Source organism: Coregonus clupeaformis, chromosome 29 (genome assembly GCF_020615455.1).
Source record: "Coregonus clupeaformis isolate EN_2021a chromosome 29, ASM2061545v1, whole genome shotgun sequence".
NCBI lineage: Eukaryota > Metazoa > Chordata > Actinopteri > Salmoniformes > Salmonidae > Coregonus > Coregonus clupeaformis.
The window spans coordinates 27,779,836-27,924,014 of record NC_059220.1 but is presented as its reverse complement, the minus strand read 5'-3'; the positions used below and the strand labels follow the sequence as shown (position 1 = coordinate 27,924,014).

General features: G+C 42.6%; 6 protein-coding genes across 10 annotated transcripts; 2 read left to right on the top strand and 4 right to left on the bottom strand.

Annotated features, from left to right (window-relative positions):
• Positions 1 to 3,826: 3,826 nt before the first annotated feature.
• On the top strand, positions 3,827 to 36,210 carry LOC121544985 (sodium-dependent lysophosphatidylcholine symporter 1-B). The gene is made up of 14 exons (XM_041855283.2): positions 3,827 to 4,062; positions 23,320 to 23,448; positions 24,282 to 24,406; positions 29,135 to 29,258; positions 31,264 to 31,342; positions 31,448 to 31,617; positions 31,722 to 31,812; positions 32,131 to 32,249; positions 32,573 to 32,656; positions 33,529 to 33,612; positions 33,715 to 33,827; positions 33,979 to 34,122; positions 34,599 to 34,775; positions 35,102 to 36,210. The coding sequence occupies exons 1-14, from the start codon at positions 3,973 to 3,975 to the stop codon at positions 35,154 to 35,156; spliced, it is 1,584 nt and encodes a 527-aa protein (XP_041711217.2). The 5' UTR covers positions 3,827 to 3,972; the 3' UTR covers positions 35,157 to 36,210.
• Positions 36,211 to 43,831: 7,621 nt separating this feature from the next.
• On the bottom strand, positions 43,832 to 53,865 carry LOC123482183 (ICOS ligand-like; the record flags this gene model as incomplete). The annotated part of the gene is given in 4 exon segments (XM_045208966.1): positions 43,832 to 43,842; positions 53,229 to 53,280; positions 53,282 to 53,418; positions 53,577 to 53,865. Coding segments are annotated over 4 exon segments (489 nt in total), but the record flags the coding sequence as incomplete, so codon positions are not given.
• A 16,623-nt stretch (positions 53,866 to 70,488) lies between these two features.
• On the bottom strand, positions 70,489 to 72,106 carry LOC121544384 (CD276 antigen-like). The gene is made up of 4 exons (XM_041854324.2): positions 71,894 to 72,106; positions 71,396 to 71,743; positions 70,936 to 71,220; positions 70,489 to 70,777 (listed from the first exon to the last, which is right to left on the bottom strand). The coding sequence occupies exons 1-4, from the start codon at positions 72,000 to 72,002 to the stop codon at positions 70,572 to 70,574; spliced, it is 948 nt and encodes a 315-aa protein (XP_041710258.2). The 5' UTR covers positions 72,003 to 72,106; the 3' UTR covers positions 70,489 to 70,571.
• Positions 72,107 to 78,050: 5,944 nt separating this feature from the next.
• LOC121544983 (uncharacterized protein KIAA1522 homolog) lies at positions 78,051 to 122,428 on the bottom strand. Of its 3 annotated transcripts, XM_041855281.2 has the most exons (9): positions 122,191 to 122,428; positions 105,418 to 105,474; positions 100,358 to 100,616; positions 83,942 to 84,082; positions 83,769 to 83,812; positions 83,474 to 83,630; positions 83,194 to 83,295; positions 79,384 to 83,028; positions 78,051 to 79,273 (listed from the first exon to the last, which is right to left on the bottom strand). In XM_041855281.2, exons 3-8 carry the CDS (start codon positions 100,590 to 100,592, stop codon positions 79,403 to 79,405), a joined length of 4,305 nt encoding a protein of 1,434 aa, XP_041711215.2. In that variant the 5' UTR covers positions 100,593 to 100,616; positions 105,418 to 105,474; positions 122,191 to 122,428; the 3' UTR covers positions 78,051 to 79,273; positions 79,384 to 79,402. The 3 variants fall into 3 exon arrangements, with proteins under 3 accessions (XP_041711215.2, XP_041711213.2, XP_041711216.2); XM_041855279.2 differs by lacking the exon at positions 105,418 to 105,474; XM_041855282.2 differs by lacking the exon at positions 105,418 to 105,474 and having other exon boundaries at positions 83,942 to 84,079.
• A 6,177-nt stretch (positions 122,429 to 128,605) lies between these two features.
• On the bottom strand, positions 128,606 to 132,600 carry LOC121544981 (histone-binding protein RBBP4). Its single transcript, XM_041855275.2, has 10 exons — positions 132,491 to 132,600; positions 131,898 to 132,045; positions 131,192 to 131,337; positions 130,875 to 131,048; positions 130,661 to 130,776; positions 130,400 to 130,560; positions 130,137 to 130,263; positions 129,958 to 130,035; positions 129,581 to 129,826; positions 128,606 to 129,366 (listed from the first exon to the last, which is right to left on the bottom strand). Exons 1-10 carry the CDS (start codon positions 132,504 to 132,506, stop codon positions 129,304 to 129,306), a joined length of 1,275 nt encoding a protein of 424 aa, XP_041711209.1. The 5' UTR covers positions 132,507 to 132,600; the 3' UTR covers positions 128,606 to 129,303.
• A 103-nt stretch (positions 132,601 to 132,703) lies between these two features.
• Positions 132,704 to 135,950, top strand: LOC121544982 (protein archease). 3 transcript variants are annotated; one of them, XM_041855277.2, is made up of 7 exons: positions 132,704 to 133,253; positions 133,576 to 133,600; positions 133,889 to 134,010; positions 134,295 to 134,341; positions 134,755 to 134,807; positions 135,091 to 135,127; positions 135,439 to 135,950. In XM_041855277.2, the coding sequence occupies exons 1-7, from the start codon at positions 133,172 to 133,174 to the stop codon at positions 135,523 to 135,525; spliced, it is 453 nt and encodes a 150-aa protein (XP_041711211.2). In that variant the 5' UTR covers positions 132,704 to 133,171; the 3' UTR covers positions 135,526 to 135,950. The 3 variants fall into 3 exon arrangements, with proteins under 3 accessions (XP_041711211.2, XP_041711210.2, XP_041711212.1); XM_041855276.2 differs by having other exon boundaries at positions 134,259 to 134,341; XM_041855278.2 differs by lacking the exon at positions 134,755 to 134,807 and having other exon boundaries at positions 134,259 to 134,341.
• The last annotated feature ends 8,229 nt before the right edge of the window (positions 135,951 to 144,179 follow it).

Below are 144,179 nucleotides of genomic sequence, written 5' to 3'. Positions count from 1 at the left end.
AACACTGGAATGCTAGATGTGCAAGAGATTATGTGCAAATAGAGATACTGGGGTGCAAAAGAGCAAAATAAATAACAATATAGGGATGAGGTAGTTGGGTGGGCTAATTTCAGAAGGTGGTGGGGGCTCCTGTCTGATGGGTGAAATAGAGGGAGCAATGGAGTAGGAAGCAACGGCATTTGGATGGAGTCCCGTCATACTTGTCCGGGAGGGACAGTCGGGCATCGCCTCCCTGGGCGGACTGCTGGGTAGGCTGGGGGGCTGACTCGCTGGGACAACTCGTGGTAGGAAGCCCTCCGTTAGTTGGAGGTGAATCCTCTCTGGTGGTGACAAGGCGGTGTAGGACGCGGAGGACCTTATCCATCGCCGTACCCAGTTGCGCCAGCTGATCGTGGTGTTGGCGGAGTAGATGTCCCTGTTCACCAATTGTCTGGAAGATGTCCTTTTCTTCTGCTGCTTCCATAATTATTGAGGCAGTATTCTATAACATAATCGCTGGGAGTCAGGAAGCAAGTGCAGAAGGTGAGTTTAATAATAATAATAATAATAATAATAGGTAGATAAACAAAACAGGAGAATCGTACTGAACGAGACAAAACCAATACTGCCTGATGACTGAGGCTACTGAGGGCTAAATAAAGGGAGAGTAATCAAGGTGATAATGAGGTCAAGATGTGCGTAATGATGGGGAGCAGGTGTGTGTAATGATGTTGCCAGGACCGGTGGTTAGTAGACCAGCGACGTCGAGCGCTGGAGAGGGGGAGCGGGAAGGAGTCACAATGTCCTTTTATCTCAGCATGTCTACAGATTCTCCCTTCTCCCTGTTTATGTTTGCTTGGAAATGTTGATACTGGAGACTGTTATCTGAAGAAACTGTGTAACCAAGCATTTATAGCGGCTAAGAAATGCATTGCCATTAATTGGAAGGTTGGTTATCCTCCCACAATGTCAAGTTATGTATCACTAGATTTGATTTATTACAAGATTAAGGGTATACTGGGCAACTTTCATAAGGCCTGGATGCCTTATATGGAATACAGTACGACTAAAGGAGTCTGTATTGAAAACATGCCCACGTCAGGGGAGATACAGTGCAATCGGAAAGTATTCCCACCCCTTGATTTCCACAGTTTGTTACGTTACAGCCTTATACTAAAATTGATTTAATTACTTTTATCCCTCATCAATCTACACACAATACCCCATAATGACAAAGCAAAAACAGGTTTTTAGACCATTTTTGCAAATATATTAAAAATAAAACATAAGTATTCAGACCCTTTGCTATGAGACTTGAAATTGAACTCAGGTGCATCCTGTTTCCATTGATCATCCTTGAGATGTTTCTACAACTTGATTGGAGTCCACCTGTGGTAAGTTCAATTGATTGGACATGATTTGAAAAGGCACACACCTGTTTATATAAGGTCCCACAGTTGGCAATGCATATCAGAGAAAAAACCAAGCCATGAGTTCAAAGGAACCAAAACAATTCTACAGCATTGAAGGTCCCCAAGAACACAGTGGCCTCCAACATTCTTAAATGGAAGAAGTTTGGAACCACCAAGACTCTTCCTAGAGCTGGCCGCCCGGCCAAACTGAGAAATTGGTGGAGAAGGGCCTTAGTCAGGGAGGTGATCAAGAACCGATGGTCACTCTGACAGAGCTCCAGAGCTCCTCTATGGAGATGGGAGAACCTTCCAGAAGGACAACCATCTCTGCAGCACTCCACCAATCAGGCCTTTATGGTAGAGTGGCCAGACGGAAGCCACTCCACAGTAAAAGGCACATGACAGCCCACTTGGAGTTTGCCAAAAGGCACCTAAAGGATTCTCAGACCATGAGAAACAAGATTCTCTGGTCTGATGAAACCAAGATTGAACTCTTTGGCCTGAATGCCAAGCATCAAGTCTGGAGGAAACCAGGCACCATCCCTACAGTGAAGCATGGTGGTGGCAGCATCATGCTGTGGGGATGTTTTTCAGCGGCAGGGACTGGGAGACTAGTCAGGATCGAGGGAAAGATGAATAGAACAAAGTACAGAGAGATCCTTGATGAAAACCTGCTCCAGAGTGCTCAGGATCTCAGACTGGGGCGAAGGTTCACCTTCTAACAGGATAACGACCCTAAGCACACAGCCAAGACAACACAGGAGTGGCTTTGGGACAAGTCTCTGAATGTCCTTGAGTGGCCCAGCCAGTGCCCGGACTTGAACTTTATCGAACATCTCTGGAGAGACCTGAAAATAGCTGTGCAGCGACGCTCCCCATCCAACCTGACAGAGCTTGAGAGGATCTTTAGACAAGAATGGGAGAAACTCCCCAAATACAGGTGTGCCAAGCTTGTAGTGTCATACCCAAGAAGACTCGAGGCTGTAATCACTGCCAAAGGTGCTTCAACAAAGTACTGAGTAAAGGGTCTGAATACTTATGTAAATGTGATATTTAAAAAAAAATAAGTATACATTTGCAAAAATGTCTAAAAACCTGTTTTTGCTACTCATTATGGGGTGTTGTGTGTAGACTGATGAGGGGGGGAAACAATTTAATCAATTTTAGAATAAGGCTGTAACTTAACAAAATGTGGGAAAAGTCAAAGGTCTGAATACTTTCTGAATGCTAGGCAATCCCTAGCTGCTTGGCTGCTCAGTCTTGGCCCTGGGGGTCTGCTATCCTGTGGGTTGTCACTCTGGCCTTGGCCTAACACACCTAAAACCAATAAGGAATGTTTCACTAAGATCCTAAAGCTGAGTGGGGTGTGTTGGGTTGGGGCCCTTCAGAGTGGTGGACCACTAGGGACAGGACTGGACAACCCAGCTATATTGTGTGCATGTAAAAAGAGCTCTACAGTACTATTAGTCCTATGATATTAAATATATGGAGGATTTGCTGTTTCTGTGTGTTAATGTATATTTGAGGTGTATGTGGTTTTTTGTTGTTGTAGTTTTTTAGTTTCCAAACCTTTCCCTTGGGAATAAAAAAAAAAATGTAAGGTGTGAACTGGGAAGGGAATTGTGTTGGGAAAGAGTTGAGTTATTGACTAGACTGGTGGGGGTCAGGCGTGCAGGCGGCTCGGTCTGGCTGGTCGGTCTGGCTGAAAGTTGATTTAGAAGATGTCTTAATGTCAATCAAAAGTATTTGTATTTTTTCAAGGGTTGTTCATATGTTAAGCTATTGGTTAAAGGTGCAACACAATATTTATTATTGAATTACCTTTGATCTAGTTAAGTCGTATTAATCACTTAAACATATTTAGTAATGATCTCTTACCTAGCTTGATGACAGTGGGCATTTTTGCTGATTTTTTGTTGTAAATAGAGACAGCATGTAAAAATGCAGAAAATGAGCTTTAGATGCCCCCAAAAATTTGGTTGAATCATAACATCAGTGATCTTCAGGTCGGAAAGTCAGAACTCTAGAAAGAGGCCTGAGTTCCAGACTTGGAATTCGGAGTTGGATGACTGTTCAAAACAAATGTTCCCAGTCAGAGCTCGTTTTTTTTTACCTAGCTTGATGACTGTGGGCATTTTTGTTGTCTTTTAGTTGTAAATAGAGACGGCATATTTGATTGTGTAAAAATGTAGGAAACCAAAGTGGCGCCCATGCACTATGTCATAATATAAAATTGATGCAGGCAAATAATTCTGCCAATATTGTTGGTATGCTATGTTTCCTTTAATGTAGGCTACCTTGCATTGAATTCCATTAGTCGCGTCAGCATATTAGTCAATTAAAGGGTTAACATGACGTCGGAGGCGTAGTATTGGAAAGCGTGGATGAATGAGCGGGGGAGGGCAAAGACACGTTCTATCCATCCATATCTATTACATGTTAAACCAAGGAGACCAGCCTCCCAAATTGAGTTTGGAACATACAGAGCTCTGAAACAGTGGCTTAATCGCGCGGTTCCAATATTGAGTGAGGAGAATAACAAATTAAAGGCTTTTGAAATAAATTATCGATTTAAAACGATATGGCAAAAGGAGAGGGCGCGGAGCAATATTCTGCGGCAACTGTATTAACAACAAAACCAAGAAGTCAAGATGGACTCAAAATTGCCAAGGTAAGTGCGAGGAATTCTATTCATTTGTAGCCTAATAAATTATATTCATAATACTATTATGTAGGCTATATGGATATCTGCACAGTATTAGTTTACCACCATATCCACATAATGCATAATAGGCATTATTATAATGAGTTTTGAAACGCACACAAATTCACTTAAATATTTTGACCGTGATATCAAGATAAAATTGAGGCGGGTTTGATTGATAGGCTATTAAGAAAGCCGCGTAATTAACACGCTGTAATTGGCAGTGAAGGCATGTTATGCCATTATAAACTATTGTAATTAGGCTAATTACTTATTGCAGTCACGATTCAAGCGTCAAATAGTCTTCAAATGACAGGCATTCACAATGAGTGGCTTATAGGCTACTGGTGTAATTGTGACTAAACCATAGATGACATCAATGGACATCACACAATTTTCCGACTGGGAAAATTAGTTTTCAACTGTCATCCAACTCTGAATTCCAAGTCGGGAACTCGGGCCTCTTCTAGAACTCCGACTTTCTGACCTGAAGACCACTGATGTCATGATTCGACCTCGTTTTCCCAATTGTCTTGAAAGAACCGTAATGCTGCGTTCACGTGCTAGTAGGAACTAGGAAAGTCAAACATTTCCAACTTGCTACTTACAGGTGCTGCGTTCAACCAGTTATCAAGTTGGACATTTCTGAGTTTCCTAGTTCCGAATATGCATTTGAACATGGCATTTGTGATGTGCTGTCACACTCTGGATTTCCTTGTAACAGGTTGATATCCAGTGTGATTGCCAGTGTGTAATGTTTCGTTTTGGCTGGAGTGCAGGACTTGCTCCATCAAGTTTAGCCTCTCATCTCAGGTCCCATGCCAGTCTCAGCTGCTTGATGAGCTCAAAGGATATTTACCTTTCATTCTGACTGGCAGGGAGGTGCAATGTCACATCAACACCATTTTAGAGGTGTCACTGATATATATATTCTCGCTCTCTCAGAGAAAAATTATAAACGCAACAATTTCTAAGATTTTACTGAGTTACAGTTCATATAAGGAAATCATTCAATTGAAATAATTAGGCCCTAGTCTATGGATTTCACATGACTGGGAATACAGATATGCATCTGTTGGGCACAGACACCTTAAACAAAAAAGTAGGGGCGTGGATCAGAAACCAGTCAGTATCTGGTGTGACCACCATTTGCCTCATGTAGCGCGACACCTCTCCTTCGCATAGAGTTGATCAGGCTGTTGATTGTGGCCTGTGGAATGTCCCACTCCTCTCCAATGGCTGTGCGAAGTTGCTGGATATTGGCAGGAACTGGAACACACTGTCGTACACGTTGATCCAGAGCATCCCAAACATGCTCAATGGATGACATGTCTGGTGAACGTGCAGGCCATGGAAGAACTGGGACATTTTCAGCTACCAGGAATTGTATACAGATCTTTGTGACATGGGGGCATTCGTTGAATGGCACGACAATGGGCCTCAGGATCTCGTCACGGTATCTCTGTGCATTGAAATTGCCATAGATAAAATGCAATTGTGTCCGTTGTAGCTTATGCCTGCCCATACCATAACCCCACCGCCACCATGGGTCACTCTGTTCACAACGTTGACATCAGCAAACCGCTCGCCCACACGACGCCATACACGCTGTCTGCCATCTGCCAGGTAAAGTTGAAATTGGGATTCATCCGTGAAGAGCACATTTCTCCAGCGTGCCAGTGGCCATCGAAGGTGAGCATTTGCCCACTGAAGTTGGTTACGACACCGAACTGCAGTCAGGTCGACCCTGGTGAGGACGACGAGCATGCAGATGAGCTTCCTTGAGACGGTGTCTGACACTTTGTGCAGAAATTATTTGGTCGTGCAAACCCACAGTTTCATCAGCTGTCCCGGTGTCTGGTCTCAGACAAACCCGCAGGTGAAGAAGCCTGATCTAGACGTCCTGGGCTGGCAAGGTTACACGTGGTGTGTGGTTGTGAGGCCGGTTGGACGTACTGCAAAATTCTCTAAAACGACATTGGTAGAGTAATGAACATTCAATTCTCTGGCAACAGCTCTGGTGGACATTCCTGCAGTCAGCATGCCAATTGCACAATCCCTTAAAATGTGAAACCTCTGTGGCATTGTGTTGTGACAAAACTGCACATTTTAAAGTGGTCTTTTAGTGTCCCCAGCACAAGGTGCACCTATGTAATGGTCATGCTGTTGTTAATCAGCTTCTTGATATGCCACACCTGTCAGGTGGATGGATTTCAAGTATATTGGCAAATGAGAAATGCTTACTAACAGGGATGTAAACAAATTTGTGCACATTTGAGAGAAATGTGCTTTTTGTGCATATGGACATTTTCTGGGATCTTTTATTTATTTCATGGGACCAACACTGCATGTTGCGTTTTATATTTTTCTTTTCTCTCTCTCTCTGTGTCTGTGTGTGTGTGTGTGTGTGTGTGTGTGTGTGTAGATATACAGTGGGGGAAAAAAGTATTTAGTCAGCCACCAATTGTGCAAGTTCTCCCACTTAAAAAGATGAGAGGCCTGTAATTGTCATCATAGGTACACGTCAACTATGACAGACAAAATGAGAAAAAAAAATCCAGAATATCACATTGTAGGATTTTTTATGAATTTATTTGCAAATTATGGTGGAAAATAAGTATTTGGTCAATAACAAAAGTTTCTCAATACTTTGTTATATACCCTTTGTTAGCAATGACACAGGTCAAACGTTTTATGTAAGTCTTCACAAGGTTTTCACACACTGTTGCTGTTATTTTGGCCCATTCCTCCATGCAGATCTCCTCTAGAGCAGTGATGTTTTGGGGCTGTCGCTGGGCAACAGACTTTCAACTCTCTCCAAAGATTTTCTATGGGGTTGAGATCTGGAGACTGGCTAGGCCACTCCAGGACCATGAAATGCTTCTTACGAAGCCACTCCTTCGTTGCCCGGGCGGTGTGTTTGGGATCATTGTCATGCTGAAAGACCCAGCCACGTTTCATCTTCAATGCCTTTGCTGATGGAAGGAGGTTTTCACTCAAAATCTCACGATACATGGCCCCATTCATTCTTTCCTGTACACGGATCAGTCGTCCTGGTCCCTTTGCAGAAAAACAGCCCCAAAGCATGATGTTTCCATCCCCATGCTTCACAGTAGGTATGGTGTTCTTTGGATGCAACTCAACATTCTTTGTCCTCCAAACACGACGAGTTTAGTTTTTACCAAAAAGTTATATTTTGGTTTCATCTGACCATATGACATTCTCCCAATCCTCTTCTGGATCATCCAAATGCACTCTAGCAAACTTCAGACGGGCCTGGACATGTACTGGCTTAAGCAGGGGGGACACGTCTGGCACTGCAGGATTTGAGTCCCTGGCGGCGTAGTGTGTTACTGATGGTAGGCTTTGTTACTTTGGTCCCAGCTCTCTGCAGGTCATTCACTAGGTCCCCCCGTGTGGTTCTGGGATTTTTGCTCACAGTTCTTGTGATCATTTTGACCCCACAGGGTGAAATCTTGCGTGGAGCCCCAGATCGAGGGAGATTATCAGTGGTCTTGTATGTCTTCCATTTCCTAATAATTGCTCCCACAGTTGATTTCTTCAAACCAAGCTGCTTCCCTATTGCAGATTCAGTCTTCCCAGCCTGGTGCAGGTCTACAATTTTGTTTCTGGTGTCCTTTGACAGCTCTTTGGTCTTGGCCATAGTGGAGTTTGGAGTGTGACTGTTTGAGGTTGTGGACAGGTGTCTTTTATACTGATAACAAGTTCAAACAGGTGCCATTAATACAGGTAACGAGTGGAGGACAGAGGAGCCTCTTAAAGAAGTTGTTACAGGTCTGTGAGAGCCAGAAATCTTGCTTGTTTGTAGGTGACCAAATACTTATTTTCCACCATAATTTGCAAATAAATTCATTAAAAATCCTACAATGTGATTTTCTGGAAAAAAAATTCTCAATTTGTCTGTCATAGTTGACGTGTACCTATGATGAAAATTACAGGCCTCTCATCTTTTTAAGTGGGAGAACTTGCACAATTGGTGGCTGACTAAATACTTTTTTCCCCCACTGTACAGTCAAGGTTGGACACACCTACTCATTCAAGGGTTTTTCTTAATTTTTACTGTGTTCTACATTGTAGAATAATAGTGAAGACATCAAAACTATGAGAACACACATGGAATCATGAAAATGTTAAACAAATAAAAATATATTTTTTATTTGAGTTTCTTCAAAGTAGCCACCCTTTGCCTTGATGACAGCTCTTGGCATTCTCTCAACCAGCTTCATGAGGAATGCTTTTCCAACAGTCTTGAAGGAGTTCCCACATATGCTGAGCACTTGTTGGCTGCTTTTCCTTCACTCTGCGGTCCAACTCATCCCCAAACCATCTCAATTGGGTTGAGGTCGGGTGATTGTGGAGGGCAGGTCATCTGATGCAGCGCTCCATCACTCTCCTTGGTCAAATAGCCCTTACACAGCCTGGAGGTGTGTTTTGGGTCATTGTCCTGTTGAATAACAAATGATAGTCCCACTGACGCAAACCAGATGGGATGGCGTATCATGCTGTGGTAGCCATGCTGGTTAAGTGTGCCTTGAATTCTAAATAAATCACAGACAGTGTCACCAGCAAAGCACCCCCACACCATCACACTTCCTCCTCCATGCTTCATGGTGGGAACCACACATGCGGAGATCATCCGTTCACCTACTCTGCGTCTCACAAAGACACAGTGGTTGGAACCATCAGACCAAAGGACAGATTTCCACTGGTCTAATGTCCATTGCTCGTGTTTCTTGGCCCAAGCAAGTCTCTTCTTATTGGTGTCGTTTTCTTTTTGTTTTTTGTATTTAACCTTTATTTAACCAGGTAAGCCAGTTGAGAACAAGTTCTCATTTACAACTGCGACCTGGCCAAGATAAAGCAAAGCAGTGCGATTTAAAAACAACAACACAGAGTTACATATAGAATAAACAAAAACGTACAGTCAATAACACAATAGAAAATAAAAAAATCTATATACAGTGTGTGCAAATGTAGTAAGTTATGGAGGTAAGGCAATAAATAGGCCATAGTGCAAAATAATTACAATTTAGTATTAACACTGGAGTGATAGATGTGCAGAAGATGATGAGCAAATAGAGATACTGAGGTGCAAATTAGCAAAATAAATAACAATTTGGGGATGAGGTAGTTGGGTGGGTTAATTACAGATGGGCTGTGTACAGGTACAGTGATCGGTAAGCTGCTCTGACAACTGATGCTTAAAGTTAGTGAGGGAGATAAGTGTCTCCAGCTTCAGAGATTTTTGTAGTTCGTTCCAGTCATTTGCAGCAGAGAACTGGAAGGAATGGCGGCCAAAGGAGGTGTTGGCTTTGGGGATGACCAGTGAGATATACCTGCTGGAGCACATACTACCGGTGGGTGTTGCTATGGTGACCAATGAGCTAAGGCGGGGATTTGCCTAGAAGTGCTTTATAGATTACCTGGAGCCAGTGGGTTTGGCGACGAATATGTAGTGAGGGCCAGCCAACGAGAGCGTACAGGTCACAATGGTGGGTAGTATATGGGGCTTTGGTGACAAAACGGATGGCACTGTGATAGACTACATCCAATTTGCTGAGTAGAGTGTTGGAAGTTATTTTGTAAATTACATTGCCGAAGTCAAGGATCGGTAGGATAGTCAGTTTTACGAGGGCATGTTTAGCAGCATGAGTGAAGGAGGCTTTGTTAAGAAACAGGAAGCCGATTCTAGATTTAACTTTGGATTGGAGATGCTTAATGTGAGTCTGGAAGGAGAGTTTATGTCTAACCAGACACCTAGGTATTTCTAGTTGTCCACATATTCTAAGTCAGACCCGCCGAGAGTAGTGATTCTAGTCGGGCGGGCGGGTGCAAGCAGTGTTCGATTGAAGAGCATGCATTTAGTTTTACTAGCGTTTAAGAGCAGTTGGAGGCGACAGAAGAAGTGTTGTATGGCATTGAAGCTCGTTTGGAGGTTTGTTAACAGTGTCCAATGAAGTGTCCAAAATGGTGTCGTCTGCATAGAGGTGGATCTGAGAGTCACCAGCAGCAAGAGCAACATCATTGATATACACAGAGAATAGAGTCGGCCCGAGAATTGAACCCTGTGGCACCCCCATAGAGACTTCCAGAGGTCCAGACAACAGGCCCTCCGATTTGACACATTGAACTCTATCTGAAAAGTAGTTGGTGAACCAGGCGAGGCAGTCAGTTGAGAAACCAAGGCTATTTAGTCTGCCAATAAGAATGCGGTGATTGACAGAGTCAAAAGCCTTGGCCAGGTCAATAAAGACGGCTGCACAGTACTGTCTTTTATCAATCACGGTTATTATATCGTTTAGGACCTTGAGCGTGGCTGAGGTGCACCCATGACCAGCTCGGAAACCAGATTGCATAACGGAGAAGGTACGGTGGGATTCGAAGTGATCTGTTTGTTAACTTGGCCTTCAAATACTTTCGAAAGGCAGGGTAGGATGGATATAGGTCTGTAACAGTTTGGATCTAGAGTGTCACCCCCTTTGAAGAGGGGGATGACCGCGGCAGCTTTCCAATCTCTGGGGATCTCAGACGATACGAAAGAGAGGTTGAACAGGCTAGTAATAGGGGTTGCGACAATTTCGGCTGCTAATTTTAGAAAGAAAGGGTCCAGATTGTCTAGCCCAGCTGATTTGTAGGGGTCCAGATTTTGCAGCTCTTTCAGGACATCAGCTATCTGAATTTGGGTGAAGGAGAAGCGGGGGGGCATGGGCAAGTTGCAGCGGAGCTGGTGGCCGGGGTAGGGGTAGCCAGGTGGAAAGCATGGCCAGCCATAGCAAAATGCTTATTGAAATTCTCGATTATCGTAGATTTATCGGTGGTGACAGTGTTTCCTAGCCTCAGTGCAGTGGGTAGCTGGGAGGAGGTGCTTTTATTCTCCATGGACTTTAGTGTCCCAACTCTTTTTGGAGTTAGTGCTACAGGATGCACATTTCTGTTTGAAAAAGCTAGCCTTTGCTTTCCTAACTGATTGTTTGTAGTGGTTTCTTTGCAGCAATTAGACCATGAAGGCCTGATTTCACACAGTCTCCTCTGAACAGTTGATGTTGAGATGTGTCTGTTACTTGACCTCTGTGAAGCATTTATTTGGGGTGCAGTTAACTACACTGTTCAAAAAAATTAAGGGAACACTTAAACAACACAATGTAACTCCAAGTCAATCACACTTCTGTGAAATCAAACTGTCCACTTAGGAAGCAACACTGATTGACAATAAATTGCACATGCTGTTGTGCAAATGGGATAGACAACAGGTGGAAATTAAAGGCAATTAGCAAGACCCCCCAGGCGTCGTAGGGAGGTCATACAGGCACGTGGAGGCCACACACACTACTGAGCCTCATTTTGACTTGTTTTAAGGACATTACATCAAAGTTGGATCAGCCTGTAGTGTGGTTTTCCACTTTAATTTTGAGTGTGACTCCAAATCCAGACCTCCATGGGTTGATACATTTGATTTCCATTGATAATTGTTGTGTGATTTTGTTGTCAGCACATTCAACTATGTAAAGAAAAAAAGTATTTAATAAGATTATTTCATTCATTCAGATCTAGGATGTGTTATTTTAGTGTTCCCTTTATTTTTTTGAGCAGTGTATAATGAACTTATCCTCTGCAGCAGAGGTAACTCTGGGTCTTCCTTTCCTGTGGCGGTCCTCATGAGAGCCAGTTTCATCATAGCGCTTGATGATTTTTGCTACTGCACTTGAAACTTTCAAAGTTCTTGAAATTTTCCGAATTGACTGACCTTCATGTCTTAAAGTAATGATGGACTGTCATTTCTCTTTGCTTATTTGAGCTGTTCTTGCCATAATATGGACTTGGTCTTTTACCAAATAGGGATATCTTCTGTATACCACTCCTACCTTGTCAGAACACAAAATATTTGCTCAAACGCATTAAGAAGGCACATCTGTTAATTGAAATGCATTCCAGATGACTACCTCATGAAGCTGGTTGAGAGAATGCCAAGAGTGTGCAAAGCTGTCATCAAGGCAAAGGGTGGCTACTTTGAAGAATCTCAAAATATATTTTGATTTGTTTAACACTTTTGGTTAGTACATGATTCCATATGTGTTATTTCATAGTTTTGATGTCTTCACTATTATTCTACAATGTAGAAAATAGTACAAAAATAAAGAAAAACCCTTGAATGAGTAGGTGTGCAAACTTTTGACTGGTACTCTATCTCATGACCAAAAGTATGTGGACACCTGGTCGTCGAACATCTCATTCCAAAATCATGGGCATTAATATGTAGTTGGTCCCCCCCCTTTGCTGTTATAAGTCTCCACTCTTCTGGGAAGGCTTTCCACTAGATGTTGGAACATTGCTGCAGGGACTTGCTTCCATTCAGCCTTGAGCATTAGTGAGGTCGGGCACTGATGTTGGGCGATTAGGCCTGGCTCGCAGTCGGCGGTCCAATTCATTCCAAAGCTGTTCGATGGGGTTGAGGTCAGGGCTCTGTGTAGGCCAGTCAAGTTCTTCCACACCGATCTCGACAAACCGTTTCTGTATGGATCTCGCTTTGTGCACGGGGGCATTGTCATGCTGAAACAGGAATGGGCCTTCCCCAAACTGTTGCCACAAAGTTGGAAGCACATAATTGTCTAGAATGTCATTGTATGCTGTAGTGTTAAGATTTCCCTTCACTGGAACTGAGGGGCCTAGCACGGACCATGAAAAACACCCCAGACCATTATACCTCCTCCACCAAACTTTACAGTTGGCACTATGCATTGGGGCAGGTAGCGTTCTCCTGGCATCCGCCAAACCCAGATTCATCCGTCGGACTGCCAGATGGTGAAGGGTGATTCATCACTCTAGAGAATGTGTTTCCACTGCTCCAGAGTCCAATGGCGGCGAGCTTTACACCACTCCAGTCGACGTTTGGCATTGCGCATCGTGATCTTAGGCTTGTGTGCGGTTGCTCGGCCAAGGAAACCCATTTCATGAATCTCCCAACGATCAGTTCATGTGCTGATGTTCCTTCCAGAGGCAGTTTGGAGTGAGTGTTGCAACCGAGGACAGACGATTTTTACCTGTTACGCGCTTCTGTGAGCTTGTGTGGCCTACCACTTCGCAGCTGAGCCGTTGTGCTCCTAGACATTTCCGCTTCACAATAACAGCACTTACAGTTGACTGGGGCAGAAATGTGATAAACTGACTTGTTGGAAAGGTGGCATCCTATGACGGTGCCACGTTGAATGTCACAGAGCTCTTCAGTAAGGCCATTCTACTGCCAATGTTTGTTTATGGAGATTGCATGGCTGTGTGCTCGTTATTATACACCTGTCAGCAAGGCATGTGGCTGAAATAGCCAAATCCACTAATTTGAAGGGGTGTCCACATACCTTTTGTGTATATATTCCGTACAAGTTGTCCTACACAGGATGTCTTTAGGCTGCATTCCTGAAGGCAATATGGGACATAATTCCCATTCTATGCGGGCATATTTCACCAGAGAAAGTACTATGAATAGGTCAGAGGAGCTTATAACAACACTGTGACAGATGGGATGGTGTCAGAATAGATACTCTTTACATTGATTGGCTATTGGACTGGGTTTATTTACTCATTGACCAGCAGGATGTTTTTGTGATTGGAAGGAGGGGGGGGGTGTGCACTCCTGACTGTCCGCAGACTGCTGGGCCACTCAGGCCACTGATGGAATGTCAGAATGCCTAATCACATAGCCAGATCCAATCGCTGCCTCCGGCACGGCGGAGTTGTACAGTGGCTGAACTACAGTGACCTCCCAGTCTCACACCACCTTTTTAAACTAGTTGTGGCCCAGACAGCATAGTCAGAGGGATTTAGTGCTAATCTGACATTAAGAAGTGTGGTGAGGAGGGTTGGCCAATCTTGGCCTCACAATGAGTCATGTTGTTTTACATTTTAGGCGTTTAGCAGACGCTCTTATCCAGAGCGACTTACAGTTAGTGAGTGCATACATTCTTCATACTGGTCGAACCCACAACCCTGGCATTGCAAACGCCATGCTCTACCAACTGAGCTACACAGGGCCTTTTCATCTAAAAGGACCCATGAGGACCAACATGTGAAGCTCATAGGAGCATGTTAAATGAAAGCGTAGAGTCTTTATTTTTGAGAAATTAAGGCATACACATTTTTCAACCATTTTCCACCCAAATAATTTGGACTAAGCAAAGGCTTTGATTTCTGGTCAAACAGATGGAAACGGGGTCTTAGACAACATCTACCAGAAAGTCTTAAGGTATTAGAAATACATCAAAACACTAATGTTGATGTAAAGACCCCTGCTAACTAATATCAACACTTGTACCTAGTTTTGGATCAATTATTTGCCTTGTGCTGTTTCCAAAAAGCCACATCCTTAAGATATTTTCTAATTTCTCTCCCTCATGAGGGAGGATAATGAAAGTTCACAGAAGTAAAAAGTAAAGGTAGACCTACCAGTTAGTTTTTACTGATCAAGTTTGTTCATGAATTAAGTGATCAAATCTCGTAATTCTGTAACCAAATCGGTAACGGAATTACAGAAAAAATCTGTAACTGAATTACTGCAATTGAATTGGCTACAATGGGAAATCATAGTAGTACAAACCACAGTTGGGTCACCTGCTGCTGTCCCCCCTTCCACTGGCATACTGTTATGTTCAGCTCGTAACTGTTTTATTTCTGTCATCTGGTGGTCAAAGCAAGACTGTGAAAAAAATTCTGGACAATCTCTCTGTGTGTGTCTGTTTTTTCATGTCACCTTTCCCGGGTCTTACTGACACCTACCCTCTTTCCATTTACTGCAACAAGCATCCTCACCCACTGAGCACCGGATGTCCATGGACGTTGAAATTTGGTCCGTCCTGGCCAGACCAAATCTGAACCAATCATAGACGTCTGTTTCACAAGTTTGGACTGTACAGTACAGAAACGTAGAGCACACTAGAGTAGAGTACAGTATAATGTACTGAACATATCGACTTTACTGTAATATACTCTACTGTGCTCGACTGTCCTGTACTGTGATGTCCAAACTTGTGAAACCGACGTGATTGGTCTGGTCCGGATTTGGTCTGGTCTGGACCAACCAAATTTTTTGTTTTGGGGCGGAGCTCATTAGAATAATTGCCGACGTGTAGAATAATATCCAAATATAAGAAGGATATTGCATATTTCTACCTTTTTGTGTACCTATTCAGGATACATCACCATGAAGAGAATATTCATAACTATAATTATACATTTTGGTATAGTACTGATCAGGGACCCATCATGTAATTCCGTTAACAGATGTATTACTGTGGCCATTTTTTCGAACTCAAGGTGTCACGTCATAGCTGACACCCCATTCTTTCTGCAGACATCTTTGAATCTTAATTCAGAGCAGATATTTACATTTTTGGAAAGCGTGGTAGCATAAAATAACTGAGGGAGATTTTATCGTGATTCTGTTACCAAACTTTGCATCTGCACAGTTCTTCCAGTAAGTTTGATTTTCTGTGTAAATTGTTCCAAATAGTCCTTATGTATAAAGTTGTATGGTTTGTTCAAATTTGAAATCAATGGTTTTTGTTTGGAATACATTTTAAAGTGAAAAATCTGAGTCAAAGCATAATTCCATTATCGTGGAATTGCCCTTTACTGACTGCTTTTGGGTCAGAAGTGTCTGAAATAAACCAGAGACTCAGAGGACCAAGTGGGTGAGATTGGCCAGTGTGTTTTAATTTGACTGAACAGTTATGACCCATTTTTTTTTATTATCAAATGCACATCCTGAACAGTTACAGTAGGTGCTGAACAGAGAAACATGAGCAAAGAAGTGATGCTCATACCCAAGTGATGGGTATGCGAGAGAGAAAACTATTAATCCTAATAGAGGACGTGTAGACAAGGGAAGCTCTAAATAAAAACATGCCAGCCAGACAAGCCAGTGTATGAATCCAATGGATTTGCATATGAATGGAGTGAAAAATCGCTGACTTTGTGATCTGTAAGGTACCCTTAGCCCAGTCCTCCAGCCTCCACCATCCATCACAAGGCCCTTCCCTTATTCTCCTCCCCGCTCAGGGTGAGCCTCATTAGGCTAGCGGCCACTGCTCTCCCTCCTCGGCAGCTCAACCTTGTGGAGATGGATGGCCGGCCGGGCCGATGCCCTCTGCACACAATCAGCTGTCAAGGTAAAGCTTTGCTTAACCTGGTGATAAACACAAACAGTGGGAAAGAGAGAGCGGAGGAAGTGGGACAGTGGAGAAAAAATGAAGTGAGAGAGTGGAAGAAGTTTGGTTATTTATTTTATCTTTAACCATGAACAAAATGTATAGCATGGACAGTGCTTCTACTTGTGCTACTGTCTTGCAAATCTGAGCAATCCAAATGGCAGAGGTTGTGCAACACAGTTGCTGCTTTTAAATCAGGAACCATTCCCCAAGTTAACCCAGTAAATGCCTGTCTAAAATGGTAATCATGTCACAAACAAAGCTATGGTCAGACGCTTAACCCAAAGCACAATGTTTAGGTTTTGTAGAAATAAGATAACAGAACACACGCAAGACACTCCTGACCTGTGTTTATTGCTCCCCTAGCTCAGGCCCTGAATGGCATGCCCAAGCAGAAACCTTCCTGCATAAAATAGACATGACCGCTAAGGCATAAAAGGCAGAGGTGGCAATAATGGGGGACTTTAACTCTGACCTCTTGAAGCACACATGCACAATCATCTGTGGAACACCTTATGGGACTTTATCAGCTGTGGCCAGTAATAAGAGAACCCACTCGCATAACGGAACCGTCTGAAACATACATTGACAACATCTATGTATCTAACCCTGACCATTACAAGCTGAGGAGTTCATTAGCATGGGGGCCATCTGACCATATCATAATGACCTGCATCAAAGGGAGATTAGAGGAGGGGAGAGTTTTAACACAACAGCACAGATCTCTCAAACGCTATAACCAGAAGTCTTTCATACTCTCAAGTCAGACCATTGGGAAAGAGTCCTTTCATGCAACAATGTGAATGAGGCCTGGCAAGCCTTCTTACAGGTCGCAAACCTTCATGTACTGCTCTGGCAGAGAAGAGTGAAACAAAAAGTAACTCCATCTCTTTGACTGACCCTGAGTCACAGCAATACTGCTCAGCTAAAAGAGGTGAAAACAAAGGCTGAAAATGACTGGAAAGGATACAGATGTCTCAAATCAAATCAAATGTTATTTGCCACATGCGCCGAATACAACAGGTGTAGACATTACAGTGAAGTGCTTACTTACAAGCCTTTAACCAACAATGCAGTTTTCTTGTTTGTTTTTGTGTTAAGTAAAAAAATAGATAAGTAAAAATGAAAAGAAAATAATTAAAGAGCAGCAGTAAAATAACAGTAGGGAGGCTATATACAGGGGGGTCCCGGTACAGAGTCAATGTGCGGGGGCACCGGCTAGTCGAGGTAATCTGTACATGTAGGTAGAGTTAAAGTGACTATGCATAAATAATAAACAGAGTAGCAGCAGCGTATAAGAGGGGGATGGGGTGGGGTGTGGTGGGGGGTTAGTGCAAATAGTCAGGGTAGCCATGATTAGCTGTTCAGGAGTCTTATGGCTTGGGAGTAGAAGCTGTTAAGAAGCCTTTTGGACCTAGACTTAGCGCTCCGGTACCACTTGCCGTGCGGTAGCAGAGAGAACAGTCTGATTAGGGTGGCTGGAGTCTTTGACAATTTTTAGGGCCTTCCTCTGACACCGCCTGTTATAGAGGTCCTGGATGGCAGGAGGCTTGGCCCCAGTGATGTACTGGGCCGTATGTACTACCCTCTGTAGTGCCTTGCGGTCGGAGGCCGAGCAGTTGCCATACCGGGCGGTGATGCAACCAGTCAGGATGCTCTCGATGGTGTAGCTGTAGAACTTCTTGAAGATCTGAGGACACATGCCAAATCTTTTCAGTCTCCTGTGGGGGGATAGGCTTTGTTGTGCCCTCTTCACGACTGTCTTGGTGTGTTTGGACCATGATAGTTTGTTGGTGATGTGGACACCAAGGAACTTGAATCTCTCAACCTGTTCACTACAGCCACGTCAATGAGAATGGGGGCGTGCTCAGTCACAATCATCTCCTTTGTCTTGATCACGTTGAGGGAGAGGTTGTTATACTGGCACCACATGGCCAGGTCTCTGACCTCCTCCCTATAGGCTGTCTCATTGTTGTCGGTGATCAGGCCTGTTGTGTCGTTGGAAAACTTAATGATGGTGTTTGAGTCGTGCCTGGCCATGCAGTCATGGGTGAACAGGGAGTACAGGAGGGGACTGAGCACGCACCTCTGAGGGGCCCCCGTGTTGAGGATCAGTGTGGCAGATGTGTTGTTACCTACCCTTACCACCTGGGGGCGGCCTGTCAGGAAGTCCAGGATCCAGTTGCAGAGGGAGGTGTTTAGTCCCAGGGTCCTTAGCTTAGTGATGAGCTTTGAGGGCACTATGGTGTTGAACGCTGAGCTGTAGTCAATGAATAGCATTCTCACGTAGGTGTTCCTTTTGTCCAGGTGGGAAAGGGCAGTGTGGAGTGCAATAGAGATTGCATGATCTGTTGGGGCGGTATGCAAATTGGAGTGGGTCTAGGGTTTCTGGGATAATGTTGTTGTGAGCCATGACCAGCCTTTCAAAGCACTTCATGGCTACAGACGTGAGTGCTACGGGTCGGTAGTCATTCAGGCAGGTTATCTTAGTGTCCTTGGGCACAGGGACTATGGTGGTCTGCTTGAAATGTGTTGGTATTACAGACTCAGTCAGGGACATGTTGAAAATGTCGGTGAAGACACTTGCCAGTTGGTCAGCGCATGCTGGGAGTACACGTCCTGGTAATCCGTCTGGCCCTGCGGCCTTGTGAATGTTGACCTGCTTAAAAGTCTTACTCACATCGACTACGGAGAGCGTGATCACATAGTCATCTGGAACAGCTGATGCTCTCATGCATGCTTCAGTGTTGCTTGCCTCGAAGTGAGCATAGAAGTGATTTAGCTCGTCTGGTAGGCTTGTGTCACAAGGCAGCTCGCGACTGCCCAGTGACATAACTGCTAAAGTAAGGAAGGAAACAAACTGTTACTCAGCTACTCTACAAAAATCCAAGGGAGACAACAATGTGGAAAATAATCACTGGTATAACTGTTAAAGCAAAAATAACATGCCAAGTACAAAGTATATCTAGACAGGATGCCTCGAACATCTTACCCTCTAGAAATGGCAGAGTTTAATGTATACTTTGCATCTAAGCTTACTAAATAAATACAGGCTCCCTCAAAATACCCACTTTCATATGTCTCACACAGAGCATGTTTTTGGCTAGAGCTAGTTGAAGTAACAGTACTAAATGAACTTCTGAAGATGACGCAGCAGAAAGTCACAGGGCCAGACGATATTCCTCCTAGGCTTCTAAAAGTCGGAAATGTTGAAAAGGCTGGTGCACACACAGGTTGCCAACTATTTCTCACTCAACAGCCTATTTACAGCCTATCAAGGCGGATTTAGGATGATACACAGCATATCTACAGCAGTGCAAAGGGTTGTGGAGGACTTCAAGTATGCTTTTAACAGCCAGGAGGTCACAGCAGCACTCTTCTTAGATCTGAAGAAAGCTTTTGACACTGTTCACAGACCGCACGCTCCTGAGAAAGCTTGCGAAACTAGGCTTTGACAGCACTGCAATCAAGTGGTTCACATCATACTTACAGGGGAGGAGTCCGTACACCAAACTGAGGAGCACGCAGTCGGCCCAGGTACCTGTGGTGAATGGAGTACCACGAGGGAGTGTGCTTGGACCCCTGCTGTTCTGCATTTACATTAATGACCTTCCATCAGTGCTGGAGAAATGCAGCATACATATATTACTGGTCAAAAGTTTTAGAACACCTACTCATTTGAGGATTTGTCTTTATTTTTACTATTTTCTACATTGTAGAATAATAGTAAAGACATAATGATGAAATAACATATGGAATCATGTGGTAACCAAAAATATTTTATATTTGAGATTCTTCAAATAGCCACCCTTTGCCTTGATGACAGCTTTGCACCCTCTTGGAATTCTCTCAGCCAACTTCACCTGGAATGCTTTTCCAACAGTCTTGAAGGAGTTCCCACATATGCTGAGCACTTGTTGGCTGCTTTTCCTTCACTCTCCAGTCCGACTCATCCCAAACCATCTCAATTTGGTTGAGGTCGGGGGATTGTGGAGGCCAGGTCATCTGATTTAGCACTACATCACTCTCCTTCTTGGTCAAATAGCCCTTACACAGCCTGGAGGTGTGTTGGGTCATTGTCCTGTTGAAAAACAAATGATAAGCCTAAACCAGATGGGATGGTATATCGCTACAGAATGCTGTGGTAGCCATGCTGGTTAAGTGTGCCTTGAATTCTAAATAAATAAGACAGTGTCTCCAGAAAAGCACCCCCACACCATAACACCACCTCCTCCATGCTTTACAGTGGGAAATACACATGCGGAGATCATCCGTTCACCCACACCGCGTCTCACCAAAAATCTCAAATTTGGACTCCAAACCAAAGAACAAATTTCCACCGGTCTAATGTCTATTGCTCGTGTTTCTTGGCCCAAGCAAGTCTCTTCTTATTATTGGTGTCCTTTAGTAGTGTTTTTTTTTCTTGCAGCAATTTGTCCATGAAGGCCTGATTCACACAGTCTCCCCTGAACAGTTGATGTTGAGATGTGTCTGTTACTTGAAATGTTCCGTATTGACTGACCTTCATGTCTTAAAGTAATGATGGACTGTCGTTTCTTTTAGCTTATTTGAGCTGTTCTTGCCATAATATGGACTTGGTCTTTTACCAAATAGGGCTATCTTATGTATACCCCCCTCCTTAAGAAGGAAAGAAATACCACAAATTAACTTTTAAGAAGGCACACCTGTTAATTGAAATGCACTACCTCATGAAGCTGGTTTAGAGAATGCCAAGAGTGTGCAAAGCTGTCATCAAGGCAAAGGGTGGCTATTTGAAGTTGTTTAACACTTATTTGGTTACTACATGATTCAATAGTTTTGATGTCTTCATTATTATTCTACAATGTAGAAAATAGTACAAATAAAGAAAACCCCTTGAATGAGTAGGTGTTCTAAAACTTTTGACCGGTAGTGTATATATGCAGAAGACAGTCCTGTACTACTCAGCTAATACCACCGGGGAGTGTGAGGAGGCAGTGTCAAACGACATCAAGAGGGCAGTATCTTGGTTCGCTAACAACAAGCTCTCCATACACCCTCAGAAGACCAAGACAATGTTGTTTGGCAACTCATAAAAGCTGAGATACACAGGCAAAAGTATCACAGTAACATACGGACAAAACACTTATGAACAAGTAAACGCCATACCTGGGGATGAAGTTGGACCTACACTGGTCTAAACACGCCAGCCTGGTCACAGGGAAATTGCTGTCTGGGCTTGGCGCTCTAAAAAGGGCAAGGGACTTTGTCTCCAAGGACATCCTCCACACCATGATAACAATTCACCTGGACTACTGCGCCACAGTGTTGCTTCCCACCCTACATCAGTTTAATAAGACCGGTCTTAACCAGCTACAACGTATCATCAACAGGGCTGCTTGTATCATGACTGGTAGAGCATGGCGCTTGTAACGCCAGGGTAGTGGGTTCGATCCCCGGGACCACCCATATGTAAAAATGTATGCACACATGACTGTAAGTCGCTTTGGATAAAAGCGTCTGCTAAATGGCTTATTATTATTATTATTATTGTTGTTAACACACACAGAGGTTTTTCTGCCAAAAACTGGAATCGAACCACTGACTGACTGGATCCATTACAACACCCTAGGGACTTATCAAGGTGACACAGCACAAACTGCATGAATACATGTCAGACCTGTTCAGGTAGGAGTCTCCACCCATCCTCCGGGGGCACAGCAGTCAAAGCCTATGACCAATGAGACCTGCACCTACTGGCACAACCATCAGTGAAAAACATGGCCTTCCAAGGCAGTTCTTTGTACCTTTTTGCTCTCGAACAACCTGGACTTATCCACATGATAGTTTGCTAGCATGTCCGCCTTCAAAAGAGCTGCACACATATCTAGGTAGCTGTAATGTGAGCGTGGTTTTGAATGTATGTTACCGAGTATGAAGTGTGTGCTGTGATTTTTAGCTGTGCTTTTGTATGTATGCTAATGAATATGCTGTATAGGCTTCTGTGTATGGTGTGTTATCTGTTTTATTGATTATATGGAACCCAGGACTCCCTGGAAAACAGTGGCAATTGTTACTGAGTGGACTATCCTGGCTAAATATATTGAAATGAAATGCCCCCAACATTTTGTCAGTTTTTAATACAAAGTCCAAGTTGGATATGGACATACAAAGCGGAAGCATAGTTCCCGCTCAGCCCAGTCAAAACTGTTCGCTGCTCTGGCACCCCAATGGTGGAACAAGCTCCCTCACGACGCCAGGACAGCGGAGTCACTCACCACCTTCCGGAGACATTTGAAACCCCACCTCTTTAAGGAATACCTGGGATAGGATAAAGTAATCCTTCTACCCCCCACCCCACAGCGGAGTCACTCACCACCTTCCGGAGACATTTGAAACCCCACCTCTTTAAGGAATACCTGGGATAGGATAAAGTAATCCTTCTACCCCCCCCCCACCCCACCCCACAGCGGAGTCACTCACCACCTTCCGGAGACATTTGAAACCCCACCTCTTTAAGGAATACCTGGGATAGGATAAAGTAATCCTTCTACCCCCCCCACCCCACCCCACACACAGCGGAGTCGCTCACCACCTTCCGGAGACATTTGAAACCCCACCTCTTTAAGGAATACCTGGGATAGGATAAAGTAATCCTTCTACCCCCCCAAAAAAAAATTGTAAAGTGGTTATCCCACTGGCTATAGGGTGAATGCATCAATTTGTGAGTCGCTCTGGACTAGAGCGTCTGCTAAATGACGTAAATGTGGCCTTGAGCAAGGCACTTAACCCTAATTGCTCCTGTAAGTCGCTCTGGATAAGAGCGTCTGCTAAATGACTAAAATGTAAAATGTAAATGTAAATGTAATACAAAGAGCCCTGTATCACAACACAGCTAAATTGTGTATCAATAGCAACCCATTAAAATCCAGTGCTTTCACGGTGTTCTTCATTTCTGTATTTAGTGTATAACAAAACATTGTGTCCTATCATCCTGCTATGTGAGTCTTCTTCTCTCCCTATTCTCCAGCAGAGGGACGACAGCGGCCGTCTGTCAGTGTGCAGGAAGTTGTGCTATGCCATTGGAGGGGCTCCCTACCAGATCACAGGCAGTGCTCTGGGCTTCTTCCTCCAGATCTACCTGCTGGATGTGGCCCAGGTAAGTGAGATGGGGGTTGAGCCAGAGGGCAACACCAGGGTGGGGGACCTAGAGGGGAAGTCCCAAGCTAGGCATCTCTATATAGGCACTGTAATAGAGCCCCAAGACAAAGAGCACAGTACGTCAGTGTTCGAGTCAGTTGTCAGGAATAGGCTCCTAGGGCAGAACTGGAAATTATAGTTCACTTTCAGCACTTTAGTATCCGATGAGCTTTGTACTGTATCAGTTCTTGTCCTTGTCTTGAAATGCTGTCATTTAAAGCACAGCAGAGAAGGTCAACCGTGTATATATTTTGTCTCATCTATTTTCAGAATACTGTAAACTTTCTGAGCTCACTGTCACTAGAAAGTACAGGGGGAACTGATTTTAAGGGGAAGGCCAAATAGCTGGTTTCATTCTGACAGCCTCTGGCATGACTCTTCTAGTGAAGCGGTTTAACTCTGACTCCTACTGCTTTGCTTTGTCTCTCAATTAGCAAGTGATAGACTGTGCACACTGAATACAACTCATTCAACCAGAGATGATGAGCTCCTTGGAATGGTCTTAAACACCACACTGTTCAGATGGTAATGTTGCCAATGTGGCCTCGCCATGTATCACTGACTGTCCTTACACAACCTTGGCAACTCTCCAAATATCCTCTTGGAGTCATCTTGTTGCTAAGTTGCAAAAGATGGCTTATTTTTATTTCTGTTTCAATGGCCACTCCTTCTGTGAGGAGAGGTGATGGCTGATGTCTGTGGTTGTAGTGGTCTGACAGACAATTAATTATTTATATCCCTCCCCCTCAGTTATTTCTCTCTCTCTCTCCCTTTAACTCTGTCTCTCCATAGCTGGACCCATTTTATGCCTCTATCATTTTGTTTGTGGGCCGGGCCTGGGATGCAGTGACAGACCCAACGGTGGGCTTCCTGGTGAGCCGGAGCAGATGGACCCGGTGTGGCCGGATGATGCCCTGGTAGGTGTCTCCGCCTCGGTCACCCAGTGGACATTTTACAGCAGGCAGGAATGAAAGAAGAAATCAAAACAAAACCTCTCGTCATGCCTAGAGCGAGAACATTAGTTGAAATTGAAATATGGGTGGTAACCGTGACAACAAAGCTGAAGTGGAAAGGCTTGAATAGAAAGAACAGGCTGTCAGTGATATGCATAACTTGTTCTCAATTTTACCTCAGTACTCAATCTTTATCTGCTGTTGGGCACTGTCCGTCTTGGATTGTAATAGCTTTTAACTTCTCCTCTGGGTGCAAACCAGGACAGACTGGAATGAGGCTAAATCTTATTTTAGTTAGTTTTGGAATACCCAGGTGCTTTCTCTTTTTGTTCTGTGCTGGCACTGCGATATTCCACGAAAGGCTCTGTGTGCTTTGAAGCCTGTGCCCAAAGAAATTGATTTCTAATTCTATGATTTTGCCCCAGATGCCCTAAGCGAGACTGTTAAGCCTAGTGGTGGGTGGCATATGTCAGGAACGGAAGAGAGCAGTGAGTTCCCTCTCTAAAGTAATAGGAGTGCATTTGGACTGAGTACGACAGCCCAGAATGCCTGTCACTAGTTGATGAAAGCAGAGCTCCCGTGTCACACACTGTTCATCTAAACACATGAGCATTGCATATAAGATTTGGCAATGATCCACACAATGCTACGGCAAAAGTAATCCTCACGTCGAAGAACACCATTGTTAACCGTTACGGTTTTGTTGCTAGGTATGCTCTATCAAGGCATACCTAGCCTTGATTTGACATATGGTTGTAGGAATGCCATAATGGGAGGTATTTAACACCGTGAGACAGTTGTTTGTAAAGAGAGATGATCTCTAACAGCATCCTACCCCTGCTACCTAGCACTTTACAGCCTAGTTTATATGCCCCTGTGAAACTCTATATGACCCCATGTGGTCAATAGAAACACTGATCCCTGTCACCTCTCTGGCCTTTGGTCTGTGCATGGTCACACACAGTAGCAGCACCCAAAGTAATTTAAACCAGAGGGAACATAGTGACCACTGCTATATAACATGCTGCTGTATATTTTCATATACTCCTCTACAAGAGGACAGAGTGAAATTTTGTGGTTAAAATGTATATTTGGCATAAAACCGTGACTGTCTAGGAATTCCGTCGATAGAGGTTTATTCATGATGGTAAGGTAGCTGGATTCGCTTGATATCTTAGGACCCTGGGCATGTAATGTAGGATGCCGGGTGGAGAAAGAACCAGCTTCTCCTTCTCTGATTGGTCCAACCCTCAACACACATCTGGAATTAGGACAATGGGGGCCTGAGAAGCGCGTGTGTGTGTGATCCCAGAATGGCAGTTTAGGAGGGGGCTCGGCTAATCCAGAGAGAAGTTACCACAGGTCAAGTAGAGGGGAGATTCTTGGCTGCATGTCAATGAGGTAGGTCATTGTTAGGAGGTGGCTGTGTGTGCAGTTATCTGGCCTGTACAAACCACCACAAAGCCCCCAGCGTGTTCTTATCAGAGCCTTAGCACAGACAAGGAGATTTAGATGTCTTCCTCACTATCAATAATGCAGCACTTAACTTAACCTTGACTAAAGCTCTTTTCCCATCTGAATGCGCCAGCTTTTTTAATTGGCACTATAAGTGGAATATGTTTTTCCCAGAATTTTATGCGCTAGTCCTAAACACTGTGGAATTCTAGAACCCTCTTCCTTGTATCCGCCTGCAAGACAGACCGATAGCTGTATGATTAAATAATCATCTAAAAATAACATCAAAAGGATCATTGTTTTAAAAGAGCGAGAACACAATGTTATCTTAATGGGCTCTGCTGAGAAGTACTTTAATAGTCTCTCTCTTTGTCTTATCAAGATCATAATACTTCAATATTGACATAACTTGAACAAGCACATTGTTTCTCACAGGCAGATGATCCAGTCTGTTTGCTAAATAAAACCGTGAGCCTTTTCCTCTCTCGTGTCTCGCCTACCCCCCTAAGTGGGTTGGGCTGCCATCGTGCTCATGCTGTGAGCTTTGTGTATTCAACCGAGTGACGGTGTACAAAATGCAGAGAATCAAGCCGAAATCTGACCTCTATTTCCAGTCAGATCAGCTTATTGACTCTCATTAACCCCATTTAGTCAGCCCACATAGGCTAAGGAAGAAGATGGAGGGGGCGTCTATGGGGCTTCTCCAGTTCAGTGGGTGTGGGCTACAGAGGATGGGCTATTCCCATTGACTGGCCATTTGTGAGTTGGGTCGACATGTGTCATGTCAGATAAACAAACAAGCATTTTCAGTTCAGTTAGCTGATAGGCCCCCTGGGGACTATAGGTGCCATAATTGCAGGTCAAACACAGATTATGAATAGAAAGAAACATTACTTCTTAGCAAGAGATTGCTATAAAGTATTAATGTAGTTGTAGTGATTAAAACACTTGGCAGATGAGCATGCAATGTTACAGTGACCGCTGTTCTCAACTGTGTGGCTTTTACTGAGACCAGTGAGCGGCTGAGACAAATGGAACGCCCGCTGCCCTGCAAGCATAGAAAAATCTCTTAGTCGATATATACTTGTCTCCGAAACACCCTGCCAGCAATGCCCCCGACTTCTATTATTTTGCGTGGACTGGTCTGCTGGAAACCCAGTAGGGCAGGGGTCTCCAACCTTTTCTAGCATTGGTGCTACTTGTAAAAAAATGAAATGTGTTGCAATGTTTTTTTTTCTAGCTTTCAAATACGCACATTCTTCTCTTCCCCGGGTCTTTGGTGTGTATTCTGTCAATATACCTGGTAATCGAATGGTTAATAAACAGTATTTGGCATGACAGGCCCCATAACATTATCTTTAGTATTTTCCCAAATTCTGTTTTCGCAGTTTTTTTTCTTCCTGTTTTTTTGTTAGGTTTTTTTTTGTTCGTTTTTTACTCACAATATAACAATTATTCATAGAGAAACAGCTAAATGGATGTTCTGAGTTATGTCAATGCTTAAATCATATCAGAAGACAATTTGAGGTCTGGAAAACGAGCACATTTAGATTTTTTGGTGTAATTCCCCTTTAATTGAATGTGTTGGTTTAGCAATGTTTCTGCAATAAGGCCTACTGCTGCAGAACATCTCAAAACAATGGCCACCCAATTGATACAAATAATCATGATATAGTTCTGTCAGGGAAGCCTACTTTGCGGTTTACATTTATTTAATTGAGATGGTTTTTGGGGAAAGTCTGTCTACTCACAAGATGCAGGGTATCATTAGCATCGCTAACTGGCTACATACTGACAGATGATAGACAGAGGAGCAATATTGCTGGAAATTCATTGTCAGATATTGTTACATTTGGCTTTTTAAGCCAATAGTGCCTAACCAGGGATGGGATAACGTCAATGTTGCTTTGATTGAATAGTAGCCGGGACCTTTATGTTTATGACAGTTTGAGATAGAACACATGACAAAATGCATGTACTTTCAGAATTGATTGGCGAGCTACTCAGAGGTCGCCTGCGAGCTACTGGTCTACCTGTTGGAGACCGCTGCAGTAGTGGATTCATTGTTCTCTATGGCTGTTCTGCTTCTCTAGCTGGGGTGTATTGGTCTGCTGGTCAGGTGTATTGTGTGATTGTGCCTGTAGAGTGGTGTGAGGGTGAGGCGAGTCAGTATGGCGTCACTATAAGGACAGCCCACCACAGTCTCCCTGTCAGCAGGCACAGTGAGCCCATTCTGAACCCCTTCTCCGTACACAGCCCCAAATAACAGGGGATTAAGGGTTATAGATTTCAATGCACAGAAATAAAAAATAAAAAGGGGAATGTGAATGTAAGAAAATTAGAAAGCGACGGGGTTCAAGTTGGATACTTTAGTTTATACACTGAACCAAAATATCAACGCAACATGTAAATTGTTGGTCCCATGTTTCATGAGCTGAAATAAAAAATCACTGACATTTTTCATACACACAAAAAGCTTATTTCTCTCATATTTTTGGCAGAAATGTGTTTACATCCCTGTTAGTGAGCATTTCTCCTTTGCCAAGATAATCCATCCACCTGACCAGTGTGGCATATCAAGAAACTGATTAAACAGCATGATCATTACACAGGTGCACCTTGTGCTGGGGACAATAAAAGGCCACTTTAAATTGTGCAGTTTTGTCACGCAACACAATGCCCAGGGTGCTGAGGACTATTTCTGTCTGTAATAAAGCCCTTTTGTAGGGGAAAAACAAATTCTGATTGGCTGGGCCTGGCTCCCCAGTGGGTGGGCCTGGCTGCCAAGTGGCCGGGCCTATGCCCTCCAAGGACACTCATGGCTGAACCCCTGCCAAGTCATTTGAAATCCATAGATTAGGGCCTAATTAATTTATATCAATTGATTAATTTCCTAATATGAGCTGTAGCTCAGTAAAATCTTTGAAATTGTTGCATGTTGCGTTTATTTCTGTTCAGTGTATATATCTCAACCCTATGCAGATGACATAAGTTAGTGCCCAAATTCTGCTACCACTACTGCCAACACTACCAGGTGCCACACTTAGCCTGGCAGGGACTCATGGAAATCATAATTGTGAGAACAAATATTTACTGCTTCAATACTGTAGAAACATTTCTTTTTATAGTATATCATTTTTTCTCCAGTCACCAAGATGAAATAGACCTACTTAGACAGCAACACATGCAAATGCTCCTCCATTACATTTTATTGATCCTCTCCTGTTTTCCCCTCAGGATCCTCATCTCCACTCCCTTTGCGGTGCTCACGTACTTCCTGATCTGGTATGTCCCTCCAGTGGAGCAGGGGAAGGTCCTGTGGTATCTGGTCTTCTACTGTCTCTTCCAGTCTCTGCAGACGGTCAGTCTCCCCTATACACAGTTTATTGTTAGTGAAAAAATATGTTATTAATAAGAAGGGGCACATATTACCATTCATTGTTCCTCAATCACCATTGAACTGTGATATGGTTGTAATTAATTAATGTTTTATTTGTGTGTTTGGATCAGCTTTAATATTGCAGATTGTGGGTTCTATCAATGTAATTGTTTGCATAATTTCTAATCCCCCTTATTTATTTATTATATATATATATATATATAATGTGGGGGGAAAAAGTACTTAGTCAGCCACCAATTGTGCAAGTTCTCCCACTTAAAAAGATGAGAGAGGCCTGTAATTTTCATCATAGGTACACACGTCAACTATGACAGACAAAATGAGAAGGAAAAGAATCCTGAAAATCACATTGTAGGATTTTTAATGAATTTATTTGCAAATTATGGTGGAAAATATGTATTTGGTCAATAACAAAAGTTTCTCAATACTTTGTTATATACCCTTTGTTGGCAATGACACAGGTCAAACGTTTTCTGTAAGTCTTCACAAGGTTTTCACACACTGTTGCTGGTATTTTGGCCCATTCCTCCATGCAGATCTCCTCTAGAGCAGTGATGTTTTGGGGCTGTCGCTGGGCAACACGGACTTTCAACTCCCTCCAAAGATTTTCTATGGGGGTTGAGATCTGGAGACTGGCTAGGCCACTCCAGGACCTTGAAATGCTTCTTACGAAGCCACTCCTTCGTTGCCCGGGCGGTGTGTTTGGGATCATTGTCATGCTGAAAGACCCAGCCACGTTTCATCTTCAATGCCCTTGCTGATGGAAGGAGGTTTTCACTCAAAATCTCACGATACATGGCCCCATTCATTATTTCCTTTACACGGATCAGTCGTCCTGGTCCCTTTGCAGAAAAACAGCCCCAAAGCATGATGTTTCCACCCCCATGCTTCACAGTAGGTATGGTGTTCTTTGGATGCAACTCAGCATTCTTTGTCCTCCAAACACGACGAGTTGAGTTTTCACCAAAAAGTTATATTTTGGTTTCATCTGACCATATGACATTCTCCCAATCCTCTTCTGGATCATCCAAATGTACTCTAGCAAACTTCAGACGGGCCTGGACATGTACTGGCTTAAGCAGGGGGACACGTCTGGCACTGCAGGATTTGAGTCCCTGGCGGCGTAGTGTGTTACTGATGGTAGGCTTTGTTACTTTGGTCCCAGCTCTCTGCAGGTCATTCACTAGGTCCCCCTGTGTGGTTCTGGGATTTTTGCTCACCGTTCTTGTGATCATTTTGACCCCACGGGGTGAGATCTTGCGTGGAGCCCCAGATCGAGGGAGATTATCAGTGGTCTTGTATGTCTTCCATTTCCTAATAATTGCTCCCACAGTTGATTTCTTCAAACCAAGCTGCTTACCTATTGCAGATTCAGTCTTCCCAGCCTGGTGCAGGTCTACAATTTTGTTTCTGGTGTCCTTTGACAGCTCTTTGGTCTTGGCCATAGTGGAGTTTGGAGTGTGACTGTTTGAGGTTGTGGACAGGTGTCTTTTATACTGATAACAAGTTCAAACAGGTGCCATTAATACAGGTAACGAGTGGAGGACAGAGGAGCCTCTTAAAGAAGAAGTTACAGGTCTGTGAGAGCCAGAAATCTTGCTTGTTTGTAGGTGACCAAATACTTATTTTCCACCATAATTTGCAAATAAATTCATTAAAAATCCTACAATGTGATTTTCTGGATTTTTTTTCTTCTCAATTTGTCTGTCATAGTTGACGTGTACCTATGATGAAAATTACAGGCCTCTCTCATCTTTTTAAGTGGGAGAACTTGCACAATTGGTGGCTGACTAAATACTTTTTTCCCCCACTGTGTGTGTGTGTGTATATATATATATGTATATATATTTTTTTTTTTTTATCCCTACCCTGATTGGAGTAAACTAACAGACAACAATACTTTTACTTGTACTGCTACTTACAGCAATTCTGTGCCAGGAATTGATTTCATTGTTTGTGTGTGCAGTGCTTCCATGTGCCGTACTCAGCGCTCACCATGTTTATCAGCACAGACCAGAAAGAGAGAGACTCTGCCACGGCCTACCGTAAGTCAACCTTTACATCTTTGCAGTTATGTAGCATCTCATGTGGTTGTAATATGAGGTCTTCATTCTACTCTCTCTCGCTCTCTTCATCCCTTCTCCCTTCAGGTATGACGGTGGAGGTGCTGGGCACAGTGGTTGGCACGGCGATCCAGGGACAGATTGTGGGTGGGGCGATCGCCCCCTGTCTCCCGGGTTACCTGGAGGTCCTTGACAACAGTAACTCCACACTGCTGGGGTCAGATGTCAACATCTCTCACATCTCCCTGGATGAAACTGTGAGAGGGAGACCCCAGGGATGACATGTTTTTTAACATGTCATAACACTGTAATGGTAAAGTGGAATTTTACCCTAATCCTGCTCCTCCTGTCCCTCTAACAGAAACAAGCCTACCTGATTGCCTCAGGAGTCATCTGTGCCATTTACGTTCTCTGTGCTGCAGTCCTGTTCCTGGGAGTCAGAGAGCAGGAAGGTGAGAATTGATTAATGGAGAATAATTTTTTTTTCTCTTTATCTGAATTTTTACAATGACATAACTTCCAAGTTATTTCTCATATTTAGAGTACAACAGCTTTGTTTGTTATCCTCAGGAAAACTTTTCCACTTCCTCTCAACCCTCCAATGTTCCAAGAATTCTTTGTTACAAGTAACTAGGAGAGGGACACATTTTGGCAGTCAGTAAATGTCATGGACGAGGGATAAAGATCATCAGATAAGTCTTCTTCAGCTGATGTTTGGAACAGTGCACCTAATAGGTTAGTTTTAATCACCATCTTTGTTTTGGTCATAGAGTGTGGGCGTCTGAAGACAGAGCCCATGTCGTTCTTTGAGGGCATGAGGATGGTGATGGGATACGGGCCGTATGTCAAACTGGTCATGGGATTCCTCTTCACCTCGCTGGCCTTCATGGTGAGTCACACTCCTAGAATGGGATACAGTTACACGCACACACATAAACAAACAAACAAACAAATATTTATGACAAGCTATAGGGTGTGTAACCCTGGTGTTTGGTTTCCTGTATGTATATGACTTCCTGTATGTTCAGTGGTTGATGTCAGTTGGTAGAGCATGGCGCTTGCAATGCCAGAATTGTGGGTTCGTTTCCCACGGGGGGCCAGTATGAAAATGTATGCACTCATTAAAACTGTAAGTCGCTCTGGATAAGAGCGTCTGCTAAATAAGTAAAATGTAATGTAAATGTAATGTGTATGTCATTGCTCTCCTGGCAGCTCCTGGAGGGGAACTTTGCCCTGTTCATCACCTACACCCTGGGCTTCAGAAATGACTTCCAGAACATTCTCCTGGTCATTATGGTGAGTCTAGTGTTCCCTCCCACTAGAGGCCTAACACAAAGTGGATGTATGTTCTGTACATTAAGACCTGTGCATTCTGTACATTAAGACCTGTACTTTCTGTGCTGACTGAAAGGTCACCTTGTGGGGTAGAGTAACGTCTGTGGTTCCATGGTGTTTCCGTGACTGTTTTAGGGGGGTTTTCCTCATGGAAGGGGGGATGAAAGGGCACATTTTTGGGGTGAGAGGAAGTGTTGTTGTGGCCGCTGGGAACCTGTCCCCATCTCACACACTCCATTACAGGGAGCAGGGGTGAGAAAGGAGCACAGAGGGGCCTTTGTTGCTCGGGCAATCTGTAAGCTTTGGCATTTCTCTCCAATTTACCATTCCTTATTTTCTGCACAGTCGCTTCTCCCTCTGCCTGAGTAGGATGTAGAGCTGCCATGCACTGCCCTGTCTGGCCACTGGAGCAGGAAATGTGGGAATTTAGGAAGGTCGTTAGTAGCCTGGTGACCAGATCTGTTTGTGCTTTAGCCAAATCTTCCTACTGCCATACATGCAAGGCTAGGTCCTTAGATGCTGCTGGCTTTGGTCAGCATAGTGTTAGATATTTCTAATACTGCTGAGTGCTCAGCCACTAGCTAATCCTTGTGTGGTCATTTGACACACTGGTTGACCACACCTCTATAAGAGGTCAAGGGTCATGGACCCCCTGCAGGGTTAAATAAAGAGCCCTTTCAAATTGTGTCCTGCTCCCATTATGTTTTAGCCCATCAGTCAGTCTGACCTTTTCTGTTCCCACATTGCCCTCAGTGCTTAAGAGGAGTATTTCTATTCATTTTTATGGAAATTGTTAAATATCTTAATGCTCTTCTTTGGTGTTTCATTTTTAGCTCTCTGGGACTTTGTCCATTCCATTCTGGCAGTGGTTTCTGACCAGATTTGGGAAGAAGACTGCAGTCTACATTGGCATCACAGTAAGCAGTGTGTGTTGTTGTGGAGCTTCATCTCAAAGCTGGTATGTGTGTATGTATGGGGCGCTCTCGCATGACTTATTTCATTCATGTCTATCTCTGTAGTGGGCAGTGCCCTTCATGATCCTGATCATCTGCATAGAGAGCAGTCTCATTGTGGCCTATGTGGTCTCTGTGGCAGCAGGAGTCAGTGTGGCTGCAGCTTTCCTCCTACCCTGGTAAGTAGCCTACTGTTTGAATGTACCTCCATATACCCATAACAACCTATAGATGATCGCTATCATATATCTCCAGTGTCTCTTTACTTATGTCCAGTCTGTGGTGGGTCTTTCCTTTTTGTATACATTCACATCTTTCTCTGTTTCTCAGGTCAATGCTCCCAGATGTGGTGGATGATTTCAAAGTGAAGAATCCAGACTCTAGTGGCCACGAGGCCATTTTCTACTCCTTCTATGTCTTTTTCACCAAGTTTGCCTCAGGAATCTCCCTCGGCATCTCCACTCTCAGTCTAGAGTAAGTGTGTGTCCCTCTCTTGCATGTATTGTGGTCCTCTGTAGCTCAGCTGGTAGAGCACGGCGCTTGTAACGCCAAGGTAGTGGGTTCGATCCCCGGGACCACCCATACACAAAAATGTATGCACGCACGACTGTAAGTCGCTTTGGATAAAAGCGTCTGCTAAATGGCATATTATTATATTATATTATTATTATTGTACATGATAAACTGAGCATGTTGACAATTTAATGAGCTTAGTTTGAAATCTAACTCTATTTTGCAGGACTCCTAACAGCTTAGTGAATCATATTTTCTCAGAAATGGCCTAAATTCTAATGTAGGATAACTGCATTTTAGCTAGTTTCATTTTCCTTGGGCCAACAGACCAGTCATGTCTGGAACCATAACATAATCCTCACACTCATAATCAAGCCAAACTGTACCTATTATATCCGCGTTGTTTTCTTCTCTCTCTCCCTGTACATTTTGAGCAGCTTTGCCGGGTATGTGACCAGAGGCTGCTCGCAACCCGACGCAGTGAATTTAACCCTGAAGGTGCTGGTCTCAGCTGCTCCTGTTGTTCTGATATTCCTGGGGCTGTTGATATTCAAGACCTACCCCATTGACGAGGAGAGGAGGCAAGGCAACAGGAAACTACTGCAGGAGATGCGGTGAGTCAGGCCAAACACACTCACGATTAGGGCTGATTGGGGGTATCTAAGCCAGACACTCATTGTAATAGAACAGGGTTCATGCATGACCCAAGCTATTTTTTCCTAAATTAAGTGCACTGGGGAACTAAAAGATCCAGTGACCAATCTCTTGCAGGGGGACACTAAACTTAGTCCCTTTCTGGCATCTTTCTCATCTTTCGCTATACCTCAGCTAAATGCAAATGACGTGCTTTAAGCCTTAGCCGCTCTGCCATGAATAAGAACCCTCTTGAACAAGCCAAGTCCTTTGTGTCTAACTCTTGGCTGTTCCCATTCTGAAACAGGGAGGGCAATCAGGATTCCGATACAGAGTCCACAGAGCTTGGGAGCGTTGTGTAGGAGCCCTGGGAGAGGAGGGGGTCCAACCGAAAGGCCACAACTGTCCCGCGTGTTTGCACTGGCAGGCTGGAGTGTTGTTTAACTGGACTAACAGTAGAGAAACCACAGACTACACTGTGGCTGCTTCCTACCTGATGCTACATGAACACAACGGCCCTACTCTCCTAAGGATTCTACAGGCTTACAGAAACCCCTAGTGGACATTCAGAGTCGTCGCTCTCTCTGTGCCCTGTCTATTAGCTACTGTACTATTTGTTTGTTTGCATATCAAACATTGGTTTGGGATTTTTAATTGGGCATGTACCCATCAAATCCAACATTTGAATGTTTGTCTACCTGAACCAAGAATTAGGTCAAAGGGTGGGAAGCCTTTCTCTGCACAAAAAACGACTTTCCATCCAGCAAGGATGGTCCTCAAAGAGGGAAGATTTCAGGCCAAATTTTTTGAGAATACCAATAACTTGTTCTATCTAGACTGGATTTATATGGTTATGGTTACATTTAATGTAAATCATTTTCACTTATCTCAAGAGAGTAATACACTTCTTTAGGGACGTGGAGAGCACAAAATAACTGTTCCATTTCAGACAGCACAATATTAATCATTTACTGAAATTATATTTGTGTCTCATGGGGAAAATAAAAAAGGAACATTGAAAAAGAAACTCTAACCTTAATGAACTCATTAACATTGGCAATAATGTCTGGATTTCAGACTTACCTTATTCCACCTTATTATTACTGCCTTAACAGAACATCTTGTACTTTGGAAACCTTGTAGTTGCCATGAGATTTTCTGTATAACAGTTTTTACTAAATTCTATTTGGTCAAAGTTGTTTCTCTCACACGGTGCCAATACTTTCCTTTTAAAGGTTGACTTTGAGCATGAAAAACGGTCCAACTCTGCCCTTTCTAAATTTTCAAACAGAAATAGTGTGCCTTTGGTGATTTGTCGGTGTCATGCGCGCCGTGCCCAACGTAACTATACTGAACAAAAATATAAATGCAACATGTAAAGTGTTTGTCCTATGTTTCATGAGCTGAAATAAAACATCCCAGAAATGTTCCATAAGCACAAAAAGCTAATTTCTCTCATATTTTGTGCATCTCTCCTTTGCCAAGATAATCCATCCACCTGACAGGTGTGGCATATCAAGAAGCTGATTATACAGCATGATCATTACACAGGTGCACCTTATACTGGGGGACAATTAAAGGTCACTCTTATGTGCAGTTTTGTCACACAACACAATGCCACAAATGTCTCAAATTTTGAGGGAGCGTGCCATTGGCATGCTGACTGCAGGAATGTCCAACAGAGCTGTTGCCAGAGAATTTAATGTTAATTTCTCTACCATAAGCCCCCTCCAACGTCGTTTTAGAGTATTTGGCAATGCATCCAACCAGCCTCACAACCGCAGACCCTGTGTAAACACGCCATCCCAGGACCCCGACTTTCACCTGTCTGAGACCAGCTGATGAAACTGAGGAGTATTTCTGTCTGTAATCAATAACTTTTGTGGTGAAAAACGCATTCTGATTGGCTGGGCCTGGCTCCCAAGTGGCTGCGCCCCTGCCCAGTCTTGAAATCCATAGATTAGGGCCTAACTTATTTATTACAATTGACTTATTTTGTTATATGAACTGTTACTCAGTAAAATAGTTGATTGTTGCATGGTGCGTTCATATTTTTGTTCAGTATGGTTCGTTAGCTAAGCTAGCCACTTCAGCTAGACCGTAATGCTGCGTTCAAAACAACTGGGAACTCTGGAAAAACACAAGGTCAAATCATGACGTCAGTGATCTTCAGGTCGGAAAGTCAGAGCTCTAGAAAGAGGCCCAAGTTCCCAAGTTGGAATTATGAGTTGGATGACCGTTCAAATTGATTTTTCCCAGTCTGAGCTCTTTTTTTGTTGTTGTTCCTAGTTGTTTTGAACGCACTGAAGTCGGAAGTCAGAGATTTCTGTGTTCCCAGTTGTTTTGAACGCGGCATCTCCTCCAGTAAGTGTTGACGTCATTTCACAGGATTTGTTTTTGGACGGATGGGTTAGAAATGGCATCTCTATAGCCAAATATCTTATTCATAAAATATTTTTGTTTTTAAGCATTAAATTACCTGGTATGATGGTGCATTGATCAGTTATATAGTTTTTCCCCAAAGTCTACCTTTAAAAAGTAGAACCTTTCTTGGAGAGTGGGGCAGCTTTCTAACAAGTTTGAGTTAATAACTATCTCACTTCTAACTTGAAATGTTTGATGCCTTCAACTGTATGGACACATTAGGGCCTAATAGTACAGCATTTTCACTTTAACTGTATATTAAAACTAGTTGTTAAAGAAAGCACACACATTACTAAGTTGGCACATTACAAAATCTATACACACTTGTCTGTGAATATGGATGTGTGCATTTCTGTATAGACAAGTTTATTTGGGTATGTGTGTAATGTGTGCATATGGGTGTACAGTATACAACATGCATGTGTTGTACAATCATCAGAAGGATGAGGTGACTTTCATCACAAGATGATGGGCTGATTTGTATTTTAAAAATCTTAACTTGTTTACCTATTTAGAAGTATTGTCAAAAGATAATGTGTCAGTTGAAGCTGTGTCCTGATCTTGTGAATGGTTTGTGTTGTGTGCTGTGTGTAATGTGACAAACAATCAATTTGATTGTTTGCATTCTTGTATGAAGCTTTGAGCAGACCCAAGCCAAGTTTTCTATTTATCAGCAGTGTTGGGTAAGCTACTCTGAAATATAGATCACTTTACAGTCAAATGTTAACCTCCTGTAGCTCAGTCGGTAGAGCATGGCACTTACAACGCCAGGGTTGTGGGTTCGATTCCCCCACGGGAGGCCAGTATGAAAAATGTATGCACTCTAACTGTAAGTCGGTCTGGATAAGAGCGTCTGGTAAATGTTAACAGAATGTGTAATTTAGCTTATTCAAGTGAGAATCCGGCAGGTCTGATGCCGAAAAAGAAAGGAAATTCTTGCCTACTTCACCCATATTTTCTTTTCTTTTTGCAAAAAAGTAGTGTATAGTTCCGGTACGCTACATGGCGAAAAGTAATGAACTACTGAAAACACTACCAATATTAGAAGTTAGTTCAACTACCACCAAGCTACTGTAAAATGTTGTTGAATTACATGTAGCTCACTACTCACCAACACTGTTTATATGACATATCAAAAATGCTTTTTACTCTTGAATATCTCAAATACTGTAATATTTAACAACTTTGACAAATCCTGAAGTGTCTATTTTATTTTTGCCTGACGACTCAAACGAATTCCTTCCGCTGCTCTATGTTCTCTGCATAGCCTACTTCAGTATGAAGGTGCGTTCAGTTCGCTTGAACATTTGCTACATTGCGGAACAGTTTGTACGCAGTTGTTTTGAACGCACTGAAGTCGGAAGTCAGAGATTTCCGAGTTCACAGTTGTTTTGAACGTGGCCTTTGCTCCCGTTTGGTGGGTGTGGCGAGGTGTGTCTTGAAGCAATGAGTGACGTATTTCAAGGGCAGTGGCCATGCTGACAGCGTTACCCCTCCCCATGTTTCAACTGGTATTTGAATGTAAAGACGCACTGAACGGAGACTGCCGTAGTTGAAGTGGTTTGTGGTGATGTCAAAATGAGAGGTGTTGTACATAACAGTCATCAGCGAATTGATAATTTCCAATCAGAGTATCAATGCCAATGATGACCCATCAGTTTCTGGGATCAATCAGAACGGTTAGAACAAGTTTGCGTTTTAGAAATCGTCTGAGGGGTACTCCGATCCAGACTCATTGCGGAGAAGAAACTAATGTCCGTTGGCGTGGCGTGGCGTAACGTTTGGCCGCAGCAAAGAGTTTGGCTAGCCAGGCAATTTTCTTTGGCTAGTAGCCTACAATGGGTTAACATTAAGTACACTTTAAGGGCCTTCTCCAATGTGCTCCTCTCTCCAGTATGGCGCTGTTTTGGTGTAGGCCTACATGTTAGCGTGTGCATTTTTTTTTTATGGCCCTAATAATAAATACTTAATACATTTTAAAAGTTTAAATTACCTTTTTAATGTGGCATGAACACAACCAATCATGATATTTTCATTTGATTGTCAAACAAATCACTTCAAAAAGTAGGCATGTTCGTCCACTCTAAAATAAATCCAGCGTCCAAACTGCATGTATAGCCTACTGGCGCCATTTGATGAATGGAAATAGACCTGTTAAAAAACACAAATGTTTGCCTAATGACATTCAGCGATTGCCATTGATTAGGCCTACATTAATTGATGTCTTGCTGACAAAATAATAAATAATAATGCGTAGCTTGAAAAGTCAGGACACCTGAAATGGGGATGAAACTGTCCTGGGAAAAACGTGATGGTCACCCTAACACACCTGGTCAACTTACTAAACTAGGCTACAATGTGTATTACCATGAATTTCAAATAAGCCTACCGGTAGCCAGTGATGTGTACAAATAAAAAATAAAAATGGTGGGTAAACTATGCCAGTCACAAAAATGAATGCTCCCTATACTTTCCATGCATTAAAAAAAGTGGGTAAACAGCGTTTACCCTACACTAGGCCTATACCACTGCCGGTAGCCTACCCTCTCAGCCAAAGCAATTTTAAACAAGAACACACTCAGGATAGGTATCTATGGTGGGAAAATTACAAACTCTGTTATGCACATGCTCTGTAAGCCTTAAACCTGTACATTTCCACTGTCTGTTTCTGTCATGTAAGAAGAAGCTAGTATTTTTCCTCTCTTCTCTCTGTGTGACTTGGTCACGCGGCCAAAGACAAAGAGACGTCTGAGAGTGACCACAGTTTTCGAGTCCATCCTGTTCTTTTCGTATCTTTCAAGGGCACAGCTTTGTGGAGATATGAAGATAACAGAGGCTAGCTTGAGCAGCAGCAGCTAGATGTAACAAAACTGGCATTATCACTTGTTTGTACGCTATGTTCCCACCATGATCTCACACACCTGCTAAACTGCCACATAGACAAAAGTGGTTGTAATCCCTATAAAAGCTGAGAACCAACTCTTGTTCGTTGGGTTCTTAACTCTGCACCTTTTGAGTGATTGTTAACCGCTCCAGAATTGCAATTCTTATAATAAAAAGTTGTTGTTTGAAAAATCTACAGTTTCTCTTCCTTTCTGGTTAGAATTTCCATGACATATCCTACATTCAATATAATAATACATGATGAGTTGAATCAAAACATGTTTTACAACCTAGTTCATGAGTTGTCCATAATTCATGAGTTAATGCTTGGAGTCTTCACAGATCATGTGACATAAAACACTACCTTTCTTTCCTTACATTAATGACATTTATGACAGTGTGATTTGTCATTATTAAGCATTTAACAATTGAATTACAACATTGAAGTTAAATCTTGTACGAATTATGGATCTCGGAAAATTCACTGTAAGTGTAACTATGCCTGTGTAACATTTAATTATGTTTCACCGTGAAAACAGTTCTCATGGGCACACAAATCCAAAATAACGTATGTAGGCCTATGCCATTGCAAAATGGAATGCTTCTAACTAAAAATCAACTATAGGCCTGCTGTCATTAAGGTGTTCTTGTTGGATGGATTGGAAGGGCGTTGGTGTCTAGCTGTAGGTTAGTTGTCTAGTTATATAGTCGACCATCATCAGCTGATCCAGGAAAGAAAACCGAAAAGAATAAAGCTAAATAAATGGTCTACTTCTTCTGGCCATGGATGGCACGGAGTACACCAATACCTGCAAGCATTGCTAGTTAGCTATGGTGTCATAGTTAGCTAGCTGAATAAAGTGGGTTGAGTCTATTCCTTTAAACATTGAACCGCTGTGGTTCACAACAATTCTGATTTCTAAAGGTGGAAGTTGGGAGAGTTTTTGTTCGGGTGGTTCAGTGAAACAATTATAGTTTCTGAGGTGGAAGTTTTGGTGAGGGAGGCCCTGCTCTCTCCTCTCCCAGATGTTTAGTTCATTTCATTCCGATCTCCTCTGCATTATTGTAGCCATTTGCTACAGCCTGTCAACTATGCCTCTGCCTATCCCTGTTCTCTCCTCTCTGCACAGGCTACACAAACGCCTCACACCGCGTGGCTGCTGCCTCTCTAACCTGGTGGTCCCTGCACGCACCCCACACCTGGAGTTCCAGGTCTCAGGCAGCCTCTGGAACTGCCGTTCTGCTGGCAACAAAGCTGACTTCATCCCAGCCTATGCTAACCTCCAGTCCCTCGACTTCCTGGCGCTGACGGAAACATGGATTACCACTGAAAACACTGCTACTCCTACTGCTCTCTCCTCGTCTGACCATGTGTTCTCGCATACCCCGAGAGCATCTGGTCAGAGGGGGTGGTGGCACAGGAATCCTCATCTCTCCCAAGTGGACATTCTCAATTTTTCCCCTAACCCACCTGTCTATCTCCTCATTTGAATTCCATGCTGTCACAGTCACTAGCCCATTTAAGCTTAATATCCTTGTCATCTATCGCCCTCCAGGTCCCCTTGGAGAGTTCATCAATGAGCTTGACGCCTTGATAAGTTCCTTTCCTGAGGATGGCTCACCCCTCACAGTTTTGGGGGATTTCAACCTCCCTATGTCCACATTTGACTCATTTCTCTCTGCCTCCTTCTTTCCACTCCTCTCCTCTTTTGACCTCACCCTCTCACCGTCCCCCCCTACTCACAAGGCAGGCAATACGCTTGACCTCATCTTTACTAAATGCTGCTCTTCTACTAATCTCACTGCAACTCCCCTCCATGTCTCCGACCTACTTTGTTTCCTTTTCTCTCTCGCTCTCCTCCAACACTACTCACTCTGCCCCTACACAGATGGTAATGCGCCGCCGCAACCTTCGCTCTCTCTCTCCCACTACTCTCTCCTCTTCCATCCTATCATCTCTTCCCTCTGCTCAATCCTTCTCCCTCCAATCTCCTGATTCTGCCTCCTCAACCCTCCTCTCCTCCCTTTCTGCATCCTTTGACTCTCTGTGTCCCCTATCCTCCCGGCCGGCTCGGTCCTCCCCTCCAGCTCCGTGGCTTGATGACTCATTGCGAGCTCACAGAACAGAGCTCCGGGCAGCGGAGCGGAAATGGAAGAAAACTAAATCCCTGCCGACCTGGCATCTTTTCACTCCCTCCTCTCTACATTTTCTTCATCTGTTTCTGCTGCTAAGGCCACTTTCTACCACTCTAAATTCCAAGCATCTGCCTCTAACCCTAGGAAGCTCTTTGCCACATTTTCCTCCCTGCTGAATCCCCCTCTCTCTCTGTGGATGACTTCGTCAACCACTTTGAAAAGAAGGTTGACGACATCCGATCCTCGTTTGTTAAGTCTAATGACACTGCTGGTCCTACTCACACTGCCCTACCCTATGCTTTGACTTCTTTCTCCCCTCTCTCTCCAGATAAAATCCTGCGACTTGTGACTGCAGGCCGCCCAACAACCTGCCCGCTTGACCCCATCCCCTCCTCTGTTCTCCAGACCATCTCCGGTGACCTTCTCCCCTACCTCACCTCGCTGATCAACTCATCCTTGACCGCTGGCCATGTCCCTTCCATCTTCAAGAGAGCGAGAGTTGCTCCCCTTCTCAAAAACCAACACTCGATCCCACTGATGTCAACAACTACAGACCAGTATCCCTTCTTTCTTTTCTTTCCAAAACTATTGAGCGTGCCGTCTTTAGCCAACTCTCTTGCTATCTCTCTCAGAATGACCTTCTTGATCCAAACCAGTCAGGTTTCAGGACTGGTCATTCAACTGAGACTGCTCTTCTCTGTGTCACGGAGGCTCTCCGCACTGCTAAAGCTAACTCTCTCTCCTCTGCTCTTGTCCTTCTAGACCTGTCTGCTGCCTTTGATACTGTGAACCATCAGATCCTCCTCTCCACCCTCTCCGAGCTGGGCATCTCCGGCGCGGCTCACTCCTGGATTGCGTCCTACCTGACCGGTCGCTCCTACCAAGTGGCGTGGCGAGAAGCTGTCTCCGCACCACGTGCTCTCACCACTGGTGTCCCCCAGGGCTCAGTTCTAGGCCCTCTCCTTTTCTCCCTATACACCAAGTCACTTGGCTCTGTCATATCCTCACATGGCCTCTCCTATCATTGCTACGCTGACGATACACAACTAATCTTCTCCTTTCCCCCTTCTGATAACCAGGTGGCGAATCGCATCTCTGCATGTCTGGCCGACATATCAACCCTGGCAAGACGGAGCTGCTCTTCCTCCCGGGAAAGGACTGCCCGTTCCATGATCTCGCCATCACGGTTGACAACTCCGTTGTGTCCTCCTCCCAGAGTGCGAAGAGCCTTGGCGTGACCCTGGACAACACCCTGTCGTTCTCCGCTAACATCAAGGCGGTGACCCGATCCTGCAGGTTCATGCTCTACAACATTCGGAGAGTACGACCCTGCCTTACACAGGAAGCGGCACAGGTCCTAATCCAGGCACTTGTCATCTCCCGTCTGGATTACTGCAACTCGCTGTTGGCTGGGCTCCCTGCCTGTGCCATTAAACCCCTACAACTCATCCAGAATGCCGCAGCCCGTCTGGTGTTCAACCTTCCCAAGTTCTCTCACGTCACCCCCTCCTCCGCACACTCCACTGGCTTCCAGTTGAAGCTCGCATCTGTTACAAGACCATGGTGCTTGCCTATGGAGCAGTGAGGGGAACGGCACCTCTGTACCTTCGGGCTCTGATCAGTCCCTACACCCAAACGAGGGCATTGCGTTCATCCACCTCTGGCCTGCTGGCTCCCTTCCTCTGCGGAAGCATAGTTCCCGCTCAGCCCAGTCAAAACTGTTCGCTGCTCTGGCACCCCAATGGTGGAACAAGCTCCCTCACGACGCCAGGACAGCGGAGTCACTCACCACCTTCCGGAGACATTTGAAACCCCACCTCTTTAAGGAATACCTGGGATAGGATAAAGTCATCCTTCTACCCCCCCCCCAAAAAAAATCCCAGTTATCCCACTGGCTATAGGGTGAATGCACCAATTTGTGAGTCGCTCTGGATAAGAGCGTCTGCTAAATGACGTAAATGTGCCCTTGAGCAAGGCACTTAACCCTAATTGCTCCTGTAAGTCGCTCTGGATAAGAGCGTCTGCTAAATGACTAAAATGTAAATGTAAATGTAAAAACAAAGCAATGAGTGCTCTAAACAGCTGGCTGATAAAAGCAAACAATGATAAATCAACAAATAAATCTAATGCGTTGTGATGAAGGCTATTTTCATCAAGGACGCAAATCAAACAAATGGTGAAAATGAGGACGTGGGCCTACAAAGGAAAATCTATGCATAAAGGTGCTCAGCTCTACTGGATGGACAGTGCCACCACATAGAAATACATGGTTTAAACCATGACAGAGAGGTGGGGGTGTTCGTTCTATTGGAAGATTTTCATATTTACCACTGTAAAACATATTTACCTCTGCATGTTAACGTTAGCCACCTAGCTTGGAATTTGTAACATATCATGTGTTTTGCAAATTCGTAACATCATAAGAATTGTAATTCGAAACATAAACACAAATTGGATCATGGACATCCACAAATTAATACATACCATGCTAAACATATCATAATAACTGGGGTATCTCGGATATACGTACAGAATAATATGAAATGCTCTGAGACCAGGTTGGTATAAGACATGCCAACATTTCAGACACACCTATCTTCTCAGCTTTCATTTGCACTCCAGTCTCCTTTTCACCTCATTTATCACCTGATTTACTTGACAAAAGATACATCTCAATAGGTGGTCCAGGTATCCTCATGACTTGGCACAAGTGGGGGGTGGGCCTTTCCTCTTTTGTTCTCTATTGCTCCTCTATTGTTCCCTCAAGCAAGGGGGAGGCCGATGACAGAGGGCACCATTAGACCAACTGCTCGATCCTGACTAGTCTCCCAGTCCATGCTGCTGAAAAACATCCCCACAGCATTTTGCTGACATCCCCATGTGTCACCGTAGGGATGGTGCCAGGCAGGGACGGCCTGTTCAATAGGGCGATATGGGCGACGCACTGCCAAACGGGAAAAGGAAGGGATTTTTTTTCTAATCAATTATATCACGGCAACAGTAGTTATCAGTGTTGTAATCTGATCTGACTGCCACTAAATGTCAAATCAGGCTAAAGTCATGCTTCAAATGGCCCCGCCCGTTTTTGGGCGATTTCAGTCAGGTTGAAAATCGCCCAGAAGTCTCTCATAGCCTGTCATGTAAAATCTATTTTTTCAAATTTCAAAGCTTTCAATACATTCTCTATGGGTGTCTGTGGGCTTGCACTTACGCGCTTTCGTCATACGTGACGTAACCATGAACGTAACTAAGCAAATAGCGGCTAGCAGCGTCTCTGTTGCGACCTGCAGTGTGGCGTTATTTTATGTTTTTAATTTGTACACTTAGTGGCGTTATTTTATGTTTTTAATTTGTACACTTAGTTTACAAACATTCTGCCAACCATGGATTTCCAGTGGTGGGTTTTGGACTGATCTTGTTGATCGTGTACATACCCGCTACGAACGGACTAAATAATGAAAACGTTGCTGGCAGCGGAATCCAATACAGCTGGGAGACTTGGCTGGATGACAGAGTCCCGGACAGAGAAGTGGAGCCGGCCGGCTTCACCCTGGTCGGAGCGGACCTCGATCTGACAGTCACAGGGAAAATCGATCCTGGTAAGAGAGCGACTCTGTACCCCCCGAGCCCCGACATTGAACTGCTTTCTGTGTCACTGCGACCTTACTATCTGCCCCCGTGAGTTCCCCAATTGTTTGTTACCGTTGTGTACTGTTGATAATCACAAGTTTACTGGAGAACTGAGACCAAGTAGAGACTTTGGACAGGGTGGATATGGTATAATAAAGGCAGTTTATTCAGAGGTAAAGATATCTGGAATCGCGTGCACGGACTCGTTCGTCAAACTCTTAGGGAGCCATCTGAAGAGAGCCCCGAAAACATTGTGTGCTGACATTTTATACAATAAATGATGTAGGTTGAATCTAGTAGTTCTGATCTTCTGATTGGTCCTGATGAGTTGGGCGAGGTCCCCTCCACTGTTGCATTGGCTCTGAGTCGGGTTCTCTGTCTTCAAATGTTCAGCCTAAAGAGAGGGGATTTTTGTGTGTGTGTGTGTGTGTGTTTAACAGTGATGATGTGTGTGTGTGTGTGTGTGTTTAACAGTGATGATGTGTGTGTGTGTGTGTGTTATCAGTGATGATGTGTGTGTGTGTGTGTGTGTGTGTCCTCAGAGCAAGAACTCGTGAGTTGGAAGAACTGAGAGACCTATGGCGTGGGTGTTGTCCTTGGCCACCTGCTGACAAGGCTGACAAGATAGGACTCTTTTGTCCATTGTTATAGGATAGGAACAGCATTGATTGAAAACAAACGCCCAACACAAAATGGGTCATGCACAAGATTTTAGTCAGACCAAGCTATAACATTATATATTTACTACGACAGTACATTCAACCAAAAGCTAATATAACAAAGGCATCAGAGATTATTTATAATCTGTCACAGAAACTGGAATCCATCTCCCCAGATCAGTCAATAAATGCTTCTGGTATTGACTTATATGCTGCCCCTGTCTTCATGTTGTTGCTGGACATATCTTTTTTAAAATGTGTGTAGGTCACCTAAATCATCAGAAAAATTGCCCCTCCTGAGAATTTTTTCAGGAGCCGCCACTGGTGCCAGGTTTACTCTAGACATGACGCTTGGCATTCAGGCCAAAGAGTTCAATCATGGTTTCATCAGACCAGAGAATCTTGTTTCTCATGGTCTCAGAGTCCTTTAGGTGCCTTTTGGAAAACTCCTAGCAGGCAATCATGTGCCTTTTACTGAGGAGTGGCTTCTGTCTGGCCACTCTATCATAAAGGCCTGATTGGTGGAGTGCTGCAGGAAGGTTCTCCCATCTCCACAGAGGAACTCTGGAGCTCTGTCAGAGTGACCACCGGGTTCTTGGTCACCTCCCTGACCAAGGCCTGTGTTGAATTATTATTAATGAACTGTAGAGTTTAATGGACTATAGGGTAGAACTGGGTTAATCAAGAGCATAAAGTTAGAATTGTTTGTTACTGGGCCAGGAATTGTATTGGGTCATTTAATTTCACTGTGTGGGGGAGTAGAGAGGAAATCTGCCATAGGGTCAAATTGCTTGCTCTTACTTAAATCCATGGCTGTCTTATCTGATGAGAGACTGAAACTAGCTTGTGGCCTTTTGTCTCTCTCTTCAAACACAGTGAAGGGAGCGGCACCAGGGTTGAATAGAGTTTGGGCTAGACCTTTGTCTCCTTGGTATCTTCTTGATTGATTACAGCATGAGGGGGTGAGGTTTGTGTATGATGCAAGAATTTAGGGCCTTGTCATGTTTAAACTAAACATGAGTGTGTGTGCAAGACAGGGGAGCGAGTGATTGGTTGGAGTAATAGTTCAGCCGTCCTCAGGGACAAAGGAAGTGGGTGTGGAGTGATAAAGAGCGGGAAACTGAAGAGGGAGGGATTTAGAGCTAGAAGAGTGGGGGATGATGGTATATAATGGGACGTGAGGAAAACAGAACGGGGTGCCACTCTGCAGACTGGTATCGGCTTTGTTGAAAACTTTAATAAAGTCATTTCTTGATGCAACAAAAACTCTGTAAGACCATATTTGTAATAAAGTATAGTGGTTATTTTCCACAACAGGCCCTTCTCCCCTGATTGTTCAGTTTGGCTGGGCGGCCAGCTCTAGAAAGAGTCTTGGTGGTTCCAAACTTCTTCCATTGAAGAATGATGGAGGCCACTGTCTTCTTGGGGACCTTCAACGCTGCAGAATTTTTTTGGTACCCTTCCCCAGATCTGTGCCTCGACACAATCCTGTCTTGGAGCTCTACGGATAATTTCTTCGACCTCATGGCTTGGTTTTTGCTCTGACATGCACTGTCAACTGTGGGACCTTATATAGACAGGTGTGTGCCTTTCCAGATCATGTCCAATTAATTGAATTTACCACAGGTGGACTCCAATCAAGCTGTAGACACATCTCAAGGATGATCAATGGAAACAGGATGCACCTGAGCTCAATTTCGAGTCGCATAGCAATGGGTCTGAATACTTATGTAAATAAGGTATTTCTGTTTTTTATTTTTAATACATTTGCAAAAATCTCTAAAAACCTATTTTTGGTTTTTCATTATGGGGTATTGTGTAGATTGATGAGGAAAAAATTGAATTTAATCAATTTTAGAATAAGGCTGTAACGTAACAAAATGTGGAAAAGGTGAAGGGGTCTGAATACTTTCCGAATGCACTGTATATCTGATATAGCTAGCTAGTTTTTGTTCTAGTGCAATGTCCATTAAATGTTACAGCCACAACATCATGATCATGCATCTGCAGACCAGCGAGGAGGAGAAATGCCTGCTTTGGGTGAGCTAGCTAGAACAACATCAACTAGCTAGCTATAATGTCAGATATACATTTTCTAGGAAAAGCATGGACAGAGTTAGCAGGCAAATTAAGTTTTGATTCACAGAAGAAGATTCACCAGTCGCAAAATCGTATTGGATTTGTTCACATATCAAGTTACATGTTTACAAGTGTTGTTGTATATTTTCACACATCACATTACCTGTGTGCAAGTGTTGTTGCATTTATTCTCAAAACAATTACATATTTGTAAATATCTTTTGCAACTCATATTTTACATGTGCAAATCATATTTTACATGCTTGTACACTTATTATATTATTTTACCTTCATAATCATGTGTGAATTTACACGTGCCATGTAATGTAAGTGGTAACAATGAGTTGAACTCTTAATTATTGTTTTGTGGCACATTCATTCATTTTCTTTTGCGTGTTTCATAGGCCTTTAGCCAGCCACGGAGTCGGGGGGCAAAATGTACTGTTGTTTTAATGAGGACCAACAGCTTGTCTTGACTAGTTTATGAAAGGTGTTGACCTGACTGAATAAAGTCAATCTCCTATATCTTTTTGCTATTCATAAATTAATCATACAACGTAGTTATATGTCCATGGTATATCATCAGGACAAGTAAACTAAAGATCTTGTTTGTATTTTCCTAGGATTCAAAGCCCATGTCGAAACTTGCCAGTGAACGCTAAAGTGACTCGTCAGTGCAGCCTCGTGATGGGTTGTTCGCAAACGAACAGCTCTTTTTGAACAAATCGCATCGGTGAGAGAGCAGTTCATTTGGCTCCCTAATTTGCATACTGGTAGGCTAATACTACTTTTTGGCGATTATCTACATTCGATGAAGATGTTGAATCCTCACTGCAGAAACAATGCGTAGTGGAGAGGGCCTCATTCTGGACCAAAATATGATAAAAGCAAACAGATTGAAAGTTATAAAAGCTAATGTCATAATACTTATAAGATATTATTAAAGACGTAATTTCCTGCAATTCTATGTTGTTTCTCAACAGGGAATACATGTTTTCTTGACAGAACACTAATATACCGCCTTCCCTCAAAGTCCCACACACAGTGATTGATTGACCGATCTGAAACCCTACCAGCTCTGACTCACAAATATCCTGCCCCCTACCCTGACAATCCCACCCACAGGGATTGATTGAGAGAGTTCACCCAAATTACAAAATGACACATTGGTTTCCTTACCCTAAGTGTCCACAGCAGCAGAGCCAATAAAATACATCATTTGAAGAACAAACATCATTGTGGCAATTAATACATTTCAGAAAAACTGTAAATATTTATTGAATCTTGAGAAGACCGGTTTAATGTTAAAGGTTCTCTTACTTAGAAAATAGTCCTGGTCATCTAGGCCTAGGTGATATCCAAAACAACTAACACACTGAATTTATACATTTCCAGTCATTTTAATTGCAAAGTCATGTCTTTCTACTCAATACCCCAACTAACTCTTAAATAATTTAGCTGTGTATTTCGGATTGGAATCAAGGCATTAAAATGTACCAGAGGCCACCAAAAAAGAACTTGTTCTGCAAAAAAATGCCCCCCGGACTCACCCAGGCCGGAACTCCCTGACTGGCTACTTTTTCTATTTGGCTGGCTACTCCATGTACTGTACTGTGCTCTACTGTACTGTGCTGTCCAAACTTGTTAACATAGACATCTATGATTGGTTCAGATTGGTCCAGTCCGGAACAAATCTGAACCAATCATAGGTATCTATGTTTGGGCCAAATAGAGTCTCTGTCAATCATAGACGTCTGTTTGGGCCAAATCGAGGCCGTTCTAGACCAGACGTTGGTGGACGTTGAAATCAAGGCTGGACCGGACCAAATCTGAACCAATTATAGACGTCTGTTTGGTCTGTGGACGTTAAAATCAATGCCAGGGCCAACAGACCAACGTTCATGGACATTGGTGTCGGACGGTGCTCACTGGGAAGACACATTTCCCCAAAAGGACACAATAAAGAAATGATTATTATTATTCATGACCTGAGTGCAAACCCATTCTGTTCTGATCCACAGCTGCATACTGGAGAGCCAGAAGAAAACTGGTGGCTCTGTTTGTCACCCCCAGGACTGATGGCACCCTCCGGTTCTCCCTCAACGCCTTCCAGTTTACCTCTGATCCAGACACACCGGTGAGCATGGGAGACTTATACTCTATCATGTAATCTCAATCACGCTCTTGACTTTTCTGTTGAATGTATGCAATAAACAGTGTTCTTTATTGTAAAGAATAAAGCAAATTGCAGCCTTTGACCAATAAAATGATAGACATGAATTGGTCAATTTCTTGAATCAAAGGTAATCTTTTCATCTCCTCTAGGTCTTCCTTCACTGTAAGCTGTATGTGACATCAGAGGACCCCGGCCCCATGCACAAGTCATGCACCTACCGAGAGAACAGGTATGCTGACACAAGTTAAATGTTGTACTCTGGGAAATGTACAGTCTGCCCTTTACATCCCTACATACTGTACCTTTCATGCACTAACACTTGCCTTTTCTTACTAGCACTGACTTTGGTGCTAGCTGCTTTATTGAGGAACGTTTTACTCACTATGACTATGAGATGTGGTTGTCATACCTAGAAACCTTAAGATGAATGCATCAACTCTATGTCGCTCTGGATAAGAGTGTCTGCTAAATTACGAAAATGTATATCTCTGATGGGAGAGGATTCCATCTGTGACTGCTGTGACTCCAAATGTGTGAAGACCAAACCCAGAAGAGCCATGATGGATGGTAAGTGACTGTCAACCTAACCCATCATCACACTACTTCTGTTTGGTTTGGGTATACAGCACTGACCATGGGACTAAGTGATTCGTAGGGAATAGGGATGATAAGACCTCCAGTGGTGATGACACTTCTAACCCTGTTTATTTCCATGTCCTGTAGGGTTTGCCAGCAGTGGGCTTCTGCTGCTCTCAGATCAGCTATCCACACCAAAGGGTGGTTTCCCACAAGTCAGTCCCTCACCGGTCAATGATGATGATGAAGATGTTGTCTGGTTTGAGACCAAAATGGATGGGAAGATGGATGAGTTTGACAACCCAGAGGATCTACTGGAACCTTTGATGTGGAGAAGTATTGTGATAAGGAAGAGCAGCGCTACACTCGTTCCACGGAAAATAAGCAACATTTAGAGGAGGATGAAGCTGTGCCCTTGGAGGGTGAGGAGTCAGAGGTGGTTCAGATGGTATTTAGAAAGGGGAAGATATTTGAGGTTACACATGCGTCAGGTGTGAGGGATTCAGAGTTGATAAGGGGAGAAGGTCAGGGTTTAGAGCTGAGGAGGGGGCAGAGTTTAAAGAGAGGAGTCCATGGGAGAGGGAGGGATCAGTGTTGATAGAGGAGGAGGGCTCTAGTGCAAGGGAATGGGTACATCCACAGGAAGAGTCCTCATTCCTGGGATCAGGGATGGGGAAGAAGTCTTTATCACAGGAAGATGTGCTTTCACAGTCCATGAAGGAATGGGGATTGTGGGTGGGTGAGGAGCAGCCACTGGATGAGGGGAAGGAAAGAAGAGAGGAGTCTGTGGGGAGAGCTGAGGAGGACAATAAGTTTCCACTCTTCTCTATGATGAACTGGTAGAGACCGGAATTGTCGGTGGAAAAGACTTGCCCGGGGTTTGGCGTTTCAAGTGGCGGTAGGGTCAGTGAGAGACCATACAGTGGTTCATTCTACACCATAGACTTCTATACCACTGTACACCTGACTCATTTGAAATAAAAACAAAATTGAAATAAAGTCAATACAACTCCTCTTTAATTTTTAAGACAAATGGATTCGGTCAGGACATTGCCCTGATAAATAATACTTTTTGAACTAAAATCTATGAAGGAAGCAAACTATTCTCAGCTACACTTACAACAGTAATTTCCTTGTCCTTGGAATGTTGATAAGGTAACTGCCTCTGTACAATCATCAATAGACACCATTGTTTTCCCAGTCAGACATTCAGTAAAAAATTGGCCTCAATATTTGCTTGTACACCCAATGACAAGCTTAATGAGTTTTAAAGTGCAACATTGTTTCGACCACAACATTTATGATGGGATAACAAACCACGTGTTGCTAAGTGGTCTCCACAATATCCCCACTAAGTACTTCATAAGTGCCATAATAAAATGACTATGTATGGACTATACAGGTACAGTAGGCTATGCAGAACTGTTGTCACATTCCATTAACATGACATGAAGAGAAAGTTGGTCTGAAATGAGTCATACAATCACTGTACTGTTCTCGATATATTGTACATCTATTGTACATTCACTATAAGAATTCAGTTTTAACAACCTTTACTCAGACGCAGCTAATCAATGATGCAATTAATCCATACATTTATTTTTATTTTTATTATTATTCCGCTTTTTGTCTCTTTTTCTGAATAAATAAATTGGCAAACATTTCTGTGTTTGAGAAGAAACTAAGTAGCACACAAATTTACACGGTAAACTATAAAGTAATATGGCAGCAACTCCTTGGAAAAATACTATGGGCAGCATTGCAAACACTGGCAAGAATCATATGGACGCCATAGTTCCATTCATTATATATTCCTAAATATGTTGTCTTTTTCTCCATTATGAAGTACAGTAAATTATATTTGTGATGACTCTGATGAGCCTGATGGTGTTTGGTAGACAGGTGATGGTTTCTGTGATGGCCCATAGCACGTTTTTCTCAATGCTGACATTAATAGTACAAACAACAGCAGTACAAATGTCACTATAGGAACAATAATTATCCATGTCTTTCTGTTGTCTCCAGAAATTCTGCCTTTTTCCACTGATGACCTCTCATTTGCTGTGAAGAGAAATGTAGAATATTGTGATTATACTGTATGTCTAAACAACTGAACACTATTTCTCTCTCTTGCTTGCTCGCCCGCTCTCTCCTCTCTCTCTCATTCAGTAAAGAGGCAATGTCAATTGTTTTTCAAATCCAGGATATTGTCTATGTACCTGAGTAAAGTGTGATCTCTCTCCTGATCTCCTGTCCCAGGTCCTTGTTCTTTAAGACGAAGGTGATGGTCTCGTTGACTTGTCCCTGTAGATTTAGTGTACTGAACACAGTGTATAGTCCCTGTGTGTCCTCTGAGATGTTTGTGACTGTGTTATTGGTGACATCATCACCGCTGTCATCCAGCCAATGCACTGAGGGTCGGGGGTACCCTCCTTGTGAGGTCAAGAGTAGCTCCACATCTCTTGGAGATGCTGTGAACTTCAGGTGTGGCTCAGGGTAGTATGCTGAAATAAAAGAGGCAATGGACACAGTTTAATGGCATGAAAGAATATACAATATCTCAGTAAGCATTGTACATCACAAGGAACCCTAATGAGTGTGATAAATAACTTATTTTCTAGAACATCAGTAATTTATCGGTCCACAAAGCAGAAAATAATGTTTAAAATGATATCACACGAAAACCACTTTTATTTATGGAAGAAGAGCAAGAGCACAGATGGTTGTTTGAAAAATCAACAGTTTCTCTTCCTTTCTGGTTAGAATACATGATGAGTTGAATCAAAACATGTTTTACAACCTAGTTCATGAGTTGTCCATAATTCATGAGTTAATGCTTGGAGTCTTCACAGATCATGTGACATAAAACACTACCTTTCTTTCCTTACATTAATGACATTTATGACAGTGTGATTTGTCATTATTAAGCATTTAACAATTGAATTACAACATTGAAGTTCAATCTTGTACGAATTATGGATCTCGGAAAATACACTGTAAGTGTAACTATGCCTGTGAAACATTTAATTATGTTTCACCGTGAAAACAGTTCTTATGGGCACACAAATCCAAAATAACGTATGTAGGCCTATGCCATTGCAAAATGGAATGCTTCTAACTAAAAGTCAACTATAGGCCTGCTGTCATTAAGGTGTTCTTGTTGGATGGATTGGAAGCGCGTTGGTGTCTAGCTGTAGGTTAGTTGTCTAGTTATATTGTCGACCATCATCAGCTGATCCAGGAAAGAAAACCAATATAGATAGAAAAGAATAAAGCTAAATAAATGGTCTACTTCTTCTGGCCATGGATGGCACGGAGTACACCAATACCTGCAAGCACCTGAAAAACAAAGCAATGAGTGCTCTAAACAGCTGGCTGATAAAAGCAAACAATGATAAATCAACAAATAAATCTAATGCGTTGTGATGAAGGCTATTTTCATCAAGGACGCAAATCAAACAAATGGTGAAAATGAGGAAGTGGGCCTACAAAGGAAAATCTATGCATAAAGGTGCTCAGCTCTACTGGATGGACAGTGCCACCACATAGAAATACATGGTTTAAACTTAATTAATTAATTAATTTTTATTAATTAATTAATATGCCATTTAGCAGACGCTTTTATCCAAAGCGACTTACAGTCATGAGTGCATACATTTTTGTGTATGGGTGGTCCCGGGGATCGAACCCACTACCTTGGCGTTACAAGCGCCGTGCTCTACCAGCTGAGCTACAGAGGACCACAACCATGACAGAGAGGTGGGGGTGTTCGTTCTATTGGAAGATTTTCATATTTACCACTGTAAAACATATTTACCTCTGCATGTTAACGTTAGCCACCTAGCTTGGAATTTGTAACATATCATGTGTTTTGCAAATTCGTAACATCCATAAGAATTGTAATTCGAAACATAAACACAAATTGGATCATGGACATCCACAAATTAATACATACCATGCTAAACATATCATAATAACTGGGGTATCTCGGATATACGTACAGAATAATATGAAATGCTCTGAGACCAGGTTGGTATAAGATGTCGTATCGGGTGAATGCTGGCAATTATTGCTGATAAACAAAGGAGTCCGCTCATACTGAACTTGGATCATAAGGTTTATTCATATCACAAGCTTCAGCATAAGTGACAGATGTCATGACATCCGGAGAGCGACGGCCCGGATTGCAATGGTCGCTCTGACTTCTTCTTCGTTTAGCCCCTACTTATAAACAATGCAAAAAGATGGGTGCTCCCTCTTCTGGCCAATCACCAGTCTCCCCTGTCTACAACACACTTCCTGTCTGTTGTATGTGGCGTTACACTAAAACATTCCCTCTTGATACTAAAATTAACGTCCTCTCCGGTTCCACTTAAAACATTTAACAAAGGCATAATCCTAATACACGACATTTCCCCCCTTCGAGACGAACTAAAAGTCTCGAAAACAAACAGAATAGGATTATGACAAGTAACAATTTATCTTATTGAGTATCTTTAACATTAAACCAAAAACCATTCTCCTCTAGAGTGTATATACCTTTCTATGAAATATGAATAACTGTTTATGAAGTGTGAATACATTACTATGAAATATGAACAAATCTTTATGGAGTGTAAGAGCGAAAAACTGTCCGGCAACCTTCGTTCCAAATCCATCCATCAATCAAGACAGTAAAATTCTCTCACGGTCCCTCTGCCCCAGGCAACCACCTCGGTACTCCAGATAAACTCATAAACAATGTAAATGCATTTGAAACTATGATGCAATTAAATACACATGTAAGCCCCTGCAAACAAAATCCTATCCAAAAAATATCCACTCTAAGGCTGGTCAACCCATTGGACCCTATAGTGGACCTCTCCCTGCCTAGACTCCCTGTCCCTAAGCATCAACGAAATAAACAAAAACATCTAAGATCCCCACATGTATCCAATAACATCAAACATCATTCTACAAAAATTAATACCTATGAATATGACACAATTATGTATTATACATGAAATATGTCTATATTTCATTGCAGACACTGGAATGTAGTCCACTACACTTCATCTCCCCGTAGTCTCGACTTCCAATGGATTGTTGATGATGAAATCGGAATCTCCCCACACCTTCTTTGTTTCATCTCCTCCAGTCATTGTCCTTTCACATTGTCCCTTCATATTGTCCTTGTTTGAGTATTTCAATCTCCACATGTTCCCCCAAATGCTTCTGGAAGAAAAGAAAAGACCAAACAGTATCTTTTGCAAAACAAACACTTTCGAATTAAACATCAATATCAACTAAGAATATAAAAATGATATATAAATGATGTATGAATCACATTAAATGATAGAATAATGAACTAGGATAATTATTCATTCATACACTTCCCCCCTTTGATTCATAAAATCATACTAAAATCACCCTAATATTGAAAAAAAAAATAATTTGAAAAATGATCAAAACATCAAAAATGATATTTATCCATTCAGTTCCACTTGTCCATCTTCATCCAGATCAGGAACAGTCAACAGCGGCATCTGAGTGTTGTCTCCAGGCATCACTCTCCAACCTATCTCAATATCATAGCTTTCTCAAAGGTCAGTAACAAATTACAAACATCACACACAGTGCTATCAAAGCTGCAACTAAAATCTGAACCATCACTGCCCCTACTGGCCGTACCTGATCTTGCAACCAAGTCTTCGCTGACTTCCGCTCCTTCAGATCTACCAAATGCATCCCTTATATTCTTCAATGCATATATAACCCTAGTGATAATATCTGAACTATCTGGACTCAAAGTATAACTAACATTATCAATATGATCTTCCCAAATGTTACACCATACCATGGAAAAAGTCCCCCCTTCTCCCTTAGATTTATACTTCAATGATAGGCTTGAAGACTATGACATGTAGCCATGTCTCTTTTCATCCAATTTCAAACCTAGCTTCAGATTTATCTGTGTCCGGTGCTACCCCTCTTTTAATGGTAAAACCTCATATGGAAGCTTCAACGTTGACATGTAACAACATCCTGTCTATCCATAGGGTAAGAATATATATGCTTTATCACCACAAACCCACCAAATATCTCTAAAATTCCCAATAGTTACATTGACAGGCAAAAGCTAATCTTTTAACCATCAAAGTCCTGCTGTTCCTACTACCTGGAACATAAAAAGTTACATTTATATTTCTCATTACTACCCTTAAGGTCATGCTTACCCAAAGTTATCATATAACATCACAATCTGATATTCCCATAAACATACCCCTTACATCATATGTTTTATTAGAACAAAAACAACTTTTAGCCCTCACTGCTTTCACCTCAAATGCTTCAGGGTTTGCTGTTACCTGATTTTATTTCCCATCTAACAAATGCACACAAGTTAATTCACTTAACCCAATACCACCTAACCCTAGGCTTAAACAAATGTTTTGACAACGACATTATTTTATATGTTACTGATTGTTGTTGCTGATACAACAGTCATGACAAAGCCTAAGATTGACCAATACTTGATAGAGGTCGAGCGACCGTCTCTAACATGTTTGTCTGGAATTCTCAACAGACATGGACCCTCAAGATTCCTCACTGATCTTACAGAATGAGCTGCTGGAACCTGCCCATCTATCTCTAATTTTGACAACAGAAGAATCAAACCACTCCATTTAGTTTCTCTCTTCCCTAACGAGCGGTACTGATCAGATACCTCTCCTTGTCTGTCATTAAAATCAAAGACCTCATCCTGTACCTCCATGATAGTATCCTGTACTATTTCAGATGAATCTATATTCTCTCTACCACTATCTGCTCTCCTATTTTATTCGTACTATCATTGACAGCACTCTCCAATTCGTACCATAAACCCCTGAGTCCTTCTTGCTACCCCCTTTAATTTCAGAAAAGTTGTTGTCGGTGTCATACTTCCTACATTTGCTATTGCCATCGTATCATTAATCCCTTCCAAAGTTACCATTAAAGTAGTTGATTTAGTTGATGTATTAACACTCTTAACTACTTCTAGTGCGAAAGCTACCGATATCCTATGTGTATTATTTACTGTTGGAGTGACTACTGTAATCTACTCCTCCTGAACTCCTTCGGTGACTGTGGAAGCTTCAACAGATTTCAAATCTTCCATTATAGGCGTCACTTTACGAATTACATAGCCTTTTAACCAATAATTCTTAACCGGAACAAATTTTAATGCTTGCACTAGATAAGTACACATATATTCTCCCTGATCTTTCTCTGTAACATTACGCAAAATGAATGAACAATCACTCATAACCCTCTTCCACTTCATATTGTTGTACAAACTATACCTCCTTTGACTAGGGACACCGCTTCTACATCTGGTCCTGATAACAATACTTCTTCTCCATAATTATCTCTCCATGTGGGAGGAACGTCCCCATCCTAACCCTAATAAGTATTTTTCCTCTAAAATTGGTGCTGGAGCCATTGGTTCCCTTATAATCAAATGCGATATATTTATGGCTTTAATAACTATCAATGTTGAAAGAGTTAAATTGCTTCTCACTGTTGTTTTAATAGACTGAAGTGTTAATGTCCTTAGTTACTTCATCCATTTTCCCCAAAGCTTTGAAGTCTTTGCTTGTACTTCCATCTATCACCACTAGTGTCACTTTTTCCAACTCTCAGTCCTACCTCTAATCCCTGACTTTCAAACTTTTGATTATAAAAAATACACCTACAATTACCTTGATCTTTCTGCTGGAACTGTAAATATAGATACTCAATCACCCTCAATCTTCTCTTATTATTCAGCAACACATACTTTCTCAATGCATCTGCTCCTAACAGATCTAAACTCCTACCATATCTTCCCACTAAACTCTAAAATGTCCTTCACCACTGTTCTCTCTCTTACTACTAACTTTGAAACTTAGCTTACTGTCTTAGAGTTCCTTCAACCTAGTTCTCCTAACTTTTAATCTAATCTTTTCTCCTAACCTTTAAAAACCTTTTCCACTGATTTATTCACAAAATCCCTTTACCACCAAATTTTAGAATATGTGATCGGGAAAGTCCCCACCTGCTTCTGACTTCTTTACACACAGACTTGGCAAACGACTAAACACCTTTTAGCCTAGCCTGAAATTTCTTGGTGTAAGAATGTAACCCAGAATAACAGTCACCCCTTTTAACTTTATTTTTCAGACAGATTGCCTAATAGGCAGTCTAATAGATTATCATCCTTCCTATGATATTATCTTTTTAAGCAAATATGATTCCCAAAAACCCTATTCTTTCAATGCTCTAATATTAGTATGTCTATTTTAATTTCTCTTTGAGTTCTATAGCAGAGCTCAATTGGTTCCTTAAGAGTAATTAACTGTTTTACTACCTCAAATCCCTATCCTAATTAGTTAATTTTACATAGTGAGATGTTTAACCTCTTTAGGCTCAACACAGATAAAAGCTTTTACACTATTCACTATCACTTCTCATAGTCCTCTGGTTTTACTTCAATTGTTAGATATTTTCTCTTCTTCTCTAATCGGTGCTATCAGCTGACACCCCCCTTTCGGATCTTCTAGGCACCTCTAGAATCTTTAGGGTTCACCTGGAGAACAGGTGATATTGACTGGCCCCTGTATCTTCCTTAAAAATGTTCTCTGTTGTTTCCTCCTGACGCATTGCACTCACAGGTAAAGTGACCAACCTGTCCACAATTATAACAGTCTTCTGAAAGTTGCTGGAAGTGTAGCTGAAATCTTCCTCCTCCTTCTAAGTCTTCTCGTCCTCTTCCTCTCCAATTCTGTGTCTGTCCAGAAACTGGCTGTGGATATGGATCACCTGGTACCCCCCTTGGTGGCTGGTACAATTGCATTTGATATTGTTCAGTTGAAGCTGTAACAGTGATTGTTGATTTGGTTCACTCTGATTCTTCATAACCAAAGCTTCTCTTCTCCACCAGTTGTATGATTGAGTTTCTTGAGAGTTTCTTCGTCCTGTTCTTTCTTGCTGACATATCAGTATTCTTCAACAGCTTATATTCTAAGTTCTGTCCTCGAAATATCATCTTCCATCATCTTCTTACTTTTCTTCTGTGCCAGTCCTTGTAGGATAAACTCCTTTTGAATACACAGCACCTTTAGTCTCCTCTTTATCGCTGTCTTCATCTGAACTCGAATCTCTTGTATCCTTCTTCCTTCAACTTCCATCAGAGATCAAATCTCTAGTATCCTTCTTTCCTCTCTTGCCAACTTCCTTCTGATCACAGAGTCATATCCACCCATGATCTCTTCTCAATCACTCTGATCTTCATCTTCATCATCTTCTTCAAGTTCCATCTTCCTTAACCTCACTCTTCTCTTTCAGACATCTCATTTTCTTCCTTCTGGAGTTTTGGATTCATCTTTCTGGTCGTTTCTGCTTGTCCTCTATCTATTATTCATCTTCATCTCTGATGCAACAATCACCCTCCTGGATGATCCCTGGAAGCTGAGGATAAACATCCCTAAGCTCTACTTCCTTCTCGTAAGGTGGGTGTCTTTTTGCTGAATCCGTATGTGAGACAGGTGTACTAACTTCTGCCATTAGTTTTCCTATCGCCTTTCCTTCCTTTAGCATTTTCTCTATACCTTTATCTTATCGCTGGAATCTTTTATCAGTTTTTGTTTGAGAATGAAGAGCAACTTTTGTTTCATTTGCCGGATAACCTAGCAATACTCTAGTTAAAGGGTTACTATTTTGTACTATATCAATCGGTGTAATGACTTTTATAGCCTTGCTGTCCTTTCTCCCCATTGTGACAACCCTTTTATATTCCTTTATCGTGAATTATTTTATTTTAGACTATATAGCCTATGGCTTCCCCCCTTTAATTATTAATATAAACCTAAACAACCCAAAAAAAAAATATATATATATATTTTATTTTTTATTTTTTATTAAATCAATAAAAATATGAATATGAAAAAATTCAATTAAAATTTTTATTCAAAAAGCATTTCTAATTAAAATAAAAAATCAATTAAAAACTCAATTAAAAATTATGAATAATTAAAACCAATTTTTTATTTCTACATCCTATGTCACCAATTTATCAATTAGTGGTGGCTATCTTACCACAACCCATCAAATGCAAATAGTCAACTTCAGACTACAATACCCATAAACAAAGCCTGTAACCCTACCATTACTACAATTCCCATAACCCCCTTGCTCTATACGCACCTAATTATCTTAAATTTACAGAATAATGTCAGTCCTTGATTCCCAACACAATTCCAATCAAACCCCAGTGATGCACATAGCCTCCAAAATGCAATTTTTAATGTATTTGCCAAGCCTATGTGAAATTGTCATAACATCAAATATCCTGTAGGGGAAGATTTTGTAACCAGACCAGTCTCAAACCCTTGACTCGATCCTCTGCCGCGTCACGTGACGTGTACGTCAGCACCCCTTCTCTTTCTCTCCCTCTCTGCTGTCGTATCGTCCTATTGCGCCTCTCATATGACAAAAGAACAGAGACACAGGAAAAGATTTTAGTAGTTAATGCAATACTGAGTTACTTCAACCATATTCAATATTCCTTCGTTCACATTCGCTATAAGACTGAACTCAGAACTAAATAGATCGCTCAAAAACATTTTTATTTTATTTTAATCCGTCATTTAATTTAATTCATTATACTCCGTCAACATATATTTAATGTATAAATTCACTACATCTCAACAAATAGTTTCATGTTCAAACACCAGCCGCTTTAAAACTATAAGATTCGTGTTAAAATCTCTCCTCTTTGTTCCCTCGTCTGTGTTTCTGTCTCCCCCTGCAGTGTAACAGATGTGTTGTTTAGTAAAATCCCACGCATGCGCGATACATTCAAAAATACTTTTTCACCGTGGAAGGGAGATTCTTAGATCTCTCCCCAACCCCAAATAGACGGTTAACAGTCCTGCTGTACCTCCGTTTCCCCCTCATAGTCAAACAACATTTAACAGCGCTCACAAAACATAGAACCGAAATTCCACAGACAAACATAATTTAAGAGGCTTTCTCACATCGCAGTGGACCTCTACGGTCACATGTTAGCATGCAGCATATTAGCATTTAGCATTAGCATTTAGCCTTAGCCTGTATGCACCATGTAGCATAAAAACAATGTACCCGACATTGCGTCTTTAATTACTTTTTCCTTTGTCCTAACTTTAGGCTGCCGTGAGTTCTGGATATTTTATGAGTGGTCCCCCCCAAGCAGATATCCCGTCGGACAGAAGATGGGCAAGCAACCCCCACTAAATCTACAACCAAACTCCAGTCCAAGACTGACCTGACAACACATAGCGCGTTACCAGGATTTATGGCCCACCATAGGGGTCGCCTCGTTTGTTCCGAGGGCTTATCAAATCCTGCAATGTCCTAACTTGTATACATATCTTGGCCCCGATTGTTCTTGACTTACTATTCAAGCAACACATCTCTATAAACAATTTATAGGCTCTCTCCCGTTTTGTGCTGTTTTAATTTTTTTATAATGATTAGCCAGACCCCCAGTTATCAGCAATAACGCCACACGAGGCACGGTCGTAATGGTACATTCCTCCAGTGTACAATCACATAGCATCCAAACTAACAACCTGTGAGGAAAACTCACCCTTTTCTGGCACTTCAGACCGAGTTAGCTTGGCGGCTACGCATGAAGCAAAGGAGATTTGCAGACCAGCCCCACGTTGGGCGCCATTTGTCGTATCGGGTGAATGCTGGCAATTATTGCTGATAAACAAAGGAGTCCGCTCATACTGAACTTGGATCATAAGGTTTATTCATATCACAAGCTTCAGCATAAGTGACAGATGTCATGACATCCGGAGAGCGACGGCCCGGATTGCAATGGTCGCTCTGACTTCTTCTTCGTTTAGACCCTACTTATAAACAATGCAAAAAGATGGGTGCTCCCTCTTCTGGCCAATCACCAGTCTCCCCTGTCTACAACACACTTCCTGTCTGTTGTATGTGGCGTTACACTAAAACATTCCCTCTTGATACTAAAATTAACGTCCTCTCCGGTTCCACTTAAAACATTTAACAAAGGCATAATCCTAATACACGACAAAGACATGCCAACATTTCAGACACACCTATCTTCTCAGCTTTAATTTGCACTCCAGTCTCCTTTTCACCTCATTTATCACCTGATTTACTTGACAAAAGATAAATCTCAATAGGTGGTCCAGGTATCCTCATGACTTGGCACAAGTGGGGGGTGGGCCTTTCCTCTTTTGTTCTCTATTGCTCCTCTATTGTTCCCTCAAGCAAGGGGGAGGCCGATGACAGAGGGCACCATTAGACCAACTGCTTGAATGCCCCCCCCCCCCACATCGATCTACACACCATACACGTTTTTTCAAAATGTTTACAAATGTTTTATAAACATAAAAACTGAAATATCACATTTACATAAGTATTCAGACTCTTTACTCAGTACTTTGTTGAAGCACCTTTGGCAGCAATCACAGTCTCAAGTGTTCTTGTGTATGACGCTGCAAGCTTGACACACCTGTATTTGGGGAGTTTCTTCCATTCTTCTCTGCAGATCCTCTCAATCTCTTTCAGATTGGTGCGGGAGCGTCGCTGCACAGCTATTTTCAGGTCTCTCCAGAGATGTTCGATCGGGTTCAAGTCTGGGCTCTGGCTGGGCCACTCAAGGACATTCAGAGGCTTGTCCCGAAGCCACTCCTGCGTTGTCTTGGCTGTGTGCTTAGGGTCGTTGTCTTGTTGGAATGTAAACCTTCGCCCCCATTCTGAGGTCCTGAGCGCTCTGGAGCAGGTTTTCATCAAGGATCTCTCTGTACTTTGCTCTGTTCATCTTTGCCTCGATCCTGACTAGTCTCCCAGTCCATGCTGATGAAAAACATCCCCACAGCATTTTGCTGACATCCCCATGTGTCACCGTAGGGATGGTGCCAGGTTTACTCTAGACATGACGCTTGGCATTCAGGCCAAAGAGTTCAATCATGGTTTCATCAGACCAGAGAATCTTGTTTCTCATGGTCTCAGAGTCCTTTAGGTGCCTTTTGGAAAACTCCAAGCAGGCTGTCATGTGCCTTTTACTGAGGAGTGGCTTCCGTCTGGCCACTCTACCATAAAGGCCTGATTGGTGGAGTGCTGCAGGAAGGTTCTCCCATCTCCACAGAGGAACTCTGGAGCTCTGTCAGAGTGACCACCGGGTTCTTGGTCACCTCCCTGACCAAGGCCTGTGGTGAATTATTATTAATGAACTGTAGAGTTTAATGGACTATAGGGTAGAACTGGGTTAATCAAGAGCATAAAGTTAGAATTGTTTGTTACTGGGCCAGGAATTGTATTGGGTCATTTAATTTCACTGTGTGGGGGAGTAGAGAGGAAATCTGCCCTAGGGTCAAATTGCTTGCTCTTACTTAAATCCATGGCTGTCTTATCTGATGAGAGACTGAAACTAGCTTGTGGCCTTTTGTCTCTCTCTTCAAACACAGTGAAGGGAGCGGCACCAGGGTTGAATAGAGTTTGGGCTAGACCTTTGTCTCCTTTGTATCTTCTTGATTGATTACAGCATGAGGGGGTGAGGTTTGTGTATGATGCAAGAATTTAGGGCCTTGTCATGTTTAAACTAAACATGAGTGTGTGTGCAAGACAGTGGAGCGAGTGATTGGTTGGAGTAATAGTTCAGCCGTCCTCAGGGACAAAGGAAGTGGGTGTGGAGTGATAAAGAGCGGGAAACTGAAGAGGGAGGGATTTAGAGCTAGAAGAGTGGGGGATGATGGTATAAAATGGGACGTGAGGAAAACAGAACGGGGTGCCACTCTGCAGACTGGTATCGGCTTTGTTGAAAACTTTAATAAAGTCATTTCTTGATGCAACAAAAACTCTGTAAGACCATATTTGTAATAAAGTATAGTGGTTATTTTCCACAACAGGCCCTTCTCCCCTGATTGTTCAGTTTAGCTGGGCGGCCAGCTCTAGAAAGAGTCTTGGTGGTTCCAAACTTCTTCCATTGAAGAATGATGGAGGCCACTGTCTTCTACGGGACCTTCAACGCTAATTTCTTCGACCTCATGGCTTGGTTTTTGCTCTGACATGCACTGTCAACTGTGGGACCTTATATAGACAGGTGTGTGCCTTTCCAGATCATGTCCAATTAATTGAATTTACCACAGGTGGACTCCAATCAAGCTGTAGATACATCTCAAGGATGATAAATGGAAACAGGATGCACCTGAGCTCAATTTCGAGTCTCATAGCAATGGGTCTGAATACTTATGTAAATAAGGTTATTTTTATTTTTATTTTTTTTATACATTTGCAAAAATCTCTAAAAACCTGTTTTTGGTTTTTCATTATGGGGTATTGTGTAGATTGATGAGGAAAAAATTGAATTTAATCCATTTTAGAATAAGGCTGTAACAAAACAAAATGTGGAAAAGGTAAAGGGGTCTGAATACTTTCCGAATGCACTGTATATCTGATATAGCTAGCTAGTTTTTGTTCTAGTGCAATGTCCATTAAATGTTACAGCCACAACATCATGATCATGCATCTGCAGACCAGCGAGGAGGAGAAATGCCTGCTTTGGGTGAGCTAGCTAGAACAACATCAACTAGCTAGCTATAATGTCAGATATACATTTTCTAGGAAAAGCATGGACAGAGCTAGCAGGCAAATTAAGTTTTGATTCACAGAAGAAGATTCACCAGTCGCAAAATCGTATTGGATTTGTTCACATATCAAGTTACATGTTTACAAGTGTTGTTGTATATTTTCACACATCACATTACCTGCGTGCAAGTGTTGTTTCATTTATTCTCAAAACAATTACATATTTGCAAATATCTTTTGCAACTCATATTTTACATGTGCAAATCATATTTTACATGCTTGTACACTTATTATATTATTTTACCTACATAATCATGTGTGAATTTACACGTGCCATGTAATGTAAGTGGTAACAATGAGTTGAACTCTTAATTATTGTTTTGTGGCACATTCATTCATTTTCTTTTGCGTGTTTCATAGGCCTTTAGCCAGCCACGGAGTCGGGGGGCAAAATGTACTGTTGTTTTAATGAGGACCAACAGCTTGTCTTGACTAGTTTATGAAAGGTGTTGACCTGACTGAATAAAGTCAATCTCCTATATCTTTTTGCTATTCATAAATTAATCATACAACGTAGTTATATGTCCATGGTATCGCATCAGGACAAGTAAACTAAAGATCTTGTTTGTATTTTCCTAGGATTCGAAGCCCATGTCGAAACTTGCCAGTGAACGCTAAAGTGACTCGTCAGTGCAGCCTCGTGATGGGTTGTTCGCAATCGAACAGCTCTTTTTGAACAAATCGCATCGGTGAGAGAGCAGTTCATTTGGCTCCCTAATTTGCATACTGGTAGGCTAATACTACTTTTTGGCGATTATCTACATTCGATGAAGATGTTGAATCCTCACTGCAAAAACAATACGTAGTGAAGAGGGCCTCATTCTGGACCAAAATATGATAAAAGCAAACAGATTGAAAGTTATAAAAGCTAATGTCATAATACTTATAAGATATTATTAAAGACGCAATTTCCTGCAATTCTATGTTGTTTCTCAACAGGGAATACATGTTTTCTTGACAGAACACTAATATACCGCCTTCCCTCAAAGTCCCACACACAGTGACTGATTGACCGGTCTGAAACCCTACCAGCTCTGACTCACAAATATCCTGCCCCCTACCCTGACAATCCCACCCACAGGGATTGATTGAGAGAGTTCACCCAAATTACAAAATGACACATTGGTTTCCTTACCCTAAGTGTCCACAGCAGCAGAGCCAATAAAATACATCATTTGAAGAACAAACATCATTGTGGCAATTAATATATTTCAGAAAAACTGTAAATATTTATTGAATCTTGAGAAGACCGGTTTAATGTTAAAGGTTCTCTTACTTAGAAAATAGTCCTGATCATCTAGGCCTAGGTGATATCCAAAACAACTAACACACTAAATTTATACATTTCCAGTCATTTTAATTGCAAAGTCATGTCTTTCTACTCAATACCCCAACTAACTATTAAATCATTTTGCTGTGTATTTCGGATTTGAATCAAGGCATTAAAATGTACCAGAGGCCACCAAAATGCCCCCCCACCGGACTCACCCAGGCCGGAACTCCCTGACTGGCTACTTTTTCTATTTGGCTGGCTACTCCATGTACTGTACTGTGCTCTACTGTACTGTGCTGTCCAAACTTGTTAACATACACATCTATGATTGGTTCAGATTGGTCCAGTCCGGAACAAATCTGAACCAATCATAGGTATCTATGTTTGGACCAAATAGAGTCTCTGTCAATCATTGACGTCTGTTTGGGCCAAATCGAGGCCGTTCTAGACCAGACGTTGGTGGACGTTGAAATCAAGTTTGGACCGGACCAAATCTGAACCAATTATAGACGTCTGTTTGGTCTGTGGACGTTGAAATCAATGCCAGGGCCAACAGACCAACGTTCATGGACATTGGTGTCGGACGGTGCTCACTGGGAAGACACATTTCCCCAAAAGGACACAATAAAGAAATGATTATTATTATTCATGACCTGAGTGCAAACCCATTCTGTTCTGATCCACAGCTGCATGCTGGAGAGCCAGAAGAAAACTGGTGGCTCTGTTTGTCACCCCCAGGACTGATGGCACCCTCCGGTTCTCCCTCAACGCCTTCCAGTTTACCTCTGATCCAGACACACCGGTGAGCATGGGAGACTTATACTCTATCATGTAATCTCAATCACGCTCTTGACTTTTCTGTTGAATGTATGCAATAAACAGTGTTCTTTATTGTAAAGAATAAAGCAAATTGCAGCCTTTGACCAATAAAATGATAGACATGAATTGGTCCATTTCTTGAATCAAAGGTAATCTTTTCATCTCCTCTAGGTCTTCCTTCACTGTAAGCTGTATGTGACATCAGAGGACCCCGGCCCCATGCACAAGTCATGCACCTACCGAGAGAACAGGTATGCTGACACAAGTTAAATGTTGTACTCTGGGAAATGTACAGTCTGCCCTTTACATCCCTACATACTGTACCTTTCATTCACTAATACTTGCCTTTTCTTATTAGCACTGACTTTGGTGCTAGCTGCTTTATTGAGGAACGTTTTACTCACTATGACTATGAGATGTGGTTGTCATACCTAGAAACCTTAAGATGAATGCACCAACTCTACGTCGCTCTGGATAAGAGTGTCTGCTAAATTACGAAAATGTAAATCTCTGATGGGAGAGGATTCCATCTGTGACTGCTGTGACTCCAAATGTGTGAAGACCAAACCCAGAAGAGCCATGATGGATGGTAAGTGACTGTCAACCTAACCCATCATCACACTACTTCTGTTTGGTTTCGGTATACAGCACTGACCATGGGACTAAGTGATTCGTAGGGAGTAGGGATGATAAGACTTCCAGTGGTGATGACACTTCTAACCCTGTTTATTTCCATGTCCTGTAGGGTTTGCCAGCAGTGGGCTTCTGCTGCTCTCAGATCAGCTATCCACACCAAAGGGTGGTTTCCCACAAGTCAGTCCCTCACCAGTCAATGATGATGATGAAGATGTTGTCTGGTTTGAGACCAAAATGGATGGGAAGATGGATGAGTTTGACAACCCAGAGGATCTACTGGAACCTTTGATGTGGATAAGTATTGTGATAAGGAAGAGCAGCGCTACACTCGTTCCACGGAAAATAAGCAACATTTAGAGGAGGATGAAGCTGTGCCCTTGGAGGGTGAGGAGTCAGAGGTGGTTCAGATGGTATTTAGAAAGGGGAAGATATTTGAGGTTACACATGCGTCAGTTGTGAGGGATTCAGAGTTGATAAGGGGAGAAGGTCAGGGTTTAGAGCTGAGGAGGGGGCAGAGTTTAAAGAGAGGAGTCCATGGGAGAGGGAGGGATCAGTGTTGATAGAGGAGGAGGGCTCTAGTGCAAGGGAATGGGTACATCCACAGGAAGAGTCCTCATTCCTGGGATCAGGGATGGGGAAGAAGTCTTTATCACAGGAAGATGTGCTTTCACAGTCCATGAAGGAATGGGGATTGTGGGTGGGTGAGGAGCAGCCACTGGATGAGGGGAACGAAAGAAGAGAGGAGTCTGTGGGGAGAGCTGAGGAGGACAATAAGTTCCCACTCTTCTCTATGATGAACTGGTAGAGACCGGGATTGTCGGTGGAAAAGACTTGCCCAGGGTTTGGCGTTTCAAGTGGCGGTAGGGTCAGTGAGAGACCATACAGTGGTTCATTCTACACCATAGACTTCTATACCACTGTACACCTGACTCATTTGAAATAAAAACAAAATTGAAATAAAGTCAATACAACTCCTCTTTAATTTTTAAGACAAAAATGGATTCGGTTAGGACATTGCCCTGATAAATAATACTTTTTGAACTAAAATCTATGAAGGAAGCAAACTATTCTCAGCTACACTTACAACAGTAATTTCCTTGTCCTTGGAATGTTGATAAGGTAACTGCCTCTGTACAATCATCAATAGACACCATTGTTTTCCCAGTCAGACATTCAGTAAAACATTGGCCTCAATATTTGCTTGTACACCCAATGACAAGCTTAATGAGTTTTAAAGTGCAACATTGTTTCGACCACAACATTTATGATGGGATAACAAACCACGTGTTGCTAAGTGGTCTCCACAATATCCCCACTAAGTACTTCATAAGTGCCATAATAAAATGACTATGTATGGACTATACAGGTACAGTAGGCTATGCAGAACTGTTGTCACATTCCATTAACATGACATGAAGAGACCTTTGGTCTGAAAGGAGTCATACAATCACTGTACTGTTCTCGATATATTGTACATCTATTGTACATTCACTATAAGAATTCAGTTTTAACAACCTTTACTCAGACGCAGCTAATCAATGATGCAATTAATCCATACATTTATTTTTATTTTTATTATTATTCTGCTTTTTGTCTCTTTTTCTGAATAAATAAATTGGCAAACATTTCTGTGTTTGAGAATAAACTAAGTAGCACACAAATTTACATGGTAAACTATAAAGTAATATGGCAGCAACTCCTTGGAAAAATACTATGGGCAGCATTGCAAACACTGGCAAGAATCATATGGACGCCATAGTTCCATTCATTATATATTCCTAAATATGTTGTCTTTTTCTCCATTATGAAGTACAGTAAATTATATTTGTGATGACTCTGATGAGCCTGATGGTGTTTGGTAGACAGGTGATGGTTTCTGTGATGGCCCATAGCACGTTTTTCTCAATGCTGACATTAATAGTACAAACAACAGCAGTACAAATGTCACTATAGGAACAATAATTATCCATGTCTTTCTGTTGTCTCCAGAAATTTTGCCTTTTTCCACTGATGACCTCTCATTTGCTGTGAAGAGAAATGTAGAATATTGTGATTATACTGTATGTCTAAACAACTGAACACTATTTCTCTCTCTTGCTTGCTCGCCCGCTCTCTCCTCTCTCTCTCATTCAGTAAAGAGGCAATGTCAATTGTTTTTCAAATCCAGGATATTGTCTATGTACCTGAGTAAAGTGTGATCTCTCTCCTGATCTCCTGTCCCAGGTCCTTGTTCTTTAAGACGAAGGTGATGGTCTCGTTGACTTGTCCCTGTAGATTTAGTGTACTGAACACAGTGTATAGTCCCTGTGTGTCCTCTGAGATGTTTGTGACTGTGTTATTGGTGACATCATCACCGCTGTCATCCAGCCAATGCACTGAGGGTCGGGGGTACCCTCCCTGTGAGGTCAAGAGTAGCTCCACATCTCTTGGAGATGCTGTGAACGTCAGGTGTGGCTCAGGGTAGTATGCTGAAATAAAAGAGGCAATGGACACAGTTTAATGGCATGAAAGAATATACAGTATCTCAGTAAGCATTGTACATTACAAGGAACCCTAATGAGTGTGATAAAGAACTCATTTTCTAGAACATCAGTAATTTCTCGGTCCACAAAGCAGAAAATAATGTTTAATATGATATCACACCTGCTAATTTCAGGGCAAAGGTTTTCGTCTCACTGCCCAGCAGTGTGCTCACAGAGCAGGTATAGTCTCCTTTGTCCCCCAGGTTGGTACGTTCCAGCCTTAGAGAGGCATTACCCCTCTCCAACTCAGAGTGGTACAGGCTGGTTCTGTTGGCATAGTGACTGCTCTGTCTGTCCAGTTTGTCCTGTCCGTGGTAGAAGCTGTGTATCACCTCCAGGCCTCTCTGCCACGTTATCACACTGTTGTCCAGGTCCCAGGCCTTTCCCACAGGAAAGCTGCAGTCTAGGACTGCATGCTGCCCCACGATGGCAAGTTGAGGCTCACTAGGAACACTGATCTCAAATTCAACTATAGACAGAGGGACACAGTCAGTCTTACTACCCCATCTAAGAGATGGCATGATTACAGTGACCCTTTTTATTAGATACATTACTCATTACATTAAAGTAGTTAGTCACCATTGACTGTAACAGAAGGGATGCCATGGAAGTGTCTTACCAGAATAGGATGCCTTGATGATGAGGAGAGAAACAAAACATCTTTGAGCGACCCAGGATTTCCAGCTCATGACAGAGGTTACTGTACTCAACCAGCAATGGTACAACATCAAGTAAGTCCTTCAATGAATCGGCAGCAGTCCAGTATCTTGAAGAATGAATGAACTGCTGATCCACGCCATCTACTGTACTTTTCTACTTTTTCTCACACCTTGGCTCCACCTTCTAATAGGTTCCATGACGCTCCATGCCATTCCTTAAAAGGCACAAGTAGTGTACAATAGTGTTTCCTGTATGACTTGTCTTTTCAGTGATTGTTGTAAATCAAGATCCACCCCCAATATATTTTGATCATTAAAGGGATTTCGTTTTTAGTCCCCAACAGAGATGCATCCATTATAACATTTTAAAAAATGATTATCTTTTGCGCAGACATACACCTATTCATGGAGGAGCATGTTTTTTTCCTTCGAACTAGACACACCCTCCCAGTTTCGCTGGCAGCTCAGTAACCATGGCAAAATAAACATGTTTGACATTAAGCATACTGACATATAACATTGTCAAAGTCCATTTCATATTCTGCTTTAGTTATGATGATTCAACACATATATGTGTCTAAGATGGACACAGAACACATACAACTTTGTGTAAAAAAATATTACTGTAGAAATATGAATCATCACCTGTTAAACCAGCACATGACAAAATCATGTGAACCAAGACATGCTGAAAATATGTTACAATTCTGGGTAAAACCTTGAAGCAGGAGTTGAGAGAGAGAGTGTGTGTCTGTCTGCATTCGAGTGCGCATGCGCACATGGCTGTCAACAGCTGATAAATACTGTAGAGTTTTGAACTGCAATCATATTATAAATCAATGTATTCTGTACATTTAAATAATAACAGGGAAGTGCTGTATTTTTTGGTTGATACTGTAGGACGCCTTCAGCTTTCAAAAAGACACCCTGCTCAATAAAATAACATTTAGAGTCGATTCCCATGTGAATTTAATATTTTTTTATCTTAACATTACAGTATACAGTGAATGAGTTGAGAGTCCACTCCTTAGCAAACGACTTCCCACCACCAGTAATCAGATACAACTGGATACAATGTGCACCCATGGCAACACATTTATATAAGAATGTGAACAGACTAGCTAGCCTGGTTCCAGATCTGTTTGTTCTCATTTACATTTTACATTTACGTCATTTAGCAGATGCTCTTATCCAGAGCGACTTACAAATAGGTGCATTCACCTTATAGCCAGTGGGATAACCACTTTACATTGTGTTTTTTTTTTTTTTTTTTGGGGGGTCGGTTGGAGTAAAGGGGGGTAGAAGGATTACTTTATCCTATCCCAGGTATTCCTTAAAGAGGTGGGGTTTCAAATGTCTCCGGAAGGTGGTGAGTGACTCCGCTGTCCTGGCGTCGTGAGGGAGCTTGTTCCACCATTGGGGTGCCAGAGCAGCGAACAGTTTTGGCTGGGCTGAGCGGGAACAATGCTTCCGCAGAGGTAGGGGAGCCAGCAGGCCAGAGGTGGATGAACGCAGTGCCCTCGTTTGGGTGTAGGGACTGATCAGAGCCTGAAGGTACGGAGGTGCCGTTCCCCTCACAGCTCCGTAGGCAAGCACCATGGTTTTGTAGCAGATGCGAGCTTCAACTGGAAGCCAGTGGAGTGTGCGGAGGAGCGGGGTGACGTGAGAGAACTTGGGAAGGTTGAACACCAGACGGGCTGCGGCATTCTGGATGAGTTGTAGGGGTTTAATGGCACAGGCAGGGAGCCCAGCCAACAGCGAGTTGCAGTAATCCAGACGGGAGATGACAAGTGCCTGGATTAGGACCTGTGCCGCTTCCAGTGTAAGGCAGGGTCGTACTCTCCGAATGTTGTAGAGCATGAACCTACAGGATCGGGTCACCGCCTTGATGTTAGCGGAGAACGACAGGGTGTTGTCCAGGGTCACGCCAAGGCTCTTCGCACTCTGGGAGGAGGACACAACGGAGTTGTCAACCGTGATGGCGAGATCATGGAACGGGCAGTCCTTCCCCGGGAGGAAGAGCAGCTCCGTCTTGCCTAGATTCAGCTTGAGGTGGTGATCCGTCATCCATACTGATATGTCTGCCAGACATACAGAGATGCGATTCGCCACCTGGTTATCAGAAGGAGGAAAGGAGAAGATTAGTTGTGTGTCGTCAGCGTAGCAATGATAGGAGAGGCCATGTGAGGATATGACAGAGCCAAGTGACTTGGTGTATAGCGAGAATAGGAGAGGGCCTAGAACTGAGCCCTGGGGGACACCAGTGGTGAGAGCACGTGGTGCGGAGACAGCTTCTCGCCACGCCACTTGGTAGGAGCGACCGGTCAGGTAGGACGCAATCCAAGAGTGAGCCGCGCCGGAGATGCTCAGCTCGGAGAGGGTGGAGAGGAGGATCTGATGGTTCACAGTATCAAAGGCAGCAGACAGGTCTAGAAGGACAAGAGCAGAGGGGAGAGAGTTAGCTTTAGCAGTGCGGAGAGCCTCTGTGACACAGAGAAGAGCAGTCTCAGTTGAATGACCAGTCTTGAAACCTGACTGGTTTGGATCAAGAAGGTCATTCTGAGAGAGATAGCAAGAGAGTTGGCTAAAGATGGCACGCTCAATAGTTTTGGAGAGAAAAGAAAGAAGGGATACTGGTCTGTAGTTGTTGACATCAGAGGGATCGAGTGTTGGTTTTTTGAGAAGGGGTGCAACTCTCGCTCTCTTGAAGACGGAAGGGACATGGCCAGCGGTCAAGGTTCTCTTCCCAAAGCCATTGGTTTCATTGTCAAGCCACTCACTATTCTTTATTCTTCATTGTTTTGTTTGAAAAAACTATGAAATAATACAGCAGTTACTCATAAGAAAAATATTGCAGACAGTGTAAAATTATATAAAGTCGATATATCCATGAATTAATCCATTCATAAATGTGTTCCCATTTTCTGCATTATGAATGGTCCAAAATATGTTTTCCTCCGTGGTAAGAGGACATCAGCAGGTCCAGCAGCCATCACAGCAATCATTATGGTCAGTGCAACTGTCAGGATGTCAGTGTGATGCGGTAGGACGAAGTCAGGCGCAGGACACAGAGCTAATCGAAAACGTACAGAACATAACCTCCACGCAGGGAGGAACAAACCTGCTTACCAGACGACAACCAAACATGAACAAACACGCACAACATACAGTGGGAGCCAGAGGATTAAATAGGGAAGTAATCAATAACTAATGGGAACCAGGTGTGAACAATAAAGACAAGACAAGTAGAACATAGAAACATAGATCGGTAGCAGCTAGTACTCCGGTGACGACGAACGCCGAAGCCTGCCCGAGCAAGGAGGAGGAGCAGCCTCGGCTGAATCCGTGACAGCAACTACAATATTATAGCAGTTTCAACAAACCTCTAGGCCTACTTACAAGAGACAGAGCTAAACTGAGATGCAACTAATCCACAAAATTAGGGCTTTGTCATCAAATAAATTACTATTTATATTATATTTACAGTGCATTCGGAAAGTATTCAGACCTCTTGACTTTTTCCACATTTTGTTACGTAACAGCCTTATTCTAAAATTGATTAAATAAAAAAAAATCCTCAATCTACACACAGACATTTTTACAAATGTATTAAAAATAAAAACAGAAATACCTTATTGACATAAGTATTCAGACCATTTGCTGTGAGACTCAAAATTGTTTCCATTGATCATCCTTGAGATGTTTCTACAACTTGATTGGAGTCCACCTGTGATAAATTCAAATGATTGGACATGATTTGGAAAGGCACACACCTGTCTATATAAGGTCCCACAGTTGACAGTACATGTCAGAGCAAAAAAGAAGCCATGAGGTCGAAGGAATTGTCTGTAGAGCTCCGAGACAGGATTGTGTCGAGGGACACCAAACAGGGTACCAAACAATTTCTGCAGCATTAAAGTTCCCCAAGAACACAGTGGCCTCCATCATTCTTAAATGGAAGAAGTTTGCAACCACAAAACCTCCTTGAGTGGCCCAGCCAGAGCCCGGACTTGAACCCGATCTAACATCTCTGGAGAGACCTGAAAATAGTTGTGCAGCTACGCTCCCCATCCAACCTGAGCTTGAGAGGATCTGCAAAGGAGAATGGGGTAAACTCCCAAATACAGGTGTGCCAAGCTTGTAGTGTCATACCCAAGAAGACTCGAGGCTGTAATCGCTGCCAAAGGTGCTTCAACAAAGTACTGAGTAAAGGGTTTGAATACTTATGTAAATGTGATATTTCCACAAACTGACATTCTGGGGTATTATGTGTAGATTGAAGGGGGGGTCGGGGGACGACGACAATTTAATCCATTTTAGAATAAGGCTGTAACGTAACAAAATGTGTAAGAAGTCAAAGGCTCTGAATACTTTCCGAATGCACTGTGTATATATATACAGTACCAGTCAAAAGTTTTTCTTTGTTTTAACTATTTTCTACATTGTAGAAAAATAGTGAAGACATCAAAACTATGAAATAACACATATGGAATACATGTAGCAACCAAAAAAGTGTTAAACAAATCAAAATATATTTTAGATTCTTCAAAGTAGCCACCCTTTGCCTTGATGACAGCTTTGCACACTCTTGGCATTCTCTCAACCAGCTTCACCTGGAATGCTTTTCCAACGGTCTTGGAGTTCCCACATATGCTGAGCACTTGTTGAATGCTTTTCCTTCACTCTGCCGTCCAACTCATCCCAAATCATCTCAATTGGGTTGAGGTCGGGGGATTGTGGAGGCCAGGTCATCTGATGCAGCACTCCATCACTCTCCTTCTTGGTCAAATAGCCCTCACACAGCCTGGAGGTGTGTTGGGTCATTGTCCTGTTGAAAAACAAATGATTGTCCCACTATGCCCAAACCAGATGGGATGGCGTATCGCTGCAGAATGCTGTAGTACCATGCTGGTTAAGTGTGCCTTGAATTCTAAATAAATCACAGACAGTGACACCAGCAAAGCACCTCCACACCATCACACCTCCTCCTCCATGCTTCACGGTGGGAACTACACATCAGACACTTCAGCTTTTCATTTTTTATTAATTTGTTAACATTTCTGAAAACATAATTCCACTTCGACATTATGGGGTATTGTGTGTAGGCCAGTGACACAATCCATTAATCCATTTTAAATTCAGGCTATAACACAACAAAATGTGGAAAAAGTAAACGGGTGTGAATACTTTCTGAAGACACTGTGTATTAAAGTAGTCAAAAGATTAGTATTTGGTCCCATATTCCTAGCACGCAATGATTACATCAAGCTTGTGACTACAAACTTGTTGGATGCATTTGCTGTTTGTTTTGGTTGTGTTTCAGATAATTTTGTGCCCAATAGAAATGAATGGTAAATAATGTACTGTGTCATTTTGGAGTGTCTTTTATTGTAAATAAGAATATAATATGTTTCTAAACACTTCTACATTAATGTGGATGCTACCAAGATTACGGATAGTCCTGAATGAATCGTGAATAATGATGATTGAGAAAGTTGAAGTTGCTAACCTCTCACCACTACAATAACAGGGGAGGTTAGCATTTCTTTTTTTTGGGGGAATGATATTTATGCCTCTAACTTTCTCACTCATTATTCATGATTCATTCAGGATGATCTGTAATCATGGTAGAGTCCACATTTGGTCCCCTAAAATGGGGGGACTATCTACAAAAAGTGTTGTAATTTCTAAACAGTTCACCTGATATGGATTAAAATATACCATCAAATTAAAGCTGACAGTCTGTGCATAGTCATGGTATCATTTCAAATCCAACGTGCTGGAGTACAGAGCCAAAACAAAAACAAAAATGTCCCTGTCCCAATACCTTTGGAACTCACTGTATACAGTCACAATCTATTTTATATAGTCTTAGTTTTGACTGTCATTCAACATACAGATGGGTCTGACGGATACTGAAAACCCAGACGTGTGTGAACATGAGGTTTCAAGACATCCTGATAAGACGGAAAAAGTACAAATCTGGGGGAAACTTGGAAGCAGGGTGTTTGTGTGTTTGTGTTGCATAAATTGAATCTAGAGAAGCCTAACTGACTTACAGTACATTTCTCAAAATGTTTTAGAAACAAGGTAGAAATAATGAAATGGCTTAATTAATTCATTGTGAATAAATCCATTTATTCTGTTACCTTGAAATAAATGAAGCTATACATAATCATTTGTCAGATTACTTTTTTACAATCATTGAAATCACTTTGAATAATATGTTGTACTTTCAAAGCAGATATTTCATTCAGTTGAGCAATATCCCAATTTCTGGACAAATTAGTAACATAAATGCAATGTATAATGTAGCTCCCATCTGGTTGAAAGGAAAGATTTCAACATTTGCGGGACATAACTAAAAGCAAGACAAAGATTTGCCCCAATAGTCTTTTTAAATGACCAGTTCAGTTCATAAACTGTGCTTCAGATTAAACCTGTGAGATTTGATTTACACACAGGGTGAGATTCCTGTAAAAGTATGTGTACATTCATTTCAACAACAGAGAAACAAAACATGACCATGAAAATTGGGATTCTCATCATGAATAGGATTCTCATCCTCACTACAACATTCTAGAACTAGTGACATCACCCAGTTCTGATGATAGCATTTTAGTAGCTAAGGAGATAAGGAAATATGATGATGACAGATGACATCATGAAAGATTGACACATATTGACATAGAAAACATAAAATAACATCACACATTTCCCACAAAATCTAATGGAAGATGTCTACAGGACAAATAACTTAGATAAATGATTTTATTACAACAAACATGAAGATGGATGAAATGAGAACTCAACACAATTTAATAGTGCATGATCTTATAATGATATGAATATATTAAAAATATAACATTCTGGTATATAATCCAGACAAGTGTTTGGCGTGCCCAACAGCAGTAGCTGTGACATTCCATAGTTGACACTAGAGGGCAACCTAGACGTGTACCTAGACCAGCATGCACTGTGACTGACTGTCCATTATTAAATCAGACCAGTAAGAAGTTCCTCTGGCAAAGAAAAATGCTCCAAAATACAACAAGAGTATTAGAAAAATTCAAGACCAACACCATTTTAATATAAACTCAAAGGATTTCAAACTCAAAGAGCTCTTATGTGAGAGGGTTACATTTAGTTATGTCCAGTTGCCCTGTCTTCAGAAGGCTCTGTATGCGTCCTCCGCTCACTCCTTTTTTATCCATCTCTCTTCCCCTCTTGCAATGTATTTGTGAATGATTAATCCTTGCTTAGTGGCAGTGTTGCTCATGTGGAGGATAATGTTGGCACTTCAACACCAACTGCTGTCCCGCTTGGAGCTTCTGGAGCACCTTTGACAGGAGAGAAAGATCAGTCAGATCAGATCAACATACAGTGCAAATGGACAATAGCTGTAAAAAATTAGGCAAGTATGATTGTGTCACAATCACAGATCCCTTACCCTCAGTGTTGTCTGCTGGCTATGCTTCCTGTCCCGCAGTTTGCACATGCTCAATCTCCACACTGACCTTAGGCTTGGGTTTCCTTGACACAGGTGGAGGCACCTTGACCACCACATTCTTCTGTGTGTCTGTGGACTTGGCTGGATTAGACACAGATGAAAGCTCAGCTATCAGGTTCTTTGTGAGATTGGCCTGGGCCTCAGGGGATGAGGGGGTCTCTATGACAATCTTCTTTGTGCTCTTGGCAAAGATGAAACTGGCGGTGGAGGAGGGAGACATGAGACTTGTTGGGGAGTGCAGGCTAAGACGAGAGGGAGGCCCCTCTTTACTTCTGGAAGCTGTCCTCAAGCGGATGGCCTCCTGCATCCTCATGGAGGGGGTGGTGGCTGAGGCAGGAGGTGACTTCCTCGTAGGAGAGGTGACAGTGGATGACTCTGAGGGTAAATTAACTATGCTGGGCTGGGGCTTGGCTGGGGCTGGGGTTTCAGCTGAGGCTGTGGCTGCCTCTAGGGCCTCAGCTGGGAATGTGGCTGGAGCTGCCTCTGGGGTTGTGGCTGGGGTTAGGGCTCCCTCTGGAGCTGAGGCTGTGGCTGCCTCCGGGGCTGAGGTTGCCTCTGGGGATGTGGCTGCCTCTGGGGATGTGGCCGTGGCTGGGGAAAGCTCTGGGTCTGCCTCTGGGGTTGCCTCTGTGGCTGGGGCTGTGGCTGCCTCTGGGGCTTGGGCCATGGGAGGTTGTGAGATAACAGTAGTTGTTGGGGATGTGACAGTGGGAGGGGGAGATGTTATGAACAGAGACCTTCGAATAGGCTTCTGGGGAGCCTCACCGTTATTGGGTTGTTTGGCCCTCAAAGTGACCTCTGTCTGGTCCTGTCCCTGATTCTGGTCCTTTTCCTGACCCTGGTCACCATTATTGACAGACCTCAGCTTGACTGTCTGCAGAAGGGAGGGGGTGACCACAGGAGTGGAGCCCTCCTCTGGGGGAGTGGGAGAGAGAGAGCTCTTGCTGAAGGACTTCTTCTCTTGGTTCTGTCTCTCTGTGGTCACTGGACTGGGCTGCTGTATGTGTTTCAGTGGAGGTGGGGGTGGAATACTTTGAGGTGGTGGAGGAATGTAGGAGGGAGGACCAAACCTTGCTTTTGGTGAAGGCGGGGCCTCTTGGGGAGGCGGCGGTGCGATACTCTGGGGTGGAGGTGGGATTCCCTGTGGTACAGATGAAACAGGGGGCACATGTTCTGTGATAACTACCTTTGGTGGTGGGGGAATGGGCAGGTCAAGCTCATTGCCAAGGGTGGCCAAGTCCATGGGAGGAGGGGGAGGGGGCCAGGAGGATTCCCCAGTGGGGGAGACTAGTTGGGGCTCTGGAGCGGGTGTAAAGTCTGATGTGGCCACAGGTGGGGTCTGTTTGGAAGGGGGAAGGGGAGGATGGTGTGCTGGAGGAGGAGAAGGAGATGGCGAGATGCGTGCTAGAGCAGGGCTTACCATAGACGTGTCCATTTTAGGTTGGAATTCAGTCTTTTTCGCTGCAGCAGGAGTAGTCGTCTGTATTTCTGTCTTTACTTTTCCTAGGCCCTTTCCTGGCGCTACTGAGGCCTTTACTGACTTTCCATTTACCAAATTACTTGTCTGGACCTTCTCTAGTTTACCTATCAACTGATTTACAATGACCCTCTCTGGTTCAACCACCAACAGACTTCCCTGCACCTTCTCTTCAACTCCCAGCTGACTTCCTTGAACCCGGTCTTCTTCAACCTTCTGTGCTACTTCACTCTCCTGACCCTTTCCTGACTCAGACATATGTGCTGCTGGATTACTAGTCTCCACAGTGGAAGAGTGTTCCCTCTCCTGGTCTGCTGGACCGGTCTGCTCTTTAGCTTGAGGCTCAGTGACCCTCTCCAGCACACCTCCTGCCTCCTGCTCTGGTGCTGCCTCCTCATCTCTCCTCTCAGGTGACAAGTTCTTAACAGAACCCTCTCTTGATGTGGAAGGAGACTGCCTCTGCTGTCGTCGATCCTTTGGGTTCTTTCGCACCACCGTATCCGTGTTGTTGGGGGCCGGGGGACCTAGTAGCAGTTCAAAGGTGCGCTTGTTGTGTGCCCATACCTCCGGGGGAGGAGGAGAGGGGGCAGACACCTTGGGTGGAGGCGGGATGTTGAACAGCTCTCTGATTGACATGACTGAAGGTGAGGGAGTTACACTGTCGACTGGAGGGGACGGCTGTGGCTTAGTCGTCTTGCTGCTGTCAGAGGCCTGTGGCTGAATGACAGGTGATGGGGCTGAAGATGCAGGGGATGGTGCCTTGGGGAAGATGCTTGCTAGTTTGCCCAGGATGCCTCTCTTTTTCCCTGGAGATGGGTTATGGGTTTGTTTGGAAGGGAGGGTGGGCGTGCCACCGTGGCTGGAGTAGCCGCTGGAGGGGGAGACATTCTTCAGGCCATTTTCCTGGGGGGTCTGCTTCTGGGGAGAGGAGCCTGTGGAGCCTGGCTGCTCATTCCTCACCTCCTCCATGGCTGCCTGTTGTGGGGTGTTGAAGGGGCTGGCTGTCACAGAGCCTGAAGACTCATCCAGACAGCTGATGTCTGCTGTGTAGCCAGGGCTACTTTTGTTACTGGAGGGCATGGGAGTTTCCCCAGCACTGACAGCCTTAGCCTCCCCACCCTGGAATGGGCTGCTTTGGGGAGGGGCAGCAACCATGGTGTCAATCAGGTCTCGCGTGCACCTCTTCAACTTGTCCTTGTGTAGGGAGTAGGAGCGGCTGGGTGGGGCCGGTGCCCTCTTGGACTTCATCACAGACATGGTCCGGGTGAAGGGCCCCTCCTGTTTGCAATCATCCCCTCTGGTTTTCCCTTTGCCGTTGGTGGCTGAGGTCCTGGAGGCCTTACTGACAGAGGAGTGGATACTCTCTCTGTCCAGGGCCGTCTCCCTGGATGAACCCTCCCCACCCCCCTCCTGTGAGCCCCCCTGCCTGGTGGTGCTGTTGGAGGAGATGGTGGAGGAGTCAGACACCAGTGTCTCAGAGGACTCAGAGTGGCTCCATCCAGAGCTGTCAGAGAAGTGTGATGGGTTGTAACGGGAGGCGGAGGACATGGTAGAGGCGTGGGAGGAAGCGCGGGAGGAGGCTCTGGAGGAGGCTCTGGAGGAGGCTCTGGAGGAGGCTCTGGAGGAGGCAGGGCTGACCAGCAGCAGGCTGCTCTTACTGACGGTACGAACGCTGCTCCGACTGCGGTTCCGGGTGATCTCCACCACATCTATGGAAGGTAGCAGGACAGCGTTGGGGATGATCTTAGACATGTAGGTGGCCTGGGGGGACATGGACATGACGGGGTTGGGGTGCAGCTGCTGCAGGCTAGAGGCTGTGGTCATCCAGGGGACAGCCAGGGACTTGGGCCTCTTCAGGCCGGACTGCTGGGGGCCCATGCGCTGGAGGAGAGCAAGGTCGTCCCTGTGTCCGGCCCGGGAGGGGAACTTCTGGATCTGGTCCTCACTGACGGGTTGCAGGCCTTCTACAGACTGGAGGTACATCCTCACCCCCTCCTCGGAACCAGCCAGGTGAGTCCCATCGATGGTGGGGAAGTCCAGACTCTCACCGTTAGGGAGCCCATCCTTGTCTATAACCTGACGACCTGCCCATGATGCTCTGTCCAGCCCTTAAGTGAGGAACAGGACAAATCAGGATAGGTTCATATACAACTACACAAGCCAATAGAAGAGTATGTGCTTGTATTAAGAGTGAAATTATCCACAGGTATCTTCACAATGGCCTATATTGACATATTTCAATTCACTTAGAGCATAAATAATGAGTAGCTTACCCAGTTCCCTCTGGATGTGTTGTGGTATCCCCATAACTGTGGTTCTCCTGTGTCTCCTCCTGGCCTTGGCCTTCTCTGGCTTCAGGGGCCTGAATGTTGATGCTGGGGAAAGAGACAAAAAGCAGGAGAGAAATATTAGGTCAAAATTAGCAACACCAACAACAGGCGCTTTCACTCTATACGTTTTCAAAGAAAAATCAAACAATCAATCAGTGGTTGGACAAGGTTTTATAGTGGTTCCAGTATGAATCATTCTCTGGTTATGGTCATGTCAGGTTACCTTGGCGGGTCAGTCCTGACCGTGAGGACCGTGTGGAGACAGTGGAGCGTGTTGAGACCTGGGACACAGTGTCTGGTATGGTGCTGTCTGAAAGATAGCCTCTCCTCTCACTATAACTGTCACTCTCAGTGTCGTCTGGCTGCCGGGTCACCGTCGACTGTAGGAATCCCAGAAAGTTCAACAGTAAATCATTAGTATACGCTTAATTAAAGTAGGTTTGGTGTAAACTTGTGATAGACTAATGTTTAGTGATTTGATGTAGCACCGTAGTTGAAATGTAGAATGGGAAACTTACAGTGACGCTTTGGTCATCCTGGTAATCTAGCCCATTATTGGTTTCTGAAATAAAGGTCAAAATATTTCTAATAGAGTGGCCCCACAGTAACTTTACTTAATGAGTTAATCTAATCAGGGGTAGGTGATGGAGTAAGTGTCAGTATTTGGAGGGATTTGCAGGGCGTTTAGTACCTTCCTGCTGCTGCAGTTTGAGTCCCTCCTGGGCCTCAGTGTGCAGGTCCTCCAGGTACTTGGGCCGGCTGCCTTCGATGAACACATTCTCCTGGAAGTGTGGAGGAACGCGAGTCCCCTCATCCTCATGCTTTGGGACTGCTGGGAGGAGAGAGAGAGAGAGAATATGAGTGGCTATACATACATACTGTGTATATTTATGCATGCTCTTTCATTACAGCATATGTAAATAAATGCACAATATCATTGACAAAACTACATTGTATCAAAATAATTGGATATTAATTATATCCACAAAAGTTGAACGTGAACTGATATGTCTCTACTTATCAATCCTGTTCCAAAACAATCTTTATATAACTCACTATAAAAATGGCTGCTACGTGCAATGAAAATTATGCAACAAACCAAAAGATTGGATAATTGGCCTCAACATTTAAATGGTATTCATCAACTACATTAGCCACAAGTCCCAGTAGGCTTCATTGAGATAATCAGCCAGTATATTCCCCAAACATTCCTACTCTCATATAATTCAGAGAAGCAATGTTATAGGGTTATCATGAGAACACTAGCAGTGTAGTAGTACCCCTTACAGAACAGCAGTCCTGACATCTAGGATCAGTGAGGTGATGTAATGTTAAGAGTGTGGGGCATCCGTGGCCATGTGGTAAGCCGTCATCTTTAGTTAAACAAAGCTGCTTTAAATTTAGCCACGTCTTGTCTTGTACATGCTCTGTTGGGCTAGGAGGACCATGCTGGAATTAGTCCTGTCAACCATGTGCTCTCAAATGATTGCTGCTATACACATCACCATCTCTTTATTTATTTGGAAATATACCATTGACCACATTTACCATATCCTCCTAATAATAACAACAAGTTCACACAAACTGTCAATTCAGTCAGAATGATTGATGAATTAAGTGTTTTGCAGAAACAGTGACAGTACACCAGCAAAGTAAGGAATTACAAGCTCTCAGTGATAGACATTCACCAAAATACATTTAGACAACATTTTAACATCATAAGAAGAGATCAAATGGAATAGTCCATTTGGGCTCTGTATCACCCCGATAGCTAACAGTTAACACATTTCATGACTACAGGTATGAACTAATCACTTTACAGTCTTACTCATATCAATTGAAACAGTTAACCACCCTTCCCTTATCACCTAGAAAGGACCTAGAAAGGTTTTATGGCCAACACTTGCTTGGCCATTAAACTTCAAGAAGGGAATTCAAGGTATGTATCATAAATGAAAACGCTGTCTGAGAATATCCAGGACTTAGCCCATTGTTTTAGCCTATACTGTAACTCACCTTTCCTCTTGAAAAGCAAAGGCACTGGCAGACAGTAAACATTCTGAGTCAAAAGCACCACCATAGCTACTGAGATACCATGGTAATATAATCCCCCTAAATGTATTAAAACAGATTTTATCCTTCGAAAGTAAACAGGAGTTCAAAACTATCCCAGTGAGTTTGTTTTGTTTTAGGGTAGATCATCATCCGATACAGACAAAATAATTCAGTGGATCAGGATAGAAGAGATATCCCTTGTTGCTGTTGTTATTACCACCCAGTTCATTGAGTTATTGCCCAGTTCTAGTGGTTCCATCACTAGACAATGCGAACTCAGACACTAATCCCAGAAGGCTAATTCTGCCCATCCCTCCAATAAGCACCCCCCTCCTCATGTCCCTGAGCGACTGATTCCCACTGCTCTCTGTTTGTGGACATGCTGACCCTGGATTGGTCAGAGCGTGGTTATGACACTGACCATGCTGGGATCAGACACAAACGCTCAAACACACACACGCAAAGGGAAATAGTGGTTAGACACTCTAAACTCTCATCTGCTTGAAGCAACCATTTAAATCATACTGACTAGTTACTGTGCCATTTATGACAACTACTGTGGTTTAACTGACAGATGAGATCAGGAGATCTATAGGAATCCGATTCTCACCACACACATTCCCCACAAGGTGGAGTAAAGGAGCTAGACAGTATGAAGGTGTCAGTATTTAAACAAGATTGATCCTGTTGGGAGAGAATGTTCTTAACACTTTTATCTGTCTGTTACACAATATAATAATGTTACACAATGAAAGCATGTTCCCAATTACTTTTATCTAACAACACAGTCAATGGGATCTCACTGGACTAAAATAATCAACTGAATACATAATTCCCTGTGATTTACTGCTGATAAGAATTTTGTGGAGAGGCTAATATCTCTTACTACTTTACATCCCATCAGCAAATCTACAATTGACATTCCATATTCGCACGAGGGGCATGTCTGAAAATGTGTACTACTGTGATGTACGAACCTCAATCTGCGCCTGGGAAAGTGGTATATTTACCTCCTGATGCAGTAAGCAAACGGAAAACATTTCCATGTTATCATCATGCCACAGTAGCTAGAACTCCGACCTTTACATCAGTGCTACAGGTATCTCACCAGGATGAATGGAGCTTTCTTACGCAATATGACTCACGTGGGCAATCAATGGCTCAATGGCTCTTTTCAGCAGGTTTTGCATAGATTGGTTGTTTAATTATGGTTTTTAAATCAACATGACATTGTCATTCATAGAAAAGAGACAGGTGAGACCTTTGTAGGTAGGGACAAAACAGGTACAGGAGGAGAAAATGGGAAATGTAGGTACAGCCAAAATGACAAATAGATTAAAAGATTAATACAACAGTCAAACAGAGATAGTCAATAGTCATAACACACACACACACACACACACACACACACACACACACAACCGGGGAGGGGAGGGATTACAGTGACGATACTCAATCTAATATGTATGATACCCAACAGATTAATGCTGTGACATCAAAGATCAGTTTACAGTCTCAATGGAAAACAAATAACATTTCAGACTTTTGGTGATATTATTATTGTACATTCGACACATACTGAGCATTTAGCCATGTGCCATTACATTACAGTTACATCAGTAGTCGATAATACAGAATATTGATATATTGCTAGGTCTTTCAGGAATTAAGTCAATAACATGATTATTCAACCAGTAACAGACTAAATTTAAAAGAGTCAGATTAGGCTGAGGGAAATCAGCAGAACGAGTTCATGCCTGTTACCCAGGATCTAACACAGTCATCAGGGTGGTGCTGATACACTCTGACACAGACAGAGACTTCATTTAGTGAGCACACCAAGGTTATTATAGTTTTGTGATTTTCTATTAGTTTTTATTTCTATTAGTTTTTAGCTTTTCATTTGAAATTCTGTTTAGTTTCAGTTCGTTTTCAGACTTGATTTACCAGTTTTTATTCAGTTTCAGTTTGATAAAAACATTTATATTTCGCTTTTATATTATTTAGTTTCAGTTTTAGTGTTAGTGACAGAAAGTAGCCTTATGCATGGGAGGCTAGGAGCCATTTATGTGTTGTAGGCCTATAGCAGGGGTACTCCAGTACTACTTGAGATGGTCCGGTCACACAAATGTCCTAGGTGGCAAAGCTCCGGATGGATATTGTCATTTAAATCGGCGTAGTAACAAACCCCCACCTCGCAACCCATGCGACCCCAAACTGTTCAAACCCTTCTTCAGCCAAGTAGGCACGGGTGGGCCAATCAGATTAGATTAAGCAACAACAACAACAAAATACATTTGTATTTTTACCTAAACACCATCAGATAGAATTCATAGCAAGCAGTGCACTGGAATGACATTCAGATGAACTGGAATGAAATTCACACTCATGGGATGGGTGGCCAAAAATAACTCACTGAAAGCCACACCCCCAATAAACCACGAATATGACCGCATTAAGGCATATGTCACAGTGCTTCTATGGCTATACACACTAAAAATTAGGGGTTCAACAAGGGTTCTTCTAAGATCCTCAAAGTTCTTTGAAGAACCTTAGGGTTCATGGCACTGAAAATGGCCCCCAAAAGGTTATTCCAAGAACCCCATAGGAGGTGGGGTTCATCGAGGAACCTTCTTAGTTGATGGGGGTTCTTCCAGGAACCTAACTGCCCAACTGAATCATTTGGATTTGAATTTGAAAGGACAGCAGGTGCATGCACTTAACTGACAAATGTAAAGATCGCCTCAATTTAAGGTAAGGTTTGTCCCTTGTATGATCTAAATTGATATTGTTTTATGATGATACCATCTATCTTTTCATATTTGTGTAAATCTTTCTAAAACAGAAAATGGACACAATTCAATGGATATCAATCAACAAAGAGGTAAGAATATGTAGGTTATAAGAATATGTTGAAGGCTAGCTGTATTGGGTGCAGATGACTGAACTGCTCCCTTTTGTGTCTGTGTCTGCAGGTATACAGACATGGAGGCATACAAAGGCATGTCAATTGGTATTGGTATGTTATGCAGATCACATTTACCATCCTCCTCCCTTACCTCTTCAATGAATATCCCATAGGTCTCTACATTATGGACAAGGTATGTGTATGAAAACCATTATCAAAACAGTTTTTTTCATTCACATTCACCACAAAAACCAAGGTATGAATACTGTCATGTGCATGTTTTGTTAATCATCTTCATAATTACATTTTTTTGGATTCACAGACTTCACCCTCCGTACACCTCTGATGAATATAACAGGAAACCTGTTCGATCACCATGCACTGCAAAATCATTCTGGCTATGGATATGGAGAACATCAATACATTAACATCAGCACACCAGAGGATACACCCATTGGACTTGGGGCTCTGCTGGGAGTTTGTTATTCTGCTTTGCCACTAAAAGCATAATAAACACTGAGAACTAAAATATTGTGTTATTGTTATATGTATTATTAATAATAACACAGTCAGAGTGTAGTTCATAAAATTTACCCCAAAAGGTTCATTAAAAGTGGTTCTTCTAAGAATTTATAGGGGTTAGGGTCCGAAACTAAAATAATAGCTGTCTCACCTTGACTTTATCCTGAAATCCTTTGTGGGTGCTGTTCAGATGAACTTTGAGGTTGGTTGGGTTTTTCCCTTTTGTCTCTGTTCCACACACGCTGCCATCTTCTGACACTACATTTGCTTTTGTCCTTTCCAGCAATGTACTCCAAATAATCCCATACGGGGCTTTGCCTTTTGCGACTGACTGCTGGTGGTGTTGGGTTTGCTGCCTCCATTGTTCATGCCTATGGTTCACACTCATGCTCCGCGCTCGCCCTCGGATTTCCTCCCTGTTAGCTACTGATAGCTAGTGATACACAAGCTAGGCATATGTGAAACATTGTCCTCTGCTGTCAGCATTTACCCGCCAGATTCAGAAGCTTGAAAACCCCACTAGAAAAAAAAGCTTGATGATGGTTTTTATTTTAGTTTGGTTTGCAGTCAAATATAATAGTTTCAGTATAGTTTTCCAATTTTAGTTTTCACTTTAGTTTCAGTTTTCGTTTACTATAATAATCTTGGAGCACGCACACGCACACACAGCTGACCCGGCACGAACATGCCCCTCTCTGTTGTTTTGAGAGAGTCATGCACAGATAGACATTCTGTGCTGCTGTGAGTGTTCTATCTGCTGCTGTCTATCAGCCCAGCCAGGTCCTAAAGAATATTTTAAAGGAGAGGAGAACAAAGCAGTACGATGACACAGTGGGAGAAGGTTGTGACCTCGAGTGACTGTGTGTAAGAGTATTTATGAGTCCAGGTCTAAGCTTGTGGTCGGCTGAGTTTTCTCCTGGCCTCCAGTGAAAGGAATAAGGAACATAAACATTCAACAGTGCACTCTTACGATGAAGATGACTTCTCATGTGAGGTAGGTAGGTAGGCAGGTACAGTGCTATGAAAAAGTATTTGCCCCTTTTCTAATTTTCTCTACTTTTGCATATTTGTGATACTGAATGTTATCAGATCTTCAACCAAAACCTAATATTAGATAAAGGGAACATAAGTGAACAAATAACACAACAATTACATAATTTCATAAACAAAGTTATGCAACACCCAATTCCCCTGTGTGAAAAAGTAATTGCCCCCTTACACTCAATAACTGGTTGTGCCACCTTTAGCTGCAATGACTCCAACCAAATGCTTCTTGTAGTTGTTGATCAGTCTCTCACGTCACTGTGGAGGAATTTTGGCCCACTCTTCCATGCAGAACTGCTTTAACTCAGTGACGTGTGGGTTTTCAAGCATGAACTGCTCGTTTCAAGTCCTGCCACAACATCTTAATTGGGATTAGGTCTGGACTTTGACTAGGCCATTCCAAACTTCCAATTTCTTGCTTTTTAGCAATTTTCATGTAGACTTGATTGTGTGTTTTGGATCATTGTCTTGCTGCATGACCCAGCTGCGCTTCAGCTTCAGCTCACAGACGGATGGTCTGACATTCTCCTGTAGAATTCTCTGATAACATTCAGTATCACAAATATGCAAAAGTAGAGAAAATTAGAAAAGGGGGCAAATAATTTTTAAAGCACTGTAAGTAGGTAGGTAGGTACATTGAACCAACACACCTCCAGGCTGTGTAAGGGCTATTTTACCAAGAAGGAGAGTGATGGAGTGATGCATCAGATGACCTGGCCTCCACAATCCCCCAACCTCAACCCAATTGAGATGGTTTGGGATGAGTCGGATGGCAGAGTGAAGGAAAGCAGCCAACAAGTGCTCAGCATACGTGGGAACTCCTTCAAGACTGTTGGAAAAGCAATCCAGGTGAAGCTGGTTGAGAGAATGCTAAGAGTGCGCAAAGCTGTCGTCAAGGCAAAGGGTGGCTATTTGAAGAATCTCAAATATAAAATATATTTTTATTTGTTTAACACTTTTTTGGTTACTACATGATTCCATGTGTGATATTTCAGGCCTCCTGTAGCTCAGTTGGTAGAGCATGGCGCTTGTAACGTCAGGGTTGTGGGTTCGTTTCCCACGGAGGGCCAGTATGAAAAATGTATGCACTCACTAACTGTAAGTCGCTCTGGATAAGAGCGTCTGCTAAATGACTAAAATGTAAATTGTCATAGTTTTGATGTCTTCACTATTATTTTACAATGTAGAAAATAGTAAAAATAAAGAAAAACCCTTGAATGAGTAGGTGTGTCCAAACTTTTGACTGGTACTGTAAGTATTCAGACCCTTTACTCAGTACTTTGTTGAAGCACCTTTTGCAGCGATTACAGCCTTGATTCTTCTTGGGTATGACGCTACAAGCTTGGCACACCTGTATTTGGGGAGTTTCCCCCATTCTTCTCTGCAGATCCTCTCAAGCTCAGGTTGGATGGGGAGCGTCACTGCACAGCTATTTTCAGGTCTCTCCAGAGATTTTCGATCGGGTTCAAGTCCGGGCTCTGGCTGGGACATTCCTCCTTTTTTTGGGGGGGGGCAAAATGTTCTAAAAACCTGTTTTCGCGTTTGTCATTATGGGGTAGTGTGTGTAGATTGATATTTCATCAATTTTAGAATAAGGCTGTAAAGTAACAAAATGTGGAAAAAGGGAAGAGGTCTGAATACTTTCTGAATGCACTGTATAGTGTACTTGCATGTCTGGTCTGCCTCGTTCCAGTCTATTTCACCTACAGATCATGACAATCCCTCAGGTTTAAACATGTCTGCACACACGCATGCACAGCATACAGTCGTGGTCAAACGTTTTGAGAATGACACAAATATTAATTTTCACAAAGTCTGCTGCCTCAGTTTTTATGATGGCAATTTGCATATACTCCAGAATGTTATGAAGAGTGATCAGATGAATTGCAATTAATTGCAAAGTCCCTCTTTGCCATGAAAATGAACTTAATCCCCAAAAAACATTTCCACTGCATTTCAGCCCTGCCACAAAAGGACCAGCTGACATCATGTCAGTGATTCTCTAGTTAACACAGGTGCGAGTGTTGACGAGGACAAGGCTGGAGATCACTGTCATGCTGATTGAGTTAGAATAACAGACTGGAAGCTTTAAAAGGAGGGTGGTGCTTGAAATCATTGTTCTTCCTCTGTTAACCATGGTTACATGCAAGGAAACACGTGCCGTCATCATTGCTTTGCATAAAAAGGGCTTCACAGGCAAGGATATTGCTGCTAGTAAGATTGCACCTAAATCAACCATTTATCGGATCATCAAGAACTTCAAGGAGAGAGGTTCAGTTGTTGTGAAGAAGGCTTCAGGGTGCCCAAGAAAGTCCAGCAAGCGCCAGGACCGTCTCCTAAAGTTGATTCAGCTGCGGGATCGGGGCACCACCAGTGCAGAGCTTGCTCAGGAATGGCAGCAGGCAGGTGTGAGTGCATCTGCACGCACAGTGAGCAAAATACTTTTGGAGGATGGCCTGGTGTCAAGAAGGGCAGCGAGAAAGCCACTTCTCTCCAGGAAAAACATTATACTGGTCCCCCGTGGGAATCGTACCCACAACCCTGGCGTTGCAAGCGCCATGCTCTACCAACTGAGCTACACGGGACTATGTCAAGGTTGTGGGTTCGATTCCCACGGGGGACCAGTATGAAAATGTTTGCACTCACTAACTGTAAGTCGCTTTGGATAAGAGCGTCTGCTAAATGACTAAAATGTAAAAAAAAATATATGTTTTTCCTGGGACAGACTGATATTCTGCAAAAGGTACAGGGATTGGACTGCTGAGGACTGGGGTAAAGTCATTTTCTCTGATGAATCCCTTTTCCGATTGTTGGAAAAAAGCTTGTCCGGAGAAGACAAGGTGAGCGCTACCATCAGTCCTGTGTCATGCCAACAGTAAAGCATCCTGAGACCATTCATGTGTGGGGTTGCTTCTCGGCCAAGGGAGTGGGCTCACTCACAATCATGAATAAAGAATGGTACCAACACATCCTCCGAGAGCAACTTCTCCCAACCATCCAAGAACAGTTTGGTGACGACCAATGCCTTTTCCAGCATGATGGAGCACCTTGCCATAAGGCAAAAGTGATAACTACGTGGCTCGGGGAACAAAACATCGAAATGTTGGGTCCATGGCCAGGAAACTCCCCAGACCTTAATCCCATTGAGAACTTGTGGTCGATCCTCAAGAGGCGGGTGGACAAACAAAAACCCACAAATTCTGACAAACTCCAAGCATTGATTATGCAAGAATGGCCTGCCATCAGTCAGGATGTGGCCCAGAAGTTAATTGACAGCATGCCAGGGCGGATTGCAGAGGTCTTGAAAAAGAAGGGTCAACACTGCAAATATTGACTCTGCATAACCTTAATGTAATTGTCAATAAAATCCTTTTGACACTTATGGAATGCTTGTAATTATACTTCAGTATACCATAGTAACATCTGAAAACAATAACTAAAAAAACACTGAAGCAGCAAACTTTGTGAAGACCAATACTTGTGTCATACTGTACAGTCGTGGTCAACTTTTGACCACGGCTGTACACATTAAACTTCACTCAAACGCGTGTCACCCGCGCACGTACACACACACACACAATGACTTAGGCTCACACAACATTTCAGAATTAGTAGCCAGGCACAGTAAACATGTAATAATCACAGTAATTATACCAATTAAGGCCAGAGGTCATGTGTACAGAGTACTTCCCTGTGGTTCTCTAATTAAAAACACTTAAAGGTCAGGAGTGACTGAACTTTCTGTATCCCACTTTCCTGCCAGTCAGCACCACAGCAAGGGCTTAGCTAGTGATAAGCGCCGGATAAAATCCCATTAAAAGGAATGGAGGAGAATGAAGGAGAATGTGAAACATGCAGAGTCAGACCTGCTAGGGCACGCACACTTCAGGAAGGCACAGCTCTGGTAGGCCCCTACTGACAGGCAGGTCACACTACATTAGGAGCTCAACATCTACATTACTAGACTAGCAGGGAGAATTTCCCAGACTATCAATAGACACTATGCCCTCAAGGACAAGTGTTAGGCTTCCATGATTTACAGATATCTTATGGCAAGCTGTTCTGTAAAGAATGTCTGGTTATTGGAGAACTCTTCATATTAGCTATATTAAAAGCATAACCTTTTCTGTATTGAAGGTCTATGCATATTATTACGTTATTACCTGTTCGTTTGGAAAATGGTGTGGAGATCTAGTCTGGGAGCATATAAGACAAGCAAAAACTGATTTGAGACCAGTGTTCTACCATGCACAATGCCTGCAGAAGGCAGTAAGCTCAGTAAGCTTCCATGGGCGTAGCAGCAGAAGCACAATGGGTGTGCTGGGTGGTTTCCACTGGGCAGGTATCTCTTTGTGTGCACATGTACATGCTGCTTATCACTACCTCAGTCTTTGAGAGGACATGAATAGAACATTGTGTTCTGGGAGGGAAAAACTATTACCAGTTTAACCACCTTGACTTTAAGCTACCATTTTGTCAGAGTGGGATTGACATGATCAAAAGCTGCATGGTTCCATTTATCTAGCATGCCATGAAGTCGTGCATAAAGATACTGTCATCTAAAAATATGTACGTATTTCCACAATATCCATTTATCACTCACAACTTTCTGTCATGCATTCATCATCAAAATCTTTGGTGGGCTGGCAGAGTTTGAAAGGGTTTTCCTGCCGTGACAATAGTCTGAAGGGTGTGAGTAGCCGGTGTAACGTAACGCATCTGTGTTACATTACAATAAATGCTATATTATTTAGTAAATAATCGTGTTTGTTGATCGCCATGAGGCTTGACCAGGTAATGATTAGACTAAGCATTAGACTTTTACAAAGAGTGAAATGAGTGATGAAATCCAACACATTATAGAAATAGGACTAGAGGGCATGCATGCTGGCACTTTATATAAAAAAATCTGACCTCTTCAAAATCAGGATGTGCTGACTAATATTCCCAAATATTCAAATTGAAAATGTTATTACATGCTATGTCATGCTATGCCATACAACTTTTTCCCATTCATCTGTATTGTTAATTACTAGGCAGGAAACAAAATCCTACAAGCGACAGGCTGAGCTTGAGCTGTTGCACAGAAAATAATGGACATCTCTAGCTCAATGTCTAAAGGAGTGTTTCAGCCCCTGTCATTAAGAGGCATACATTGGCCCTGTACATGACCCTGGAGGGGGCGTTGGGAAGTGTCACGGTGACTGCTTTCAGACAGACTGGTGTTACATTCAGGTATTTCACACACAGTGGTAAGGTAGAGGTCCTGGCCTTCCCATAAGACCAAAGCAGGAAAGACAAGCACACACACGCATACACACACACACCACAGCAAGTTCTGTTAAACTCCTGCAGCAGTCAGAGGCAATGTAACAATGCAGAAGAGGGCGGTGTATTTGATTCCCGACATAAGCTGAGGAAAGAGAAACAGTATCCAGGCTCTAAAACCTGTTCTCCTGCTCTCCCCAGCCTTTATGTGATCATCCAAGACTCAGAGGTTTATCCATGCTGTACAGAGCCACCCACAACCATGCATACATACCCTCACATTATGAAACTATATGCCATGCCAAACTGACAGTGTATAAATGCATCTGATCAACTGTATGTAAGACAACATTGAAAGTCATGCTGAAATACTGTACAGTACTCCTCCTGTACTCCTGTATGACTACAATATTGCAGGGCATTGTCCAGGTGTGGCAAAATCATGCAAACTTTAGAAGAACTAGAAAGAAAAAAAAATTGCTGTGATAACTTTTGACTCACCCGTACAAAGGGGCACCATTCTCTGGGCTCAGAGGAATAGTGTGTGTAGAGCTGAGGAATGCATGGAATCTCCGGGTGAGAGTATAACGTCTACAGATCAAGAATCCAGGTGACCTTCTACAGGTGCCAAGTTAACAGTAGCACCATATCACTCTGGCATCACTCCCCCTCTCCTTATACCCCTATCAGTCAGATTAGTGTGAGCCTGTTGAAGTTCAGCTGTAGAGAGCACAAGGTATGAGCGACAACAGCAGCATTAGGCTAGCTAACAGCCTGGCTTTCCTAGGTGGCTTACAGGACCAACTGGGCAATGAAGGCAAATAACACACGGTAGAAGCACTGAGGCACATGCAGGTGAAGCGTGCAGTGCCCACAGGTAAATCACGCATGTACAGCAAACACACAAAGGGTCAGTAGCCTATGGGATTGTGTGTCCCAGGCCTATGTGAGGCATTGTCCGGGTCATCACAGGTCATCACAGGAGGCTGTGTCAACACAGTTACTGGGCCAGTGGGTTAACCCACATTACAATGGAGGGTCCTGGAGCACACATCTCTACTAGCTACTGTGCACTCAAACATGATGTCTGGGTTAAAGTCTATGGTCCATGTTTACCAATACATTCCCACCAAGAGGAAAGGTGGGGTAAACATACTATTTGAAGGGAGTTGCACTGGAAGAAAGATTTACAAAACATGGCCTCAATTTCTCAACAAAAGTTCTGAACAAGAGGCCATATGTCCATGACACCCTAACAACGCTAAACAAACCACTGTAGATCGCCTCTCATTCCCCATTCCATTGAGAACATTGTTTCAGGACACACATCAACTGTCTGTTAGACTGAGGTTTATAATATTAGCATTGCTTGGATACACCAACACACACAATCCCCAGCCAGACACGTTTTGATCTCTGAAGGAAACCTATTTAATCTCATTCATAGGAGGGTGAGGGGGGAGGGATCTATGTGAGGGAGAGCTGGGTCATAAGAAACAGAACCCCTTGTTTCTACTTACTGTAAGTGTTCTGGCTGGGGTTTTAATTAACTGGGTGCATGCCAACACCAGCCCTCTGCCCATGCCAGGCCTGGGGTGGGCGATGGGACCCATCCTCTTTGGTATGACTGTGAATCACCGTCAGAATAAGCTGCCATTAATTATAATATGGCTTATCTGGAGGAATTTAACCTTCAGTGGTGATATTGTGAGCTTTTCAGGATCGGATGCCTGGCACTATGCTTCTTTCTTGTAAATTGTTTAGTTGCTTTCTTATTTGAGCCAGTCACGCTGATGGTAAAACCAAACTGCCTTTTGGTGTTATTTGCCAGGCCACGTGTTCATCGCTGAGGGCTCCCTTGCGTAATAACAGCTGGACTATAAATCACATAGAAAAATGAAGACTTCTTTATTATGATAGTATCTATTACCTGAAGGGAAGCTTTACCTCTTTACCACTTCATTACTGCTGCATCCTTGAGTAATCCGCTCACACAACTAGCACTACAGCACCCCTGCTCAGGCTACAAACTTTCCCTTCTCAATCTCCTTCAACCGATAGGTCAACATTATGTAACCTTTCCAGGTATTACAGCTGTACACCACTGGAGGGCAGAAGTCCATTCATTTTGTAGCCCCACCTATTGGTAACACCCAAATGGGAACACTCAACTCTGAACTGGGTTAAAATAGATTTGAAAGGGGAAACCCTGAGGAAAACCTTCCATGGGAGGCCTCTGCCCTGCTGTGCACAATGTGGGGAGGTAGGTACCCCATGCTGACCTTGGCAGGGGAGAAACACCTAATCTCCCCCACTGACAGTTTACATTCTCTCACAGAGCTCTTAACAGCACACCACTAACATGATGAATAGGCACTAGGGTTGAATGGTGGAATCCCGGTTACCGAGATTTACCGCCCAAAACCACTCCCTTTTCCCGGGATAAATAACTGTGAGAAACGGGTCAATTATAATAAATTATTTATGTGAACAGCATGGAACTGTTAAATAATATGCAATGTCTAAATCTGGCTTCTCTACGGCCTCTGCATGATTAATCAATACTCATGGTGGGGCCAGACAGCCCATCTCAGTATGGAGCACAGTTCACAATGCATGTAGACCTATCATCTCATGGTAACTTTATTTCTTGTGACAGGTAGTCCCCTGTAGCTCAGTTGGTAGAGCATGGCGCTTGCAACGCCAGGGTTGTGGGTTCATTTCCCACGGGGGGCCAGTATGAAAACATGTATGCACTCACTAACTGTAAGTCGCTCTGGATAAGAGTGTCTGCTAAATGACTAAAATGTAAAAATGTAAATTTGCTGCATCATAGCCTATGCTACAGTAATATAAAGACCGAATGCACATCTAATTTACCCATCTCCATCTGGCTTTCAGGGGCCACCTTGTTTTTTAATTGTAAAGAATATTTTATTTTTAATTGCAGCTGCAGAGTTTTAAAAACAGCCTATCACTCGAATATCGTTGCTTTAAATCAGTGCACGCGCGAGCACTCTCACGCAGTCTCTCCTTCTCCATCAACTCCATTCAAATTGCATCCAAAATAGATAATCCTGTTCTAGATTGATATATAGGATGTCCTAGCCTACCTCTTTCAGGTAATACATTCAATGCAGTATTAGCCTTATATTTTGCTAATTAATTATGGGTTATGCATAATAACCTTCTAACTTATAGCCTCTGTCTCTTGCTCAATACGCAAGCACCTGTGCTCTGCTGGCCTCTCCTTAAAAAACGCTCCTTAGCTCTTGGAGTCCAAATGCAGGAAAAGCTCGACTAGAATAGCTTGCTGGACATATATTTTTGCATTTCTTATACCAATAGACTATTCGAATAGGGACGCAAGCTCTTTTTTGCTGAATGTTAAATACAGCAGCCAATAAAACTCACAGATAGTTTGAAAGAAGAGCGAACGCGCGCGATAGCGGTAGGCTAATGCAGTTATTTATTCAGACCCATAACCATTCAATCTTTGTGAAGATACATGATTCTATATGTATTGCATTTACATTTACATTTTAGTCATTTAGCAGACGCTCTTATCCAGAGCGACTTACAGGAGCAATTAGGGTTAAGTGCCTTGCTCAAGGGCACATCGACAGATTTCTCACCTAGTCGGCTCAGGGATTAGAACCAGCGACCTTTCGGTTACTGGCACAACGCTCTTAACCACTAAGCTACCTGCCGCCCTAACGATTCCCTGCCCCCTATTGCGATTCAATACTGTGATTATATTGCGATTTGATGTTCCAAACATATTGCTCACTATACAGTCTGTCTGCTGCAGAGACAAGAGAGAACATGAGAAAACAAGTTTTGATAAGTAAGGGAAATAAAAGTGCTGAAAACATTTTTGCTCACTATTTAAAAAGATGAAGAATGAAAAATACTGGAGTTTTGGCGCAGGTGCAGCCGAATAGCGCTAGCTAACGCTACCTACAGTAGCAACAAATCGATACTTGGGAGTCAAATATCAATATATCATCCAAAAATAATATTGTGATATGTAACTATCGATTTTTACACCATCACTAGTGTGCGCACCCCTGTGTGTATTTATGTTCATGCGTGAGTATGTTTTGATTGTGAGAGACATTGGGGATTTCCAGTGGGCCCTACTACCACAAACACGTTTCCACTTCAGCTAGCAGCTCTGTGTTTTCAGCTGTGTGACTGCAGGGAGGGGTGGGTTCACTCTAGTCTATGGAGCAATTAGCCAAAACTGCACTAGAACTGCCAGATAAACACACCTGGATCAGCTCTTAATAAACAGAGCAGGCCTATTGTGCTCTTGCAAGAGCTGACTCAAATGAGCACGCTACGAATTAACAAATGGGCCTGTGTGTGTTTGTTGGCCTGTGTGTGTTTGTTTGTGTGGTGCTGCTTGCATAATTTGGACTGTAGGTGTGATTTTCCAAACATTACATTTAGCGGAATTTGAAAGTGAAACTGGCATTTACAGTAACTCATAATCATTGAAAACATCACTGAAAAATGTGGCAATACCACAGGATACAGTACACTGAGAAAACATTGAAGGACTGATACTGTTCAACATTCTCTCATTAAATGCACATGCACACACTCCAATAAGACTAATACCTGAACAGCATATTCAGCCAGCTGAGTGTATTGTGTATTAGTTTGTTATGTCTTAAAGGGGGGTACGTTTCTGTATACTTAAACATACATTTATGTATGTCTAAACGTGTGTAAGTTTATGCATGTCTTAATGTGTACGTTTCTGTATGTTTTAACGTGTCATATTTCATCCCCTCTGTGAGTCTACTTCCGTGTTTGACAGTATGGAATCTCGACCTGTGTGTAACCTGAACACGGAGTGCTGGAGGTTGTTTGGGTAACACAGAACAGGACTGATGGAGATTTGTTCACAGCATACAATGGCTGGGGGAGGTCAAAGGGCAGCTTGTGAGTCAGAGACTGTTCAAACAGTCCTCCAGAGAGCAAACATGCCTTGGCGCACAAGACCAGGATATTGAACTGTTTCTGAACACCCAACTCCAATGTGGGATGGGCACTTTCTAGAGACTAGACTATAGTAGAAAATAGCCACCTACCTCCACTTGAAATGATACCAACAAACAAACAAACAACATTTATAGTTCACACACAACAATATACAGTCTAAGCCACATCTTCAAATACTGTCTAGAAAGAGAGAGAGCAGTAAACATATTTTAATTTCTAAACAATGTTAAACATAGTCAGAGTGGAGAGTGAGGATCTACATGGCAATAATCTCTTAGATTCCCTGGTGGATCTTACCATGGCTGTGGCCCTGTGCGGAGGTCCTGCCCATCATTGGCCCGCCTGGATGAAAGTCCTGGCTTTGTCCGTTGGCATTGACGTCCTTCTTCTTCTTCCCTTTGAGCCAGCTGAATGCCCGGCCCAGGGAGCCCCGACGTTTCTTCCTTCGGCCCCCTTTGGTGAGCCTCTCGTGGGCAAACACCTCCGCCAGGTCCTGGGGGATCAGGTCCCCCAAAGATTCACGGCTAGACATCCCACCTCACACTAGACCTACTCCCTAAGAGAGAGAGAGAGAGAATGAGATGGAGAAAAGGAGTCAATTATACAAATACTATCATATTAACGTAACACAATACTAGCAATTCCACTCACTGAGGAGAAACCTTTGTATAAATACTTCACCATTGTCTATTCCAATTGCTACATCAATTGTACACAAGCATTGCACCATTGGTTTCAATTGACTTCAACACTTTTGATCATGCCCTTCTCTCAATGTTAGGGTGTGCGAAAGCTCTGAGCCCAGCCCACTCAACCCCCTCCTATCCTACCTCTCAACCAAACTTCACTGCCTCTGCAAAGAACTAGCACCACCCTCTTCATTCCTGAACATGTAGTCATAACTCAGTGCCCCACCCAAAGCCACACAAACATACCCAGACACTAAACAAACATATACACATGCACATCCATGTATACTCCAGCACAATACCAGAGAACTGAAAGCATCCATCACCAAAACTAGCTCACTTTCTTTCTCGCTTTATCTGTCATGGTCTTTGGCTTTCTCTCAACAACACCCTAATACAATGAACTCATCCCTTCCCTCACTTCCTTCCTGTGAAACTTCTTTCCTCTAAGGCAGGTTTCACAACCTTGCTCCTGGGGACCCATTGTATTGGGTTCACTCCAGCTGAGGATTTTATTAGATACTCATCTCAATACAACAAGCTATGATTTGGGAAGCACACATTATTTGACAGGAGAGGGGGAAATGGATAATCTTTCAACCTTTGGGCTGTATCGTATGTGATGATGGTTTGGAGGAGGCAGAGCAGTTCACTATAACCGATTGGCTGCTAAGATTGGGGACTCCAGCCAAGTTACATGCAAAGCACATCAGCCAAATCTAAATTCTTCAAATTGAATGTGTGCTTGAGACATGAAAACATATAAAAGACTCAAATCACTTGGCAAGATGTCCCTACACTGACATCCATCTCTAATGGCAAAATGTCCAGAAGGAGCTTTTAGGCCTCTAATCCCTCTATAAGATTGGGTTAAAAATGATCATACCAGCGCTCCATTATCAAAAGCTAATTTTAAAGTATTGAGGATTTGGAATGAGAAGTGGTGTACTGTAATTAAGGCCCTGGTTTGGCTATGACACACTAAATAATATAATAATAATATGCCATTTAGCAGACGCTTTTATCCAAAGCGACTTACAGTCATGTGTGCATACATTTTTACGTATGGGTGGTCCCGGGGATCGAACCCACTACCCTGGCGTTACAAGCGCCATGCTCTACCAATTGAGCTACAGAGGACCACTAAATGATTGTAGGCAGATGCAGGCTGCCAGATGCCCCTCACACTGGTCATAAATTAACCGTTAATCACTCCAATCTCCTGGAGGAATGTCAGCATTCAACCACTGGAACCTACCAATGCTCTTAAATGGAGGAATATGGGTAACATCTCATCTCCACCCACCCAGACAGACAGTAACCATCACTGAACTAACATCACAGTACTGCTCATGCTCGGCTTGGCTCTGCCATCCGAAGCAGGGAATTTCAAGAGACATACAAGCTCATATCACATGATTGTCTAATGGGAAATGAGGGGACTTTCCCATGGATGTTCTGTGAAAGAATCAAGAGGATAGCTGGAGAGGAGCTCATGAGTGTAAATGTGTTTCTCATAAGAAAATATCACAGTGAGAGTACATGCGACTCAGAAGCCATACTTTGAGTTGCAGTGAAAGTCCAACAGGCCAGTAAAGGGAAAAGTCCCAGCCCCTTTCATCCGTCTGCTGTGAGCCCTGTGTTTCTCTCCATGGAAATTACAGTAATTTAGGGATGAGTAACATCCGTAGATCTAAGCAGTGGCTACATTTTACAATGTGCAGATGCAGTGAAGAGATGGGATGACTGTCGATCACTTTGGGGGTCCAACATCTCCTGGGAGTGATTAACCCCTCTTATTCCCCCCCAGTAGGACTACAGAGACGCAAAGCAACCTGGGACAAGGTGAAGGACCACCCACCTGTCTCAGAGTTCAGTCTGGTCGCAAGAAACTGCCCCTGATAACAAACCAATGTCTTTCTGTTTCTCAAAATTATTTACACACATTGCAAAAGATTAAGTTAGGTCTGACAAAGGCTCATGCTAGTGATGCGTGGGTTGACTCATAACTCGCAGTCCCTGCGGTTATATCCGCAGAGCTGGCAGGTTGAATAAAGAGAAAACTACGCATTAAAAAAATCCATAAATGTATCGTTCTTGTGCAATTCATATCTATAGCCTACATTGAGGTGTTTATTTCATAATTTTTTATCTGGCATTAGTGCGTAACCTAAGCTGTAGGGTGCCAAATACACGCCAATTGCCAAATGCTTTTGGGAGCTTGGGCAGAAAAAGTTAAAGTCGATCCACTGAGGCAAAAAGGACAATGTTGGTGAAAAGCTGCAAAATAGAGAGTTGAAGATAAATAGAAGGGAGGGCCAGAACAGTAGTCTAATGTTGGGAAAGATTTGGTGAAGTGGTAAAAGAGGATGACAGCCAGCACTGCTATGTTATGTGTGATTGTGAGGCGCTATACAAATTAGACAGTCACAAGACTGAGACTTTAAAATGGCACGTCAAGGGAACTGTACTGTTCATATGGGTTCAATGGAATAGTAGCCTAACTGAAATCTGGACACTGACTGTAGGTCTATAACCTCTCACATAACCTAATATAATATGAACTCCTGCAGAATTAACCATTTCTTGCAGTAAAATGATACACCAAATGCACATTTTGACTCAGGAACAGGAGTGGAGAAATATTATTTCTTTCTTTCAGCATCTTGAGAGAATGAGTGAGCGGTTAGGGACCGTCTGTACAGGTGCCATCTTTATCAGCATCATAAAAGCTGATAGTATTTCAACCACATAAAATATGTATCCAAGCCGAACTGCAATTTTATTTTAAAAAAACATGTTGGGTCATTTTAACAGCTTTTAATTTCTTATATTTCGGTTTTTAGTGTTTACTTTTAGTGTGGAAGCATCATCCAGACAGTTGTTTTGGTCCATTCCTGAGATTTCTTTGGCTGGCTTAGTTGCTTGCATGAGCCATATAGTGGTAGTGGCCAGATTCTACAGATGATTATGTTTTCAGGGGGCCCGTAGAAAAATGTCATATAGTTGTATTCTGCAAACATCTGCAACTGTGCTTTTGAAGAAAACAGACTAGCTATTTCAGCAAAATTATGTGCCAGTGTTGTTCCGCTTGCGCGAGCAACAAGTATGACGCTCCAGAGTTGGCGTGTCATCTCTCGCTTGTCAACAGAGCACGTTGCTACACATAGTGGCTTGCGAAAGTATTTACCCCCCTTGGCATTTTTCCTATTTTGTTGCCTTATAACCTGGAATTAAAATTTATTTTGGGGGGGTTTGTATCATTTGAGTTACACAACATGCCTACCACTTTGAAGATGCAAAATATGTTTTATTGTGAAACAAACAAGAAATAAGACCAAAAAAAAACAGAAAACTTGAGCGTGCATAACTATTCACCACCAAAGTGCTCCTATGGACAGATACTCCCATCTCCACTGTGGAGCTTTGCAGCTCCTTCAGGGTTATCTTTGGTCTCTTTGTTGCCTCTCTGATTAATGCCCTCCTTGCCTGGTCCATGAGTTTTGGTGGGCGGCCCTCTCTTGGCAGGTTTGTTGTGGTGCCATACTCTTTCAATTTTTTAATAATGGATTTAAAAATGGTGCTCCGTGAGATGTTCAAAGTTTCGGATAATTTTTTATAACCCAACCCTGATCTGTACTTCTCCACAACTTTGTCCCTGACCTGTTTGAAGAGCTCCTTGGTCTTCGTGGTGCCCCTTGCTTAGTGGTGTTGCAGACTCTGGGGCCTTTCAGAACAGGTGTATATATACACTGAGATCATCTGACAGATCATGTGACACCTACATTTAAATTACAGGTGGTAATGCAACAAAATAGGAAAAACACCAAGGGGGATGAATACTTTTGCAAGGCACTGTATGGAAATACGGATAAAGAAAACAAGCAGCATTGCACTAGCTAGGACAGGGATAAGGATATGGATAGCCTAGATGTCCCTAGCTGTGACAGGGATAAGGATACGGATAGCCTAATGTCACTAGCTATGACAGGGATAAGGATACGGATAGCCTAGATGTCATAGAAGCTACATAGGTGGTTGGATTGCTAAAGTAGTGCAGAACATGTTTATGTTCTTTTACTTATTCAAAAGTGTATTTTTCTATTAGTTGTATGTATGTGTGTTGACTTTTATAACCTTTATATTACAAATGTATTGTCTACAACACATACTTGCACAGTGTGTCTTTATTTGGGAACATGTTCATGCGTAATAAAAACAAGCTTTCTTTATTTGGGAACATGTTGAAGAACAAGTAACTTTATGTTGTTTGCATACACCTAGCATTTACATGGTTATAGCCATAGACCTGTTGTGTAATAAAACTTGGTGTCATTACGTGTTCAGTCTTTATACATTCTTCAGAATCAAGTGGTTCAGAGAAGCAGGTGCGCGTCCTCAGACTCCTTGAATCCAATGTACACTCCTAAAGGTGAAGGACAATTTCTACGGATGGCCTCAACGACGCATGACAGTATTACTCGTCTGTTACCTTTTCCAAGCTTCTCCCTTTAGTGCCCATTCCATCACAATGCGAAACGCAACAAGACAATATTTGATTATGGAACAGGGGAAAAGATCAACAAGGGATCATTATAGGAAACATATCATATATTCAAATTGATAAGTATACATTATTGATAACTTCAATTTCAAATGTTTACTCACTCTATGGACAGCTGCCCGTTTGGTCCCGCTGGACATGGTCGCTTTTTTTCAGTTGATCTTAGGGACATGGAAAAATGTTTCAATTACTCCTGGGTTGATAAGGGCAGGGAAATCTGCACGATCTGTCACATAGACTGTTGTGCTGTGATCAACATCACCAGTGTCTTCGGCAGACACATTTTGTTCTTCAAGTGTTGGCATTATCAAGTCCCATCAGAACAGCACAGACATTCAATTTCGGTCAGCATTGCCTTCCATTTTTCTCAGATGTTTCACATTTACACCACCAGTTCCCCGTAACTCTCTCTCTGGGTGCTGCCGCTGGTTGCTGGTCTGCCGGATCACCTGTTGCCATTTCCCCTGTGCTATCTCGGCTTCTATCTGTCAAAGCACTTCATCAGTATATTCTGGCTCATATAAATATGATTTTGAGCGGTGTAGCGCTTGAAATCCATGTCTGTACTGAGCTAGCCTTGAGAACCAGACTCCATGGAATTTGGAGGTGTGGTTAAGCGAGACTAGCAGTGCGCGGATGTAGCAGTGATGTAGAAATGAGTTCCAAGGGAAGGGCAAAACAGGAAGTAAACAGTTTGAGTTATACACATTTATGCTTGTAATAGTGGAAATAGCCAAGTGTTTTGATATTGACATGCGTGTATAGCCCACAAAGACATGAGATGGCTGTAGAGTTTCTTGTGGGGACGTTTTGAAGCAAGTTGTTTTTGGTGAGTCTGGCCGCTACCATTGTATGGCTCATACAGTGGGGGGGAAAAGTATTTAGTCAGCCACCAATTGTGCAAGTTCTCCCACTTAAAAAGATGAGAGAGGCCTGTAATTTTCATCATAGGTACACGTCAACTATGACAGACAAATTGAGAAAAGAAAATCCAGAAAATCACATTGTAGGATTTTTTATTTATTTATTTGCAAATTATGGTGGAAAATAAGTATTTGGCCACCTACAAACAAGCAAGATTTCTGGCTCTCACAGACCTGTAACTTCTTCTTTAAGAGGCTCCTCTGTCCTCCACTCGTTACCTGTATTAATGGCACCTGTTTGAACTTGTTATCAGTATAAAAGACACCTGTCCACAACCTCAAACAGTCAAACTCCAAACTCCACTATGGCCAAGACCAAAGAGCTGTCAAAGGACACCAGAAACAAAATTGTAGACCTGCACCAGGCTGGGAAGACTGAATCTGCAATAGGTAAGCAGCTTGGTTTTAAGAAATCAACTGTGGGAGCAATTATTAGGAAATGGAAGACATACAAGACCCCTGATAATCTCCCTCAATCTGGGGCTCCACGCAAGATCTCACCCCGTGGGGTCAAAATGATCACAAGAACGGTGAGGAAAAATCCCAGAACCACACGGGGGGGACCTAGTGAATGACCTGCAGAGAGCTGGGACCAAAGTAACAAAGCCTACCATCAGTAACACACTACGCCGCCAGGGACTCAAATCCTGCATTGAAGACGTGTCCCCCTGCTTAAGCCAGTACATGTCCAGGCCCGTCTGAAGTTTGCTAGAGTGCATTTGGATGATCCAGAAGAGGATTGGGAGAATGTCATATGGTCAGATGAAACCAAAATAGAACTTTTTGATAAAAACTAAACTTGTCGTGTTTGGAGGACAAAGAATGCTGAGTTGCATCCAAAGAGCAAGGGCATTGAAGATGAAACGTGGCTGGGTCTTTCAGCATGACAATGATCCCAAACACACCGCCCGGGCAACGAAGGAGTGGCTTCGTAAGAAGCATTTCAAGGTCCTGGAGTGGCCTAGCCAGTCTCCAGATCTCAACCCCATAGAAAATCTTTGGAGGGAGTTGAAAGTCCGTGTTGCCCAGCGACAGCCCCAAAACATCACTGCTCTAGAGGAGATCTGCATGGAGGAATGGGCCAAAATACCAGCAACAGTGTGTGAAAACCTTGTGAAGACTTACAGAAAATGTTTGACCTGTGTCATTGCCAACAAAGGGTATATAACAAAGTATTGAGAAACTTTTGTTATTGACCAAATACTTATTTTCCACCATAATTTGCAAATAAATTCATTAAAAATCCTACAATGTGATTTTCTGGAAAAAATTCTCATTTTGTCTGTCATAGTTGACGTGTACCTATGATGCAAATTACAGGCCTCTCTCATCTTTTTAAGTGGGAGAACTTGCACAATTGGTGGCTGACTAAATACTTTCTTTCCCCACTGTACAAGCAACTAAGCCAGCCAAAGAAATCTCAGGAATGAAACTGACCATAACTGTCTGGATGATGCTTCAACACTAAAAAGAAGTGGAAAATGATGTCTAAAATGCTAAAAAACTAAATATCCCTTTAAATAGGTCAAACTGATGTCATCTGGATATTTTGCTCAGAAAATCTTTCACGATTTTTGTTTGTTATTGCATTTTCTCACTGGTTCCTAAACATCTTTCCTGGGTGAAAGAAGCAGATATGAAAGAGGAAAGAGAAAACAAACTTTACCGATGTCAACTAGATTGAAGCATTCATTCTATCGATTTATCACATTCTGGTGAGCAAGAGTTTATTAAATAAACTTCTAGGGCAACAAGTAATGACAGAAGAGAAACTGCATCTGCATGTATCTAATTATAGACAAGTTGACTAACAAATAGCCTACCAAAAGGTGAGAAATTATAAGCAGAAACATAGGCCTATCTTAAATGGCCTGTCAAAAAAAATATCCGCCATCTGACTGCGCATTTTCTATATTTGTGGGTTAGGGTCGGGTGCGGGCCTCAGATTTTCCCATTATCACATATAGCCGGGCGGTTGCGGATAGGTTATTAGCAATTGCGGGCGGGTGCGGGTGAACAAACAGCTGACCCGCGCATCACTAGCTTATGCATTTATAAGTAAGAAATCTAAACAACATTCACATTAGTGCATAAGAGATCATTAATGACAACATTGTATATTGTTCCAGTGGATCTAATCACAATGCTGTAGCTGTGCAGCCATGATTGCTCATATTTGAAGCATGGCAATCGTTAGATAAATAAAATGTTTGCCTAAGTATACAACAGAGCACTTAGGCCTTTTGTGGACACTTTAGTTGGGAAGTTACCATAGAGACCTTCTTTCTCACACACACAAATTAAGAATCAGGACACACCAAAACTCTGTCACACAAAGTAGCCACTGCCAGAATTACACAGTTGCTTCATTGGCAATGTAATTATAGTACTCCAAACCACACAGCTCAATGGTGGCTGAGTGTTGACGCAAACGACACACACATTATAATACCCACAAAAAGAGGGTTAAGGACAAGAATCATATGTTCCTTGAGACTTGAAGGTATAAACATTGATTAATGTGGCTATTGATTTAACTGCATCCACACACACACAGCAATCATTGGCCTCCTCTGTGGTTTCCCAGCCCAGCCCTATCCTGCTAGAGCAGGTCTGTGCTCAGACATGCTGTTTACTTTTCCCGCACAATAGATGTGGTGCTTTGACATTGGCAAGGAGAAACGGCTACTGAACAGTCCTACACAGTGAGGGAAAAAGGTATTTGATCCCCTGCTGATTTTGTATGTTTGCCCACTGACAGACATGATCAGTCTATAATTTTAATGGTAGGTTTATTTGAACAGTGAGAGACAGAATAACAACAAAAAAATCCAGAAGAACGCATGTCAAAAATGTTATAAATTGATTTCCATTTTAATGAGGGAAATAAGTATTTGACCCCTCTGCAAAACATGATTTAGTACTTGGTGGCAAAAGCCTTGTTGGCAATCACAGAGGTCAGAAGTTTCTTGTAGTTGGCCACCAGGTTTGCACACATCTCAGGAGGGATTTTGTCCCACTCCTCTTTGCAGATCTTCTCCAAGTCATTAAGGTTTCGAGGCTGACGTTTGGCAACTCGAACCTTCAGTTCCCTCCACAGATTTTCTATGGGATTAAGGTCTGGAGACTGGCTAGGCCACTCCAGGACCTTCATGTTCTTCTTCTTGAGCCACTCCTTTGTTGCCTTGGCCGTGTGTTTTGGGTCATTGTCATGCTGGAATACCCATCCACGACCCATTTTCAATGCCCTGGCTGAGGGAAGGAGGTTCTCACCCAAGATTTGACGGTACATGGCCCCGTCCATCGTCCCTTTGATGCGGTGAAGTTGTCCTGTTCCCTTAGCAGAAAAACACCCCCAAAGCATAATGTTTCCACCTCCATGTTTGACGGTGGGGATGGTGTTCTTGGGTCATAGGCAGCATTCCTCCTCCTCCAAACACGGCGAGTTGAGTTGATGCCAAAGAGGATGCCATTTTGGTCTCATCTGACCACAACACTTTTACCCAGTTCTCCTCTGAATCATTCAGATGTTCATTGGCAAACTTCAGACGGCCCTGTATATGTGCTTTCTTGAGCAGGGGGACCTTGCGGGCGCTGCAGGATTTCAGGCCTTCACAGCGTAGTGGGTTACCAATTGTTTTCTTGGTGACTATGGTCCCAGCTGCCTTGAGATCATTGACAAGATCCTCCCTTGTAGTTCTGGGCTGATTCCTCACTGTTCTCATGATCATTGCAACTCCACGAGGTGAGATCTTGCATGGAGCCCCAGGCTGAGGGAGATTGACAGTTATTTTGTGTTTCTTCCATTTGCGAATAATCGCACCAACTGTTGTCACCTTCTCACCAAGCTGCTTGGCGATGGTCTTGTAGCCCATTACAGCCTTGTGTAGGTCTACAATCTTGCCCCTGACATCCTTGGAGAACTCTTTGGTCTTGGCCATGGTGGAGAGTTTGGAATCTGATTGATTGATTGATTGCTTCTGTGGACAGGTGTCTTTTATACAGGTAACAAACTGACTGAGATTAGGAGCACTCCCTTTAAGAGTGTGCTCCTAATCTCAGCTCGATACCTCTATAAAAGACACCTGGGAGCCAGAAATCTTTCTGATTGAGAGGGGGTCAAATACTTATTTCCCTCATTAAAATGCAAATCAATTTATAACATTATTGACATGCGTTTTTCTGGATTTTTTTGTTGTTATTCTGTCTCTCACTGTTCAAATAATCCTACCATTAAAATTATAGACTGATCATTTCTTTGTCAGTGGGCAAACTTACAAAATCAGCAGGGGATCAAATACTTTTTTCCCCTCACTGTTCATAGCACAACAGCAGCAAAATAGCTTATCAGTAATTATAAGACACAGTGTATAGGATGGAATGTTATCTTTGCCTCCCTTCTTTGAGAACTGAAAGGCCTGGGATTGTAAATCCTGGAGCAGTGAGGGCCCTGACAGTTTGCACTACCGTATGTCATCGACCCACATAAATTCCATGGGATCTGTAGGTCTCCAGTTTTATGAGGAAGCCTGGGGAGTGAAGCAGTGAAAAGCTGCTTTGCCTGAAGCAAATATCAGACCCACACATCACTATGCATGTAAACTGGGCCACATATCCAACCTCTGGCAGTGCAGCTCATCCCCTGAGTATCCCAATCCAGCTATTCAAGGCTGTATATTTCCTGGTTCAAATGGAACACAGCCAAGACGGACCCGTTGTGGGGCTCTGGGCGTTTTGGTTTGGTTAACCAAACCTGCTGTGGCAGACATATACAGACCATTGTAATGCAACAGCACAACATATACAGTGCCTTCAGAAAGTATTCACTATTTTTCCACATTTTGTTCTGTTACAGCCTGAATTTAAAATTGATTAAATGTAAAATTGTTTGTCACTTGCCTACTACACACACACACACACACACACGCAATACCCCATAACGTCAAAGGGGAATTATGTTTTTTTTCAAAATTAATTTAAAATGTCTTGAGTCAATAAATATTCAACCCCTTTGTTATGGCAAGCCTAAATAAGTTCAGGAGTAAAATAATAATAGGTCACATAAGTTGCATGGACTCACTCTGTGTGCAATAATAGTATTTAACATGACTTTCTAATGACTACCTCATCTCTGTACCCCACACACACAATTATCTGTAAGGTCCCTCAGTCGAGCAGTGAATTTCAAACACAGATTCAACCACAAAGACCAGGGAGGTTTTCCAATGCCTCGCAAAGAAGGGCACATGTTGGTAGATGAGTAAAAATGTAAAAAGCAGACACTGAATATCCCTTTGAGCATGGTGAAGTTATTGATTACACTTTGGATGGTGTATCAATACACCCAGTCATTATAAAGATACAGGTGTCCTTCATAACTCAGTTGTCAGAGAGGAAGGAAACCACTCAGGGATTTCACCATGAGGCCAACAGTTACAGAGTTGAATGGCTGTGATAAGAGAAAGCTGAGGATGGATCAACAACATTGTAGTTACTCCACAATACTAACCTAATTGGAGAGTGAAAAGAAGGAAACCTGTACAAAATAAAAATATTCTAAAACATGCATCCAGTTTGCAACAAGGCACTAAAGAAATACTGCAAAAAATGTGGCAAAGCAATTAACTTTTTGTCCTGAATAGAAAGTCTTATGTTTGGGGCAAATCCAACACAACACATTACGGAGTACCACTCTCCGTATTTTGAAGTATAGTGGTGTCTGCATCATGTTATGGGTATGCTTGTAATCGTTAAACTGGGGAGTTTTTCGGGATTAAAAACGGAATGGAGCTAAGCACAGGAAAATCCTAGAGGAAAACCTGATTCAGTCTGCTTTCCACCAGACACTGGCAGACTAATTCATTTCAGCAGGACAATTAACTAAAACACAAGGCCAAATCTACACAAAGTTGCTTACCAAGAAGATAGTGAATGTTCTTGAGTGGCCGAGTTACAGTTTTGACTTAAAACTACTTGAAAATCTATTGCAAGACCTGAAAATGGTTGTTTAGTAATGATCAACAACCAATTGACAGCGCTTGAAGAATTCTGAAAATAATAAATTGGCAAATGTTGCACAATCCAGGTGTGGAAAGCTCTTGGAGACTTACCCAGAAAGACTCACAACTGTAATGGGTGCCAAAGGTGATTCTAACATGTATTGACTCAGGGAGTTGAATACTTACAGTGGGGAAAAAAAGTATTTAGTCAGCCACCAATTGTGCAAGTTCTCCCACTTAAAAAGATGAGAGAGGCCTGTAATTTTCATCATAGGTACACGTCAACTATGACAGACAAATTTAGAAAACAAAATCCAGAAAATCACATTGTAGGATTTTTTATGAATTTATTTGCAAATTATGGTGGAAAATAAGTATTTGGTCACCTACAAACAAGCAAGATTTCTGGCTCTCACAGACCTGTAACTTCTTCTTTAAGAGGCTCCTCTGTCCTCCACTCGTTACCTTTATTAATGGCACCTGTTTGAACTTGTTATCAGTATAAAAGACACCTGTCCACAACCTCAAACAGTCACACTCCAAACTCCACTATGGCCAAGACCAAAGAGCTGTCAAAGGACACCAGAAACAAAATTGTAGACCTGCAACAGGCTGGGAAGACTGCATCTGCAATAGGTAAGCAGCTTGGTTTGAAGAAATCAACTGTGGGTGCAATTATTAGGAAATGGAAGACATACAAGACCACTGATAATCTCCCTCGATCTGAGGCTCCACGCAAGATCTCACCCTGTGGGGTCAAAATGATCACAAGAACGGTGAGCAAAAATCCCAGAACCACACGGGGGGACCTAGTGAATGACCTGCAGAGAGCTGGGACCAAAGTAACAAAGCCTACCATCAGTAACACACTACGCCGCCAGGGACACAAATCCTGCTGCGCCAGACGTGTCCCCCTGCTTAAGCCAGTACATGTCCAGGCCCGTCTGAAGTGTGCTAGAGTGCATTTAGATGATCCAGAAGAGGATTGGGAGAATGTCATATGGTCAGATGAAACCAAAATAGAACTTTTTGGTAAAAACTCAACTCGGGTCGTGTTTGGAGGACAAAGAATGCTGAGTTGCATCCAAAGAACACCATACTTACTGTGAAGCATGGGGGTGGAAACATCATGCTTTGGGGCTGTTTTTCTGCAAAGGGACCAGGACGACTGATCCGTGTAAAGGAAAGAATGAATGGGGCCAAGTATCGTGAATTTTTAAGTGAAAACCTCCTTCCATCAGCAAGGGCATTGAAGATGAAACGTGGCTGGGTCTTTCAGCATGACAATGATCCCAAACACACCGCCCGGGCAACGAAGGAGTGGCTTCGTAAGAAGCATTTCAAGGTCCTGGAGCGGCCTAGCCAGTCTCCAGATCTCAACCCCATAGAAAATCTTTGGAGGGAGTTGAAAGTCCGTGTTGCCCAGCGACAGCCCCAAAACATCACTGCTCTAGAGGAGATCTACATGGAGGAATGGGCCAAAATTGGGCCAGCAACAGTGTGTGAAAACCTTGTGAAGACTTACAGAAAACGTTTGACCTGTGTCATTGCCAACAAAGGGTATATAACAAAGTATTGAGAAACTTTTGTTATTGACCAAATACTTATTTTCCACCACAATTTGCAAATAAATTCATAAAAAATCCTACAATGTGATTTTCTGGATTTTTTTTTCTCATTTTGTCTGTCATAGTTGACGTGTACCTATGATGAAAATTACAGGCCTCTCTCATCTTTTTAAGTGGGAGAACTTGCACAATTGGTGGCTGACTAAAAACTTTTTTTCCCCACTGTATCTAATCAAGATATATTAGTGTTTTATTTTTCATGTTTATTTATTTTAACAAATGTTGGAATTTTCTTCCACAGAGTATTTTGTGTAGATCGTTGTCAAAAAATGGCAATTAAATAAATGTTTATCCCACTTTGTAACAACAAAATACAGAAAAAGTCAAGGGGCGTGAAGGGTTGGAAGGGAGGGTTGGAATAAGTTTACACTACAGGAGTTGTTGCAAAAGTGACTCAGAGTGAGGAAGCAGCCCAGGCTGGTACATGCGCCTGTGGGGACAAGTCAAAGACAAGAGGGTGTGGCAGTGAAACAGACGCCTTTGTTTAAAGAGTGAGCATAGCTTGGTTTAAACAGGAACACATTCACCTTTACCTCGGAGTCTGAGCTCCAGGATTTAAAGTGGCACAGCAGAGTGTTCAAGGTTCTAGTCAGACTCAGTGCCCAGTCATCCTACAGCATCCCCTCCAACCCAATGGCTCCCCAGGGTAGTATAAGGTACCGTTTTGAATAGAGAGTAACCCTATGTGAAATAATGTGACGTGCTGCTATAATAATAATACTAGTGAAAGTGGTTTTACTGTACTGTTCTTTCATAAATCAGGGTGTGCCTTTATTCTGTGGCCATTATCAAACAAAGGAGAGCAACACCACTAAAGTAAAGGGCATTCTACAGAGAGGCAGTCGATTAGAACACCATACACATTCTAAACCAGTGCATGATGTATGTGCATTACTGTATGTGAGGCACCACTAGGGAAACAGGAATAACCTAATGAATTCCAGGACTGTCACATTAAGCAATGACAGTGGTTGGTGGTTTCTAAAACATTGTGTTATGTTGTGCACATGGCTCTGGGCAGTTCCTGGTCTTCCCATTTACTTTATGTGATAAAGAGTAGTAAAAGAGCAAACATTAAAACACATCCGATAAGACACAAATGGCCTTCAAGAGACCGTGAGGTTGAACACCAGCATTTCAAGAATACTGTATATACAGTTGAAGTCGGAAGTTTACATACACCTTAGCCAAATACATTTAAACTCAGTTTTTCACAATTCCTGACATTTAATCCTAGTAAAAATTCCCTGTCTTAGGTCAGTTAGGATCACCACTTTATTTTAAGAATGTGAAATGTCAGAATAATAGTAGAGAGAATTATTTATTTCAGCTTTTATTTCTTTCATCACATTCCCAGTGGGTCAGAAGTTTACATACACTCAATTAGTATTTGGTAGCATTGCCTTTAAATTGTTTAACTTGGGTCAAACGTTTCGGGTAGCCTTCCACAAGCTTCCCACAATAAGTTCGGTGAATTTTGGCCCATTCCTCCTGACAGAGCTGGTGTAACTGAGTCAGGTTTGTAGGCCTCCTTGCTCGCACACGCTTTTTCAGTTCTGCCCACAAATGTTCGATAGGATTGAGGTCAGGGCTTTGTGATGGCCACTCCAATACCTTGACTTTGTTGTCCTTAAGCCATTTTGCCACAACTTTGGAAGTATGCTTGGGGTCATTGTCCATTTGGAAGACCCATTTGCGACCAAGCTTTAACTTCCTGACTGATGTGTTGAGATGTTGCTTCAATATATCCACATCATTTTCCTTCCTCATGATGCCATCTATTTTGTGAAGTGCACCAGTTCCTCCTGCAGCAAAGCACCCCCACAGCATGATGCTGCCACCCCCGTGCTTCACGGTTGGGATGGTGTTCTTCGGTTTGCAAGCACCCCCCTTTTTCCTCCAAACATAACAATGGTCATTATGGCCAAACAGTTCTATTTTCGTTTCATCAGACCAGAGGACATTTCTCCAAAAAGTACAATCTTTGTCCCCATGTGCAGTTGCAAAACGTAGTCTGGCTTTTTTATGGCGGTTTTGAAGCAGAGGCCGCTCAGCAAGGAAGAAGCCATTCAGGTTATGTCGATATAGGACTCGTTTTACTGTGGATATAGATACTTTTGTACCCGTTTCCTCCAGTATATTCACAAGGTCCTTTGCTGTTGTTCTGGGATTGATTTGCACTTTTCGCACCAAAGTGCGTTCATCTCTAGGAGACAGAACGCGTCTCCTTCCTGAGCGGTATGACGGCTGTGTGGACCCACTGGAATTGTGATACAGTGAATTATAAGTGAAATAATCTGTCTGTAAACAATTGTTGGAAAAATTACTTGTGTCATGCACAAAGTAGATGTCCTAACCGACTTGCCAAAACTATAGTTTGTTAACAAGAAATTTGTGGAGTGGTTGAAAAAACGAGTTAATGACTCCAACCTAAGTGTATGTAAACTACCGACTTCAACTGTAGCTACGCATTTTTCCTGAGAGGAAATCCCTTACCTATGTTTTTTTTTTTATATTATAAAGGATATGTGGATCAGGATATTGATAATAATGCAACAACAATACATGCTAATACTGACATGCATAAAGTGTGAGATATTACCCAACTGAAATTAGGTCAGTCGACAGTGAATCAGGGTCATTGTTATTTTATTTGTTTGTTTTTTGGCCCATCCTTTCGTCCTTTTCGGAGGACAAAAGTAACTTTGTTTTACATTTTAGTTTTTACACCTTTTTTGTTACATATGGGCAATTCCACGAAAGACTGATTTTTCACTTTAAATGTTTGCCAAACAAAAACCATTGATTTCAAAGTTTAACAAACCATACAACTCCATGCACAAGGAAGACTTAACAATTTACACAGAACATTTTACAAAAACACATTTACTGGAATAGCTGTGCAGATGCAAAGTTTGGTAACAGAATCTCTGTAAAATCTCCCTCAGGTTTTTTATGAGCACGTTTTCCAAAAACTCTTAAATATCTGCTACGAATTAAGATTCAATGATGTCTGCAGAAAGAATGGGGTTATTGAACTCCAGTAAGTTAAGTGGATTTACTCCCGGTAACGGAATTGCGGTAACGGAATTTCATCATGGGTCCCTTATCTGTACTACGCAGAAATGCATAATTATGGATATGAATGTCATTCTCATCATGGTGATGTATCCTAAATATGTACACAATAAGGTATAAATATTCTCCTTTGCATACTTGGGTATTATTCTACACATTGGCTATTATTTTAATGAGCTCTTCCCCCAAACAAGACAACATTTGGTTGGTCCGGACCAAATCTGAACCAATCATAGACGTCTATGTTTCACAAGTTTGGACATCAAAGTACAGCACCGTAAAGCTCAAGAGTACAGTAGAGTAGAGTTCAGTACATTATAGTGTACTCAACTCGTGTGCTCTACTGTGTACTATTCTGAATTCTACTGTACAGTACCATACTCTACTTTTCTTTACTGTACTCTACTGTCATGTGCTGTACTGTATTGTCCAAACTTGTGAACCCAACTGTGGTTTGTGACTATTATGATTTCCCACTGTAGCCAATTCAATTGCAGAAATTCTGTTACCGATTTTTTGGAAATTCCATTACCGATTTGGTAATGGAATTACGAGTTTTAAGCACAAAACAAAAACAAAAAAATCAGTATCTGGTGTGACCACCATTTGCCTCATGCAGCGCAACACAACTCCTTCACACAGAGTTGGTCAGGCTGTTGATTGTGGCCTGTGGAATGTTGTCCCACTCCTCTTCAATGGCTGTGTGAAGTTGCTGGATATTGATGAGATTAATCTGTAAAGAGCACACTTCTCCAGTGCGCCAGTGGCCATCGAGCATTTGCCCACTGAAGTCGTTTACAACACCGAACTGCAGTCAGGTAAAGACCCTGGTGAGGATGACGAGCATGCAGTGGAGCTTCCCTGAGACAGTTTCTGACGGTTTGTGCAGAAATACTTCAGTTGTGCAAACCCACAGTTTCATCAGCTGTCTGGTCTTAGATGATCCCGCAGGTGAAGAAGCCGGATGTGGAGGTCCACGGCTGGCGTGGTTACACGTGGTCTGCGGTTGTGAGGCCGGTTGGACGTACTGCCAAATTCTCTAAAATGATGTTGGAGGTGGCTTATGGTAGAGAAATTAACATTAAATTCTCTGGCTACAGCTCTGGTGGACATTCCTGCAGTCAGCATGCCAATTGCACGCTCCCTCAAAACTTGAGATATCTGTGACATTTTAGAGTGGCCTTTTATTTTCCCCAGCACAAGTTGCACCTGTGTAATGATCATGCTGTTTAATCAGCTTCTTGATATGCCACACCTGTCAAGTGGATGGATTATTTTTGGCAAAGGAGAAATGCTCATTAACAGGGATGTAAACACATTTGTGCACACAATTTGAGAGAAAAGCTTTTCTGTGCGTATGGTAAATTTCAGGGATCTTTTATTTACATTTTAGTCATTTAGCAGACGCTCTTATCCAGAGCGACTTACAGTTAGTGAGTGCATACATTTTCATACTGGCCCCCCGTGGGAAACGAACACCACAACCCTGGCGTTGCAAGCGCCATGCTCTACCAACTGAGCTACAGGTGGTATTTCAGCTCATGAAACCAACACTTTGCATGTTGCGTTTATATGTGTTCAGTATATATATAGTGTTTTCAGTAATAACTATTACCGATCATGAGGTTTTTAATCCCACCCCTCTGCTACTCTCAGTCAGGGTTATTGTTGCTGTAAGGGAGTAAGGGGGAACATGTGGAGTTGAGGACAGATCTGTTCAAGTCTGAGTGCTGTTGTAGCCATGCAGCAGCTTGTCTAAGAGTAGAGGCTGCATTCCTGAGAGATTGATAATTGCTGAAGAACTCCCCTTTCCAAATCTCCTTCAGCCTCTCTCCCTCTTGTTCTCCATTCTCACGACTGGGCCCTTGAATCTGCCTGTTTCTAGACCTCCTCAGTGTTGCTGTGGGCCTAAGCCTGGACCTCTGTATCTATGGAACAAAACCAGGGGAGAAGAAGTATTTTGACAGTAGTGACAGTGGCTACTGGGATAAACCCAGCTGTGGCTTAAAATACATCCTCTCCTGCCACTGGCATCTCTGAAGCCTCTGTTCTCGCCAGTTAAAACGAGCCCTCTGTGCCCCGACCACAATAACACACACTCACTCAGTCAGTCACTCAGACTGCCATATACTGAGCACTGGGCATGCTGAGAGAACTAGGAAACCTTATAGTGGAGACTAGATGGGACATGCAGAAATACAGGAGAACAGACTAATCCAGCAGTGGAAAGATGCAAATGTTCTCTTTGTAAACGTTCCTGACATTTCAGAGGACTTAAATAGGCTACTAAAAGAAAGTCTGTCCCTTTTGGCTCCTACTACTGAAACACAGTCCCCCAGCCTATCCTTCTGCACCGTCAAGGAAAGTCTGTCTGAGAACATGAGACACACACTCACCTCACACACACATTGCGGGCCAAAGTTTTAACTGATTTGATTTCCCATTAATGTTGATCAAAGGTTCAATGATGACAGATGAGTAACTCAGCCAATCCCACTGATTAAACCTATTGTCTACCACTCAGTCTACACACAGAAGGCTCCTCACTACACTGCAGACCTGAGTCACTGCTGATTACACCACACTCACGGGACTGTCGCCCATTCCAGACTGTGGTTAGAAAGTCTACAGCCCATCATAATATGGGATGTTCTCTGTCCACTGCTGCAAACTAAGTTCTGTACTGACCAGCCCTCCTCTGTCCACTGCTGCAACGGTCACCATGTTCATTCTGCCGAGTTCTCCCAACACTGACTACTGTCTAGACGGAGCTATCCTTCCTCTTAACACCCTCTCAGTCTGTCGTGCCCTCATCCCTCCCTTGCTAGGGCCCTGGTCGTCCCAAGATGGGGGAAAAGTCAGGGCCCTAGCTGTGCAGAGGCATCCCCTCCTGGCTTTGTGGTTACATAAGGCACCTGTTATCTCCATGGATACAAGCCCTGGCCTGACAGGCGGCCAGGTGAGAAGGAAGAAACACCAGTACAGGACACCCTTCCTAAACACAAGTATATTTTCTCCACTACAGTTCAGACTGTTCAATAGAGGTCATGGTGAAGTCATTAGGGGCACAGGTTAGATGGGGGTTGTGGGAAATGGTCAGGAAAATGTTGTCAAAAAAGACTATAAGCCAATGTTCATTAGCAGACTACACCGGTAATTACTGCTAATTATTAGGTTCTAGTTGACAATAATAATGTTAAATGAGAAAGAACAAGCAACTGACATATCATTATGTGACGACATCTAGCATGACTAATAAATCTGGCCAATTTGTCTCCAAAAGGACTCTTTATTCATGGTAAGACATCAATACATTTCCCAATGGATCTGCAGTCAAACAATGTTACGCTTTAAAATTCCAGCTAAAGGTCCATGGACAGGCAATGTACAGTATGTCTACAAACTGAGGGAGACACCGGGGAACTGAGACTGTCAGATTATCTTCACTCAATATAAAGGAAATAAATTAGACTGCCATGTGGCCATTTACTGGGAGAGATAGTATCAACCAACATCACCAGTGCCATAAGATTGTCAGCGTCCATGAGTCCTGCTCAAATAATTAATAGAAAAACTCTGATTTAATCTTTAATTGCAAAGAGCTCCTTAGTATAACAAGTTTAGGATTATATGTTTTTCTACCCGTTTGTTTAACAGTTCCTGGATCACCAAAGGCCAAGCTACACAAATCTCCACCACACCTGAACCTGCTCCCTGCATGCCAATGGTTGGCTGTACCTTAGCCAAGTACCTCAACTCCTCCACCGAGTTGAGAGCAGGCTATAGTTTTTATTTTATTTTATGAGCCTCCGACTCCTTCCTAAACCCTTACTGTGTACTTATGTTTGTCCTCTGTTGTTGCATGCCTTTCTTTGCTGAAATCTATACTTTTTAATAAAATGTTAATCAAATACAACCACCGACTGTTTCCTTGTTGAGATTCAATTGGCGCATTCACACTGAGTTGCCATCTTAGAGCAACAGCAATGAGGAAACAGTCAGTGGTTGTATTTGAGTAACGTTTTATATAAAATGATTGTTTGCTGAAATCTATCATTTTATATAAAACGTTACTCAAATACAACCACTGACTGTTTCCTCATTGCTGTTGCTCTAAGATGGCAACTCAGTGTGAATGCGCCAATTGAATCTCAACAAGGAAACAGTCAGTGGTTGTATTTGAGTAACGTTTTATATAAAATGATAGATTTCAGCAAACAAAGAAAGGCATGCAACAACAGAAGACTAACATAGGTACACGGTAAGGGTTTAAGAATTTACATTTTTGAAGAATTGACGCATAGCGACTCGAAGGACTCTTCTGCGCTTATCCTGAAGATCTGGCGTTGAATTGCATTGGATTCAATGTCAGGCATAAATGAGCGTTTGGATCAGAAAAGTTTCCTCTCACAACCTCTACAAGACAGAATGTTGAATAGAATGACATTTTAACTTACTTTACTGGTTGTTTGTGCGGTTGGCCATTTTGCAGGTATGCATGTGAGACAATACATCCACAGCAAAGTATAGTTATAAACTTTTCAAAACACTGGCAGTGTGTACAGATTTCTATCCCCTGGAGCATGCACAGAACCATGTAAACACGTGCATGAGCTCGACAAGTATGCATGCTTCTGGTGCATGTATTTTTATCTTGTGCTTCAAGTGATAGAAATCTGAATGCACTACCAGTGCTTTGAAAAGTTGATGTAATTATACTTTCCTGTGGATATATTGTCTCACATTGCTACCAGCAAAGGGACCAACCACACAGACAACCGGTAAAGTAAATTAAAATGTAATTGTATTCAATATTCTGGCTTGTAGAGGTCATGAGAGGAAACTTTCCTGATGCAAACGCTCAATTATGCCTGACGTAGAATTCAATGGATTCAACGTCTGGTCTTCAGGCTAGTCTGCGCTCTAGCTGTACTGTACCACCAATCACCCCATCATATACTAGCAGATTTCAAAAAGCCTAACTCACATAATTCTAAAAGCTTGATACTTGAGATCTTCTTTTGCTCATTATTTAATAAGAAAGTTATTATGTGATGAAAGTTATTAAGTTACAAGTTGGATCATTATGCTAAATCTCAAGACTGAGATAAAACACCGAAGTTACATTCCTTTCCTCATTATCACACACGTGAAATTCAGCAGTACTACACACTTTGACCATAAAGTCTGAGAAATATAAAGAAAATGTATGTACATTACGACAAGAATTCAAAAGGAATGAGTTTTACCTTTTGGAAAAAATAGTTTTAGGTCCCGATTTGATGGGTAAAATTATGCCTTATCTGCTTTCCATTTGAAGCGTTTCCACTGCGTTCCTCTCCAAAGTTTATTTTCAGAGTCTGAACTGAAAATCCAGGTAAACCAGGTCCGCAGTGATATTTTACTGAAACGCTACAGTAATTGTTTTGTACAAACTGGATCGATCGGTTTTGCGCACGGACGCTCCAATGGTTTCCACCACATGACAAAATACTTGCGTCTGTGCTGTCCTACTTATGGCTGCAGTGCGCGCACAGGTGAGGACATGAAAGGAATTATCGATGATGGTGAGGTCCGCGCGCTGGGACGGCCTCCTGGTGGCGGGGAAAATATCCCTCATAGAACGTATTATTGTTCTCTTCTCTTCTTCTCTATTATTGCCCACCGACAAAAGGTTATTAAAGATTGCATTATCACTTGTTGGTGTGTAGATACGACTTTTAGATTGACATGATAACAAGTACTTCTGACACAAATGAATATAGTGTAACTTCTTATTTTGACAGCTATCAGAGTGATTACAGTTAGATTTATTTTCATCAGAAGATTGCATTATTTGTCCTAGGTGCCATACATTAAGATATGTAATCTCATTATCACCGAAACAGCATATACAATGACCAGATATATCAGCACAAATAGGCTACTCTTCAAATCTAATGTGTGGTAATGATCATACAACTGGGACAGCATTTTGTCCCATTGGTGCATGATTATTTATACTGATCTACCTGGAGGCCATGAGATCAAGACTATCTAGGTTAATCATAAACGACAGACCATAAAAAGCCTAAATATACTGTAACATAGCTCTGCACAGGCTGGCCTAGACATGTGTCAGCAATGGCATCAATAATGTCTAGGCCTCTCTCACTCACTCTCTCTCTGACACAGTGAGTGACCTCAGTTTACCATGTGGGGGGTGAGAAAGTCTACCTTGGGGGAAGGATAGTATTTCTCCCCTCCCTCGCAGCATTTAGAAACACAAACAGAATCTCTGTTTTTCTGGAGACAGACAGAGCCACACAGAATGTGGTCTAAGAGGAAACAGTCTGGCTATTTACCTGCTGGGATAAACATTTCTGTGGATCGTTGTCTTGAAAGTTAGTGACAATGTGAATTGTTTCAGATGGGTGAGTTTGTTGGTCTGTGTTTTGCCTGGGCAATGTCTCAATGCCCTTGTATATAACATTTCTGGAATCATTTTTTTCAGCTCAGGAAAAATGGGACCAACACTTTACATATTTTTGTTCTATATACAGTACCAGTCAAAAGTTTGGACACACCAACTCATTTTCTTTATTTTTTATATTTTCTACATTGTAGAATAATAGTGAAGACATCAAAACTATGAAATAACACATTTGGAATCATGTAGTAACCAAAAAAGTGTTAAACAAATCAAAATATATTCTTCAAATAGCCACCCTTTGCCTTGATGACAGCTTTGCACAATCTTGGCATTCTCTCAATCAGCTTTTCCAACAGTCTTGAAGGAGTTCCCACATATGCTGTGCAATTGTTGGCTGCTTTTCCTTCACTCTGTGGTCCGACTCATCCCAAACCATCTCAATTGGGTTGAGGTCAGGGGATTGTGGAGGCCAGGTCATCTGATACAGCACTCCATCACTCTCCTTCTTGGTCAAATAGCCCTTACACAGCCTGAAGGTGTGTTGGGTCATTGTCCTGTTAAAAAACAAATGATAGTCCCACTAAGACCAAACCAAACCACTAAGACCAAACCAGATGGGATGGTGTATCATGCTGTGGTAGCCATGCTGGTTAAGTGTTCCTTGAATTCTAAATAAATCACAGACAGTGTCACCAGCAAAGCACCCCCACACCATAACACCTCCTCCTCCATGCTTAACGGTGGGAAAAACACATGCGGAGACCATCCGTTCACCCACACCGCGTCTCACAAAGCCATGGCAGTTGGAACCAAAAATCTCAAATTAGGACTCCAGACCAAAGGACACATTTCCACCGGTCTAATGTCCATCGTGTTTCTTGGCCCAAGCAAGTCTCTTCTTCTTATTGATGTCCTTTAGTAGTGGTTTCTTTGCAGCAATTCGACCCTGAAGGCCTGATTCACATAGTCTCCTCTGAACAGTTGATGTTGAGATGTGTCTGTGACTTGAACTCTGTGAAGCATTTATTTGGGCTGCAATTTCTGAGGCTGGTAACTCTAATGAACTTATCCTCTGCAGCAGAGGTAACTCTGAAATGCATTCCAGGTGACTATCTTATGAAGCTGGTTGAGAGAATGTCAAGAGTGTGCAAAGCTGTCATCAAGGCAAAGGGTGGGTCAAGTTGGCTGGATGTCCTTTGGGTGGACCATTCTTGATACACACTGGAAACTGCTGAGCATGAAAAACCTAGCAGCGTTGCAGTTCTTGACACACTCAAACCGGTTGCTCCTGGCACCTACTACCATACCCTGTTCAAAGGCACTTAAATATTTTGTCTCGCCCATTCACCCTCTGAATAGCACACATACACAATCCATATCTCAATTATCTCAAGGCTTAAAAATCCGTCTTTAACCTGTATTCTCCCCCTATTCTATACTGATTGAAGTGGACTTAACAAGTGACATCAATAAGGGATAATATCTTTCACCTGGATTCACCTGGTCAGTCTGTGTCATGGAAAGAGCAGGTGTTCCTAACGTTTTGTACGCTCAGAGGTCGTGGTCAAAAGTTTTGAGAATGACACAAATACTAATTTTCACAAAGTCTGCTGCCTCAGTTTTGATGATGGCAATTTGCATATACTCCAGAATGTCATGAAGAGTGATCAGATGAATTGCAATTAATTGCAATGTCCCTCTTTGCCATGAAAATGAACTTAATCCCCAAAAAACATTTCCACTGCGTTTCAGCCCTGCCACAAAAGGACCAGCTGCCATCATGTCAGTGATTCTCTCATTAACACAGGTGAGAGTGTTGACGAGGACAAGGCTGGAGATCACTCTGTCATGCTGATTGAGTTAGAATAACAGACTGGAAGCTTTAAAAGGAGGGTGGTGCTTGAAATCATTGTTCTTCTTCTGTTAACCATGGTTACCTGCAAGGAAACACGTGCCGTCATCATTGCTTTGCACAAAAAGGGCTTCACAGGCAAGGACATTGCTGCTAGTAAGATTGCACCTAAATCAACCTGGATCATCAAGAACTTAAAGGAGAGAGGTTCAATTGTTGTGAAGAAGGCGTCAGGGCGCCCAAGAAAGTCCAGCATGCGCCAGGACCGTCTCCTAAAGTTGATTCAGTTGCAGGATCGGGGCACCACCAGTGCAGAGCTTGCTCAGGAATGGCAGCAGGCAGGTGTGAGTGCGTCTGCATGCACAGTGAGGCAAATACTTTTGGAGGATGGCCTGGTGTCAAGAAGGGCAGCAAAGAAGCCACTTCTCTCCAGGAAAAACATCAGGGACAGACTGATATTCTGCAAAAGGTACAGGGATTGGACTGCTGAGGACTGGGGTAAAGTCATTTTCTATGATGAACCCCCTTTCCGATTGTTTGGGGCATCCGGAAAACACCTTGTCCGGAGAAGACAAGGTGAGCGCTACCATCAGTCCTGTGTCATGCCAACAGTAAAGCATCCTGAGACCATTCATGTGTGGGGTTGCTTCTCAGCCAAGGGAGTGGGCTCACTCACAATTTTGCCTAAGAACACAGCCATGAATAAAGAATGGTACCAACACATCCTCCCAACCATCCAAGAACAGTTTGGTGACGACCAATGCCTTTTCCAGCATGATGGAGCACCTTGCCATAAGGCAAAAGTGATAACTAATTGGCTCGGGGAACAAAACATCAACATTTTGGGTCCATGGCCAGGAAACTCCCCAGACCTTAATCCCATTGAGAACTTGTGGTCGATCCTCAAGAGGCGGGTGGACAAACAAAAACCCACAAATTCTGACAAACTCCAAGCATTGATTATGCAAGAATGGCCTGCCATCAGTCAGGATGTGGCCCAGAAGTTAATTGACAGCATGCCAGGGTGGATTGCAGAGGTCTTGAAAAAGAAGGGTCAACACTGCAAATATTGACTCTTTGCAAATACTTAATGTAATTGTCAATAAAAGCCTTTGACACTTATGTAATGCTTGTAATTATACTTCAGTATACCATAGTAACATCTGACAAAAATATCTCATAACACTGAAGCAGCGAACTTTGTGAAGACCAATACTTGTGTCATTCTCAAAACTTTTGACCACGACTGTATATTGTTACTTTTTTGGGTGTGGTTTTCATATAAGCCCTCTTGGGTTTCAAACCTCACCTGCATACCTTTTTACTTTGTTTTTGTCTGCACTGTTTGTCTTTTTTGGTGCAAATATATAAATATCAATATAAAACTGACAAATATGCTAAGCGAATTAAAGATGATTTCATGTACAATTTGGAAATACATATGGGTAAAATTATGACATGCAGCAGCCTGTACACTTCATGTATATTACAATGTCTGAGAATGTCACTGTTTATGCCATATCATATCATATCAAGATCAGATAGAGGTAAGAATAGACAGACTTCGCAATCAGGAGCACAGACGCATACTATAGAAGTGATAAGAGAGGAATATACAGTATATGTCTAGATAGAAGCTCATATGATGGTGGAATCACAAAAACATATCTGTAATGTTGACTGGATCCTCGTGCTTTTCTCAGTCTATTCTTGTGCAATTTCATAGATTAAGCTTGGCTTTGAAAGAGCTCTGGTCCCCATGAATCTTAAGTCTTGCTATTTCACTGTGGATCCCATGACTTATCAGTCTGGATGATCTGTGAGTGCAACACAAACTCTCTCTTACCCTTTCCTCTTCTTCCTATCCTTGTCTACTTCCACTTCTTTTGACAGGTGATGGAGACACCAATGACGGATCTACAGAGAGGGAGGGAAGTTGAGTCGAGAGAGGACTTGCACTCTGAAGAGGAGTATATGGAGGAGGCACATTCTGTGGAGAGCAGCCTAATGGCAGCACTAACCCACTCTTGAACCGGATATATGGCTCAAGGACGCATCACTGAGGTGGAACATACCTTTGTCCAGGTGAAGGATAGCATGGACAGTGTGAGGCTGCTCTTTGAGGAGTGCATAGACGTGGGCCGTCTGGAAAGTCGGAGGGACGAATTGGTATGGGAGCTGTTGCACCTGGATCTGCAGGCTAAGGAGGCTCTGAAGGGACAGTTGTTAGAGGCACGTAGAGTCTTACCAGCATCCAGTTGGAGTATATTAATCTGCAGATAGAGGTGGGACAGGTGAAGAGTAAGCGGTTTGTCATAGCCAGAGACTGTATCCAGAGCCAGCTGGCTGCACGACAGTATGAGATGGCCCAGTCCACAGTCACACAGGTAAAGTGGAGTGGAACCCCCACAACATTGCATGTAAGCTTTTGTGAGAAAGTAGTTAATGTACCCTGAGTGAGCGGTAACAGTATGATGGGTGATTACTTTTTCTCAACATTTTCCTGTGATTTTTTTATTTTTTATGTTCTTGGTCATCCCTTTGATGCGACTTTTCATTGTGTTGACGTGTTATGTTGATGGACGTTACCACAGATTTGTTATCGTTGTGTTAATGGCTGCCTGTCATCAGAGAGTTAATCACACATTGTGTTAGTATGAGTGTAAACTAGCTTTTATTCATTTTTCTGCCCCTAGGAGGAGCTCCAGGCCCATGTCCAGAGTCTCACCGAGGAGGTTAGCCCAGCTTCTGGAGACATTTACATTTTAGTCATTTAGCAGACGCTCTTATCCAGAGCGACTTACAGTTAGTGAGTGCATACATTCTTTTTTTTATTTTTCATACCCCCCGTGGGAATCGAACCCACAACCCCTGCTCTACATCCCTGCCGACCATTCCCTCCCCTACCCTGGGCCAACAATTGGAGACCCAGCACAACCAGCTGAACACCCTGAAGGACCGGGCCGTGAGCGATGTCACTGTGCCTCAGTGGCAGCATGAGGAATCTAGAAGGCTGGTTTGAGCCGCGACTGCTAGCCCTGCTCTGGAGGAGGCAGGCTGGGAAGGATACCTTGAGCCAGTAAAGGTGTGATGTAACGGTTCTAATTTCTTCTCATCAGGAGACTGTGGACTCCGTTGACGAGACCATGAGGAAGCTGAAGCTTCATTTTCAGAAAAAGGCAAACAGACAATTGGAAAAATTTAAAGGACTTTTGAGAGTTGGACTTTCACAGGTAGGGTGTGGTATGCTACTGGCCATGAGAAGTAGAGAACTAGCAGAGACCATCCATTTTGACCCTTAGGAATGAAGGTTTTCATTGAATACATCAAATTTATATTTTAAGACTGTACCACTTACAATTGTCTGTATAGATAGGATGACATGCACAATTAACATTCCTGGGAGTCTCAAGGTGATTTTATTATTTTCTTACAGGGGCTGTATTGAAGTAAGCAAGACAATTGCTGAAGGGTAATCATAACTTTCCCATGGAAGTACAGGACAGTTGACAAAACACCTGGAATATCCACAACCCCTCCAGACCAAACATGTATTGTGTTTGCAAGTGTCCTTGATGGTACATTTAGCCAATAATGTAATCTGCTCTTAATGCATCAACAATGCCAATATTATGATAGTTCGCCTTGGCTGTGAGATCAGCCTGTCTTAACTGTAAACTACACTGTGCATGAAGGGTCTAATGTAAATACAATTTTTATTATGAACACACAAAGCAAAAAGGAATCCAATGCAGATGTGGCATACAAAGACAAAGCAATACAGACACAGGGATGCTAGACATACAAAGGTGATTGGGGAAATCTACAATACAGCTGTTAAGGGAATGAAATGAAAATCTATGTAATTTCTTATGAAATGAAACTGTATAAATAGGTTACTAAGAACAAACACAATGAGCATCATTTAAGATGTTTTCCCCCTACATGTATTTGTTTCACCCTACAAAAATGCCAAACAACCCACTCGTATGCCCTCTGTATCTTTTTAAAGACATTTAAATGTTGTGTCCTGTTAAAAAAAAATCTGTTTTGAGGATGTGATCAATGGAGGGGTGTTGTGTGATTGACAGGTTTCACTCATGCCTGGACCTCAGTGTCTGCTGCTCCCTCTGGGTCCTCGTCATTGTAGATGTTCTCAGCCTGGAAGATGGAAAGACATTCTTAGTACTCCTACTAATATATTTTAAAAAAGGGGATTCTACATATTATAGTAAGATGATAATACTAGTAGTACTATGTTAGTGCTTCTGCATCCTTTCAAACCTGTTACTTATGCCTCATGAAATTAATAAATGTAACTATTCTCTATAGCCTCCCACTGTTTGACAGAGCACTGTCTGTCCTGGGGTCTTACCATCTGCCAAACTTCCATGATGTTGTCCTCAGACACAGAGCAGATGACCCAGGGCTCATTGGGGTTCCACGAGAAGTCTGAGATTTTAGCCGTGTGACCACCGTGAATGAACAGCAGTTCAGGTGGACCATCCTCAGCATCCTCTGGTGACTGCTCCTCTCCGATTTTACTGAGGTCCCACACGTTGAGTCGTCTGTCTGTGCCACTGGAGGCCAGGATGGTTTCATTATGAGGAGACCACTGGACCTTAAGGGAGGAAAGGAGCAGAGATAGGTTTGATGCAACTTAGTCATAGATGCACCATCTGGTCCAAAACACACAGCTTGTGCAAAACAAACGTCATAGGGAATAATTGTCAGCTTCATGACTTAACATACCTGGAAGATCTCATCTTTGTGAGACTCAAACGAATGCAGCTTCAGTTTCAGGTTCCTCAGGTCCCAAAGAGCAACAGTCTTAAAATGGGAAAACAGTTACAACCAGTTAAATCCACACTACTGCTTCACTAACTACATTATGAAAGATAATCTTGGAAGCAGTAAGAGATCCAGCCCACCTTATCTGCTGAGCCCGAGGCCAGGATGAACTCGCTGTAAGGGTTGAAGGACAGACAGTTGACCTCTGCAGTGTGGGCGTCCACAGCATGGCTAGGTTTTGACGTATTGTTTGATCGCGTGTCCCAACTGCACAGTAAACACAGTAATCAACAATGTTATTGTTCAATGAGCAAGACCAAACAATGCTGCTGCTGAAGCTCATTCGTGTCATTCAAAGTTAGTTTGTTTTTGTAGGGGAGTTGTTCATCTCATGGAGCCTTACATCATGAGTTTCTGGTCATCAGCTACAGATCCAAAGAGCGACTCATGCAGTAGATGCCAGGAAACGTCCTCCACAACAGCTGTGTGTCCAGTGAAGATGGTCTTAGCGTCCACAACCTTCCCCTCCTTAGGAACGGCACTGATGTCCCACATACAGATAGTCTGCAGACAGGAAACAAGGTGAGAAAGGAAAGACAAGGGAGGAGAGGAGGGAGGAAGAGTGTTCAAGCACTTGCTCTGGGTCAAGTGACAAGTCACTCACATGGTCATCAGAAGCACTGAGAAGGCAGCCACTCAGGTTGGGGTTCCAGGAGAGACCGTAGCCCTCCTTCTGGTGTCCCCTCAAACGCAGATCTGGGGTGCACTCTCCAGATGGATCTGTAGTACACAAGTAAGCACGTTATTACAAAACATTTTTAAAGCAGGACTTGGAAATTCCTGGCTATACTGTTTAAATGTGCAGTAAGCAGACCCACCTGGTTTGGAGGGATGTTTGGTGTAGTCAAAGACAAGCACGTCACTGGTTGGGGTTTTGGTGGCGATGATGCAGGGGTTCTGGGGCATGTGGCGGGCTCTGTTCACCTCTCCCTCGTGGTTGATCTTGATTTCAATCTCTATCTTACCGCTGACTGAGCCAAAGCCTCCAAACTCTGAAGGGAGAGAGAGTCAGAGATCAGTGAGCTACAGAGAAAAGGACCAATGTATATCACCACCGGTACAATATTTTGAATGAACCAAAGCCTGAAAACATGTATGCAGAAAGGTTGTAATTGTAACAAAAACATTCTCTCACCACCTTTCTCACTATCATAGTGAGAAGCATCAAACTGTGCGTCGTCATTGGGCAGTTGCACGCTGGCAATGACCAGGTGATTCTGTTCATCTGAGGTGTGTGTGCCAAGAACCAGCCTGTGTACACTGAAATCCTTTCCCTCAGGTCTAAAATTATAGAAAAAAAGGTGTTACAAAACATAAATAGATACATTTAAAACAGTTTTCTTATGTAATAGGGGGCATTAGAAACTCAATGTGGTCCACACAAGGATATCTTTGCAACACATATGGAGACCAAAAATGATCTTCCTAAAGACACCTTCCCACTCTCAGTAATCTTGCAAAGGCAGTCTTCTGTATCAGCACAAGTATCTGGTATTCATGGGAACTATAGCTAGCTATGTATTCCTGTATTGAGATGCAGATAGTTGCTGCATTCAAGACAACTGGGAACTTAGACAACTGGGAACTTGGGGGGGAGAAATGAGCTCAGACTGGGAAAAATAGTTTTCAAAGGTCATCCAAATCAGAAACTCTGGTATCTTTCTAGAGCTCTGACTTTCCACCCTGAAGATCACGGTCATAATAATAATAATAATAAGCCATTTAGCAGACGCTTTTATCCAAAGCGACTTACAGTCGTGTGCATACATTTTTACGTCATGATTTGACCTCGTTTATTTTCCAAGTTCCCAGTTGTCTTGAAAGCACCAAATGAACCCTACCTGGTGACATCAGGTAGCCACTGTGCTGTGAGGCTGGGCCACTCCAGGGCGTGGGTCATCACCAGGTCATAGAGGAAGGGCGTGTTCTTCTTCCATATCTTGTACTCCTCATTTATCACCCTCTCCTCCACAGCATCATCAAACGCTGCTGTAAAACAGAATGAAAGTCAAGCGAGACAGATTTAAATGTAACTCATATTAGCAGCAACCCATTCAAATGAAATATAGGTGTGATTGAGAAGGGCACTTTAACATTGAGAAAGTGTTAGCTAGTTAGCTAGCTAGCTAGCTAGCTAACTAATAGTTACGCCCGTTGAGTAGGGTTTCCCCGATGTTGTTAGCAAACGTACTAACAAATTGAGCAAACGTTCGCTAACTCTTTACACTCCCCCAAACAGGTTGTGTCTCAGACATTAAACAAAGCTTGCCTTTTGAATACATTTTGCTTGCTTGTTTGCTAGCTAGCTAGGTAGCAGGCTAATTTTCTTTGTATAAAATTATTAATTAATTATCTTCACGATTGATACGCCGGGAGCCCCCGTCCTTCCTGGCCTACCTTGGTAGCTAGCTTATTCACTTTTGAATGAAATTACCTTCTTTATCAGCCATGGCGTTGATAATATTACACAAGTAGCTATATTTTCAGAAATAGCGTTTCATGAAGAATAAGCACGCAGCCGGGCTACCTTGGCGGGAACTCTGTAGAGGTTAAATAGCCAATCAGCGTCAACTAAACCGGAAGACGTCGTATTTGTATTCTTCAAAGAAAAGGCTCCGACAGGATTCCGGGTTACCGAAACTGTTTCCACTAGATAGAACAGCCACAAAGTGGCTATATCGTAAAAATTCATGAAAACCAAAATTTGCTTTTTCATCTTAATCTAATGGCTAGCGTTAGGCATAAGGTTATCAGTGTGGTTAATGTTAGGGTTAAGGTTAGGTTTAAAATCAAATCTTAATAAGATACATTCTAAAAATGGGCGGGGTTTATGACTCTGTGACTGTGGTAACTAGTGACGACCCAGCAAAACGCGATATTTTTTACCCCGCATTATGTTATTTTGGGGATCTTTATTATCCACCTTCACAGTAGGTGGCGAACGCCATTATACCAAAGAAGAAGACGAAGACGAAGACGAAGAAGAAGAAGAACGAGATATCTTTGGTACCTGATTGGTCACTACACTGACAATACTTCCTGAAACATACATGTTGTTGCAACAGCAAGTATACGTTTCAGTAGTTTAGGGATCAAATCAACTAAAGAAATCACAATGGATGATCGTGAGCTTGATCTTACCGAGTCACAGAAAGATACCAAGTCAAAATACCCGGCGATCAACAAGAAGTATGAATGTGAGTTGCGAACTTGTGTAGATAATCTGTTATGAACATGCTTAACGTTAGCTAGCTTTGGTTTGTTTTGAGATTGTTCACCAGGAAGTACATTAATGGGTTTCTGTTTGCATTTACAATGGAAGAGTATCTTTAGTGGAGGAGACAGCTCTACCACCATAAATTGCTTCATTGACACATTGATATTGTAGCTAGACCTAGTAGATGAATACCCTTACAAATTGGATTGAATGTTTACCTTATAGCCCACTCTACTGTATTGTAGTAACATGAGTTGAATAATTGATCTATCTATTCATCTTGTCATTTGGTTTCTCTCTAGATTTGGACCACACTGCTGATGTACAGTAAGTGGACTACCCATGAACCACAGCAACTGCTGCTACTACCCTTAACAGTGGTGGATACACCTTTATTGCGAAATCCACAAAACCTACCTGATAATGCAGAGCAGCGATCTGTGACTTGACCGTACGGAGTGGCTTCCCACTTGGCACACACTGGTTGAATCAACGTTGTTTTCACGTCATTTCAATGAAATTACATTGAACCAATGTAGAATAGACGTTGAATTAACCTCTGTGCCCAGTGGGTTTGTCTTGCATCTGTCTCATCACTCTTATGTATGTTCCTAGGCTCCACTCTTGGGGAGACTCGCTGGAGGAGGCCTTTGAGCAGTGTGCCATGGCGATGTTTGGGTATATGACAGATACAGAGACAGTGGAGCCCATTGACACAGTAGAAGTGGAGTCAGAAGGTGAAATGGAATAACAGACTGAAAACAGGCATAATACTCATAGAGACAGTACATTTCTGTAGTAGATTATGGGGGACCAGTACGGGGGAAAAAATTTATGCACTCACTACTGTAAGTCGCTCCTGGATAAGAGCGTCTGCTAAATGACTAATGTTATGTAAATGTAATTATGTTTCATATATGGGTCAATATTTTACTTACCATTGCGTTCAATACTTCCTTATAATGTCTCTTTGTTTCCTGACCAGGTGATGACATGGAATCTCTTCTTTTTCACTTCCTAGATGACTGGTTATTCAAATTCAGTGCAGATCTTTTCTTTATTCCCAGAGTAAGGGCCTTCAATATATTAATACTAAGTCATGTTAGTCATGTTAGCCAGTGAGGCTACATGGAGCTCGCTCTCTCCTACCCCCATCAATAGATGTATAGCTTTCTTTGTGCCTGTCTGTATAATTGTATGATGTCAAAGGAGCATGCACATAATTCCATTGCAAAAAATGTATTGAGTTTGAAACTTCATTACAACTGGAAGATAACATGTCATTACATTTACCACAAGTGTTTATTTATCTTGTATCCCTCCTTACAACACAGTTAATTACCAAAGCGCTATTGTTTGCTTCAAATAGCTCCTACTTCAAATGTAATAAGCTTTGAAAAAATACATCATGGTGGCAACTACCAATTTCATTTAGCAGTTACAATAATAAGGTATTGCCTAACTTAATTTCTGTCTTCTAGGAGGTTAAAGTTTTGCACATTGACAGGATGCACTTCAAAATCCGCTCCATTGGGTAAATTGATCTAAAGTTACACACATCAAGATTTAGTTTTTACCGTTTTTGCTCACTAGGTTGTACTAATTTATACTCGCATGTGATTGATCATCGACTTTTGATTAAACCGTCTGAGGGGATATGGTGGGTTGGTTTTAGGTTATTTGACATTCTCCTACCCCTGAGAAAGACGAGGGTTGCATGTTATCATTACTTCCTCCCTGAGTTCCTATGCCTGGAGTTCTGGTTCGTTCTCAGTTTCCCTCCATGCCTCACATTCAGTTTTTCTCTGCTGTTGTAGGTGGGGAGAAGAGTTCAACTTGGTCAAGCATCCACAGGTGAGCGAATGGGAGATGCACCTGATATGTTTCACCATCTCTTGACCTGAACTGACCACAAAGAGGTCTCCTGTATGACTCCCTCCTGGCCATAAGCCATAATTACTGTTTATGACCTGATGAAGATTGTTTATCCAACAGAGGTTTTGAGATATGTATTCTGTTACTGAAACATGATACATACATGATGATTAGTAGGCATATCAGACTGTTTTCATTGATTCAGAAAAGGTGTAATTTCTGATTTAAAAATGTTTGTATTTTAGTGTTTTTGAAAGTGTCCCTAAACTATGTGTATATTGTCCCTAAAGGGGACAGAAGTGAAGGCCATCACTTACTCAGCCATGCAGATCCATGACATCGACAAGCCCGAGATCTTTGCCATCATTGACATCTGAGGATATTACTACAGAGAAACTGTCCCAGAAGGGAACAGGACAATAGAAACAAACCTCTATGTGCCTGTGTGAATGGACATTTGATTAAGGGCAACAGCATAGGCTTTGAAAATGGATGTGTGAAGTGTAATATTTCCCTGAATTTGAATTGTTTACAGACAGATATCCAGAGAGAAGCAAACATGAGCAGCAGCAGAGTAACTGCTCAAGATACACTACATGACCAAAAGTATGTGGACACCTGCTCGTCGAACATCTCATTCCAAGATAATGGGCATTCATATGGAGTTGGTCCCCCCCCCTTTGCTGCTATAACAGCCTCTACTCTTCTGGAAAGGCGGCAGATAGCCAACAGTTAAGAGCGTTGGAAGATGGGACTAATATCAAATAACAACAAATAATAACAAAGATAGCTAATAATGTAAGCATACTGTGTCCATAATAAGTATATAGGTTGTATGTTGGGAGCTTTTGGGAAAGAGTACAGTTAGAAAGATATGGCATATAAAAGCAAACCGGATGGACATCATGAAAATGATCGGAGAGGTTGAGAGTAGAAGATGTTCAGGAGCAAAAAAATTAATATATATACAGTGGGGAAAAAAAGTATTTAGTCAGCCACCAATTGTGCAAGTTCTCCCACTTAAAAAGATGAGAGAGGCCTGTAATTTTCATCATAATGTACACGTCAACTATGACAGACAAATTTAGAAAACAAAATCCAGAAAATCACATTGTAGGATTTTTTATGAATTTATTTGCAAATTATGGTGGAAAATAAGTATTTGGTCACCTACAAACAAGCAAGATTTCTGGCTCTCACAGACCTGTAACTTCTTCTTTAAGAGGCTCCTCTGTCCTCCACTCGTTACCTTTATTAATGGCACCTGTTTGAACTTGTTATCAGTATAAAAGACACCTGTCCACAACCTCAAACAGTCACACTCCAAACTCCACTATGGCCAAGACCAAAGAGCTGTCAAAGGACACCAGAAACAAAATTGTAGACCTGCAACAGGCTGGGAAGACTGCATCTGCAATAGGTAAGCAGCTTGGTTTGAAGAAATCAACTGTGGGTGCAATTATTAGGAAATGGAAGACATACAAGACCACTGATAATCTCCCTCGATCTGAGGCTCCACGCAAGATCTCACCCTGTGGGGTCAAAATGATCACAAGAACGGTGAGCAAAAATCCCAGAACCACACGGGGGGACCTAGTGAATGACCTGCAGAGAGCTGGGACCAAAGTAACAAAGCCTACCATCAGTAACACACTACGCCGCCAGGGACACAAATCCTGCTGCGCCAGACGTGTCCCCCTGCTTAAGCCAGTACATGTCCAGGCCCGTCTGAAGTGTGCTAGAGTGCATTTAGATGATCCAGAAGAGGATTGGGAGAATGTCAGATGAAACCAAAATATAACTTTTTGGTAAAAACTCAACTCGTCGTGTTTGGAGGACAAATAATGCTGAGTTGCATCCAAAGAACACCATACTTACTGTGAAGCATGGGGGTGGAAACATCATGCTTTGGGGCTGTTTTTCTGCAAAGGGACCAGGACGACTGATCCGTGTAAAGGAAAGAATGAATGGGGCCATGTATCGTGAATTTTTAAGTGAAAACCTCCTTCCATCAGCAAGGGCATTGAAGATGAAACGTGGCTGGGTCTTTCAGCATGACAATGATCCCAAACACACCGCCCGGGCAACGAAGGAGTGGCTTCGTAAGAAGCATTTCAAGGTCCTGGAGTGGCCTAGCCAGTCTCCAGATCTCAACCCCATAGAAAATCTTTGGAGGGAGTTGAAAGTCCGTGTTGCCCAGCGACAGCCCCAAAACATCACTGCTCTAGAGGAGATCTACATGGAGGAATGGGCCAAAATTGGGCCAGCAACAGTGTGTGAAAACCTTGTGAAGACTTACAGAAAACGTTTGACCTGTGTCATTGCCAACAAAGGGTATATAACAAAGTATTGAGAAACTTTTGTTATTGACCAAATACTTATTTTCCACCATAATTTGCAAATAAATTCATAAAAAATCCTACAATGTGATTTTCTGGGTTTTTTTTTTCTCATTTTGTCTGTCATAGTTGACGTGTACCTATGATGAAAATTACAGGCCTCTCTCATCTTTTTAAGTGGGAGAACTTGCACAATTGGTGGCTGACTAAATACTTTTTTTCCCCACTGTATATATATAATAGAATTATTGTAAAATTAACTGTCCATAAGGTGTAGATAGTAAGTATAGACCGGAAGTAGAGGCCTGGGCATTGTTGTTCACTAATTTACTCCAAGTAGGGAAAGGATGGCGGGGTTGAAAAGTAATAAAGGGGAGTATATATATAAAAAACATGGGGGATTGGAAGTGATGCAGACAATTACATTGATAGAAGATACAATCTATCTGCAATATTAAGCTGATCCATCGCCCCCCCCAAAAAAAAACAGTTAAGAGCGTTGGGCCAGTAACCGAAATGTTGTTGGTTCGAATCCCCGAGCCGACTAGTTGAAAAGTCTGTCTGTGCCCTTGAGCAAGGCACTTAACCCTAGTTGCCCCTGTAAGTCGCTCTGGATAAGAGCAACTGCTAAATGACAAAAATGTAAAAATGTAAAGGCTTTCCACTAGATGTTGGAACATTGCTTCGGGGACTTGCTTCCATTCAGCCACGAGCATTAGTGAGGTCGGGTACTGATGTTGGGCGATTAGGCCTGGCTCGCAGTCGGCTTTCCAGTTCATCCCAAAGGTGTCCGATGGGGTTGAGGTCAGGGCTCTGTGCAGACCAGTCAATTTCTTCCACACAGATCTTGACAAACCATTTCTGTATGGACCTCGCTTTGTGCACGGGGGGCATTGTCATGCTAAAACAGGGAAGGGCCTTCCCCAAACTGTTGCCACAATGTTGGAAGCACAGAATCGTCTAGAATGTATGCTGTAGCGTTAAGATTTCCCTTCACTGGAACTAAGGGGCCCAGCCCAAACCATTATTCCTCCTCCACCAAACTTTACAGTTGGCACTATGCATTGGGGCAGGTATTGTTCTCCTGGCATCCGCCAAACCCAGATTTGTCTGTCAGACTGCCAGTTGGTGAAGCATGATTCATCACTCCAGAGAACGCGTTTCCACTGCTCCAGAGTTCAATGGCGGCGAGCTTTACACCACTCCAGCCGACGCTTGGCATTGTGCATGGTGATCTTAGGCTTGTGTGTGGCTACTCGGCCACGGAAACTCATTTCCTGACTAACAGTTCTTGTGCCGACGCTGCTTCCAGAGGCAGTTTGGAACTCGGTAGTGAATGTTGCAACCGAGGACAGACAATTATTACACACTTCAGCACTCACCGGTCCCATTCTGTGAGCTTGTGTGGCCTACCACTTCACAGCTGAGCCTTTTGTTGCTCCTAAACGTTTCCACTTCACAGTAACAGCACTTACAGTTGATGGGCAGCTCTAGCAACAACTGACTTGTTGGAAAGATGGCGTCCTATGACGGTGCCACGTTGAAAGTCACTGAGCTCTTCAGTAAGGCCATTCTCCTGCCAATGTTTGTCTATGGAGATTACATGGCTGTGTGCTCGATTTTATACATCTGTCAGCAATGGGTGGGGCTGAAATAGCTGAATCCACTCATTTGAAGGGGTGTCCACATACTTTTGTATCCATAGTGTAAGTCACCTGGCTCTTCTCGTAAGTGCTCTGAGCGGTATTGATTGAGGAATGCCAATAATTAAGGTTTTTATTATTATTTTTAAGGATCACAAATTAATCCAAAAAGTATCAAGAGGAGATAGAATCATAAAAAATATATATATTACAACGATGGCACAAAATAATGAATGTACTAGGGATTTTAAAAGATTCTTGGCTGAGAGACCGAGCAGGGGTGTTGACATTTTTTGTTGTTGTTGTCATATGTACTGTATTTATACAGCTAGATATTTATTTAAGAATTTCAGGTGCCACACTTCTCAGTGAATAAAAATACATCAAAGGATCCAGGCTGGGATCCACCCCATCACAGGCATGCAGTGGTTCGGCCAAGATGTTTCATACCAATGAATCACCAAACACACTAATGCTTTTTCTGGAAAATAAAGATACCTGAGTGAACAAGTTATTTTGGGTTTATATATTTTTTATTTTGAAATGGTGACTTTCAGGATTATTGTATAATATATACTGAACAAAAATATAAACGCAAAATGTAAAAGTGTTGGTCCCATGTTCCATGAGCTGAAATAAAAGATCCCAGAAATGTTCCATATGCACAAAAAGCTTATTTTTCTCAAATGTGCACAAATTTGTTTACATCCCTGTTAGTGAGCATTTCTCCTTGCCAAGATAATCCATCCACCTGACAGCTGTGGCATATCAATAAGCTGATTAAACAGCATGATCATTACACTGGTGCACCTTGTGCAGAGGACAATAAAAGGTCACTCAAATGTGCAGTTTTGTCACACAACACAATGCTACAGATGTCTCAAGTTTTGAGGGAGCTTACAATTGGCATGCTGACTGCAGTAATGTCCACCAGAGCTGTTGCCAGATAATTTAATGTTCATTTCTCTACCATAAGCCGCCTCCAACGTCATTTTAGAGAATTTGGCATTACGTCCAACCGGCCTCACAACCGCAGACCACGTGTAGTCACGCCAGCCCAGGACCTCCACATCCGGCTTCTTCACCTGCGGGATCGTATGCCACCCGGACAGCTGATGAAACGGTTTGTTCAAACTGTCTCAGGTTAGCTCATCTGCGTGTTCGTTGTCCTCACCAGGGTCTTGACCTGACTGCAGTTTGGCGTCGTAACCGACATCAGTGGGCAAATGCTCACCTTCGATGGCCACTGGCATGCTGGAGAAGTGTGCTCTTCACGGATGAATCCGGGTTTCAACTGTATCGGGCAGATGGCAGACAGCGTGTATGGTGTCATGTGGGTGAGCGGTTTGCCGATGTCAACGTTGTGAAGAGTGCCCCATGGTGGCGGTGGGATTATGGTATGGGCAGGCATAAGCTATGGACAATGAACACAATTGCATTTTATCGATGGCAATTTGAATGCACAGAGAAACAGTGACGAGATCCTGAGGCCCATTGTCGTGCCATTCATCTTCCGCCATCACCTCATATTTCAGCATGATAAAGCAAGGACCCATGTTGCAAGGACCTGTACACAATTCCTGGAAGCTGAAAATGTCCCAGTGGCCTGTATACTCACCAGACGTCACCCATTGAGCATGTTTGGGATGCTCTGGATCGACATGTACGACAGCGTGTTCCAGTTCCCGCCAATATCCATCATTTTCGCACAGCCATTGATGAGGAGTGGGACAACATTCCACAGGCCACAATCAATAGCCTGATCAACCTTTTTGTTTTTTTGTATCTGTGACCAACAGATGCATATCTTCATTCCCAGTCATGTGAAATCCATAGATTAGGGCCTAATGAATTTATTTCAGTTGACCTAATTCCTTATATGAACTGTAACTCAGTAAAATCTTTTAAATTGTTGCATGTTCCATTTATATTTTTGTTCAGTGTAAATAAAACAAAACGTATTACAGCAACAGTGGGGGGTTATTTCTTTTGAATAGTGTTATTGTAAAGAGAACAGCCCACGTAATCTCTCAAAAATGTACTGTTAGTGTCGTAACATGAGTCTTGTCGCCTCTTCCCATGGATCGACCTCTGTGTAGTGGGGTAGCTCCTGTCCTGCAGGGCCCTCCCAATGTACTTCTGGTTCTGGGTAGCCTTCGCTCTCATACACCACAGTGACATTATTGGGATTGACATGTATGCTCAAACTGACTTTTATCAATGCTGCCAATTCAGTTTGTTTCAGGAATATGAGGCTGATCCAAAAGGTTCAATCATCTATTGTGTCCACCATATATAATAATAATATGCCATTTAGCAGACGCTTTGATCCAAAGCAACTTACAGTCATGTGTGCATACATTTTTACGTATGGGTGATCCCGGGGATCGAACCCACTACCCTGGCGTTACAAGCGCCATGCTCTACCAATTAAGCTACAGAGGACCATATCACATGTATAAATCATTACCGTTTACCAGCGCACCTGCATACTCCAGCCGTACCTGGGCTTTGCCGGTTCCCTTCAGATTGGCCGATATCTGTGCTCAGTTAGCAGTGTCCTATGGTTCGACCTCCAGGATCCTCAGAGAGGCGTTTCCCCCCCTGCAGCTCAGAGAGATAGAGGGCTGTCCTACTCCAGTATTCTGGGCTCTATCACTCCAGTTGATTCTGGCTGTAGTAGAAGCTGTGGAGCACACTGGAATCCTCCACCCTCTGCCATGTGACCACCAGGCCTTCCTGGGCATAGCTGGGATCAGGGATGAACCTGCACCCCAAAACCACAGGCATCCCTCGCACTGCAACCAGTTGCCCAGTGGGGTCCGTCACTTCAAAAAAGGCTGGAAGAATACAATAGGGTTCACCAACTCCAACTGCAGTATGTGATATACAGGGAGCTATCCCTTGGGCCCAGAGTTTTTCCTAAACATGCTCCAGGCCATAGACATCACCACAATGACCAGATTTCCAAAACAGCTTTTTTTGCGGTTGAGGAGGGGTAAAGTTATGTCTGAGCTTGCCATGTCTAGAAAGAGATTCATGAGAAGCCAGCCCTAACAATAGAATAACAAGACACAAATCCCTCTCTACCTCCCACCTGCAGCTGTTGAATTAGCTTTTTAGCTCCACTGAACATCAACTGTGCAAACCTTTGATGTACCTGATCTTTTACACAAAAACACAAACTGCTACAAAATAAACATTTGGCTGTTTGTCAAAGTGTTCAAACACTAAATACATAACGGTAATTATGCACAGTATGTATGTTAAACAAGATTCAATTTAATGTATGTTCAATGTGAGGTGATAATCATGAATTAGATGGGACTTGTCTGACCAGTAGTCTGCTTACCGGTACATCTTGACACCACCAAAGCAGCAATGCAATATTCAGACAGTGCAAAGATAGAAAAGAGCACAAATTAACATCCTTGAGTTCACAGTAAAAGTCTGATGCCATCTGCTAAAGTCTTCCTCTGGGAGAGGAACAAAGGTACACGCTTCCCCAGACAGCTCCCCCAGTGATGACCTCAACTATGAAGGGAGTGGTATTTTCATTAAGGAGTGTTATGAGAGTGTTTCAGACCATTTTAGTGAATTTGTGAATCAGACATTGGATTAGAAGACTTGTGTCCTTTCTACCTAGTGGAGAATTCTAAGGATATGTACAGTAAAAACTACATTTAGGTAAAGAAGATCGGAAATTACTATTCCAAGAGAATGCTATTTGTTCTCATACCAATGTCTGAATTGAGGAGGTAGCTGAATTGAGGAGGAGGAACTGGAATAACTAGTTGGTGGAAACATGCTGTGGATCATGTGCGGATCTCACACATAACAAGTTGATAAGTATGAATGTATGTTTTGGTATGAACTACTTTATCTTCCCTTTTTTATGTATTTGAGACATAAGTTATATTCTTTACTATTCTTAACCTTCAATCTACCTAACCTACAATGCCACAGACATCTTTGGGGTGATTTTGGGTTGCTGTATAAATGTATGTCCACTAGAGGGCAGAAGAGTAACATTTCAGAGATCTTTATGGTAGAACAACACTATGCAGTGATTGATTTGGCCCCGTCAAAATGAAGGTCATGTTTTGATGAGGCTTTGCTTAATGATATTCAACTCTTTGAACTCCTAAACAGAGGGAGAAGGAAGAGGTGGTGTGCTGCCCATGTTTGTCATCTCTTCCAGAGCCCAACCCGTCTTTCATTCACTCATATTCTGGGTATCAGCCTCTGACCATTAGAGAGATAAATCTGGAGAATCCTGCTAATCAATGCCCTGCTCTGCTTCACAATAACAACTAGACTGTACAGTAGGTACACTTGTAGGGAATAAATTAGGCGTACACATCAGGTCCAGCCAGTTACTTGTGGAGGAAGTAGATTAAAAGGACATTAGTAGTACAGTAAAATGACATTGTCCTTGCACATCATCGTGCTGATGATGTGTTGCCAATTTACCGGGTCACACTTCCTCAGTGGTGGAAAAAGTACCTAATTGTCATACTGAAGATACGTTCATAGTAAATTACTCAAGTAAAAGTCACCCAGTAAAATACTACTTAAGTAAAAGTCTAAAAGTATTTGGTTTTAAATATACTTAAGTATCAAAAGTAAATGCAATTGCTAAAATATACATAAGTAACAAAAGTATAAATCATTTCAAATTCCTTATATTAAGCAAACCAGATGGCACAATTTTCTTGTTTTTTAAATTCATGGGTAGTCAGGGGCATGCTCCAACACTCAGACATAATTTACAAAGAAGCATTTGTGTTTCGTGAGTCCACCAGATACAGTGCATTCGGAAACTATTCAGACCCCTTGACTTTTTCCACATTTTGTTACGTTACAGCCTTATTCTAAAATGGATTAAATTGTTGTTTTTTTACTCATCAATCTACATACAATACCATAAAACCCAGGAAATATCACATTTACATAAGTATTCAGACCCTTTACTCAGTACTTTGTTGAAGCACCTTTGGCAGCGATTACAGCCACAAGTCTTCTTAGGTATGACGCTACAAGCTTGGC

Coding starts and splice junctions, on each gene's coding strand:
- LOC121544985 (XM_041855283.2), top strand. CDS start 3,973: ATGGCAAAAGGAGAGGGCGCGGAGCAATATTCTGCGGCAACTGTATTA. Junction 29,259..31,263: donor TCTTCCAGTCTCTGCAGACG/GTCAGTCTCCCC, acceptor TTGTGTGTGCAG/TGCTTCCATGTGCCGTACTC. Junction 33,613..33,714: donor CAGTCTACATTGGCATCACA/GTAAGCAGTGTG, acceptor CTATCTCTGTAG/TGGGCAGTGCCCTTCATGAT.
- LOC121544384 (XM_041854324.2), bottom strand. CDS start 72,002: ATGTTGTACCATTGCTGGTTGAGTACAGTAACCTCTGTCATGAGCTGG. Junction 71,744..71,893: donor CATCAAGGCATCCTATTCTG/GTAAGACACTTC, acceptor CTCTGTCTATAG/TTGAATTTGAGATCAGTGTT. Junction 70,778..70,935: donor AGAGATCACACTTTACTCAG/GTACATAGACAA, acceptor TTCTCTTCACAG/CAAATGAGAGGTCATCAGTG.
- LOC121544983 (XM_041855281.2), bottom strand. CDS start 100,592: ATGTCTAGCCGTGAATCTTTGGGGGACCTGATCCCCCAGGACCTGGCG. Junction 84,083..100,357: donor CGCACAGGGCCACAGCCATG/GTAAGATCCACC, acceptor CTCTCCTCCCAG/CAGTCCCAAAGCATGAGGAT. Junction 83,631..83,768: donor AGGATGACCAAAGCGTCACT/GTAAGTTTCCCA, acceptor GGATTCCTACAG/TCGACGGTGACCCGGCAGCC.
- LOC121544981 (XM_041855275.2), bottom strand. Junction 131,338..131,897: donor TGGCTACCTGATGTCACCAG/GTAGGGTTCATT, acceptor CTATAATTTTAG/ACCTGAGGGAAAGGATTTCA. Junction 130,777..130,874: donor CAAACATCCCTCCAAACCAG/GTGGGTCTGCTT, acceptor TGTGTACTACAG/ATCCATCTGGAGAGTGCACC.
- LOC121544982 (XM_041855276.2), top strand. CDS start 133,172: ATGGATGATCGTGAGCTTGATCTTACCGAGTCACAGAAAGATACCAAG. Junction 133,254..133,575: donor GATCAACAAGAAGTATGAAT/GTGAGTTGCGAA, acceptor GTTTCTCTCTAG/ATTTGGACCACACTGCTGAT. Junction 134,808..135,090: donor TTCAAAATCCGCTCCATTGG/GTAAATTGATCT, acceptor CTGCTGTTGTAG/GTGGGGAGAAGAGTTCAACT.